A 144,179-nucleotide genomic window follows, 5' to 3' on the forward strand; every position below is an offset into this window, starting at 1 on the left:
GAAAATGTCCAGCTGATGGATAGAGGTAACTGCCACCAAAGTCAGAATAAATTTGTGGCTGGGCCTCTCAAAATTTATCTCCTGATGTAAGATTTCTGTTCTGAAAAAGGAAAGGTTGAGGGAGAGAAGCAAGATGAGTTAGCAGCATCTAACTCAATCACCTCCTAATGTGCACGCTTTTTTTTTTAAAGAAAGTCAATTCTCCCAGCCTAGCTATTGATGATATACCAGAAGGCACTGCAAGCCTTGGGCTCAGCTTTGCAAAGTCCTGTTCTCGACTGAGTGCTATATAATGACAGGTAATAAGCTACTCATTCCATCAAAGCTACTGAATCACGTTATCTTTCTTACAAAAACCCAGTTGCTCATCACCAGGAGAAAAGCTCAGGGAAACTGATGAATACTCTAGAGGAGGGATCAAAATAGTCACAGCTGTGTCCTGTTGTACTGGTACACTCAGTAAGACATAAGGTGGGAAGGGACCAGGGTAAGACAAGTCAAAAGGACTGAGGAGGAAGAATAATAATGTTCTGAAGTTGTGGTGAATTCTATGAATGAGAAGCTAGAAGAAGATATGGAATTATCAGCTCTATATAGGCTCTATTAAAGCAAATATGAAGGCACTAAACAACACTGGCTACAGTTAGAGCTATAAAGGGGAGACTGAACTAGGAGGAGGTGGTTGTGAAGGGCAGCCCAATTGAATCTGAGAGATGTCATACACAGTGATGAAAAGGATTTATGTATCCATGTCCAAGATTCATGGTCCTCTAATTTCTCCTTCGCCACAGGTAAGGCATCCATGGGCAACTGTGCTGCCATTGACACTTCAGGCTATTAAAGAGCAAGAATCTTTCCGTAGTTCATGAATAGGAATCCAGAGCTGTAAAAGTAGCTCCAGTAGAAAAGACCCTGAGTAGGACTCCAAATATCCTTAGTCTTGTAAATAAGGTCTGTGAGCACAAATTACTTAAGCATTAAACCTGCATTTTCCACTAGAATAATGTGTCCAAATGTAACAGCTCCCAGGCATACTTCTGCAGGAATACCCTGATTCTAGATAGAATCTGTTAACTATGTGGAGGAATTGAAGTTTAGGCAGCCTTGCTTCAAAATGTTCTGTTAATTTTTAAGTATCTCTCTCTACATTGTGCAGAGAACTTAAGCACTCAACCATAAAAAAGCTGCAGTGGCAAGACTTTAGCTGCTTAATCTAAATTAAGTTACTTCTAAACTACTGAAACGTATTTTAATCAAAGGCTGATCAAGATAAGAAGTAGAGCAGTGACATTTGTTTTTACAAAATTAGAACCTGCTTCAAAGTTAGTCCTAGTTCATAAGCAAGAGAAGAATAGGATAACAACCCACCTTCTCCACTACTTCTGGGAAAATATGTCAGCGTCCTTCATTATTATCAGTAAAGTGCAGTGGCAGCTGTGACTGTCCCTTTAAAGCCATCTTGGAACCATACAGAGAAGTTAACTACAGGATGAAGTTAGAACAGTACAGAACAAGACTGATGAGACCCAATTATTCCTTTACAGTTTTTGGTAGAAATGTTCAAATACACACTGCATTTCAGGCTCAAGTGGTCTGTGGCAGTTTCCTTTTCACAGGGTTTCTTCCTCATTTTGCTCACAGGAAAGCAATATCCAGAGCGCTATCCAGAGAATTAGGATTACTCATCAAGGCATGACTAAGACATGGTGTGGCCCATGAGAAAGGATGAGCTCATGTTTGTGGCAACAGAACAGTGCCCAAAGGAATACAATTCTGTCCCTGATTCACTCATGGAGGAAAAGCTCCACATGAATGTGTCCATTTTAGAGTAGGGGACAGATAGTGTGGGGTAGATCAACATGCTAGGCTAAAACAGACTAAAGACAGTTCAACCAGCCACAAACATCTTTGTGTTCCACCTTCTGCATTCTTCCTTATGCCCATCCTCAAAGTCATGAAACCCCACAGAGAGCACAGTATGTCAAAAACACCCTGCAAAGTAAAATATACTTGTTTCTTTCTGATTTTGCTCTTTGATTTGGTTCCTGTGGCTAAGACATGGGCAAGCATCAGCAGAAGGGAGGGCAGAATCCCACAGACTCTCAGGCTTGGAGAACAGTTGTCCTACAAATGCTAGGATGCATCTCTTCTTAGCCAGGCTGTAAGAACAAACCGGTGTGTTTGTGGGCCAAGCCATTTCTGAGAGTTGATTCAAGTGGAAACTAAAACTGTATTTAAAAAAGAGTCCCAGCCAGTCTCTAAAATGTAATATTTACGCAGTCCTTTGACCTTCAGCAAAGTTCTGAGAAAATATGTATCCTGGAAAAAGACATAGCGTTCAGCTTCTCAGGAAAATCTAGACTTCTCATGGCTTCAACTACAGCTACAGAAGGAGTAACCTCCTCTATAAAACTAAACAGCAAGAGAATGATACACAGATATACTCTAGTCTTTTGCTCTACTGAATTTTGAACATTATTTGGGCTCTGCATTTTCTGTCTTTAATACAATCATTAATATTGGCAAAATAGTCCCATGACCAGTTAGTTGAACTGAAATTATCTCCTTGCCAAAGAGGGCTTTTCCTTTCCCATCTTTTATTCTTCTTTAGATCAAATAAATATATATACTAACTACCATAATTTCCAGTATTCTTTTGGCAGAATAAACCAGTGCCATGATGGACATCCTCATGATCTTCATTTAAAACGTTCTGGTTTTTTTTTCCCTTTAATATTATCCTGTATTTAAATTAGGAATGCATTTCTCTTGTTTTCTGGCAGTAGTTGCTTTTAAATATCACTGACAACAGGCAGTTGTGTTGTGTGGGTGTGATGAAAGTATTTTTGCCACTACTATTGCAGAAGTTCTAGGATATTAGTTTATCTAGGATCTCAATTTAACATGCTTAAACTCTCAAGAGAGACAGTTTCTTCAGCAATCTAGTATGCAGACTGCTAAGACTTCTTGGGTAAAAGTCAGCCTTTAGAATTACACTCAAGGGATATGGCTGATGGAAAATGATCACTGTACTAGAGAAACAGAATTCTGAGAAAGAGAATGAAGTGATTGTAAAAATAACCAAAGACTTGCACAATCTCAAAACTACGTATTCTTGGAAAATAGTTAGAAATTTAATAGCTGGTAAAGAATGAAGTTCTACAAATTATTTCCACCATCTTTCTCATCACTGCATAATTTGTCATTTTATTCAAATAAATATTTAGCCTATTTTTGTTTTCTTCAGTTTTTATTTCTGAGTATGTATAAACTCCATTACCTGATTTAAAGGAAAAAGCAGCTTTTTAGAACACATTACAAAAAAATTGCCTACAATTGCCTTGGGACTGCTCAAGGTGCAGCACCTTTAGAGTGAACTCTAGCTATTGATTGCAAATAAACAAGTGAAAACTTACAGAAAATACTGCTCAGAGAGACTATAGCAAGAGGATTTTGAAACAACCTTGAATAACCAGAACTGTGATAGAAAGTTTAATGCTATCACCTCAGGCAGCCTACAGCCACATGCACTGAAGAATGAGAGTGGATGGGGAATATGTACCAAGTCTAGAAAAGCCACAGCAAAGCAAACAGTTCCTATAGCACATGATAGAAGAACCTCTCTTTTCTCTGATTTTCAGTTTGCAGGGTTAATAAATCAGTGTCAGGAATTAAATATTATTTTATTAATTTTAATTAGTTAATTAATTAAATGTTATTTTCTCATCTCTTTTTTATTTTATTTTTATTCTGAGTTTATACTCTACTGAACAAAATGTTGTTTGAACAAGAAAGTGAAAGATTTATTGAAAAACTTCATTTTTTGAAATTTTTTTTCAGGATAACTGATATTTAATCCAAGTTGTGATCTAGATCCCCAAAACTAATTTTGAGGTCTTAGCAGTTTCTCACCACAATTCCCCCCTCCCACTCTAGGAAATTTCTTGTCTGCTATGAGCCTTTGTTCCATGGAAGAAGAAATCAAACTTGTCAACACCACAGTATGCCTGCCTGCTAATGGGTACACAGAGAATTACAGTAAGAAAACATCATGATCTGTGCATTGCCAGAAAGACATTAACTTTTGGTAGGTTAAAAGGGTGCTCCTTCCCCACTCTAGGCAAAATTGAGTCCAGTCTCTGGAGGAATGTGACTTTCCTTGATAAGCAGAATGATGTGCGTTATTACTTGCACCATCAAACTGGAATGGGTAGTGTCCAAGCAGGCAACAGCTGTACCTCCCCAGGAAAGGAAATATCCTTTCTTAATTAGAGGCGAGGTACTTTAACACATATATCCTTTGCTGCAGTTGTAGGTGAGATGCCCCTGCCATTTCAGAGTTACTAGAGTTACAGAGTTACTTCAGCAATGTAAGGCCTTCAAACAGATAATAACAGTCTCAAGTAATTTCCAGACATGGTTGATGTCAGCCTTTTGCTTCTGGCAATCACTCCCTAAGCTACCAGTCTCCCTAGTCACTGCTGTGTTTAGCAGCATGTCTTGGACTATACACTTCTTCCCTACTTCCAGCATAAATCAGACCTCTCTGTAAGGACACACAGTCAACACCACTCTCTTTGAATAGATCATATCTGGTTTCAAGTGAAGCTGCACTAGGAAACATGTAATAAACCAGCACAGCAGCTGATGGACTCTACAAGCTGGAATGAAACACCAAGTTTAAGGGGTTTAATTGTTGTCACTGAGATCTGCTTAAAGAACTTAGGACACTATGCCATGTCCACAAATGCATTATCTGTGAGATAAGGTGGGTGCTAGCTGCAGGGATCGAGCAGCTGCGTCCCTATGTGGTGCATTGCTGGGCTGCCCAGCTCATAGCTCTGGGATAAAAAGTGTTCCACAGTGAATTAAAAGCAAAAAGGGCTTCATACATCTTAAGCTGTAACTGGCCTTCAGTTAAAGGAGATGATTAACTGGGTGTTCAATAACTAAGATCTCACAGCATTTAGTTCTGGAAACATTGATGAGTCAAATCAGGCAATGTTTATAAGGGTTATAAAATGAGTAATTCTGAATGTTTTATAAAGCAGCGACTTCAAAAAAAGTGATTCCTTTCGCTTGTCTCTGATTTAGAAAGATCACAGGCCTTTGTGAAACTGTCTGGTTTGTGTACATACAGAAACTGCACACTAATAAGCACTTTGATATTTTCTGTCCCAGTTTGAGTAAAACTGTTTGGAAAAATCAAGGGCTGGGTGGGGAGGGCAATGCTGGAGTTTTCTCAATAACTTATTCTATTTTGGTAAATGTTACACATTCAGTACTTTTCCTCTTGCTGAGTTCCTTGGTGAAAGTAATTTGTAAGTATCATGGTGCACTGATGGACTCATGTCCAGTTCTTCCAAACAAGCATAACATTTAGCTACTTAGCATGGATAGGAAACTGTAAAAGTTGAGTTTAGTGCTAAGGCAATTAGTGCTAAAGCAATATAAATAAAGGTGGTTTTATTTTTATTGCTTTAGCTCTAATTGTGCATACACTCTTTGTGAGAGAAAGATTCTTTATTACCCTGACACAGTACCTCTTACACCGAAAGACAAATAAAACTTTTTAGTCATCACCATTAATATTATTTCCTATCACTCTTCCATATATTTTAATTTAAAACCTAAGGAAAAAATATTTTTGTGTCCATTTTTGGAACTAAATCAGCTTATAATACAAGAATATTCATATCCTTGATCTGTCTCAAAGACTAACCTATAGAATAAATTTGGTTTATATAATTGTCTCTCTATCCACTTGTCCCGTTCCAAAATGTCTTTTATTTCAATACCCTACATAGCTTCTTATTTTGTGGAGCACAGAGTTCCAGTAGTACAGAGTTCCATTTGAAACTTTCATGCAGTTGCAATTCTTTTGTTTTACATCTTCCAGAAGAGAAAAGAAAAGCATAAGTAGTGTTCACACACTGACAATAATTCTTGCAGGAAATAAAAGTAGCACTAGGTAAAGATTAATTATTTCATTCTCTCTCCCTGTGGGTGCTGCACATGTGTATGACTGTCATATTCTAGTACAGAAGAAAGAAATTAATCAGTGTTTAAATTGCCGATATTCCCTGTGTAATAACCTGATTTACTCAATCTAAAAAGCAAGGATTTTTCAAATCTGTCCAACCAATTTGATGATTTAAACAAATCTCATAAATCCAGATTGTTTGGCTTTTCTGTGTCATCTTGCTTTGTGCTCTACCTTGCATTAAAAAATTATTGCTTTTGTTGCATATTTCTATAATTGGAATATAATTATGTCATAAATCCATTAGTTTATTAGAAAAGTGAAGCTAGGAAAAATGGGGGGTTTGCCTGTTCTTTTAAATTTATGTCCACTGATGACATTATTTCCATCCTCAGTGAGCAGTCCGTAAGAAGTGCTTTTAAGGGTTCCTTTACAGGAAATACTGAAAAATTATATTTAATTCATCCAGTTAAAATGTCATAAACATACAATGGTCATGCATTGTTTTCTATTGAACTTGGCAAATTTGTACTGTGAAATTGTTTTTCATGCTATTTTGGCAGGAAAAGGCCAAGCAATTATTGCAATTTTGAAGAATCTGTGATCACAGAACAGTATTTTCTTCTTAAACAAAATGTCACTTTACAGAAAGGCATATCTTGGAAACTGTTTTACTGACTGTGTCATTGTCTGACTTAGTGTCAGTTGACTAACTAGCATGTTTAGAGGATGAAAATAATCAGATGCAAGCATCAAGATCTCTCACTTTCTTTGGGTTGGCATTCAATTTGTTTGCAGAAATAATGATTTAAATATTTTCAGGCCATAATTTTTATTTTGTAATTTTTATTTAACTGATCCATTTTGTATAGCAAAAACAAAGGCAGATTTTGTTGTTACCAAACAGGACATGTAACATGAATTACTTTGCACCTCAACCAATGAATCTAACCTCTACTATAGCCCTCCTAAAGATGCCAGGTACTTCCCAGATGAGCAAACCCCCTGCTGCACCAAATGCAGTTATGAAGCTCATAAGAAGGAAGGGGGAGGACTAAATGTTGAAAAGGGGAACTGACAGCAGAAGAACACTGGAAGAAAGACGATGGAAAAACACCAGGATGAATCTTATGGTGATAAGGGGGAGCTAACAGGGGAGGGTGCCAACAAGAGCAAGACCCAGATGTCTACCAGAGCCCATTGAATACCAAGAGTCTGTATCATAATCAGAAGTTCTTAGACCCCACTTTAATCAAGACCAGAAGCTGCAGTCCTAAGAATCTGGACACATGGAAGCATAGCAAGAAAAGGGGAGGTTCTGGACATGCAGAACCCATTTTGGTAGCTTTGCTTCTGGCCCATGTTTACTTTGGCTTTTAAATCTAACTTACATAAGATCAGAGAGAGGTACTCAGGGATCAGGACAGGGGATGACATAATTTTAGATATTTCTTCTGTAGTTGTCTTTACCTCATGAGTGATATGAAAGAAGAGTGAGGCCTGGCAAAAAATATTTCCTTTGTAGTGGCACTATTGGAGGTGACCTGAATCCATCTTAGCTGGTGAGTTGCTACTTGCAAGTTATTGATTTATTTTAATTTTTCTGTGTCTGTCAGCCAAATGTCACTCAGGATGTTAATTCAAAATGTTCCCCATAGGACTGAACTTGGAGCCCTGAAAAAAAATCCTTCACCATGTTCTGCTTACTGCTCCCTGCCTTCCTTCAGAGATATAGTCTGTGACCCATCCTTAAACCCAGGAGATCTGCAATGGGGAAATGAATAGTGGAATTTTTCCCCCCTGAACATATAACTTCCTTAATTTATAGTTTCAATGCTCTATATGAATTTAAAAGATGTCTTGGGATTTGAGCAATTTAACCGAGTGCTTCACTGTTTCTTTCTGATGCTAATATATTTATTTGAGGATTAGGCCCTCTAAGTATTCCTACATATGAATAACTAAGAACATATTTGCCTGGTATTGTCAGCTTCAGTAGTTCATTACAGCATGAATCTATATCAAATCCAGACATTTGGTTCATCTGTCATGAAGTGCATGTCATTAAAATATTATTTTGTGAGAGAAAATATAACTAGGATGTGTTTATGTATGACACTGGTCATTGTTCAGAGAGAAAGGGGAAGAGAAGGAATTAATAAATATTTACCTCACTTTGAACTATGATATTATCAAGATTCTTATCCAGGTGAAATGTACTGTAGGAGAAACAAGGCTTCTTGTAAAAGGAGTGTTGGCTGAACAACTGCTAGCAAAAGGGAGGCAGGAGATCAGAGTGCCATGGCAGTGAACATGGTTCTAGAGAGCAGGGAGAGTGCTGTCATGAACACTGTGAGCTGGGAAGGCACCATCGGGCAGAGATAGTGCACAGGGCTTGCAACAGCAACTGCAAGTAATGTGGAAAAACGTCTCTGATCTTCATGACTTGGCCTATGATGGGAGGGTCACACTGCATGCAAAACAAGCCACAAAGGGAGTATAAAAGCATATGTTGAGAGACTCTACACTGATTCAGAATCTGGACACCACAGTCAGATATTGGAGCTGGCGCGGCGGGTGGATTCCCAGAGCAAGAGGTAGCTGCTGGGAGAATGGTTACCTGATCCCAGGAGGGAAGAGGAAAGCCTCTCCTCCTGCTCTGCCACCCATGCAAAGCTAATAAAGCTGTGGATAGAAGTACCAACATCAGTCACGGTCATTTTCCTAACGAGGGGCATCCTAGTTGCTCCATGTTTCAAGATTCAAGGTGTAGCTCTGTATTTAGGTATTTGGACTGCGCGAGTTTGCTTCCAATTCCCAGTTAACTCCTGAAGTTACGTGTAGACTGTGCCATAAACTGGCAGCTACACCGGTCGCCCGGCACCGCTCTCCCCTCGCACGGGGACAAAGCCTGTGGGCTCAGCGCTGTGGCTCCCGCTGCTGCGGGAGGGCAAACCCTCCGCTCCGGGATGGCGGAGCGGCCGCAGGACTGGCCGCAGGAGCGCCGGGAGCGCGGGGGAGGAGCCGCCGCTGCCCCTGTGCCGCGGCCCCGCAGCGACCGGCCCGGGGCTCCGCACGCTCCGCCTACCCACCCGTAGCGCCGCCCGAGAGGAGCAATTCCTCCGCTACCGCTCCTCTCCTCCACTCCGGAGACAACTCGAGGGCTGCCCACAGGCACCCTCCCTCCATCTGCCCTCCAGCGGGGCCGGTGCCCCCGGGGCTCCGCAAGGCAGTGCTGCCAGCGGGTCCCTCCCCGCTGCTCCCTGCGCCTCAGCCGCTCGCCCGAGCGCTCTCGGAACGCCCAGAGACAGGGCAGCTCCAAGCCCGCCATCCGAGTCCCTTCGGGATCCGCGCCGAGGGGACGGAGCGGCCACTCTCCCACCGGGACGCCGACGCCGACGCCCCCGGCCCGGCCCCGGCCCGGCCCGGCCCGGCCCGGCCCCGGCCCCGGCCCGGCCCCGGCCCCGGCCCCGGCCCAGCTCACCCTCCCCGCCCCGCCGGGAGGGGGCGCCACCGCCCCGCCCCGCGGCCGCACGGGTCGCGCCCGACTCGCGCCGCCTGTTGTTGTCGGGGCTGCCCACGGCCGCCGGGGGGCGGGGCCGGGGCGCGGCGACCAATCAGGCGGCGCCGCCGCCGCGTCGGCGGCATTCGCGGCCGGAGCGGGCCGGGAGGGCGCACGCAGCGCGAGCGCCGTGCCGGTCCCTGGGCGGGCGGGCGGAGCGAGCGCGCGTCGCGAGGCGGATCCCGGCTCTGGGAGTCGCGGCCGGGACATGGCGGCGGCCGCTTGGCGGACGCGGCAGCGTCCCTGGGCCCTGCTGTGCCTGGCTGTGGCCGCGCTGCTCTGCCCCGCGGCGGGCGGTGAGTGCGCGGGAGCAGAGGGAGGTAGTGGGCGCGGCGGTGGCGCCCGAGGTGGGGTGTGGGGGTGCGTGAGGAGAGCGGCGGGGGGCGGCGGGTCCCCGCCGGTTCCTTTCAACAACATGGCGGAGGGGCCGGCTGGGGCGGAGCCACCTCCCCCCCACCCCCGGTGTCCGAGCCCGGCGGGGACCGGTCGGCCCTTTGTTGGCCGAGAGCGGCGGCGGCTCCGCGGGAGGGGCGGCGGGGAGGGCTCCCTCGGCCCCCGCCGCTACTTCTTCGCCCTCGCTGAGCAGCGCTTCGGGCGGTGTCTTGCCCTGGGTAACTTTCTATACCGATATCTGCCCTGGTGGGTGCGTGTGGCCTTGGCCCGCGAAGGCAACTTAGGTACCTGGAGCTGGTGGAGCTCCCCCGTCTATCTGTCCGCCAGCCCCTGAGAGGCCCCGGCTCCCGGGCGAGGTGTAGCGGCAGGAGCGGCAAGCCCCGGGCCGCCGCAGGGCGCTCGCAGCCGTGCCCGGGAGGAGCGGCCGGCGCAAAGACGTGTTGAGTGTCCCACGTCGCGGAGGAGGTGACAAGGGGCTGCCTCCGCTGTGCTGCACGCCGCAGCACCGTGTGCCGCTGTCGCGGTAGTGGGGGGGGGGGGACAGGTGAACTTTTGGTCCAGCACGCCCTTGCCTGTGTGCTCGGCGAGGATCGAGCCGTGTGGAAATTAAATCCTTGGGTGAATATTGACAGCGAAACGGTTGTGTTCCTGTAGTCTCCTGTACATGTGTTTTTTTGCGAGATTTGATATCAGAGCTGTGCTGTTACAGAGCTAATGCATGAAACATTGGAGTGCTTAACAGCATTCATAAATGCAAGATTTGGGTAGTTTTCTTTTTTCGTTGTGGTTTTTTTAAATGTGCAGGTTATTCTGCACATTTAAAAATTATTCTGCGGTTAGCAGTTTAGGACATATGGCCTAATGGATTGTATATTGCTTTGGGTTTTAAAGAGGAAGTGGAGAAGCACCACAACTTTTTCAGTTACAGCTTTGAGACACCCCTCAGTCTGGATCTATACCATGCTGTACATAATTCAATCTAAAATGGTACTCATGCTGGAAAAAAAAGTTACTTAAAGCATCACTTGCTATACTAAGATGTAGTGTTAATCACCCATATTCTTACTGAAGGCAGTGCAAATTCTCTGATGTGGAAACAGTGAAATAAGCTTAAGTTACCCATGGGTTGCTCTTGTATTCTTGAAAAGGTGCGGCAGGCTTTAATAATTTAAAGCTTTCTTACATAACACATTCAGTTTAGATGTTGAAGGAAATTTTAGCTCAATTTGAGCTTTGAACTTCTTCCCTTTTAATGCCTCCCATCAATCAACAGTTTTCCCTTAATCTGAGGCATGAAATTAAGGTGTAAAAGCTTTGTGTGAAAACAAGGCAACAGACTTCCATACAAAACCTTATGGGTGGAAGTGATTGCGTACTACCTTTTGTTTAAAAAAAAGAGAAATCCTCTATGTTCAATGGAATTGGGAGAAATCCAGGGTTCCTGATCCATAACTCATCCAGAGGCCCTGGTATGGGTAAGGCAGTTAATTTGCCTGGACATTGCGGTCTAAGTTGATAAAGTAATTCAGGGTATGATTTGGCTACTGGTACTTCTTATTGTGGGTTGACAGAAGTTGGGCATTTTCTGATTGCCTCTGCTGGGGCTGTTCTGCAATGTGCTGATCTTACTGTGTGGATGAGTCGACTTGCGAAATGGTTTATACAGAGGTCAGGCACGTAATGAATCGCAGCAGCTAGCTGAACAGTAGAGCAGCCTTCATTTTTAAGAGAGTCTGAAAATAAGCTTTCTGGTTTTCACTGTGTAGGCCATAGTCTTTAGTCATCTGAAGTTCTGGGAAGTCACCACTTGGAAACTCTTGTATTCAGACAATTGCTTCTATCTGCAAACAAAGATAGCAATCTGATTGATATGGTAGAATAAATTTAAAAGTACAAGTAAAGATCTTTCTGTTTTCATAATGCTTGTGAAATTATTATCTGGGCTTTTAATTTTAGCTTTCTCCAGTTAGTTTGTTGGGTTTTTTTAAGTGTATTCTTCTACCAAAGAAGAAACAAATTGTTACTGTATCATGCTCTAAGGGGGATGAACATATCTCTGGGTAATATTTTGGAGAGAAGGCAAGAAAACTAAAAGTGCCATTTGGCACCTACATTTTTGCGGGGAATAAAATACCACTTTTTTGAAGCTGGGATTTTACACAAGGTTCTATCATTACTTGCGAGTTGTGGGTACTTAATAGTAGTTTATCTGTTTTCTTGAGTGCATCACTTTGTTTGACAAGACCTGCTGTTTGCAGGAAGGAAGTTTTGTTTAAAACGTGGATGAAATCTATGTGAAAGTTTTCCTGAAAACTTGGTACCCAGTGCTGTTACTTTACAACAGTGAAACTTAATTAGTGCCTTTGTGAGAAGAATGTGTTAGTGAAGGTCATGAATTATTGTGGTTTTGAAAACTGTACCTATGTCTCAGATATTTTAAGAACCAAACCTTTTTGTATCTTGAGCTAAAAGAGTTCACAGATGAGTCAGGTGTATTGTTTGATGGGATTATCTGAATTACAGACTCAGAAGCTGACTGTCGCACTGTTATGTATTATGCTTTTTTTCCTTTGGCAAGTTTTATTGGACAGGGAAAGAACTACCAGTGAGCATTACAGCCCTCTTGCTCATATCCCCAAAAATCTGGTTTTGTCTCTTGCACATCCTAGCCTTGCTCCTTTATCCCTTGAGCCTCTGCATCTTGTGGAACCAAGAAATGTGATTGCTCCTCTGATGAAGTTCTACTTTCTGGTGAAATTTTTGCTTCAAAATTTGTATTTTCCATTGAGGAACATTTATAATATCCCAAGAGAAGTGTCTTTTCAGCAAAATGTTGCTTTTGCTTGTTGCAACTATTTGTCTTTTTTTAATTTGTAAAGCAAAGATATATATTATTAAAATATTAACTATGAAATTGTTAATTTTTTGCAATAAGATGTGTGTTTGAGGGTTTTTAGAGCACCTCACAAGTTTTAACTTCTGTACTGCTCCATGTTAGCATCCTTTGGAAGATAATGTCTCAACTTAAAATTTCCAACTAAAAATTCTTTGGCTGAAGGTACTGTTCCATGCTAAACTGTCTGGTTGAAGTAGTGCTGCAGGATGTAAACAAGTGTTGCATAGGGATTCATAGTGTTTTATGTAACTAAAAAAGTCTTTCTGCAATTTTCTGGCTTCAGAAAGTCAGCAGATACAAAAAAAAAAAAGACTGTTTCAGTAGGTAACAGTCTGGTTTTGATACAGATTTGTAAAAGTTAAGTGGTTAGAGTGTACTTAATTTTATGTTCACATTTTGTATATAGTATTAATACCTGAGCTCCTGGGAGCCAGCTGACTTTAAGTCTTGTCAAGCTGCATAATTTCAGGGTTTCATTTATGCAGCCAGCTTGCTTTACCCTCGCTGGGGGCTTTCCAGACTGCAACATTCATGTAAGAGAGACTTGGTAAAGGAAAGGCAAAACTGTCAAACTCAGAGTCTGAGCAACTACACAGGTAATGGTATTCAACACAAGATAATAATCTTGTGGTATGAGATATGAGAAATATGCTGTTGATAACTTGCATGACATGATAATGTCATAATGTCACACCCTCACTTTCAGAACAGTGTTGTCTCGCTGTTTCTTTTAGGGTAGTCAGTCTCAAAAAGCAGACATTACTATGTAGAGTGTTAATGGTGCAGTGACAAAATGCAATGCGCAAGGAACTACATTGCTGTGTTGACCCAATTTCTGCTCTTGGTTATGTCCCTGATTGTCTGTATGACTTCCAGTGCATTTGTTTAGCTGTTTGTACTGTCATTTCCCTAACCTTGTATCATTTAAACAAACATGAACTTTCACTGGTTGGTAGTGGAGTTTCATGCTAGTAGTTCCATCCAAAACCTGTTATAATAATTAAAAAAAGAAATAATTCTCTGCTGAGGACAGGCTTGATTGAAAACTTTTTTATGCTTCTTCAGTAGTTGTGAAAGTGCTCTTTGTGGTAGTAGATTTAAACGGTGTTTACCAAATGCATTGAAATGTATTTTACCTGAGAGATGACTGGCTCTGGAAGATCAGCTTATATCCGAGTTCTCAGTTTCTCATCCCTTTCTGTTATCATTCCATACTAGAAATGTATGTATTCATTGAAGTGAGCGTGGAGATCTGACTGGTTTCTATCTAAGTTTTCAAAGTTACAGTAACATTTCTTTAAGAATAACAGAGACTACTTGGACAAAAAGCAAAAAATTCTATCTCCAAGAGGACAACAATATGGGATTCTTTTTTCTTTTATATCAGTTATAAGTGAAAACACTTCTTTATAGGAATTAAGTGATTTAACTATAGTCGATCATTGACTCCTCATGCTGATGTTTAATAACATCTATGATGTGTTCATGTAGTTGTAGTTTATGTTCTTTAACTGGAGAATGAGACATGGGCAAGGGTATTCCAACTCCTTATTTTTGCCTCCTGGTATGGATTGTTGTGAAGATGCTGAATTAGTCTACCTTTTACTAAAACATGGAAATTCTACTGTTACTTGCTCTGCAGTTACTGTTACTTGAGTTGGAAGGCATGAAGAACTGTTAAGTGGCCAGAGTAGGAAGGGGCCTGAAGCATTTTTAATGAGTTGGTTTTTTGGGTTTTTTAAGAGTGTGTCCACTAGAGAGCAGCAAAAACCTGTGTTCCTAGGAGCTTTGCTATTCAGCTGATTAGGCGTTGGGTTGTTTTCCCCTCTTTTGGAAGGGGGAGAGTAGCTTCATAAGGGAGTACTGATTTATTTATGCCGAGGAAATAATTCCGATGTGTGTGACAGTGAATTGTGTCTTGTCAGGAGACGAGAAGATGATGGCATCAAACCAGAAAATAAGGTGTAAATTTTATCAAATTGCACTAAGTGGGAATTCTATAGCAAGAGAGAGGTGGGAACAAAGTGAATGAGGAAGATAGGGCACAAAATGCTTTCTTTAGTCATGGTTGGAACAGTGTGTCTCTACAGCTTCACAAGATTAGGAAGATGAATAAGTGTAACAAAGGCAACCCAAATGTAATTTTTCACTTCAAGTAACTTAGCCTCTGCACAGTGACTCAATGTAAATACATCTGACCAAATATATGTCTCTTGCTGTAGGCCTTCAGATGCATGTGCTGTTGTGATGAGCGACAATTACTGTTTAAGTAGAAAAAAGTCATGGATTAAGCAAGTGAGATAAAGGTGTGCTCACTTTAAAAGTTGAAAGAAATAGTGCGTGTAAACATTTTAGGAAATTTTTAAAGGTTTGGGTAGATTGAAAAACATTTGTTCAGGCAAAAATTACCAAAGGGCCAGCAACATGAAAATGTTAAATTTTCTTGTGTTAAACTCTGAATAATAAGACTTTCCTTACTTCCCTGATGAGGCAGGGAAAGATGTGCAAAAAGTGGTGCTGTTAAGCTTTACTTTCCTGAATGCCAGTTTAATCTACCTTCTAATTATTTGTTTCAATAGTCTTCATAGTAAAAAAAAAAAAAATTCTACTCCCATTTGTAGGGTTTTCTTCCTCCCTTTTTCTCACTGGTCTGTGTGCTGGTGAACCTCTCTGAAACAGGGTCATCTTTCTATAGTGGGTCCTAAGAATTTGATCAAATCTCTTCAGTAATAGTAGAAGATGATTAGCAGTGATATGGTTTGATTCAAAATCTTGGGGGAAGGGGGTGTTTTAAGAGAATATTTCTCAGGATTCAAACTTTGAGATTACATACATATGTATTTGAGATCAGACTGCCATTTATTTAAATCCATGATAACCAGTGACAGAGAGGGCTGTAAAATCTAAGGCAATCCATGTGATTATATTAAACTCTTGAATTTAGGTGAAATGCCAGATTTCAGATTTGGGGGACCTTTTGATTGACACCTGCTAATCCTCATTCTTTTGGTGTGAGTTTTTGTATGTAGCCTTGAAAGAGTCTATTTTTATGGCTCAGGACATTTTTTGGTTTTTGATCATAAATGTTGAAGATTTTAAATTTGTCGTAAGTTCTCTATTTTAATGTTTCTGTGTGCAGGTACACAAGTTCTAGGCCAGCTTTTGTTCTTCACAGTTGAACAGGTGGACTCAAGATGTATTGATACTTTTTCATTGTTGCTCCAGTACTATTTTCTGCATGGCTTTGGTGCTGTAAATGCAGGAAGGAGTGGAGAAAGAGCTTAGAAGTAGTAGTCTTCCTTCTCCAAGAACTTCTGCAATGTGAAGAATGAAACCTGATCATCATAGGGTGATTAGCCTGTCATTCCTGCTTCCTTCCCCGTGCCCTCTCCTTTACTAGTGCAATTGATAGCTTTAGTAAATCACCACCTTCAGTAATGTAAGAGAGTGTTTTCCTGTGGCTTCATAAATAACAAATCTAAACCACACTCTGCTTCTGTGAAAGGATCATGCAGGGTTTTGTTTTTAATGAGGGTTAAGCTGGTATTTGCCCTTTTGGCACAAAATGGAAACCATCAAGTAATGCATAACATACTAATCCTGGGTAACTAGCAGCATCCGATTTGTCGCTTACTTGAGCTGTACCTGTGGTTACTGTTGAAAAAAATGGCATCATTTGTATTTGGTTTGCGAATGGCAGACTTTCATGCAGTGTTGTTTTAAAAGTCTAGAATTTTTGTAGGAAGAATTGTAGTGGTGCTTCTTTACCTGGAGGAACAGTTAGGATTTTAGCCTTTGTCTTTTAATACATTACTATGTAAAGAGAGATGACTTCAGATATAAATTTTACTTTCTTCCACTCATCTCCCAATTTTATTGTCCCACAAAAAGGCCTTGTAGCGTTGTTGTATTTTTAGTGTTGCTGTTCTGCATTTATGTAACCAAAAGAGCCTCCTAGCACTCTGAATTTGTATTTCTTTAGTCATTCAAATTGCTTCTCAGCTCAGAACATGTACCAATACTAACATTAATGCTTTTTTCTCAATACAGAATTGGAGTGTTACTGCCAGCTATGTACAAAAGACAACTTTACGTGTATGACAGATGGAGTATGTTTTGCCTCAGTAACACGAACTGCAGACAAAATAATGCGCAACAGTATGTGTATAGCAGAAATTGATCTGATTCCCCGAGACAGGCCATTTGTTTGCTCCCCCTCCACCAGAGATGGAGTCCATACTGTGTCTCATTGCTGTAACACACCTCTCTGCAATAAAGTAGAACTTCCAATTCCAACACCAGGTAAGGGATTTGGGATTTTTGCTCTTTTGTTTTTTGATTTTTTTTTTTTTTTCATTTTTTCAAACAAAATTCTGTAAGAGTGGAAGTGTAGGTAAATTTGAAGGCCCAAAGTTCACCTTAGATTCTGTAAAGACAATTTCATGATATTTGAAAAGAGTTGTTATCTTCTGGATATGGATGTTAGGGACAGTTTTGAAGACTTAAATAAAAAGTGTAAATAAGCACATTGCTTTTGTCCTTTTTAGTACTTTGATTCTGAAAAAAGTTACTGTGCAAAAGCTTTAACAAATGCATTAAAATAATTTGAGTATCACTGTGGGATACTATAAGTTTAGTAGAAAAAACGGACATTAATGGGTTTTATCATTTTCTTTTATTTTAACTTTCAGGCCCTACTCCAGAAAAACCAGCTTCTAACCTAGGACCTGTGGAGCTGGCTGCTGTCATTGCTGGACCTGTCTGTTTTGTCTGCATTTCACTGATGTTGATTCTATACCTTTGTCATAATCGTACTGTAATTCATCATCGTGTGCCAAGTGAAGAAGACCCTTCTTTGGATCGTCCCTTTATATCAGAAGGAACCACTTTAAAGGATTTAATTTATGATATGACAACTTCAGGTTCTGGGTCAGGTAATGTGACACTTCTAGTAATAATTACTTTGTGCTTAAGAGCCTTGTAAGACATCTAGTTTTTAATATTATCGAATCTACTTGAACTTTTAATTAACTGGAGAAAATACTAGAAAAGCAACTTCCTGTACATTCAGTCAACATCAGTGAAGATTCAATGTATGAAAATAAGTGAAGGAAAAGAAACACTGAATTGTTGCTGCCCTTCCTTATTCTCAAAGTAGGCTGGTTTATATAAATTATATAATTCATATAATTTATATAATTATATAAATTATATCACAATATATATTGCAGTCATCTATCATAAATGTTTTATGTTGTGTAAGGCTGTCACTTACCTTTTTTGTTTTGTACAGCCTATCTACACAACCATTTTCTGTGGTTTTTAGATAATTTTCTGAAGGGTATTTTTTAGCTTTAAATTGAAAACAAAAAATTGTAGCTATTGCTGTATGAAGAATATTCTGAGTTAATATTTTAGCCAGTTCTTTCCTTACAAAAGATATTTTTCAATTGCAAATAGCATTTCTGTGTATAGAATGGATGCAGTATGCAGACCATGTCTAATGAATGTCTGTCCCTTTATTTTGCGTTTTTTTTGTTTTAATTCTGACTTGAAGAGGTGGTGCTCTGGGAAGATGAAGCATTAATCTGTTCACTGCATACTGTTTCAGCTATTGTAACTCTGACCATTAATTGCTTATAGGATTATGCTGCTCTCTGACATGAAAATGTCAGTTTAATAGGTGGTGTTAGGGAATGATATGCCAGGTAAATCATTGCATAAATTAATGTATCTTTGGTCCATGTTAGGGAGAGAGACATCAGTTTGTGTACTGCAACCTTTTACCAACCTTCTACTATATAAAATTTAAGTAACTTAATACTGAAAATATTTCCTACTACTTTCAAACCTACGTGTTGAAACAACGATGCCCTTTCAGAACACTTTCTACAAAGAAAGACTCTGATTCTCAATTGCTGCATCTTTTTTTTTTTTTTCTCAGAACTGGAAAAAATTTAAACAACAAAACCCAAGTATCTAGGTTGTTTTTCTTTTCCAAGGACAGTAACTGGTAAAACTGTTTAGAGTCTGTTGCTTTCTCAAATAAAATTATTGTAACTTCCTGAACATGTTTAAAATCTAGATCAAAAGTTCATTTAGTCATATCTTTTCTAAAGAAGGTGAGTTTGCACTAGGTGTGTAAGTCACTATGTTTCAGCTGAGGAAGCTTTTGTGTGTTCAATAAGATTTGATCCTGGTGAGGGTAAGTTGTTTTCTGGTTAGAACTAGAGTTTTAGTAATTTGTGTTCATATCAATTTTCTCATTTACTTGCAGAAGTAGCTAAGTCAGATAATGAAAGTGGTTAATAGAACTTGCAATATATTGGGCTAGAGCTTGATAAATGCAAATGCTGGACTTAGGTCTCCAGTTTTGTTTGTTCTAGGAAGGATAGACAGTAGTCAGAGATAGAGATAATATAGAGGAGTCAGAGATTTACATATCGTGGAATCCAGAAAGATGTGATATATATATAATTGTTACACTATTACAAGTGTCTCACTCTTACTTAATGTCTGCAGATCTAGACTTTTCCTAAGGAAGGCTGAAAACAATTTCTAATTAAAATTCAAACTTAGTTGTTAATTGGTCTCTTCATTCATTATCAGGAATAATCCTCTGTTTTTTCTTCTGGCCTTCTTACCTGTGGTGATTCTGAACCTCTCTTTTTGTTTGAGAACTCCTTCAGAATAAGCTCTTGAAAAGCAGAGAATCCAAGTTAGAAGAAACTTATGATTATTCCTCTGGAGCACATGGCTAGAAACTACTGACCCTTCCCTTGCCTATGTGCAAATTACTCTTTAAGTAAAAGGAGCATGCTAGGGAATTGCTAAGCATTCACAGCTGAATTCAGGGCACTCAGGCTGGTCTAGATTCCCAGAGCATCTGACCTACTATGGTATTTGAGCATTGGCTACTGGTGAATGCATCCAAGGAGCAAAACCAGCAAATGTGGTTGAATTTGACTTATCCCTAAGGGAGCCTCTTCACTAATTTGCTTTTATGCTTGAAAGGCTGTAAAACAAGGCTGAATGTTTCCTTAAAAGGAATCTTTTAACTTCAGCTGCAGTGAGTTCCATGTTGTTGAGCTGTTTTTAAGACCAGTATAGCCTTATTTAGTGTTCTCTACTTCACTTTGATTATGACAGTGAAATAGGAGATGCTTCAGGTACTTATTTTCTGTACTGTTTGTTGACATTGTGTGTATTTGCAATGACTTGTGTCACTTTGTCTCAGAATTAGTCAATCAATGACTATACAAATTCATAGTGCCCTAGTACTTGAATTGATAACTTTTGTGTGTCCTGAAGTATGCCTACAGCATTTGAATCTCATTTAAATGTGTATTTTAATCCAGACTTTGGGTATAGCACATTTAAAGTTGAGAAGACTGTACCTTTATGGAATAAACTGGGGGTAGAGAAAAGGGTCTCCAAAGGGAGAAGAGTCAGAACTGCTGGTTAAAACAGTGCTTAGCCCTGTCAGAAACTGAACTGTCTGAAAGGGATGGTGTTGGGACAAGAGGTTGCCAAAACACAATAGAAATGTACAAAACAGGCAAAATAATCCAGACCCAAGAGGAACAGCTAAGAAAGTGTTTTGTTTGGTGACGCAAAAGCCACATTCTACTCTTAAATTCATGCTGAGAGACCAGAAGAGCTCATAGTAAAATAAAAAAGTTCTGCCAATTTTGTTAATTCAGTATTCTCTGATGAGAAGTGTATAAAAGAGAGAAATAATCAGAGCTCTAAAAATGAGCTTCCTAGTTAGACCGAAAGGGAGCAGGATTCATTTGTAGCAATGATGAATAGTAAGCTGCTATTAATTATTCGGTCTTGACTTAATATTAGTGTTGCCATGCTGTTCCATGACAAACAAGACCTGAAATAAGGAGATACTCCATGAAAGGCATTAATGAAACATCTAAAATAGACCCTTCTGGCGAAGCTACAGCTTCTAAGAGAAGGATTTCAAAGCCTCTTGGAGCTGAGAATGATTTTCAGATCATGATGCAGATCTCTAAATATCAACTACATATTGTATAGACAGATGGGGACGCCCATCTGTTACTGTCTTAACTCACAAATGATGAAGTCACTTAGTTACAAGGGAGTAGGAAGAATTGCCTACAATGAGGGGAAGCTTTGGATAGTATTGGTAGGCGACTTCCAGCACGAACTTAAGCTATTTAGAAATCTTAAGGGTCACAGAAATCAATGCAAAGTTGAGTCAGCTGAAGTGACTATAAAGCTTCTTAAAAACTATTTTGCAATTCATACAAACTTGAAGGGAATAAGATTTTTCACAGTTCATGGAATGTTGTTTTTTTTATTACTCATCAGAGGAAGTCTTATGTGTAGAGACTTACGAACAAGAACAAAATTCTAGCTGCTGCTTTTGTTGGCTACCTGTAGTGCTCTAGAACTTACTTCCTGAATTATCCAATTTAGTTACAAACTCCTTATGCATTAGAAAGTCACTAAACTAATCAGAATACACTTAATATATGAAAATTAACTTTCTTTTTTTGTTAGCTTTCAAGAAGGATTGAGAATACTGTATGATATAAGAAAATTTTGATGAAGGTTTCAGGAATAAGTCAGGTGACCATGGTGTCAAGGATGACCTAAATACAAGGTGTCAGACACTGAGCTGCTGTTTAATTTAATATGGGCTCAAATTTTCTTGTTCTCCTGATCGGCAAACTGGCTATCATCTTTCTTCATGCACAGTTAAAAGGAGGTGTATCTGAGAGCATGGAGTACAGTTGTGCCCAATGTGTATGTGAAAGGCTGAGGCTGTAGCTGTCTCCTGTGAGATGCTTTTCAGGCAGTATGGTTCACGGTACAGCAGTTGATCAAGTTCCTGGTGATACAGAGTTGTGTGTCTTCTATAGCAAAATGAGGAAATTGCTCAGTTCCAACAGGAAGTCTGTAATGAGTTGCTATGAATGCAAGATAAATACAGATTCCAATCTTCTAGAAGAAGCAGTAGTAAGGGAGAGATTAGTTTGACGTACAGAAGCAAGTTGGATCTTGTAAATATTGTAAAAATAAATATAGGAGTAAGTGGATAGATCACAGTAAGGTTTTTATCCTACAGTGACATGTTAATTTGCTGAATGGGAGTCTGTAATGTGAATTTGAAAGGCATTCTGTCTAGAAGGTTTAGAGGTTAGTATATGTTTAGCTGATATCCCTGGGCATATATGTTAAATAAGGAGAGATGTCTATGAAAGGTGCAGCAAGTCAAGAGCAGTGCATCTGAAAGTGGGAATATACAGACAGTTTTCTGATACAACTCTATGGCCTAGCACCCATTTCAGGTACACAAAATCAGCTTGTACTTGACATATGCTTATAGATTTTGCAGTAGTGCATATATTCTAAGGAAGAAACTTTCTCTGGCCAATCAAGTAAAATTTTACATTATCAGGGTTCAGTTTGGTCCTGTGTTGTTTTCGTCTGGCCTCTTCTGCATTTCAAAGGTCTGTCCATAAGGAATGAAGGTTAGGCTTCTCAGAAGAGCCTCTATAGTTTGGGCATGCAGCACAATTCACCTGAGGACTATTACAGCAAAAGTTTTAACTTTCTCAATAGACATTATTACAACACCGTGATTAATGATTAAATTGCTGGTAGAGTGTACATTTTTTTTCCCGTCCTGTCTTCATGTAGATATGTTGTCAGCATAGACTATGCAGAGAATTCTGTAGGTCTAGAATTTTTGAGGAGCTGTTCTAAACACTGCAGTGTTTTAATTTGCTCTTCTCAGACTGAGACACAAGTGTGGCAATGCTTCCAACCAGATCAGATGTTCTTGTAGTGCTGCTGTTAGCAAAGACTGTCCAAAGGTGGACAAGAATTAATTATCTGAGCTATTAGTTGGGATTTGTTTTCAATAACATAAGGAAATGCAGGTGTTCTGTCAGATATTGGAACAGCAATTATGGAATAACAGATTACTTTGTAAAGTGTTTGGTTAAAGTGAAATAATCCTGTACCAAAAGAGCTTAGCATAAGCAGATAACCTGGCTGATGTTTTCATCCTGCAGTGTGGTGTCAGTGTGGAATCCAGTGACAAGCCCTGAAGTAACAACAGGAAAGACTTAAAATAAACAAAAACCCAGCCTGGTTGAGGGATGCCAGTGCTGCTTGTTGTGTAAAATTACTGAAATGTACTGAGGAGGTACTCTGTGTTGAAAGCATGTAAATGTTCCAAAGCTATAAAACCTTGGTGAATGTAAACATTTTGCTCAATTATAATTATGGTGAGATGCACAAGAATGGCCTGTAAAGCAGGAAGCTTGCATTACAAGGATGTTTTCCTATTTTACAGTGACTCGGGATTAGTAAGATGCTATTGGCACACCAAAATCCAAATGAGTGTGGATTTTCAGCAGTCGGTGTTGCTGATACGTGTGGTTTAACTAACTTAGAAATGGACTATCTAGTGATAAGCCAGGTAAATTAACCAGTAGCAAGAGTGCTCTTAAATTGCTTTGCCAGGAGAGTTATGGGCAGGTCCTATTTCCAAAAAATAAAGAAAAAACTCACTTTCATCACTAACAAATAACCCAAAAAAAAAAGCCTAAACCTGGTCCTGACTGCCTCATCATTGCTTCTTTTTTGCATTTAAATAAAACTTTATGGCTCAGCAAGTGACAGCATTCCTAACTGAAAGGAAGTTTGTGTTGTGGTTTTGACAACCATAGTAGTTTGTAGCATAATCTCCATGAGTACTTATTGTTAGCTGGCCTTTTAAGGGTGAAGGCAGAATCTTACCTATGTGCTTGCTAGCAGTCCTCAACAAGCAGTTAAAATGAACATACTCTCTAAGATTTTAAGAGAAATACCCTATTAGAAATAAGATCTCATATTCAGTGTGTGGGATAAGTACTAATTCTGTAGAGTCATATTTAAAGCAAATGTAAAATCTTCTTTTTAGGTTTACCTTTACTTGTGCAAAGAACAATTGCAAGAACTATAGTACTTCAAGAAAGCATTGGTAAGGGTCGCTTTGGAGAAGTCTGGCGGGGGAAGTGGAGAGGAGAAGAAGTTGCTGTGAAGATCTTCTCTTCAAGAGAGGAACGGTCATGGTTTCGAGAAGCAGAAATTTATCAGACAGTTATGCTACGCCATGAAAACATTCTTGGATTTATAGCTGCAGACAACAAAGGTTGGTGACACTATGAATTTGTTTTGCTGATTCTGCATCTGGTCAGAATAGGCAGTGCATGAAGGAAAAAAATGTGAGGATCCATTTAACAGTAGCAAAAAATAGTTTTGTTACTGCAGTTCAGGGTTTGGCACATTTTTCATAGGTTTAATGAAGGAAAAAGTACATTGTCTCTTTTTTTGGAAGAATATGCTTTGTTTAAATTTGTTTAAAATGCTTTGGTATCAAAAAGGGGATGCCTTATCATGTGAGCCCACACATCTGCTGAATACTTGTACCTGTCATTACCTCACAGCCTAATAATATAGATGTTTGGGACTGAAAGAGATCATGTCTCATCCTGTTGTCCTCATATAAAGTAGGAGGTAGAAGATTTATTCTTAAGGCTGTGTTATGTTATTCTTTTAGAAGTCCAATTAGAAAATCTATTGCAAAAATGGAATTATTTGTTTCTAATAGTAAAAAACTATACCTGCTTCCTGAAGCTCTCCTGATAAGCCTTTAATCATCCAGTTAGAGGAACCATGTTTTCAACTTTGATTTGCTGTGATTTTTGGACAGATTAAAGTTTCTTGGATTTTCCTGCAATTCCAGTAAAGAGCCAAGAATCTGACAAAACCAAGTTTTGGGTTTCTTTCGTTAAGGGGAGCTAAAATATTAAGATGCTGTTTCATTCAGTTATTTTCATCTGAAATTACATATTTCACTACAAATGGCATTTGACTTCTTTGTGGAGAAAGCAGTAACAGAAAATTCTGTCACATTAGGGAGGAGTCAATAATTCACACACATCCTGGATTTTTAAAAGGCTCTCAGTTTTGTGGGAAATTCCTAAATGCTTTTAGTGAGGGTCAAGTATATGTGTAAAGTTCTTTTTAATTACCATTAGATGAATTTCAAGTTTCTATATAAATCTGTAGAATAGGAAGAGAATCCAAGAGATTGTGCAGAGCACTTCTCCAGGAAAGGGTTGTGTAAGTTAACTTGCTCCTAACAGATGTTTGTGCAAATTCTTATCCTTCAAGAGCTTGCAGATCAACACAATACCAAGCAACTTTTTCCTGCAGCTTACTATGCTTACCATGAGAAACTGTCTTATTTTCATGCCTAGAATTGTATTTGGTGTTACCAGCACCTGCAAGAGCTGGAGTTGGCTCTGATTGGCCTAGGGGAGTGAGTATCTGGAGCTTGGGTTTAAAATTAGATCAGCTGCATTAAAGCCATAAATGAAGAGCTATCTCTGCAGAAGCTTTAGCTTCTATTTCTCATTTAAAAACATAAAGGATATATTGCAATACCTTAGATGTAACTTTTCACAAAATCATCTCTAAGTATACCAGTGTCTCATTTTGCCTGAAACCTCCAGGTAGTTTGTCCCAAAAATACATTTGACTGCTGTGAAGAGGAAGTATGAGAAAGGTTTCCTAAATGGGTGGGTTTTTTGGATAATTTCTTGCTTGCTGTTTTGTGTTGCAGATGCTATAGCATTTGACTTGGTCATCTTTAGTTTCCTTGTAATATAATGTGATATGATTTTTTTTTCTGCTAATATGCTTTATGTACAAAGAAGAAATCCTTAACTGATAGGTCATGGCACTATTTGAGGTTTTGGGTCTTCAGAGTAAGGCTCTTGTACTTTAATGAGAACTAGTTGGTGTCTGGTTTTTAAAAGTAGATAAAAATGTGTTTTGAAAAGACCACTATTCTTGACTGTTTTCTAACAGTATTGCTGTCTGAGCAGAAATCTGTGTTGTTGTTTTTAACCCATCAGTGCAGAATTAATTCATAGTATAACCTTCTATATTCTCTCAGTGAGGAAATACGTACACACAATTTGCTCCCTGGACTAAGAATTCAGTCCTGAATATTGAAGGAGTTAAAACTTCAATTCTTGTTTAGAATACTTCAGGCCACCTGTATCCCATTAAATGAGAGAACATAGAGGGACCATTATGGGGGTAGTTCTCCCAGTTTAGCAGATGCACTCCAAAAGGAGAAGGTGTATCACAGCATGGCTTAAGAGAACAATGGCTTAAGAACACCAAGTGTTCCAGTGGCTTAAGGAACAGTCCTCCATTGTAGATGCTGGTGCTAACTGATGAATATTCATATGGTGCCAGGTGCAAGATTATGTATGCGTTCACAGCAGCAATCTCTATGGAGGGTTTGCGTCCATTTCTCTGTAGGGCTGACTTTTGAATGTATTCAGGAGTTACTGCAGTCTGTCTGGAATGCACAAAGTCATTAGACTGCAAGAATCTGTGTGTCTGAGGTACTGCAAAGATGACTGCCGAGATACAGGAGTACTAGTAATTTTAAAATTAGCAAAGGACTAGTAAAAGAGCTGTAGAACCAAGGCATGCTTCAGTTCTTGCTGCTGCTGAAGGCATTAATAAGGTCTTTCCTCTTACCTCAACTGCAGTTTTTCACAACTGCTGAGGAACATCTGGCTGTCTATTTAGTGTAAAATTGGTGGAATGGGTTCCTTTGGGTGGGAGGGTGTGTTGGGATTAGAGCTTGTGACTGAACTGCAGTTTTCACTCCTTTTTCCACTACACTCTTTAGACTGTCCATATGCCTTAATGGCACATTCTTATTTCTGCTTCCCCAAACCTGTGTTATGTTCAGAGGCTACAGGAGCTGGTCCAATCTGTCTGCTTCCCATCCTGTAATCCACTGGGAAACAGGTGCTACAGTTAAGGCAGCTTGAGGGCTGAGAAGCAATGAATGATTTTAATTGCAGTTGTGGTCTGCCTGACAACTTCTGTGTTCTGGGTAGCTCTTTGTATAGCAAGTGTTTGCTGACTTCCAAATTCTGCTGGGTTAGGGAAGTTATTTTCAGGGCCATGTGTTGTCTTGTTTTGTGCCATCTAAACTTAGCACAGTTTTTGTGCATGGTTTTTTGTATTGTTCTTTCTAACCCAGTTACTGCAAGGTAAAGTGTATCAGGAACTACTTCACTGTACTATTCTAGTAGCTAAAGAGTAGTGTCAAGAGCCGCAGTTCACAGTACTAAAGATTTCTCTGCATTAGCTGGCTGTAATCTTAACTGTCTGTAGGCAGATTAAAATAAGGTGAAGTCTTGCACTGCACACGTCCAGATAACTTTATGCACTAAAATACCTTGACTTCTCTATTCCTTCCCCTTAACCAAAAGCACACTCCCCAGTATGAGAGCTTGGTTCAGTTAGAACGTCTTTCATGGTAAGTAGATCCTCAAAAGTGATGTTAAACAATATGCTGCAAAGAAATGAGCCAGAATTCCTGACTCTGGAGAAGTAATATTTCAGCCATTTATTCTTTTTGAAGCTCTGGCTTTAGCCTGAGGAGAGGGAATCTGCACAGCTCAAGTGCTTTTCATCGAGTCAAATGACTGTGTCAACATGATTGAGTCAAGCTGTTATGTTAACAAGACAACAGTCATGATCTAGTCACTGACAAAAGTGCTATCTCCCTGAATATCTCCTTTCTAAGAGATTTCTAGTGGGAGATCCCATCTGAATCTGATTTCTTCACTGCTTTTTCCTGTTTTTTTTTTTTCTAATATTACAGTGTGCCAAAAAGGGCGAAATATCTGCTTTGAAACACTTCACTACATAACACCACAGAAAACATTTTTGTTTCGCTAGTGTTGATGTGGAAAAAAACCAAACATTTTTCACTTAAGTGATTCCAATCAATTGAATTTAATTGAAACTTGATTATATATTTGATATAGCAATTGTATAAATTCCTTTCTTCATGAGTGAGCTCTACTAAGACGGATTTTGCTTGAACATTGGTAATCAGTCTCCTGACAACAAATCTGAAAGCTTCTTTTCTCAGAATTTCAATGTTTATTTGGAGTTTAAAATTAAAATCTTGTACTTCTGAGTGTCCTTGGTGGTATGAAATACTTTCAGGTGTCCTGAAATAGCTGAAATAACCATAATTAATCTCTTAAATATGTTTCCAATAACACATGTAAATTTTTTGTAAATTTTGAGTATTCTGAAATTATTTGAGATTCTTGATCATTGCGAGTTCATAAAATAAATTAGATTGCCTAATCATGGAAAGCTGGGCTACTGTATGTAATTACTATTGAGTGTAATTACTTTTTCCTACCTGATAATGCAAATCCTGTGATTGAAAGCTTCATGGCAGATGCTGTTTACTGTGCAGCTAAAAATACTCAGGTATTTTACAGGTCAGGTTAATTATTACTTGGTAATAATCAACTACTGTCAACAGAATAAGAAGACTTAAGTTTATTGTAACATATTCTGCTTATAGTGCTAAACAAATGTATGGCTTGTCAAATATAGCAAGGCAAGGCAAACATAGTAGGTCCCTTCTGATAGCTGGACACTGGACCTATTGCTGCATTTCAGCTTGCCTGTAATTATTTATATAATTGATTTTGATGTAACACTGTCCCTTGTTAAAATCTGGTTGAAGGGTCACAAATATGGCACATAATAGGAAAGAATCATGGTTCTTCTCAGACTGGATGGTAAGCCCAGTTTATATTTCTTCTTTCAAAGGAAGTTAGGGCTTGAATATTAAAACTTGCAGGTAATACACAAGATAAAGCTGAATAGAAGAGTCTGTAACCAGCAGCATATTCCCCTTTTAGGAGGAAATGTAGTGTTAAGAGGGGAGGAACTTTATGCAAAGGCACCATAGTCTTGAATCAAAGCTGTGATAATTCTTCAGAAACCGACATCTTTTATAGAGCTTTTTTAAGACAATAGGTCTGGTAGACTAATTAAAATTTGTTTTATTTCCTTCCTTACAGCTAGGTGGCTAGTACAGACACCTGGTGAGGTATCCCAGTCCTAAGAAACAGGAGAAGAAATAAAATACAGGACTAAGTAATGAATGTGTATGATGTTAATGCCCAGGAGAGGATTATTTCAGGCAGTGTAGGGTCATAACTGATGAAGAAGTAGAATAAAACCGAGTGAAGAAAATATTCTCATGTGATAAGGTTAGTTTACTTGGAACTTCTGCAGTTCTTTGTGTATTTAAGAGCATCTTTTCTGTGCCTGTGAACTCATACCTGTTTTCTAATAGTTCTGTAAGACTGTTTAGTGAAGCCCAATACTCTTGGATTGATTCCTCAGAGACCATAATTCTTTTAGGAAAAAGTCACATTTAATACTATGCTGAGTTCTGTGAGTTTGTGCTTGGACATTGCCAAGTAGCAAGAGATGCAGCAGTTCTAAAAAAAATAACTTCAGATTTTTTTTTTTAAATCTTTAATTTCTGTGTTCCTTTTTAAAAAACAGCACTTAGGCATCCCAAAAGACTCTTCCTGCAGCAGTAGTGCGTTTTACCAGTCTTGTACAGGTTGGAGTGTGTGACTATGTGACTGATTTTTTTTTTTTTTTTTTTATTTGTCTAAACAACTTCGTTGAGACTATTCTGTACATGTAGCAAGCCAGAGTTCTCTTTCCATTATGGGAATTGTTTGAATGTATTTTTCCTACCCTGAAGTATTTGGAGGCTTTTTAATTTTGGTGGATTTTTTGATTTTTATCTTTTATTTTTAGATCTTTTTAATGGCATCACTGACTTCCCTAAAAACATCCAAATAAAAGGGATGTTTGCAAGTTTTCCCACCCCCACCAAAGTGTTAAGTTAAAGATAAGCACAAGTGTTTCTATAAATGTGGTTTCTGTCAATCTTTAGAGCAGGCATTTTGTACTTCTGGCTTTTCTAGACAAGAGTGTTCTTTGGAAAGTAAATTTTTTTCAGTATATTTGCAATAGGAAATAAGTTCTGAATTTCTTTCCCTTTTTCATGTTCTTCATATTCTTGAGCAATCTTTAGGGACTATCACATAATGAGGCATCTTTTTGATTTGTGCTGAGTGCTCTCACTTGTTCTGAGAGAATAAGGGCTATATAATTCAGGCTAGGAGTCCAACAGACGTCTTTTATGGGATAACTGCTCTTCTAAAGAGATGAAAGATTCTTCTGTAAAACTACCTGGCTATAAAAACATCTTTCAAGCCTGCCACAGGAGAGGTGCTTTTATAACACAACAAAATTGGGAAACCTATTCAGTGGCAGGATTTCTACTTCTTAGGTAAAAAATACTTTTGCTCCCATCTTGATTTGAATTCCTTTGACAGTCTTCTTTCTGTGGCTTAAACTTAAAGGTATTTTGTGTCACTGCTTTATTTATGTGAACAATTAAGTTCTTATATGTCATTTGTATGCCTTGGGATAGCTACAAATGTATTGTGGCTTATCTTGTTTGTCATAGTTCAATCAAAAGTCAAAGCAAGCTGATTTCCTTGGTGTATTTTGCTTTCATTACTTTTGTGCCTCCTGGAAACCTCAATTTTGGCCAGCAATCTAGAGGTCATCGGAGGTGGGATTTAACTTTGTGTCTGATTGCTGCTTGTAAGCTTCTACTCTAGGAGGAAAAATCCACTGTGGGAATTGTCTCCCAGGCAGATAGGTTATGGGAAGACTGAAGGAATCAGGGAGCAAAGTTTGAAACACTTTTTTTTTATTAGCCTGGACAATATTGTGCTAGACTGATAGTGATGGGATTAGTTTTGGATCATGCATTCAGCACTGTTCCCTGTGCCCCACTCTAGTAGGAAACCTAGGGAAAGGCAAGGCCTGGCTAATACCCTGAACAGTTCACCCTGAATATACACCTCAGAATTATAGTGACATCAGTTTTCTATGGTTTGTGTTTTAATTTAAATACAAGAATATTTAAGCTTTTCAGAAACTCTCCCATGGTGTTACCAATCTTTGCAGAGGCATTAAAATGTTACGAGTCTAATTTACAGAGGTTACTTGCAGACCATAATTTGTACTTCATAAGTGTTGTATAGAAGTGGAACATGTTGTTTATTTGTCATATATGTGTGTGTATGTGTGGTATTCATGCCAGTTTTATTTTGCAGACAATGGTACATGGACTCAGCTGTGGTTAGTGTCAGACTATCACGAGCATGGATCACTCTTTGATTACCTGAACAGGTATACAGTAACAGTGGAAGGAATGATAAAATTAGCTTTGTCCACTGCCAGTGGTCTTGCTCATCTGCACATGGAAATTGTTGGCACACAAGGTAATCTTACAATTATTCTGCTTATCATGTGGATAATACTGGTTGGTTTTTTGTTTTTTGTTTTTTTTTTAATGACATATAAGTAACTTGTTCTACTCTGTGATGATTTCCAAATTCACAGAACTTCTTAATTTGAAATGCTTTTTCCTTCTTTTCTCTGGTGTTGTGATGTAACAATCATTCGTACAAAATACCTGTTAAAAGGCAGCAAGAAATGGTGCATGTAGCATCTTCTTAACTTTGAGTTGAGACAATGTTTGAGTAGGATGTGCATGCAATAAATACTAGCAGGAAGAGGGAAAGGAGCAAGTGGGGTGTAATGCAGTAAACATGAAAGGCACTTTCCTGAACAGCCAGACAATCTACAGTGAATGATTTCAGGAGGTACTCTGGTGCACATAAAATGTCAGAACTGGAAGGAATTCTGTTCCTTCAAACAGAAGCTTGCACCAGGCTTAGAATAAAAGGAGGTTGGTTTGGAGTTTTTTTTACAAATTCTCTTTTTTTTCCTTTACAGGCAAACCAGCAATTGCCCACAGAGATTTAAAATCAAAAAACATACTGGTGAAAAAGAATGGAACATGCTGCATTGCAGACCTAGGTTTAGCGGTTAGGCACGATTCAGCTACAGACACAATTGACATTGCCCCAAATCACAGAGTGGGAACAAAAAGGTAAAATCTTTATGTGATGTATCAGGTGACTTCTATGATAAAATGCTTTGGTTTTTCTTGTCCCATATAAATTTGTGTTGATAGAAATATAAACAGCAGGAAAAGGTAATGGCAGATAGAGTTCTTAGGCACTTCCTTGTCAGCCGGTATTTTAGTTAGATGGTAGGCGCTTAAAAGGCATGTTCAATGTTGGCTTGTGTAAAATGCTGAAAACTTGCTAAGTATTGTAGGGCACAAATATTAATTCAAACAATTAAGAGATCTCATGACTGATGATTTTAGAGACTTCAGTGCTCTCTTTCTCCTTCTTGCCATGTATTGCATGGAAATCAGGAGTGTAAAACAGGATATTGATAGTGACAGTAAAAAGCTGTGGTTGTCAGTGTGAAGCCTGTGTGGAAGAACATACAAGGTGCAGAGTCTTGGACATGGGGCTGTCTTGGAATCACATTTTTTAAAGAAATGCAAGAAGTTAAAACAGTCATCTTTGTCATTTAATGCATAAATAGAATCTTAAGTGGATGAGTCAATATAGTCTCTCTTAAAAGCTTTTTCTGAATTTGGAAATACAGGTTTTTCTTGCCCTAGAGGAATTCAGAGCTGTTTAACTAAGTCAGCACAAGTGCAATAAAACTTGCTGTCAGTAATTTATCATTGGTGAACCTTCAGGCAATAATAACTGGAAGCTATAAATAAATTTCCCTTAGTAATCCATGTATCTATACAGCATACAGAGGTAGCAGCACTAACAGTGAACCACAGCAAGCATTTTGGATGTGGACAGCTTTTCATTCTTCTAATGCCTAAAGGTTCAGTGCTGTGTCAAACTGGAGTTTGACACAGCACTGAATGTGTGACAGCTAAGCAAGCCCATATGGCCTAGCAGTGTTTGAAAAAATTGTGTTGATGTTGTCCAATCTCCAGTTTATATCACAACCACTTTTTTTTCTATATCCCTTTAGTAAGCAATACTGTGGGGGGGTTGATTGAGTTTTTACAGTGAACTTGGATGCCCCTTGAGCTGTGTCTTTGTGGAAGGGAAAAAACCCTTAAACATTATTTCAAGGCTCAGTTAACTAAAGCTTTTAGAATATGTACTGAAAATTTATTTTACTGATGTGTACATTGCTGAAGTTACTTTGTTCTAAAGCTCTGCTGTACTAGTCCTTTGCCAATTTTAAAAATACCACACAAATGGTCAGGCAAGATTTATTTTCTGAACTACTTCTAAATTATAAGGAACTGAGTATTATTCCTTCTCGAAGTGTCCAGTAGCAGGCTTATCTCAGAATTCATCATTACAAATTTAGCTGCATGCAGGGCGCATGCCACGTGTGATTTTTGAATTTTCTACTACACCTACATGCAAAGGAAAATGACGTACAAATCAGTTACTTTCTTTAGTCTTGGCACTGGAGAAAGCATCCTTTCAGCTGTGTTTGCAGATCCCACTTACCAGATCTTTTCTTGCATAGGCATTATTAAATTGCTTGTTCATCTGTCTTATGCTTCTTCACAAGGGTAAAGCTGTAGGAACTTTTGCTTGCTGGAGTGGGCAGCAGGAGGGCTAAATCTGTTTCCCCTTTTAAAGACATTAGTCATTTCTACCTCTCTGAAAATTTCTCATTCTTGTAAAAGGCTTAGACTCTTCTTCTTCCTCTTGTGCGTTCTTAGGTAAGTAACTGCACCTCTGATTTAATTTTTCATAGTACAGTTCAAGTCTTACCTGTTCAGTGACAGTTTTAACTCCCACTGATTGCCACTGCTGGTACCGCTTCTGCACATGGAAGCTTTGTGTACAAGTTCAGGGAGATTTGGTGAAGTCTGTTTTTCTAATGATTGTTGTAAAAATGTATGTCTAGGGAGCAAGCAGACTTACTCTTGTGTGAGTGATCAGGGTGTTGAGTCAAACTGATGATCCCTCTTTCTGACTGAATTCTCTGACTTTATTTCTTTTCTGTTCAGAGGCTTAGCTTTACCAGAGGGGTGAACTGTGTGCTTTCACAGCTCAGCCTGCAACATAAAGCAGGGAATGTGAGCTTTAAACTGAGAAGGAAATAGAATCTCTCTCTCACTCCCTGAGGCAAGTAGAAAACCCTTATTCTCCTCCTATTTTTTTAGAAGTGTGGCCCAGCTGTTACTTTTGATAGTTCAGATACGTTGTGTTTTAAAAGAATTTTGGCAGCAGATTCTCACCATGGGTGCTTCTTAGAAGTTTACCTAAACAAAATATGGGCAGAATTCTACCTTGTAGAGTGTAGGCTTGATGAAAGGAGATGCCACACATTTTGTGTATGGGTCTAGTTGATGACACAAAGCTCCCTATATGTTGTACAAGAAATTTAGACAACTAGTACTGGGCTTTTGGACTAAAAGAGATGGGAGAAAGAGGTCAGCAGGCACCCAAAGTTTGGCAAGACCATGCTCAGCACACTTCATACCCTTCTTTGTAGACTTATCCTTTTGTTCTTGGATGATACTGAGCTGCAGACCTTGCTCAGAAGGTCAGAGTTACTCTATGAAACAGAGTTGCTCTCTCCAGAACCTAAGATACTGCATCTGCCAGGCAATGCATTTCCAACACATAATCTGACAAGGAAATGCCTACTTCTCTCCCCTTTGTGTAACAGCCATGAAATGGCTGAGCTGCTGACCTCACTACACGACCTCCTTGCCTTTCGCCTCTCTTGTTCCAGCAGTAATCTCTCAACAGTCATTCACCATTCTGTGTCATGGAAGCCAAAGCCAATCTAAATGCATTGATGGAGGACCAAGGTAATAGGTCAATTTGCCAATGGAACTCACGTGGGGAGGGGGATTTTTTGCCACATTCAGGCCTCTTGTGGTCTTTCCTGTTAAAAGCCTTGTTCTTTGGATGGTTCATGGAAGTCGAGAGAATCTCCTTTACTGCTTGTTTAGTGTTTCCGGCTGACATCTTGCACAATGGTTGGAGTTTCTAGTTACTATTTTTTCAGGTCCGTCACTCTTTTCACCCTCTTGGCATCTTAAGATAGATCAAATATTCTTTCTGCTAGGCTCCAAGATAATCACTTAGTGTCAAGCACATGAAGCACCATAAGAGTATCCTGTAATGCAGAATCCTTGGTGAGCATTAAGGTGTTCACCGCAATCTTCTATTCTTGATTAAAACATCTTTGATATGGGTGGACCAGAACAATTTGAGCCTCGTCCATATCAAAGATTGCAGCAATACTTAATACTCCACTTCCACTCAATAAATACTGTCAAAGTAAACCTTACACTCAACTCAGACAGTTGTCTTCTGCTTGTGCTGTGTTTATTACTTGTGAGGAATTTGCGTGCCTTAGGAGAACTCTCATCTCAGCAAACTTTGTTGAAGTTCTGGGTAATTCAGAACAAATGCAACTATTTGTTGCATTTTTTTACATATCTTGATAGCCCTTGCTTCCTTATATCTATGTAATTTCTGTAAGAATTTCTGTAGTACTGAGGGAGTCCTGAAATTTCTTTTAAGCAGTGTGTCTTGCATTCTGCCTACCATCCCTGATACTGGAAAAGAAAATCCTACAATGCTGTTGATTAAATGAAACCATGTCTAGGCTTCTGTGGCTGTTCCAGAGGTAGAGCTATTGCCTAGCACCGTATTCCACACTCCAGTATTCTGCACTTGTTGCTTTTTTTACTAATCAACACTGCTCTTCAAAGCCCAGGTGCCACTGTTGGCCTGCTTCATTGGTATGTCAGCTTGAGACTGCTGGGACAGTGATGTGGAGAAACACATTGAACTCTGCTAAACATCACATACTGGATTTAGCTGCCAGAACCAAATCAGAATGAGAGAGCAGTGCTACCACTGATGTTGACTTGATGCAGCAAATAACATTCACTCTTTCCAGCAGCCAGCAGGGATGCTGCTGTCAGTAGCTCTTGCAGTAAGGTCTGCACTGATGTTTTGCTTGGTGTTCCCATGTCAGACTTACTCACTAAACAAGGTAACAATCACTTGGATGCCATGATGGGTTTTCAGGCCTTGTTTCTTAAGAGAAACTTTGTTACTAATGTTTCTCCTTGCAGGAAATGTGGGTAAACCAAATTGATGAGCACAGTTGTTAATTTGTAGCCCACATAACTTGCTAATTTTTAAAAGAGCAAGGTTTAGGGTGGGATTTGCAAACTATATGATGAAAAATTGGGCACTGCAATGATAGTGGGCCTTTGTCAAGAAATTTTTAATGGTGCTGGTTTCTTAACCAGCACTTCTTGTCTACTCCTGCTTTAGGCTTGTTAGGGGATATTTTAAGTGGCTGCTATAGTTTTTCAGATTACAGGAAGCGGGGCTTCCTCTAGCCTGACCCTTGGAGGGTAGGCTAGAGGAAGCTGGTGTGTTCCAAAGGGCTGGGGCTCTGTTCATCTGAGGCCCATGGATGTGGCTGCCGCTTTCTTCCTTGGGATCCAACCAGTCATACACAGACACATATTGTACTGATAGGGCTGATTATACAGATTGCTGCGCACCATGTGCTGTCTTCAACACCCACATGAAACACTGTCAGAACTTGTATAAAACATAACTATAGACAGCCAAGTCTCCTGCCTTCTCTTCAGCTGATCAGGATTGAACTTCATTAGTGAAAGTACATACTCCCATCTGCAGCCTCACAACTCCATGCATGTTTATGAGCCCCTCAACCATCCATCCAAGGCTTGCTGTGTCTAATACTCTGAGCTCCATGGATATCATACTCACCTGCTGGGTTAATGCACAGCAGCAAACAGCTGATGTATTTATATGCATGCCTACCTGCATGGATTCCCTCAAATATCAGCATGGGCTCTTGTCCTGGCAAATATCCCTGCCTGGGCTGCCTGGATGCTGACTAGACCAGCTTGAAGGTTGCTAATTAATTACAGTCCTGCACACCAGCCTTGCAGGGTTGGAGAAATGCAAATCTTCTTGCTCAGCCCAGCAGCTAGTGCCCAGACCTTGCAGTCTGTGACTCCCGCTCCAGTTGCTGGTGCTGAGAGACCCTTATGTTATTGTTCTATTATTTCTCTAGAGTTTCATAATGATATTATCTGATTTCTAAAGTCTATACCTCCTCGGTGTGTTCTTATGGCTGCAGATCTTCACTGACTTCTTCTGCTGCATGCTGTTCTCTCTCAGGTCAGGGGTCCTCCAAGGCTGTCCCTGACTGGCTAACCTGCCCCCTTTTATCCCAGTCATCTTCTTTGGTTACAGCTGCAGCCCAATTAAGGACATCGCAGCTGCAGCCCATCAAGGGCAACCAGGACCTCTGGGGCAAAGCCTCTATACAGATATTCTAATACAATACATTTCCTCTACTATATTTCCCCCTTTTCTTTTACTCGAGTTAACAGTTGTACAGATGTTCAATTATAATACATACATTTCTCTATGACTCACAGACTATGTACAACACCTATATTTTCCCATGACTCACAGGCCATATACAACCCACATAGCGCCTTGCTCAAAGCCTATACTCTTTCCCAGCTCCTTGACCCAAAGGCTATGTTCTGTTGCAGCTCTTGGCCGCCACAGCTCTCAGCTGTCTTATCTTGTTGTAGCTCTTGGCCACCACAGCTCTCGGCTGTCTTATCTTCTGCCAACTATCACCACAGCTCTTGGCTGCCACAGCGCTCAGCTGTCTTATCTTCTGTTAACTATCACGTCAGGGTCACCAATTGTTGTTGTTCTATTATTTCTCTAGAGTTTCATAATGATATTATCTGATTTCTAAAGTCTATACCTCCTCGGTGTGTTCTTATGGCTGTAGATCTTCACTGACTTCTTCTGCTGCATGCTGTTCTCTCTCAGATCAAGACTCCTCCAAGGCTGTCCCTGACTGGCTAACCTGCCCCCTTTTATCCCAGTCATCTTCATTGGTTACAGCTGCAGCCCAATTAAGGACATCGCAGCTGCAGCCCATCAAGGGCAACCAGGACCTCTGGGGCAAAGCCTCTATACAGATATTCTAATACAATACATTTCCTCTACTATACCCTTACTCTGTTTTTCTCATCCCCTTTCTCTGCTGTAGCTGGTGCCTGTAAGCTGTGACCATGAAGCCTGTGGTCCATGGTTTTATTTCAGTAGCTGAAGCAGACCCACTCATTTGTTCCAGTTACTGGTACCAGGGTTTCCTTCACCTTCTATCAGACTACAGTTGCTGGCCCAGAATTCATTCACAGAATGACCACTAGCTCCAGATAGGTGCTCTTACCACCTGCAGACATGCACCTAGGACCTGTAGTTCCCGTTCCAGCTACTGATGTTGGGCCCTTCCTTCTCTGTAGTTTCAGCTTCATCCCTTGTGCTGCTGCAGTTGCTCAACCTGAACAGACCCATGCCTGCCTCCAGCTGCTGACACACAGTTCTTAGAGAGCATGTGCACATGAGCTTGAGAGTGAGATTGCAGAGAATAGTTAGGATTTAATTAAATAGGATATACTGATGAGCATATGCAGACTGGAGACTTCTGTTCTTTGTCACTGTCTCAGTTGTGCCTTCTCTATCAGGTTTATAGCTCTAGTTTGTTTCACATTTTGCTTATTCACCCTATTTCTCTGCTTGTTTCTCTCAGTTTACTTATCCCTTTACATTGAATTGTCTCTGATTGGATAATCTTAATGAAGGAGAATTTTCTTTTATCTCCTTTTCCGCAAAAATACATTATTTTGTATTTGAGCTGATCAGTAGTGCTGAACTTTTTATATTCTTAAGTGTTTATGAAATTTTTTTTTTTTCCACACAGGTACATGGCTCCTGAAGTCCTAGATGATTCCATAAATATGAAACATTTTGAGTCATTCAAACGAGCAGACATCTATGCAATGGGATTAGTGTTTTGGGAAATAGCTCGGCGGTGTTCAATTGGTGGTACGTGGCAATCTTTATAAAATGAGACATATTAGGGAATTATGAGGAACTTAAACTTATTCAGGTTCTGAAAACAGTTTGCTCAAAAAACTGCAAAGTAATAGCCAGTTGATCTCAGACTTTCTAGTTGTTAATCCTGTAAATGATAACTGGTCTATTCAATGACAGAACATACTTGTTGAAGAAAATAGGAAATATTCTTCTTTTTTTCCAAATATTTACATAGAGGGGAGAAAAGGGTAAAATATAGTACTCTTGTGAGCAAGAGGCAAGCACCACAAGACCTAGCTATAATGTGTTCAGATAAGTCTATATCTTATTTAAAATGAAGCATGCTGTTATCAATTATGTGCTCTGAAGAAGCATGTTTTTAGTATAGCATGTGAAAGATTTGATGTAGCTTCTATCTCTTCCAATTTTATAAATTTTAGATCCTTGAAGGGTAATGTAAATACTTCTAAGGTGTGGTTAAGGATTTTTATTTATTTGTCAGTTGTTGTGATGTAACTTTTAAAAATGAAAACCAAGAACTGGTAGGGTACTGATAAGGAACACAGTAAAAAGTGAAGAATACGTAATCCAGTGTTAGCTAAAATAAAGCTATTTTCAACCTGTTACAGGAATCCATGAAGATTACCAGTTGCCATACTATGACCTTGTTCCTTCAGATCCTTCTGTTGAAGAAATGAGGAAAGTTGTGTGTGAACAGAAGTTAAGGCCCAATATTCCAAACAGATGGCAGAGCTGTGAGGTATTAACTAACCTTGCTAAAGCTGCTTTAATGGACACTAGAGCTTTTAGTGATTTCAGTGGCTTAAAAATCATGCTTATTGTTGAAGGGAGAAGAGCTGCTTTTAGAGAACTTAATTAATTTCATTCTAATCATTATGGTCTTACTAAAAGCATTGTTCCTTGGTTATACAGAAGTATTTAAATGTAATTTCATAAAAATTAATAGCTAACTCTGCATGGAGGATTCTAGGATCCCTTCCTGTGAAGCATAGATGATGCTAATATAAATTACAGCTAGTCTGAATTACATTATGCAGGAAGCATCATTGTAAATAAATTGTACTGTGTCTGGCTGGGATTGAGTCAGCGTCCTTCATAGCAGGCTGCATAATGCTGTGTTTTGGATTTGTGGCCAAAACAGTCTGATAGCACACTAATGGTTTAGCTGTTGCTGAGCAGTGCTTACATAGCTTCAAGGCATTTTCCGTTTCTCAGGTAGGTTGGGGGTGGACAAGAGCATGAGAGGGAGCAGAGCCAGGACAGCTGACCCAAACTGGTCAGAGGGAATATTCCATAGCATTGCTCTGTCACAACCAGTGACTCACAGCTTGGGACAACAGCTTCCTGCGCTGCAGGAGCAGCGAGGTACTGATAAGGATGAGGTGCTTTGGATAGAGGAGGGAACCTGGGTTGTGGCATGTGTGGAATTAATGCATGGCTAAGAGTTGGGCAAGAGCACACAGGAAGGAGAAAAGGTGGTGAATGCACCAGCAAACTGTGAGACAGGTAGTTATCAGGATTAAAATGACTAAGGTAATACTGCTTTCATGGTACTTTGGAGCTGTTACTTTATTTAATCTGCCGTTTTTGTTATTTGCCTTAGTACAAAGAACATGTAGAAGGACTCAGATTTCAAAGACTGGCTCTCTGAAGGATAAAAATACTTCAAAAATTTTTAGAATCCTTGCAGAGCTTCAATCTGAGGAAGACAGCTCATGAACTTAATTGCTATGCATTGAAGTAACTCCTTAACTGCAAGTACAATTTAAAATAGTGTATTTTTGTCTGATGTGAAAATTCAGAAAACAGTTACAGACAAGCTAATAATTGTTCATTAAAATATTATTTTCATGGGCCAAAATCTACTGAAAAATATCAAGTTTGCTCTACAGTGTTTAGAGAGTTTTACTTTTCTGTAAATAAAGTAAGTTTTTTGGTTATTTTTTTAAACAGTACACTCTCCTATGCACCTGTACTACTAGTAATGGATTTCAGAAATGCCTGAAGAGTCTAAGACAGAGCAGCAGTTACATGGGCTACACTGGAACAGCAGTGCATCTAATGACTTGTGTTTCCTTTGCAGGCATTACGAGTGATGGCAAAAATTATGCGGGAATGCTGGTATGCCAACGGAGCTGCTCGGCTGACAGCTTTGCGCATTAAGAAAACATTATCACAACTTAGTCAACAGGAGGGGATCAAGATGTAATCCTGGATTTGCTACCGAAGAACACTGTAAAAATCCCTATCTGCACCAGAGTGGCGTGCTAAGAAGGTTAATTGTTCTACCTCACTGGGGGAACAGAAGGATATTGCTGCCTTTTAATACTTCATAGGAACGTCACTTCTTAGGATTTTTGTGGATGTGCTAAACAATTGTGTTGAGTCTTTCTGTGCACTATGAACCTCTTTCCCAGGTTATTTACAAAACATCATGTAGTCTAGTTTCATTTATCTATAATTTTTTCATTTGGGAAGTTGATAGCTGGTCTTCTCTAGTTAACTGTGCTAAAAGTAGGAGGTCACTTCTAAAATGAAACTGGTTCACTATATTGTTCTACAGTGCATTGATGGCTCTTAAAGCAACTTTATTCCTGCCTGGTACATTGACTACTCTGAACCACTGTCTTGATTCCTTGATTCAGATTGTGAATGTACTATTGGAGTATACCTTGCTATCTATTAAGGTAGTGCATCTTTTGGACTCTTATCTTGACTTACAAATTGACCTCATTCAGTTGTGGGAACATAACTTATGCAACTATACTTTATACGTGATTACTGGGTTTTTTCCACTTTTTCAGAACATTACATTGCCTTCAAAATAGATTGTATTACACCAGTAAGTGCCACTTTTGAGTCTTTTAATGCAAAATAGTAGGGATGTACAAAGCCTATGGTACTTTTGGTTTCAAAAATACAAGTTAAAAGTTGTTCCTTTGCCTAGCTAAGTACTAAATCTCACTCATTGCAACAGTGAGTACATAATTGATAAAATATCTTCAATTTTACCAAAATCTGACTCTTGAAACCACTGTAGGAGTTTTAAATAGTGTAAGCTAGTAAATTCACTGTCATATTTTGTAATTTTCAAGTTATGACTCATAATTATGTAGGAGATTTTTTTTTTAATCAAGTGGTACTTCTAAAATGCTTGAAGTACCTATCTACTTCAGAAAAGTAGCAAGAAAAGTAAAATGTTAAGGGAGATTTTGCTTCATTAAATAAGTATGAAAAGCATATTTTCTGTGCAGTTCTGCTGAGTCTTAAGGCTCAAAGAACAGTATTTGCAATTACACAATGATTAAATGCACCTGTCATTAGAGAAAAGTTATTTGGGCTTTTGTACTAGACAGTTCAAAGCTGCTTGTAAGTTTTATGTGCATGTATGTTGTGTGTGCCTCATACACAATGTGGTGAGCTAGAGAAGGTGGTGAGCTGCAGGTCTTTGGATACAAATATCAGGGGATTCCAGCAATCCTCTTCATTGTTAGAAGAACAAAGCTTATGGTGACTTGTGTTGTCATAAGAACACAGAAGAATATGCATGGCTTTAGTCTATATTTCCCTGAGTTTTTAAGAGTATCATAGTATTTTCACAAACTTGTTTAGAAATTAAATTGCTTCCTGCCCAAATGTACAACAAAAACCTGCTGTTACCAGGATATTTTTTTAATTGCAATTTTAGCAAGAGTCTGGTTGGCCTTTGGTTTCATTAATGTCCAAAACAGTAGTATTTCAGTGTGTAAATGAGTCTGGTAATTAATATGCTGCCTAACCTGCCACTCTTCAGAACACATCAGTGCCCATCTCATTACGCAGCACACATGGTAAACTTTAACTCGGCTTCCTGTTCATCCCTTGGCATAGAGCCCTCTGAGAGTTTCTTACCAAGAGGGTGGCAGTGGCAGGGTGGTTGCTGGCAGCAGCACAGTCGAGTTCTGTGCCATGGTGATGTGTGGCAGCTCAAGCAGGAAGAGGAATGAGGCCCAGGAAGAAGATGCTACATAGGTGACACGAGCCTTACCCAAGAAAAGCCTTAACTGTTAGTTTTTGTTTATTTCTATATTCTTACTGCTTGCTTGGAGATGAGTTTAAACTATGTCAGAATTACAGACCTTCAGAGGTCAAACTGCAAATAATGAAATGCTTTTGTCAACAACAAAATGAGTGAGTTTATTCTTACTGGAAGACAGTATCCAGGAGAAAAGGGAAAAATAAGAGAGGTTCTTAGAAACCAATTAGGCTTAAACATACATGCAGCTGTCACACTTATGTTTGGCATTATCTGACAAGTGAGGCTTATGTGCTTCAGGCCTCTGTCAATCAAAGCTGGATTAAAAATTACTTCATATAGGTATTTTAAATAAAATATGCCTTTGTGTGCATGGACAGTTGTGCACCACAGAGTTTTTTAATTAAATGTAAAAAAAAAATTGAATATAACATAACTCCCAAGCCTCTCTTCTTGGCAGCCTCTCTGGCAAATTCTATGTATTTGTACTGAAACTTTAAAAAAACAGATCATCATGAAAATAGATCATGGGTCATCATCAGGGTCTCCATCTAATTTCAAAGGCTGCGTAGGTAGCAACTTTTTTTGTTTTGTAATTTTGTTACGTTTCAAGTTTTCATAGGTGTCCTGGGGTCCTTACCGCAGTTACAAATGGTACAGCTCCTACTTCAGAAATATCAGGCCCTGGTGTGCCTCAGATCTCTATAGTAATTTTGGTAGTAACAGGAGTGTTTACAGTATAATTAATCAAATAATTTTTAGTGACTCTTTTTAGCACCCACAAAACCTTATCAGCAAAACATTTAATTTCCTAAAATATACAGAACCGTTCTGTTGCATTTTAAAGAGGATGTACAGCAACTGGACAGCCTCATGGTATGCAGATGATTCTGTCAACAATATAACTGTGTGTTACATTGTATCAACCACCTGCAAATCTTTACTCTCCTGAATTGCTCTTACTTTGTTCAAGATTTAGCTTTGTAATAGAAGCTTGCAAAAACAAAGCACAGAAGGATGCTTGATACTGTGTTATGACTTAAGGAACAGTGTTTTAGAACAACTTTATAATTCCTATTGGGCTGCAGAACGGGAAAATTCTGAATAGAGCTATATGTATCCTCAGTTCTGACACCACAAATTCAAGCTTTGTTCTTCTTTTCCGTTGTATGAACTGAACACCTTTTACAAAGGCTGTGTCTGTATATATTATGTAACTTTAAATGTTACCTGTGTAAGATCATATCTTATATATATGGACACAGGTACACATAAGTATTTTTTAAACTAAGATTGTAATATCACCAGATCTGCTCTTGGAAATCCAGGGGGACCAAAATATTTTAGCATTCAAAATATTAATTTTGTATCATTTCAAGTATATACCAAAACAGTTTCTGATCAATATTGATGCAAATGTTTATTGTAAATATTATATACATTACACATTCACTTAAGTTTTGTGGATTTAATCAACTTTACATTTTAGTAGCATTGAAGCCTCAGTTTGGTTTACAGACTTGTGACCAGATGGATATGGACATGGAGAACAAGGAGCATTGGAAATAGTCTGATGCTGAAAAGCCTGAGATGTCATTTTTGAAATGCTGGAATTCTTCAGGGACCCTCCAACCTTAAAAGCTGGAATTCTGGGATGTTTCTCAAGCAGACTCTCCAAGTATGACACACTGTCACCCTCCTATGGTTCTGCTTGTAATCCTAAGAAAGACTTTGTATATAAGTAAAGACGTTGGTATCGACTGTATGGGGACATGAAGGTGTCAAATGAAGTAAGAGGCTATTTTATTTTTTCAGTAATGGCTCTGAGTATGATTGCCATGAAATTCACCTTTTAGTTAGTTCCTTGTTTATATTGTGCCATTGAAATGATTGCAAGATGTTAATCATTTTGTGTTTAAAAAACAAGCAAACAAAAAAATCCCTTCACCATATCCGTTGCTTTAAACTCAAATTACCTCTTAAAAGACCAAGGTACATTTACCTCATGTGTATATAATGTTTAATATTTTTCAGAATGTTCTCCAGGTTTGCAGTTACATGTTTCTAGAAATATGTTTATTGCTAAATTTACAACTTCAGTGGTACTAAGTGTATTATCTGGTGCCCCAAAACACTTTATTTTCTTTATTTTATTGTATTAGCAAGTTTGCTGCTTTGTCACTGTAGCACCTGCCCTTACATAGCTGTGTTGATACTGCCTTGTAAATTTTACTTTTTGGATGATTTGAAGATCCTGTACAGATGAGTGTCACTTTTTTAAACCTTACCAAATTGTGCATTTCCCTTACATTTCTGAAAAAATGTATTGTATTTGTAGAGTATACATTTCAATGGATTGTAAATAGGACAGTAGAAGAGTGGATGCTTATGTTAAGTGCTAACACTACAGTAGAGAGATTATAGCAGTGAAAATAAATAACTTTTTTCAAAATGCATGAGTTGTCTTTCAGAACAAGAAGTTGCAGGTAGATACAGGTTTGTGTGTGATGTTCTTGCCTGCTAATATGTGTGTTTATTGTGAGTTCCTTTCCTCAGAAGGAATTTCTTCTAGTACAAAAATGCTAAAAGGATTTGCTACTGCTGAGGCAATCCACCTCATCTGTGCAATATGTACATAATGCTAAAGTGCCTGCTCTTCCTTGCCTCCTACAGTAATGTTGGTGCAGGAACATTGCTTGTGTCTCTCATCTCCTGGACAAAATTAGTAATGACAAATTGTTCCCTCTCTATATTTGCATAAAAATAACTTTTAGTCTGTTTTAGTCTGTTTAGGCAGCTCAGCACCTCAGTGCATCCCATAACTAAAAGTAAAATCTGCTTGTGTTGGAGTGGAGTGTTTCTGTGCAAAACTCAGTTTCAGGCTGGTGCTACATTTCTGAAGGAAAGTGGCTATTTAGACACAACAAAAATAGAACATCTTGTCCTCATCTGAGTTTATGTTCATCCTTCAGTTTTGGCTCAGACAGAATTACCAAAAATTACTACTTTCAGCAAACTTTCTCCACATTGGGAAGCCATAAGGTGTCCAGATAAAGCCTATGGGTACACCAAAATACTGCATTCCTTTCAAATGCTTTTACAAGAGCTATGATTATTTTGGTAAGAACACATCCCTCTCCCATGAGTGGCTAAAGGAAAGCCTTTGCTACCCCTGCAAGCAACCAAAACTCAGTAAAATCCTGAATCCCTCTACTGCATTTGGTAGTAGAGGAAATGGGCAGCCTGGAATTAACATAGCAATGTTACTGTCTACCAAACTTAGTTTTCATGACGTAGTTTTCTCTATTTCAAGCTTTGAGGGCCTGAGCCTAACAACTGAAAATTCATAAACCACAAACAATTACCACAAGTAACTTAAATGTGAGGATGTTTTAGAATCATTTTAGAGGAGACACTGAATTCAGATCTGTGTGCTGGTTTGGATTGCAAGTCAGCATCGAGAGTGGCAGACTTTCAGCAGGCTGTTTTGCACAGTATAATTATTTTTAATTTTTAAAGTGTGGGACTTTTGAAAGAAATTGTTTTTAATACCCACTGCATCCAAAACCTACTTTCTATAGGTGCAGCATAACTAAGAGTATATAAACAAACCACTTCTATGCAGTACCAAGTATGTTCTAGAAATTTCCTTCTGTCAGTTTTTGTGACATTGGTAACTGATGCACAGTCATGTACCCAGTAATTGTAGTATAGCATAAGGGTGGTCCTGGCAGAAAATATATTCCTTTTAAATAGGAAATCAGAAATTCCAAATCTCTCACTCGGTGCTCTTACTAGCTTTTTTTATCTATCCAGCTAAGCCATAATATTTTAACTTGAACAAACAGTGTTCATTTTTTTGCTGAAGAAGGGTAACTGGAATCTCACACTGCAAACCCCCTTACCAACATGATGGGCTGCTGGGGTTTTCAGTCTTGTAGTTCTGTCTTGGAGTGGCTGGAGTTGTTCCATGTCTTCTAGGTTTGAAAAAAAAGAAACGTTGGCATAGCATTTCCTTTGTCAACTTGCCTGGACTGCAAATAAAATCCAGTAGTGCTCAAGAAACCCACCCCCTTAAGTCTTCCTCAGAGTTTCTTGAAAATAAGATTTAAATCCCCAGTCTCTGAGCTGAATTGGTACCTGAAATCATTAACTCTCTTGAGAGGAAGAAAAAAAAAAGCCAGAGCAAACCATACTGATAGGTTCCTAGGCATGATTGCAGTGTTTTATTTGTATTAGAAGATTTCTCACTAGAGATGAAGAGTCAGCATCCTCACAATGTGTTTCTAATTAGCTCAATTAGGAAAATGAGAAGAGCTCTCCCGCCTGCCAGTAGCAGAAAATCTGTGTAAACAGTTGAAGAATCAGGCACATGATACTCAATTTTATAGAATATCAAATATATTTATGTAGCTTTTTAAATGAGGGGTGAAGAAGATAGGAATATGCCTTTAAATCCAAGCAGGATGCAGGACTTGTGGGATGCGCAGTGAAGGAAAAAAGGACAGGTTTAGGTGACCTGGAGAGGAGTGAGCATGGGAAAATAGAGGAATAAAGAGATAAAAAGCATGGGTCATATATAAATAGCAGACCAATCAGTGTGCCAGTCTGTCTGTGCCCAGCACAGCCTCTTCCTTTATTTTTAAATCCCTTCCTGCCTAAGGAACTCAGTTCTGGGGCTGCAGGGCTGTCTGAGCACAGCAGCTGGAGCCAGAGCACAGCAGCTGGAGCCAGAGCACAGCACGGAGGTCCTGTGGATCTGTGGAGAAGCAATGGGAAAGACCAGAGTGAGCAAACACGAGTGTCAGCAGCAGGAGTGTGACCATAGGTCACGGATGCCCACGTGTCCATAGTGCCAGCCATGTGTGTCCAGGCACCAGTGGCTGGAGTGGGACTGAGCCCCAGGACCGGAGCCAGTGAGACTGGGATTGGGGCAGCTGCTTGCAGGGTGTACGTCTGTGCCTCTGAAGATGTGGGGGTCCTTAGTGTTGGCTGTTCTGATCTATCCTTATGTTCTGGTGGCTCTGCATTACCTGCTAATGTGGACAAGCAGTTACTTGTTTTCCATGAGGATTTGTGCCCCAGTGCACTGGGCCAGTCCTGAGATTGCTTGCCTGGCTCTTATAGCTTGGGCAACAGAAGTTTGTACATCCAGAACTGGGCATCACTGTTTTGATTCTTGGCATTGGTCGTCAACCCACAGGGACTAAAAAACATCAACTTTATTGCAGTATTAAATTAAATATCTAAAAACCCAGAAAGCAAAGGCAATAAGCAACTGTCTTAAGAAAAGGTGTAGAGCAAGAGTTAGTGATAAATTCCAAGTTGACTCTGTGTTGTAATAACTTATCTATTGCTCTGGACTATTGCTAATTTGCATTAATGAAATTTTCCTATTTCCTTCTATACTTTGGGTGTGGGAAGCGTGTGTGTAGTCCCACTGTTCAGATTCTTAATTAGTACAGGAATGGGGTAAAGAATGGCAAGAATTCTGTGATACTACAGTTGCTGTCTAATTCTTATGTGTTTCCAAAGAGTGGAATCGAGCTGTGTTTCTTTCATTTTTGCCGTCCTGTGGCTTGGACTCTCTGACCTACATCTTCCATGAAGAGAGTTTTGTTGCTATTACCAGAAGGGCCAGTGAGACTCAGTTCTGAACGTCTCTGGACAATTCTTCATGGCAGCGAGCTACCTTTTTCTTACCTTTGTTCAGGAAACTCTTTTGCCTATGCCTTTTTTTGCAAAGATAACTCTTTCCCACGCTAGAAGATAGAAGACTTTAAATTTTTGTACTGTGAGACCTGAGCCCTTGCAGAGATCCTCATTTCCATCTATCCAAGTCCAAAAGGTCCATGGACTGTTGGTCTCTTCAGTGCAGTAATATTGTCATATTGCTAATCACCATCTCTTGCAAAGGCTCCTTGTGCAGAGGCTCTCATGATTGCAGGCATGCAGCCTCCTAAGCCTCATATCTTTGCTGGTAGAGCATGCTGATAAGCATGGCCCTTTCTCAAAACCCTTGGAAGATTATTGAACTTCTCCCTCGCTGGAAACACTCAAAACCCACCTGGACACATTCCTGTGTAACCTGCTCTAAGTGACCCTGCCTTGGTGGGGGGCTTGAGCTAGGAGATCTTCAGAGGTCCCTTTAAACCCTAACAATTCTGTGATTCTGTGAATTTCAAGAAGAAGAAGGGAATATTGCAAAGAAAAACATATTACAATTTTTTTAACTTCTTGGGCTTTGTTATCAGTATATGCAGTATGCTCACAGCCTCTCTCCTAAAGTCCATCACTTCTGGGTCTTCAAATAAGAGCGTGCTTGAGAAGGAGAGGTGGATGCTTTGCTGCCTTTACTGTCACTGCAGTCACAGGAGGCTTGAAGTACAATACTGAGGAAACTCATATGGTAAAATTTACCTGAGAGCTTGCATACAGATAATCTCAGTGTAAATGTACAAACAGGTAAGCCATTTTAAAGAACATTTCCAGGAAAGTAACTTGTCTGTGTTGATCATTCTGCTAGTCTTTGAGTTCTAGCTCAAAAGCAATGGTTAGGTTCTTAAAGATGTCTTCCTTCAAAATGATGTGTTGCTGCAGCCATTTTTGCAGTTTCATGTAGCCAGATGTGTTTTGTTGTTTCCTCTTCCAATGATGTTGCATTCAGCAGCTGAAAATACTTTAAAATTGTTTTTAAAAGAAATTATTTATGCTAAGGCAGTATATTTGATACCCTTCAAATTAAGAACAGATGTTTTCTTTAGACCATTTGAAACCTGGATGAAGTTAAAGAAACTTATTTGTGGTTCAACTGATAAATGTTTAGATATCACTGTTTTTCACATCATGCCACTCATTTGTAGAAGCTGAATGACAGCTTGGGGATTTTTTTCATCCAGTGGATCTTCTCTGTTGGGAATAATTATCTTGGTATTTCTGTGTTGCACTTTCTGTGTATTTAGTGTTGTAGTATGGAGAAAGACAATTCCAGCACTCATCTTGCTGACTTGCTTACTTCACCCCTTTGTTTTAGCTAATGCAAAACTCTTCCTGCTGTCATGTGTTCTGAGTCACTGGCACTCAGTTCTCCCTCTATTTCCACAGTTCCATTTCCTACTCCATGTCAGAAAGCTACTTGGAAAGCTTGGAGGCAGTTGCTTTGGTTTAGTTGATTTGAAAAGGGTCTTTTTCTCTGAAATTTCTCAAAGTTTTCTTGCTTTTTGTACAGCCTGGCTCTTTACTTGAGACTTTACTGAGAATTTTTACCCAGCAGTGGCTCTCCCCTTCCTTGAAGTCCTACCATGATTGTGGATGAAGGGAGAAGAATTCTCACTGACCTCTCTTGACATTAGCTCCCTAACTTGTGCATCCCTGCACACAGAATACTTCACACGAGGTTGTTTTTCTTTTGCTTTGTCCCCTTACTCCTCCAGGTTTACAGGGTAAAACATCTCTGTTGTGTGCTTGAAGTTTGCAGAATAAAACATCTCTATTGGTACGGACTGTGACTCCAGTATCCTTAATGTTTAAAGCCTCTGCAAGAATTTTAACCATTAAGCAGTTCTAAAGTGTACAGTAAAATACAGCAAACTGTAATGCTCTATTTCTTCTGTATAATTTTTTGTTTAAAATAAGTTGTGATTGAAAGATTCATGGGGTGACTTACAGAAGTAGACCTCTGTTTATGATACCATCCTGGAAAATATCTGAACTCAAGCTAGATAAAATTCCTAGATAAAATTTCATTTCCAATGAAATTGCTTCAGTGGAAAAGGAAGGAGAGAGAAGACTAGAGACCATTCGGTGTTATCTGGGATGAAAGGATCATTACCATGTTATCCCTATTTTAACTGTAAAAAGATAGCTGTTCTGGTTGGAATTCTTAAAATCTGTGCTTTAAAGAATTCTTTGTTTACAACAGCCCTCAGGGAAACCAAAAGAGATAAAAATAGAATCAAATCAAAAGACCAGTGATGTCACTTTGAAGCTCGTCAACGTCAATATATACCAACATGTTTCCTTCAGTGTCCATCTGTTAGACATGATTACTAAGGCAGCTACATCCTGGGATAAATATAAAACTAATGAGAAACTCAAATATTTATAGACCTGGGTTGGTTTGAATTTCTCATTTAGAGGTTCATACAGCCTGGGTTATGACAATTCTTACACATTGTGACTGAGCTCCTGAAGATTCATATTTGATCAGGAAGCAAAGAGAATTAGAAGAAATTTGAAAATATTTTTTCTGCACTCCTGAAGGTTTTAGTTGCAGCCACATGCCTTATCTAAGTGATACTGGAAAAATTAGCTGGTCTGCTCAAGGCAAAGACATACATCTGAAAAAGCAGTGGTGTTTAAGGAGCTTCCAAGACTAGCTCTGTGTGACTGATTCCTGAGGCAAAACTGCTCTGGCAGGGGTCTGGTCACTGGGGGGGCCGTGTGTTTTCATGTGGTTGTTTTTCCTTTAAGTCTTGAGCACAATTGGAGGTGATGTATATAGGCCAAAGTTCAGGAAGGTGTCATCTCTCCAGTGAGTTGTTTACTGTCTAAGCTGGAGTGCAGGAACTTTATAAATTATTACAGATGTTTTACTTATGAGTGACTGATGAGGTTGTGAATCAATCCCTCAAATATGGACCTGTGTGCTTTTTCTGGCTCCCTGTCAGCCTCTTTCAAACTATCTCCCTAGATGAATCCTGACATTTGGAAAGTAGGAACTACAACTCCTTGCAAAGTATGTGACTGTGGGCCTGAAAAAGGTGGTCAGGCTGAAGGGACATTGCTTATCTCAGTTTTCTCAAAGTTTTCTCAGTCATTGTAGGATTGAGAGAAGAAAACAAAGGTGATTCTTAAGCAAAGATTTTCATGTCAGGCTGTTCTCAAAGAAATGCATTGGAAAATTTCCTAAAAAGCAAGGAAGGTTTGTCTGAAGTCAGAGGTGATCACAGAGAAGATAAGAGATGAGATAGTTTTCCATCACTTGGTGTTGCTTAGGCACAATTTAGTGTGGATTGATGGCTTTTTACCTGGTCTAGTACCTCCACTCAAGTAGACAAATATCCATGTATTCACAGGTGACACAGTGAAACACACACTCTGAGAAAAAGACTCATCTCTCTTCCTTAAGGAAGGCTTGGGAGTCACCTGACAAGCTAAAAATAATTATAGAGAGAAAATCATAATAGCAAGGAATGTAAGACAGGTATTTTTAAAGGTCTAATAAAGAAATGGCCATGCAAACACACAGACATGGTCTGATGAAATAAAAATTCAAAAGACATGGATATGACAAATCAAGGATGAAAATTCAAGGCTAAGAAAGTGAGAAAAAAAGAAACAAAGCTGTATCACTACAGTTCTCATGCCATCTGTGCATACAAGGAGGTGCTAGACAGAATTTTGATGACACATCCTATTTTGAAAGCAATGTTGAAGATAACACAAGTAGTGCATTGTCTGTACTGTAATTTTTGATCTTTCATACAGAAAATCAACCCAGAATCAGTTTGTTTTTGTATGGGCTTTGAACTACAGCAACAAAACCACGTGAAAGCATGGCTTGTTGTAATCTGGACAGTTGGAACACAGAGATACAGAGCAAGTACAGCTCTCCAGTACAGAAGAGTGACACAATAGCCACTGAAGGAGAACATACTCCATATCTAGGAGGAATGCCACGGCTCTTTCTATATATCAGACATCTATAGTGAAAGGACATAGAAGAAGCTGGAAGAGACTGATGTAGTAGATTATGTTTCTGGTGTGAATGTGGGGGAAAAGTTACTCCAGATTATTCCATTCTGTCTGAAAGGCATCTTGCTGATGGCTTTTGGGAGCCAGAAAAAGCAGTGAGCTTCAGCATCCTGGTCCGTGACGGGGGTTCTTCCCTTGCTTTCACAGCACACCACAGATAACTTTATCTTGTAGCAAGTAATGCTGGGCAGCTTTAACCTTTCTGTCTGCAGACACAGTCCATGTTTTAGCCTCCCACTGCACGCTCTGATTAGCCCTGCAGTTACTCAGGAAAGGACCACATTAATTCATGTGGGACAAATGCACAGGGAAAGCATAGCCAAGTAGTGTATCAGGGAATGTAAGGACCCTCGCTGCAGGTTGGACAAAGATTTGCTGCAGTCAGGAAAATTCCAGCATTGCTAATGATTCCAGACTCCACACTGCAACATTTATGTGTTCCTGGCTGGAAAAAGTGGTTTCCATTCAGGTACATTTTTGTGCATGCACGGTCTTATCATGGCTGCAATGCAGTAAAGCTATACTTGGATCTCTTGGGAAGGGGAAGCTTGTTCTACCAGGAGGTCTCTCACTACTCTTTTCCCTGAGTTTATGGCACAGTCCTCTCCTGTCCTGTTCCAGGAGTCCAGTGGACAAATGATGTCCAGGACTGCATTCTCCATAAGTCAGGTTGTTGCATTTTGTTATGGCCACCACCATAATGGGAAGAACAGTGAAAAGCCCCTATTTTCAGGTACAGGTGTTTTAATTTCTATTATTCTTGTTAATGTAATTAATATACAAACTAATAAATATGAAACTACTTTCCATATGTTTGTTGTGTAATTACAAACCTGTCTGGATGCAGCAAGTGTTTTGGCATGGCTGCCATATGATTTGTTGTCTTCATGCTCTCGAGGTTTTTCGGTATTTCAATTCTGGTTTTATTACAACTGACTGTGCTATTTATATCTAAATGGGATATTTCCTTGCCAAAAACTCCCCTTATCTACAAAGACACAGTACCATTCTGTGCAGGTGATAACAAGCATTCATTCCTTGTAAAATATTTTTATTAGTCTCAGTCTAGTTCTTTATCACACTTTACAAGTTTGAAGTTCAGCATCTCCCACACTTGGTTTTGTATGTGTCTTATTTACTGATAAATTAAAAAGCTTATAGAGAAGAAGAACAGATCAAGAAATCAGGTCGTGGCTGAACTTTTTTCTTTTTTTTTTTTATTTTGTAATGCCTTTATTCTCCTGGCTGCAATACCTGAAATTTTCTGTCAATGTACATAGTAAAAGATTGGCACAATTTTAATTTTCTTCTTTGACAGCCATGTTCAGGCAACATTTATTTGTTGACTGTCCTCATATTTTTCTATTTTCTTAGTTTCAAAGTCATGAGCTTGACAGTAACATAGGTAGATTCTTCCAGGTACCTGGAAGAAACAAGACAGGCTGCTATGTAATGATGTCTGTCTCCATTTTATGTGGCTGCTTCATGGTAAGCTGCAACCAGAGGCAATTAATTTCTTTGCAATAAATCCTCAAGCTTCTAAAACTTCAATACCTCTATGGAGCTGGAGGAAATTTAAGTTAGGTGAAGTAAAAGCAGGTATGTAAGTGGACCATTTGCTTTCTTTTATTTCTGTATGTGATACAATACAATCCACTAGTGATGCTTTTCTTATTTGTCATAAGCCCTATTGTAGCACTGCTAATTCTGTCATTTTTGGCTCTCAAAGCCTGTCACAAAATGGATCAAACTCAAAAGCATCAATTATATGTACACATTAATGCTGAACATCTAAAATAAGGTATTTCTTTTCTAAATATTGCATTTAATACTCACTGCAAAATCTCGTTGATTTTTGCAAAATAAGATTTTCTTAATACTGAGAGGGGAGGAGAGGGCAATTTTAAGAGCTACCAGTCAAGAATTTTTAAAGGCTGCTCTTTATTTCAATGATTTCTTTGTTTTAACTGGAGGAAAAAAAATCTCCCCTCACATTTAGGAACTGTAGGATTGTTCTTGCACCTCAGGAAGCGGCTCAGCACTGCTATTTTTACTGCAAAATGCTAGTAGATGTAGGTAGGTTGAGAGTTAATCATGTCTTACAGCAAAAAGTAAAAGCATCAAATCAAAACACTTTGTCAAAACTTACATTATACTTCTGAAGCATTCACACCTGAATTTATAAATTTTACAAATCTTGTTACGTGAGATCATTCTGCCTTTAAATGTTTTGGTTCTTTTGCTCTGCTGAAAGGAAGGTTGGATTTGGTAGTTCCTCAGCTGGTTTTAGGGATCTGCCTATGTATGGTACCAAAACAGCCATGCCAGTACACACTTATATGTATTACTAGTTAGAGTCAGCATGGCTTGGGTTGGAAGGAACCCTAAGGATCACCTTGTTCCAACCCCTGCCGTGGGCACGGACACTTTGCACTGGACCAGAGCCCCACCCAGCCTGGCCTTGAACACTTCCAGGGATGGAGCATCCTGGACAAGCTTCTCTGGACAACCTGTGCCAGTGCCTCACCACCCTCACAGGTTGTATTTTCTTCCCAATACCTGAACTAAACCTGTTCTCTTTCACCTTAAAGCCATTTCCCCCTTGTCCTGTCACTACATGCCCTTCTAAAAAGTCCCTCTCTAGGGAGGAACTCTCCTGCAGGCTCCCTTCAGGTAATGGAAGGTGCTGTAAGGTCTCCTGTCTTTCATATTGCCTGCATCTACACCACAGATGATGTAAAATTGCAATTCAGTATTAGAAGCCATCTCAGTTTCTCAAGTAATTTTCAATTTTCAAGTATTTAGCGATGTATTGTTGTCAACAGACAGAGGGGATTACTGAACATAATTGTGTGATTGATTTATTGTAATTAATTCATGGAAGTAGAAGGTGGCCCTAGTCTGAGTGATACTGTGCTTTCCACAGAATGAAAGAGTTTTTCTGTTGGACTTTCAGGTTCTTTGCATGCTTTTCTCAATAACAAACACCACATTTCATTTTTTCATTCTTATGAGTCAGTTTAGGGAACCACTCAACTCTCTGAGCTTCCTGTTCAGACCTATGAAAATAGTATTTCCTGCAACTTTAATTAATCATTCTGTTGCAATTGAATTAAATCTTTTGGATAAGATCAGCACTGTTGGAAGAGAGAGAATGAGAAAAAACAGTTGCCAGCTCTACTTTCCATACTGAAGATCAAAGACACCAGATAGCAATAAATCTTTTAACTGAGAGTGGAACTATACCTCTTATGAGTCTTATTCTTCCCAGTAACTAAACATTTTTGCTTTAGGCGTCAGAGAGATGTTGTTTCTTAAGAACAAGAACTGAACAGCAGTGAATTTGTTTACAAAACCCATTGCAATTCTGCAGCCAGATGATCTACTGTCCAGAATGCTCACTTTAAAATCCTGACAATATCTCCTGCCTTTAATCTTGTTAAAAATGCAAAAAAAATGTAGACAATAATAACCAAAGCTGTTAATACATATCTACTTAAAATGTGCCCAGGCCTGAAAAGAAATCTATGTCATCATTAAACACTTTTTTTTTTCCTTTTATTTTTCTTTTTTAAGAAGAGGCCACAATGCAGAAGCTGAAAAGCTCAGTGGCAAGTGAAGGATGTTGCTGTGACATTCTTTTCTACAAGAGATCCAAAAACTCATAATTTAAAGAAGTTGATATTTTTAGTGCCAGACTACTTCAACATGAGTGTATCCTGGTATCATTAATTCCAAGTTAAAAGGGCTGATTTTTCAGATATTTATCTGAATGAGATATTTATCTAAATGAGAAAATCTTAGTCATGTCCTTTTAAGGTTCTCTCTAGGGGGGAAAGGGAGTTCAGTTGTACTTCATGTTCAGGTTTATAATTCACTTGATATTTTTGATAGAGAAAATAACTTTTGAAGTATCTGAATTATATGGCTTTGAAACATTTTTTTCTTACATGTCTGTAACTTTTCAGATAGTTATCTCTGGTTTTGTTTGCTGTTGCTTAAGGAGAGGCTAGAAAAGAACATGTGATATGATACAGAGGCTTTTAATTTTCTTTTTTCAAATTAAAACAACAAACATTCAGGTTACCTTGTACGTTATGGAACTGGAGAAGAGTACCCATTACAAATCTGTCTAATATTATTTACATTGTTTATTCACTTACTTAAATCCTAATTAAACCAAATTTTATTTAATAAGTTGTGCTGGTTTGGCTGGGATAGAGTTCATTTTCTTCACAGTGGCTGGTGTGTGGCTGTTTTGGATTTGTGCTGGGCACAGGGTTGATAATTTAGAGATGTTTTTGTTATTGCTGAGCAGGACTGGCACAGAGCCAAGGCCTTTTCTTCTCTCCATACTGCCATGCTGGCAATGAATGTGGGGATGCTTGGGAGGAGACACAGCCAGGACAGATGAAGTGACCCCAACTGACCAGAGGGATATTCCAGACCCCACAACATCATGGTCAGTAAATAAAGTGGAGGGAGGAATGAGGGAGGGGGGACATTTGGAGTGATGGTGTTTGTATTCCCAACTTGTGACATGTGATGGGGCCCTGCTCTCCTGGGGATGGCTGAACACCTGCCTGCCCATGGGAAGCAGTGAATCAATTCCTTGTTTGGCTTTGTTTGAGCACATGGCTTTTGGTTTTCCTATTAAACTGTCATACTTTCAACCCATGAGTTTTCCAGCTTTTACTCTTCCAAGTCTGTCCACAGTTCTGGTAGGGCAGTGAGAAAGTGGCTGTGTAAGGCGTGGCTGCTGGCTGGGGCTAAACCAAGACAGTTGCTGAAACAGAAAAGTGCTCTTTACAATAACACCAAGAAGGAACTGATTTCATAGAATACAACTCTTACTGATCAATGAGTTCATAGTCATTGGCACAAAAAAAAACATTTGACAAGGAACAAGGAATGTGTTTGATTTTTTTTTCTTAAAACAATACAAGAGTTAGTTAGTAGCTCTACTGATAGGTTTACCAATCCACCCCTGCTATATCAAATTATTTTCAAATGCAAGCCTAGTAACACAAGTTAATGAGAAGAATTTCCTTTTTTTAGGTTTCTTTGTAGACATGACATCAAGAAATTTCAGTAGAAATTCAGCCTTACTACTACGAAACTGAGTCACTGTTTAACTACATGTAGTTGGTAATTTATAACTGTTTAAGTTTTTTACTTTTTGTTTCAAGTGGTCTTGTCTATCCACATATTAAATTATTTGGACCAGAGGGTAAACTGGCAACAGCACATAGGCACAAAAAATAAAAATATCTTCCTTAATTGTGCCACTGCATTGCTGACCTCAGTAAGGAATGTTCATTGTTTGAAAAATAATCCTTTTAATCACAAATTCTGAATTAAAAACAACCTGTTCCTCTCAAAGTTAATAAATCTGCTGTGAGGAATATGTAGCATTTCTTGGACATCTCACGTTGTGTACAAAACACTCAATGGTATTTCATTTCAGGAATAACAGAGCAATCTCAGCAGGAGTCCTACTACCTTAACTCTAATACCTCACAATTGATAAGACGTGGCTAATGATTCATTCCCTTGTACATGGAAAAGGCTATATGGGATAAAAAGACTGTGATGAAATCCTCAATGTCTGTTCTGTTGCATTGTACTTCCCAAAAGAATGTAAGTTTTTTAATTACAAGTGCTGATGGCTGAGGTGATTATAAAAACCATGATGCAGAAACAAGGCAGAAACCCAGCAAGGATAACTTCTCAGTAAATAATAAATATTACTAGAAAAGACGCTTAATCTAAACTGCCTTTAGTCATGATGCTTTTTCAAAACCTTCCTGATTTTCGCCTCTTGACATTTAAGATAATATAATAAAATCATTGAACCATCATTTTAAGAATAATTTAAATTGTTACAAAAGTATTTAAATTTATTTTATTTTATTTTATTTAAACAATTTAATAGTTGTTTAAAATAATTAATGTAAGTTGTAAATGGAATATTATTTAATTTTGCAATGTTCTACATTAAAACACATAAACCACTGCATAAGTGTGGAAAGCTAATTAAATTATGTTTTTTGAGACTGAGATAATTTTATTCAACTATGTATTTTCTGCACTGTGCTTTCTCAGACCTGTGTTATATGTTCTTCTGAAGAAAACAGTTCTATAACTATACTAAAAGCACAGATTTTTGCCAAGATTTACTGCTGTCAGTCATACATTCAAGCAGCTGCAGTAGCAACAGAGAAAGGAAGGGATATATAACTAATTTTCTTTAAATTAATTATACATTCTTATTTGTCACTTCTTTCATAGTATCTCTAATTCCTCTGCATCTGGTTGCTAGAACAGACTGTTTTCATTAGCTCTTCTTGAAAAAAACCTCGTGGAGCAGAGTGGTGATGTCAGGAGGTTGCTGCAGTGGTTGTGGATACAGCACTGCAGCATATGGGGAGCCTGCCCAAGGCAAGAGCAAACAGAATTTCTCCTGCAAATAAATGGTAAAAACCATCCTCAATTTCTGTGTCCTTGGAAGCATTTGAGGCCATAACACCTATGATATGTAATTCCAGTTTGTTTCTACTACATCTTAAAATACAAGAAGTTGTCACACAGAAAATTGGATAGGCAATAAGGAGTTTGAACTTTGTGCTAGTAAGGAATGAAAACTAGGAGGTTTTGAATGGGGGAGATGGGTCCTGACATTTAGAAAATGCCTTCAATGAAGACCATTTCCTAGAGGTGAAACAGTTTTGTTTGTGCTGTCTTTTGAGGTGATCAGGTCTTATTCAGAGATTGAAAATGAAATTTCTGGGTTTTAATGCCCAGAAAGGCTGAAAAATCTCAGCAGCTCAATTTGTTAGGTTTCTCTTCCAGCAGACACAAGTGGTCACTGGCAAAGGACCAGCCAGAAGAAAGGTGCTTCCAGCTGCTCCAGATTTGTCCATGAGCACTTCAGACTCCAAAAAAAGCCCCTTACAGCAGTCTCTGCCCTGTTTGTGAAGGCCCAATACAAAGCTTGTAGGACTGTGTGGAGATTCAGGGGTGAAAAAAGGCCTGAAAAAGGTTCTGGAAATCATCAAAGCTTTCACATTCCTCCCAAGGGAGAGAATCCATACCCATGTGCTTGGTAAACATTTACAAAGACTATTTCTGAAAGATTTGCCAGATTGTTTCTGGTGGATATTCTTCAACTTCCCTAGGCAATACATTCCAAAACTTCACTAGCCTTATCTTTAGAAAAGTCTTTTTTGTCCAACTCAAATTTTCTTTGCCTCTGTTCTGGTGAAGGAAAATAACATATGTATGCTACAACCCATCTGCAACAAAATACTTGTTGACTCTTGCTTGCTGTCATGGTGCTACTCAAAAATAATGTCAGATGACTGATTCAGGGTGGGGTTTTTTTTCCCCAAACAATCAAAATAAAATGATTGGTATAAAAATTCTTATTTCTTTCCTTTGCTCCTCTTCAAAAGAATCACTGCTCACCATCCCAATCTTCCAGTACATTCCCAATCCTTCACAAGCTACCAAAATAATACCAAGTCCCAACTTTGCTTCAGCTGGGCTTTTTAATTCCTGTGATGAGCAAGCCACCCTGAACTAATCTGACAACAGCACTCTACTTGTGTCACTTTTTCTCACTGAGCGAGACAGTCAGATAGCTATCAACTTCTAGAAGTTTGGAATTAATTACTTTCAACAGTTAGGAATTAATTACTTCCAGGAATTTGGGAGTTGGAGCTACATAATTCTTATGGTCCTTTTCAGCCGAAGCCAATCTGTGATAATGTCAAGGTTTAATTAACACAGATGAAATAATCTGCTACTTCTTGTGAGAGCATTTCTGCTTTGCTGTAGCACTTCAGCCTTTCTATGTCTCTGATTTGGTATTAAACAGATAATACTGGTCAACTGAATGTGATAATGCTAACTTCAAATATATATGAATTAAACTTTCATTTTGAAGTACATTTACCTTAATTTTAGGGCTTGCATTTACACATTCCTGGACAAAGAACTGATCAGATGTTGGAAACAATCCTAGACTTGGCAGAAAATGGTACATGGCAAAACTTCTGGACAACTCAATTTTGGCTGATGACTTTAATGCACATGAGCGCATTGGCATGTGAGCATTTGCTCTTATTCTATGAGCAGTAACAAGAACATTTAGTAATGGTGAGTCAAAAAGAAAAAGGAAAATTAGAATTTTTCTAAATCTGTAAGTAGAACTAGGGATGCCTTGCCACTTGTCAGTGCTCTAGTGACTAGGTAGCAATACTAGAATTGCAGTACTAATACAAAAATCGTGTCTCACAATAATAAACAGGATAAAAATAGCAAACATTAACTTAACCTGCCAGAAAACCCATGTGTCTGAGTCCTCTGTTCCCTTACCTGCACTGCACCTGGAAGCATGCCCTTGGTGCCTTCTGGAAAGAATAAGTTTGCTTTGTTTGCTGCTTTTACATCTTTTTAGGACCAAGATGGAGTCTTTAGGCCTTTTGTAGAAATAGGACCTTCAAAATCTCACACTGTTCTTTAACACACAGTGTTCTGCTCATAGGTAAGATATTCAGAAACTGCATATGCTTCACAGGGATACATGACTGATAATATGCTCCTTAGAGAAAAATTCAGGGAATGCAGGAAGAAGGTTAAGGAATGCAAAATCCCTGCAAGTGTACTAGGTCTAGACATGTGGTCTGCTTTCAGCTTTTGGGTTTCTTCTGTTCACTGGGGGTCTTAACTTGTTTTACTTCCATTGTTGCATATGTCCTTCAAGTTATACTCTGAGCAGCTTTTAATAGGTATGATAATTTTTTCCCCCATTTTGGTTTCCCAGCATAACTATAAAGTCCCCCATGTCCTTTACAAAGAAGAAGATGTCAGCCTGGTTGCCAAAAGGCTGGTGAAGCAGAGACAACTACTTGATTGTGTGTCCTGGTTTTCTTGGGCCTACAGGTAACACACTGAGAGATCAGAGTGGATTGTATTATTTGGTCCAATGTTGGCTGCTGTGAGGAACAGTTAATCCCCACAAATACAAGAAGCACAGAAGCAGGATGGGGAATCCCTGTAGCCCAGTAACAGGAATGAAGCCCTTGTCCCAAAGCTTCCCTGGGAAAGCCATCAGCCTTGCTGTCCAGCTGTGAGTTCCTGTGGATGACTCTGCTGCTGGAAAGGTTCTCTGCATCTGGCCTCTGGCTGGACTTGCCACAGCACATTTAAGGGAGGAACCAAAGGTGGGGAAAGGGAGGAAGGGAAGGAACAAGCATAGGAAAAGAGAGGGGAAAGGGGATAAAAGGGGCTGCTTGTGTGAGAACAGGTGGCTGCCATTACACTTAAGATCATTATACTTTGGTCATTACATTAAGGCTGCACTCTCTGCTGCACTCCCACATTCTGTTCTGTTCCATCATGAAACTCCATTTCTAGCTACTATAAATACACTTTCATTTAACAACAGCTCTTTCTTTAGGAATTGCAGAAGAATTTTAAGTACCACTTAGGATTGTGTTTCACAATTTTTCCCGTATCTTCAAATCTAGGAGGTACAGAACAGCAAAAAACACACCAGAGAGCTTTCAGACCCTGTAAGTGGTTTTAAAGATAAAATTTTGGTTCTGTTTTTGAAAATGCTCTGGCACTTCTAAATATACAAGATGTAAGTACCGCTTGATAGAGAACACTTCCCTCCTCCCCAGGTTTCATTTCATTAATGTATCTTCCATATGTGCTGCCTACTGAATTAAAACATAACAAATAGTGCATGTAAGGTATACAGGTACCCATAAAGGACATTACTTATTTAATTGGTGATATCAATAAATTATTACTTGAATTTCCTTTTTGGCACTAGTCAGAACACTTTTAAACTAAGCTACTCTTTAATTTTATTCTTTTAAGATGCTATGTGATGGACTTCATTATTTTTTTGAGAGGCTGCTTATTCTGAGGTTTTCCATGAGAAGAATATGGCCACACAGAAGGATGAGAGCTCACAGCTTTTGGGATGTTGATAGCCACATCTGCCTCAGCTCCACTCGAGGAGCTGAGCTTTGGAGGATGGCAATCCACACTGCTAAGAATGTAGGAAGAAGTGTCTGGTGAAGGAACTCAGTCAACTGAAGCATGAAGTGTATGCAGTGTTTCCAAGCAATCAGTTTCAATTTTATGTTTCCTTATACAGCTCTTGCTCTCACTGCCTTGTCCCTAAGCTCGACTCCCTCTCTCCATTCTTCTCAGAGACACATTGCTTCTCCTTTCCTAGTAAAGACATCAGATTTCTCTAAATAACTTCCTTCACTCTTAATATGTAAATTACCCATCTCTATATATATTTTTGTTACAAACAGCTACATAAGATGGGATAAATAAGGCACCTTTCAACATTTTTATTAAAGCATTTTGAGAAGTATTCAGGATTAATGCATATTACCAAAGTTCTACCCTAATTCACTCATGTCACTCAAGTGTAGGTACAAATGGGAATAGGCACTGATCTGTAATTCATGCAATTATAATGTCATCTTGACAGAACTTGATAGCTAATTTATGGAATAGCAAGAATAAAACTATTTCATTGTAGCTAAACTGATTAGTTTTAGCAAGGTTAACTAAGACTGATTTAAATAGTATGACACAAACTGGTTGCAAAAAATGGAATTTTCTGCCTTCCCTTTCCTTTTTTATTTAACCTGCCAGTCTACATTGATTTTTTTTCCTGTTTGAAAGTAGAAGCAACTGCACAATTGTCAATTAGCAGCATAAATTATTTCATACTGCCTACACCCCTTTCTGCAAAGCTTACGGACTGTTCACAGGGAAATAAATGTATAGCAGTGAATGAATTATATACAGTCCTTCAAAGGTTACTAATTGAGAGAGAATTATATCTGTTAAAACATGGAATAAAATGAATAAGGCTCTTTGGATTCTTTAAAATATCTCACTGTAGGTGCAGGTTATGATGTAATTTTGAACTCAATTCCATGGTACAGAAAAACATAGAAATAACCTTTGGAAAACATTCCAGAAGAAATTTGGTCCTTAAACACCATATGAAGAAGTAACTAATCCTATACACAACTAGATGATTCAATGGGATAATCCACAGAAGAATTTCCATATGGCATTCTCAGTGTTCTTCAACACATCCTTTTCTATCTCCAGCCCATGCTTATGAAATGCTGGCAGATGCATTGCTGCTACAGAAGCCTGAGTTGAAAAGCAAAATGAATACCCATTTTATCTGTATCCAAAGACACAGATGACACATGGATGTGTCATCACCAGCTAAATGCTGTTATTCGTCCCCTTCGATGGTGAGCCAAGGCCAGCAAGAAGATAGAATTCCAATTGGCATATGAACAGCCCATCTCTGCTATGGTACAGGTGTGCCAGGCTTGAGTTTAGATTCAAATTTAGATAATTAGGATGGTTGAAGGATTTGACTGGACTGAACATGATTCCATTTGAAACACTCTTTTCCCACATTTCCAAACTCTGGGATCTGCCAGATCTGCCATAATCTCCCTCATTTCCAACTTCTCAAACTGAAAATCAGTTTGTTTGTTTTTTGTTTTTTCCTCAACGTTATTCTAGAAATAATTTTGAAATTATCTGTCCAATTAGAGGGTCTTTTACATGAAGGTACTACAGACACTTTCTAGCAACCCTGGCCCTCATGCAGCAGTCTGGAAGGCAGCAAATTAATACAGATCCATTAATACATATTTCCATTACAAAGAGTACACAGCACAGAGACTGCAGAGCATACAAAGCAGCATAGAGAGATAAAAGCATCTGACCAAATAGTATCTTAGTGATTTCTGTGGGCATTATTATTAGCATCACCTTCTTTAGCATGGAAGGACATAGTAATTACACTTCACTGATGAAGTTCTTGTCTGTCAAAGAGAATGAATGGTCTTGATGCTCCCACCAGTGCACAACCTGGTTTTAAATTATCCATTTCATAAGTTCTGTTACCAAGAAGTGTATTTTACTTCACTCAGCATTCTCATTTGAAGAGAAGCAGATACGGCTCTAACGGTGTAACTGCTTTCAGGTTAAATTTTAGACTGATAGGTAACTTTAGTTTCAGGTGGTTTGCTCTGCTGAGAAAAGTTATGCAAAGTGAAGTGGAGCCAGATTTCTTATAGTACCTTTATGAACATCAAAACTGTCTCTAAGCAAACATGAGATCCATTTCAAATTCCTTTCTGAAACAATAGAATAGTTTCTCAACTTGCACTCACTGATGATGACACAATCTTATTTACTTCTTTATTACCTTCACAGCAATTTTAATTAATTATATATTCTTCAATTATTTAATCACTTTCAGTTGACTATCCTTCCAGACTTGATGTATGCAACATTAATTATTTGCCCTTGGCAAGATTTTATGAACTCTAATATGCACCACATGTTCAACTTGCTCAAAATTAATTGTAGACATTGTATTTGGCATTAATGTACATCTTTAACTGGCTTTCATTTCACATCTGTGTTGCTTTATATACAGCATTCTTTATCAGCATAAATTCACACTGCTTCTGATGTGTGTAATAGCAGCCATCAAACCCACCTTTTGTATGAACATTTTTCTTCTTAATATAAATCTAGTTTTCTGGGTTAAAAAATCAAAACAAAAAAAAAGTAATTTGAAAATAATCTTCTTATTAATTATTTGGAAAGTCAGGTGGAAAATGCTGGCTGAGATCTAACAGAGAAAATATAAAATCGCTAAGCTTTGCCTAAACAAGAAGGTTTGCCTGTTTAAGAAAAAAATCTCTTTGAAAGAGGCTTTGTTGGGGAAATCCGTGCTTAGGCCGAAGAAACAGCCAACAGCCTGACTTACTAGCTAGCAGCTTGTTCGGGACAGCCCCAGGACTGCTCCCACGGTTCCTCTCGGTTTGCCTGGAGACACATCTGAGGCAGCTGCAAAGCCCTGCCTTGGTTCCAGCCTGGAGGTGAAACCCAACGAGCCCCAGCACAGGAAAACGATTCAACTCTCACTAGGAAGCTGGCACTGGCTTATCATGCAGGTATCTAGCTGTTGATACACAGATTAGGCAAATTAATGCTAATTAGGGTAAATTCACAAGTGTTGTAAGCACCTTTCCAATTGCAAAGTGTAGATATGCTGAGAATTGCCGCAAAGCAACGCGGCACATCTCAAATGAGACACGACGTGTGTTCAAACACAGCACACTCTCTTCGGTCCACAAAGGGCTCTGCCCAAACACACGGAGATTTGCCGCACCGACAATTTGGATTTAAGAAAAATGTGGCATCATTTTACTTTCTGAGGGGATCCTGATCATGTCAGAGCTTTTTCAGTAGAATGTGGTTTTGGACCAGTAACTCAGACAGTGACTATCAGAATCTTCACTTATTGCTGAGGAAGATTTCAACATAAACTATGAAGCAACGTTCATCAATTTTTTGATAAGAAGGCAGGACCAAATGCTAATCAGCACAAAATATAATGAACAAATTATTCAAGGTAATACTAAAAGTGTAGCTGAATGAGCAGACATTATTGTATTCTAGGCAACAGGAAAAACAGAATACAGAATAAACTATTCCTTTTCCCTTAGCAGTTGACAGGAGCAGCAAAAACCAAGATAACACTTGAAAAACTATTTCTGTCTTACCACCAGACTTTAAAATTATGCTGTCAGCATACTTGTAGCAAACTGCTTTACACTGAGGCATTTAATTATTTCAAGCCCAGAATTCCACTTCTCATTCTTAAATACTGGGTAGGACTCAATTCCAAACGGATGCTGCTTTGAAAAGGCCAATGCACACGGTTTAAGTGGAAAACAGTAGCCTGCAGATTCAGCATCCACACTCTCAAGGACAGAAGTCTTTGCTTTCTAGAACAATTCGTTTAAACTTCATACCACCCTTACAGAAGCTTATATTATTTCAAAATTCAGTTTGCTGCTCTAAAGTGAAGGAAATACTTTCAGTGGTCTCAAATATTCCATCTGGAACTGAAGAGGTGACTTGGAGTGACAATGAACGACCTTTGAATTGTCAGACCTACCCGAATCTTCTCCCTGCCTGTTTGCCTGAGGGACAAATTACTGCTGCTAATGCCTTGGCACATAAGTGGCACTCAGGGGAAGCGAGATGCACAGCAGTTCGCCCTCATCCACAATCAAGCCAGATTAAACCATTTAGCATTAGTGGGAAGAAGGCATCTAAACTGTTCAAGCCCCCGGTATTTTCAGAGAATCTAAACCAGCCCACTAATTCAGCCATCGTACTGATTTTCCTTTGGGATCTGCTGCCGCCTCGTGGGCTCGCCGTGAATTTTAAGTCTCAAGATAGAAAATCAGCAGAAGTTAACCTTGGATTGCTGGGGAAAAGCCCAGATATTTAATTGACATGTAACCTCACTTACATACCAGCATCATTTCTGTCCTGGTGTGAAAAGATTTTTGTGTAATCAGGTTACAGTTGAGACTTCACTTTCTTGGATTCAGAATTATAGCAATAAAAGATTTCAAATTAAAATACAGCTAACTGTACTGTTATTTTTTACGGCTTTGACTGACAAAGAAGTAATACACTTCAATCACTCTATACTGGTGTAGAGAGAGAGAGAAAACTTTTCCAACTTATTGGAGTATTCTCCTGTATTGCATTAGTTTGTTTTTTGGATCATTTATAAGTTGATATTAGAACTAAAGGGTTTCTACAGGTTGTCCAGGCTATATAGATCATGGAGTCATTAATAGCTTGGTAGCTTGTCTTCGGAGAATGAGGTCACTGGGATATTAGATTGGAAAAAGGAAAAAGCAGTTTATATGCATTAATAGCTTGGTAGCTTGTCTTCAGAGAAGGAGGTCACTGGGATATTAGATTGGGAAAAGGAAAAGCAGTTTGTAGGACACTGAATTCCATGGATTCTTAAAAATTTTCCTGTTTTACTATTGCTAGAAAATCTGATCATGGGATGCTAAGGTGCTCATCCAAAAAGCCTGGAGTTGTCAGAAGCTGATCCATTCACCTTGGAATAACCAAGGTAAAGCCGTTGCATGAGCAGTAACTTAAATTCATTTTAACTTCATTGGATAGCTTACATTTCAATTCCCTTTAATTCTTATTTTAAAAAAATAAAAGGTGGGGGGCATAGCTTAATCTCTACATGGAAAATAAACTGCAGTGGTGGCCCTACTGTACAGGGGCTTCTTCAGTTACAGACTCTTTAATTGTACACCCTGTGGACTGAATCTGACACCGATGATGGATCAGCATCATGGTGTAGCCACCACAGCCTCCTCACCTCTGTCCTCCCAGCCTGAGGCCATCCCCCTTCATAGCCTGTGCTTGGGGCCAGTGAGACCACTTCTCCCTGACAGTCACTGGATACACGAAGTAATTTCAAGCAGAAAACGTTGCCATAAAGTTGCTTTACAACCATAGAAAGCACAGAATGGTTTAGGTTGGCAAGGACCTTACAGACCGTGTTGTTCCAAACCCCCTGCCACAGGCAGGGACACCTTTCACTAGCTCAGGTTGCTCCGAGTCCTATCCAACCTGGTCTTGAGCACTGCCAGGGATGGGGCATCCACAGCTCCTCTGGGCAACCTGTGCCAGTAATGCACTACCCTCTGAGTAAAGAATTTGTGCCGAATATCTAATCTAAATATCTCCTCTTTCAGTTATAAATTATTCTGCTTTGTCCTGTCACTACTTGCCTGAATAAGAAGTCACTCTCCCTTCTCTTCATAAGCCTCCCTCAAGTACTTTAAGGCTGCAACCAATGCTTTAAAAGTGGTGTCTAGAATTATGCTAATAATTCAAGTACTATATAAAAATAGAAATAAACTAATTCAATCGAGTCTGTGCCCCCTTCTCCTCTCCTTAGTCCTCTTTTCAGACCGAGCCCGAGTCCTTCCTGCGGGCACGGCCCTGCCGCTCCATGGGCCGCGGGGAATGAAGGCTGTGGGATGCCTCCGACTCTGGCAGCACAGAACGGCCGCCTGCGGTCAGCCCGGTGGCGGGCCGAGGAGGAGGAGGAGGAGGAGGAGGAGGAGAAGGAGGAGGAAGGCCCAGCGCCCCCTCCGCTCTCGGCTCCCGCTAGAATGTCCGCGGCGGCCGGGCGGGGGCGGAGCCTGGCGGGGCGCGTCAGCCAATGGGACGGGGCCTGGCGGGGCGGCTCAGCCAATGGGCGCGGCGGGCGGTGACACGGGGCTGGCGGGAGGGGGCGCTGCCGGCGGCAGATCCCGCCCGTTCCTCCATCCCTCCGTCTGTCCGTGCGGCGGCCGGGGGGCGCGGGGCGGGGTGGGGTTGGCGCGGGTTCGAGACCCGGCCATGGCGGCGGCGGCCGCTCGGTGGCCCTGGGCCCTGCTGTGCCTGGCGGCGGCCCCGCTGCTGTGCCCCGCGGCGGCTGGTGAGTAGCGACCGCGGGGGAGGGAATGGGGGAGGCGACTCCGCGGGTCCCTCTCTACAACATGGCGCAGGGGCGGCATCGCCCGGGGGGATGCGGCGCCGCGGGACTCTCCTGTCGGGCCGCTGTCGGGATGGGATGCGGAAGACGGGGAAGTGGGGGGACGCCGCCCCGCACCTGCTCCGCGCCTGGGAAGCGGCAGCGGCGCCGTCTCGGTGCCGGTCCGGGCTGGTTCCTGCGCCAGCTTCCCGGGGAGTGAGCGCTCCCGCCGGAATCCCTGCGGCCAGGACCGGAGCCGGGGAGGGTCACTTCCACAGCCTGCACAGCGGCCGGGTCTCCGGCATCCCGCCGGGCACCGTGACGAGCACAGACCTCCTCGTCTACCCCCGCGGGTTCCGTGCCTCGGGGCCGCGATGTGTGCCTTCGGTGTCACGCTGCCTGCGGGTGAATTCCCAGGACTGTGGCTTGAAACGATGGGTAAAACCTGACACCTAGGTTGCCATATGCAGAACAGGTCAGAACAGGTTGTGTGTTCCAGGGCTCCTATTCCTTGTTTTCAGTAGAAGAGTAATATTGAACAGGGTCTCGAGTATTTTGAAAAGTGAATGCAAGATGTTTAATAAAGAGAAGGATAGTGGTAAAATAGCTCCCCACATTGCAGATGTCTTGGCAATGTGTGCTTGCAGCCCAGAATTCCAGTCATGTCCAGGTTTCCCAGAGGATGGATGCTCTGTTCCTGGATATGTTCAAACCAGGCTGTATGGGGCTCTAAGAAGTCTAGTCTAGTAGAAGGGCTTGGAGCTAGCTGGTCTTTAAGGTCTCTTCCAACCCAAGCCATTCTAGGAATCTGTGTGTCTGTAACTTCCTGACAGGACCAAAAAAGACCGGTGGAAAAAGAAGGCAGCTTAAGATGGATATATTGGAAAACACCTTTTAATACATAGATGACATTGTTGTCATAGGAATGGAAACTACAAAACAGGTAATTCTTTAAAGCAGAAGACTGCAGTCACGACGGCATTTATGGGTATTTAATTGTTCTGTAGTTTTGCTTTCTAGTGAGGCTTAGTTCTAGGAGGGAGACAGCAAAATCTAGTGGAGTGAAATATGACGTACTCTGGCCCAGCTTCCCGTTGATAAACCTACTAATATTGCAAGGAATTCATGCCCAAGTTCCTTCTTGATGGTTCAGTCAAAATCTGTTTGGTAAAGTGTTGAGAAAAAGACTTTTTTTGTTGTACATAGTTCAGATGCATCTCAGCAGAAATCTGTAATCAATAAATGATCCTGTGTGTAAAGATGTGCATGGAAGTAAAAGTTTTGAAGGACACCTCTGTCCTCTAAAACACTGGTCCAAAAACAGGAAAGTGAGGATGAAAATGGATATAAAGGCACTGTTGAATTCATTTTACGTTTGCCAAGCTTAACTATGAATGAACAAAATATTTAAATGGTAGGAAGTACAAAGCACAGCAGAGTATAATGCTAAAAATGCTGCTTTAATGTTTGGTCTTTCATGACTTCTCAGTGCTTCAGTTGTTTTTTTGGGGTTTTTTTTAACTCTTGATGTGTTCATATCTGTGTTTGCTCTATGACTTCCATCCAGTCTTAATCATCCATCTAGTGAAGCAATTTACAGTTTTGTTCCAAGGTTTTTAGAACAGAATTCAATGAACAGCTATATGAAAAGAAACTTCTGGTCTGATTTCCTTCACTACCTGTTCCTAACTGATTCTTGCACTTTTCAGGTTCTGTGAGATGATTCAATTTACAAAGGCACATATTCTCTACAGAGATTTTTGATGGGTTTTTGTTTACTTTTTCATATTTATTCTTTTTTAAGTTTCCCCTGAGTTAATAAATTGAATTGTCTCATGAAGGAATTTGCCATGTGCCCAGCTAGTGCAAGTTAAGTAGCAGAAATATTACTTGAGGCAGAAAGGGAGTGAGATCTCATTTTGATGACAGTGAGTGTTCAGGGGTAAGTGTGAAACTTCTTGTAAGGATCTTCATCATTTTCAGAACAAAACTTCTTCATTTTTTGCCTTTTGGGAAGGAACGTTTCCCATGGTCATCTGTGGGCCAGAAAATTGTCCTGATAGAACATCAAGTGTGTACTTGTGTTCAGAAGTGATGATTAGTGTTTCAAATCTTTTAAATATCTTTTTCCTTCTCCCTGCTCTTCCATAGGCTTGTCTTGTTGTTACCATGCGAAGGACAATTTAATGTGCCGTGATGTCTGTGAACAGGTAAGCTTGTTTTAAATTTAACTCCATCAGAGTTGAAATTGTGCCTTTAGACAATGATGTAGCAACATCAAGTTTGTAAGCTAACGATCCTCTGTCTGCAGGCTATATGTGAATTGTGAGATGTAATGATATCAAAATGAGAACTTGGAAATTTTAGAGCCATAGTCCTCTTTCGTTTTGTAGTGAAAAATGGGTTCTGCTGAAGTTAAGGAGAAATAGAAATACCAACCTGAGGCCACAATTTGGTCAAGAAGTGATAAGCACATTGGGAAATGAGAGGTCTGAAGGTATTTTACAAAATTAATGAATGTTATGTGTTTCTAAGTTCTGGGGAGTTCAAACTGAAGAACAAGATGCTGGTATTATTCTTTCTTCCTTCAGGTTCTTGTTTGTCCACTAAGCATCTCGTTATGATATATCGCTTTGTGAATGCAGCAAAAATCTGCTCACTTACTTTATTCATAACACTTTGTTTCATAATGTTTGTTCTGAATTCAAGCTTGAAAAGTATTTTTCCATAACTTATGTTTAGATTTGTACCTGTGGGTAGTAATTAATACAGCTTTGTGTGTGTGTAGTTACAGTTATTCATCTACGTAAGAATTTTACATCAGTAAAACTTACATCAATGTAGACACAATTTTTATGTTAAAGTTGTGTTCTTAGATCATATCTGCCCTCTTTTCTTGTTTTCATTGCTCATTTTGAGGCTGTTTGAGTAATAAATCTGGTTATGATTAAATTTATATTTATCTGATTGTACTATCAAAACTTTCACTTTAAATTGCACTTTTCCCTCCCTGATATATCTAGAGAACACAACCAAATCCTCTTTCAGCTTTCATATTGTTAGGCCAAACAAGGAAAAGTCTTACAGCATCTTTGCATAAGATCATCTCTCAATTCCTATAATAATTCTTGCAGACCTTCCAGCATAAGTTTATCTCTTTTAATACAGGTAAGCAAAACTATACATGGCATTATAAAAAAAAAAGTGTGACACTCAGTCTTAACAATTGTGTTCTAACTTGGGTATAAGAGAAAGATATCCATTCCTGTATATTAAAAAAAAAAATGGTGAATTTAGTAGCTGCATTGATACGGCATTTGGAATCATCTGCCCATTTCTTTCTTGTGTTTCTTTGGTTTGAAGTTTCCAGCTTATCATGTGAATTCCTGTTGGCTCTTCATGAAAGGTCTCCAGCTTTTTACTGTCAAATTCCATCCCAATTCTGCTATACTGGTTCTAATTATTACATAGTTTTCTGTGGGTTTTGTAAGACACTGATCTGGCCTCATCTGGCTCATCTCTCTCCACTCAGATGATCAGCATATCCAGAATCTTAGTGAGAGGTAGTGAGAGGTCTGGAAAAAGTCTGAAGCAGGACTGGTGCCTCCCAAAGTATGCTATAAGGAGCTGGCTTAGCTACCTCACATCAGGCTAGTGGCATCATTTTCTGTGTGATCCTTTGATGCAGTGCAACTGAAGGAGCTGTCTGCTGTTATTTTACTGATTTTCATCTTCTGTAACTTAACTATTTTGTGCAGCTGACAGGAGGAAGAAGTTTCATGGCTGTCTTTGGCTATGCACTTGCAGATTAGATTTGGGGCCTTAGAGCAGATGAGGAGGAACGATTTGTTGAGGAGCCATCTTGGCTTAACCACCAGATTGTAAACAATGCCACCAGGAGAAACACTCCCTTCTGCAGGGCAAGGAAGCACTCACCTGCACTGGAGACTTTCTGGCTAAGGTCATTTGGTTTTCAGGGACTCAGATCTAGGATTTTGCAGGAATCACAAGGTTTTTTTGACCCTCAGACTGTTAGCCATTGTCTGCAAATCGGTATGGACACTGGCAGTAGTACTGAGGGAGGCCTTGCCTGGGAACCCAGGGACTAGGGTGAAATGCACAGGACACCCAGTGATGTTGCCCTGGATCCTGCCAGTTAAGGAAGGAGGCTTGATTAAGGGTAAGGAATTCTACTAACCAGTAAATCAGCTACTGTGAGACTTTTGAAAAAGAGAATGTGGATTACATTCTCTGTTTGTTTGTCAACTAACATGGTTCAAACACCTAATTATTTTGCATTACTAATAAGTATTACTCTACTCTTAGCTTTGGTATCATCTCCTTTCCATGATTATTTGATTAGGCATGTCAGATACCATAGCAAGGAATAAGTGGGCCTATCTTTCTTCAATTTACGTTTTTTTCCCTAATCTTATTTCTGATAAGTTTCATTGTGATAAGTTTCCTGGCAGCATTCATTGTGTACCATTCCAGAGGACTCTATCCATATCCTTCTCCAAGCATAAGGACTGTCCGTCCCTGCTCCCAGGAAAACTCTTTAATGTTCCAAGAATTTGATTCAGATAAACAGAGAAGTTATGAACAACCTTTGGTGCAGAAAAGATATGGTATAGAGTGTAGAAGCAGGGAAATGTTTTACAAGAAGAATTTAGAGCTTTTGCCAAGGCAAGTAAGGTTATATAGGAAAAGGCAAAGCTCAGCTGGAATTGAGACTCATAGAGAAGGTCAAGGGCAACAAGACATTTTATGGCAGTAGTTAAAAGCTGAAGAAGGAAAAAATGTAAAGCTATTGCTGAAGGAGGCATGTGATTTAATGTCAGTGAATCATTCCTGGCCAACCTGGTTTGATAATAAGGCTGGATTTCTGGATGAGGGGAAAGACGTGGATGTCATTTGTGTTATCTGTAGCAAATTTTTAAACATTAATTCCCTTAATGTTTTTCTATCCATTTTAGGATCATACGGGTTTGAGGCATGAACAATTAGATGAGTAAAAAACAGGTTGTAAAATCAGGCTCAGAGATAGAGGTTAGTGGGTCCTACTTTGCTTGTAGGCTAATAAGTGGAATGCCAAAGGGGTCTGGCACCTGGCACCTCTCCTGTTTAACATCTTTGTTAACAGCCTGTACGAGGCGTCTCTCGTTGAGTTTTCAGGCCATGTGAAGCTCAAAGGAAGTGTTGATAATCTTAATGGTAGGACAGGATCCTGAGGGACCTGGACAGATGGAAAGAGTAAGCAGATGGACGCCATGGTCTAGTCTTGTAGTTTACCCTTCTTTGAGCACAAGTTTGAAATAGATGACCTTCTGAGATCCCTTCCAGCCTGAATTATTTAATTATTCTATGACCTCAGAAGAGTTAAAATACTAATGCAGTTTTTTTTTGCTCTTGTTTCTGAAACAAATGCTGTTGTTCTCTTGATTTTCTTTCAATAAGTTTATCGTGTTAGAATAGAACAAATTTAGACAAGAACTGTAATGTACTTTTGCTTCTGAAATTCATCTGTTTCAGTTATATCATTTCCAGTTTCACATCACACATTAATAGGTCTGTTTCCATTCCTCTTGTTCACCAGTTTCTTGTTTTAATTTATAAGTAAAACTTTATTAGGCTGCTAAAGGAACAACATCCTCAGTTGTATTCCATCCAGTCTAGCGAGCTCCTTGGTTTTCAGTTTACCTGTGGGTACTATGCGTTCCCCTGTTAGTTTTGATTGTCTCTTTAACTAGTCTTGCTTTTGTTCTACCTTTTTCTACAGAAATTTTATGTTTCAGGGGGTTTTTGAAGTTTAATTGCTTAAGGTCATGTAACATGTAGCAGAAGGTTAATTAGGAAAATAGAGTTGTATAGTATTTTGATATGTGCAGCAGAAATCCTCTCGTTAACATTGCCCTTCCACATTCAGTAGAAACTTTTTGATTGAAATGTTTGTGGAGGAAATTCTCATTCTCTTCTAAATAGAAAAGATTGCATCACTATAAGAAGTGAAACATATTTGAAAAACTACAAATATGTAAAAAGAAATCATAAATTTGAATTCTGTTCATACTGTTAGGCAAAGTTGTCAAAGAGTAGATATTAGAGAAACTAAAAACAGTGAAATAAATTGAAAAAAGTATTTGATATGCACAACATTCTCTGTTTTAAGTTGTTTTGTTTCTAACAGATTTTGTCTTCTAAGAGTGACTCCCGTTTGAAGCACTTACTGCAGCGAGCACCTGAGTATTGTCCAGAATCAATGGTAAGGCTTGCTAGAAAAGCTCTTCAAATGAGATTTGAACCTCAAAGTAGGATTTTTTTCTAAAGCCATCATAAATTACTTTACTTGCAGTAAGGTAGCATGTATAAGCTATAAAATGCAATGAAAATCTTATCTGTGTTGTAAAAACTTGTGATTGTTGTGATTGTCTCTTGGATGTTAATGGTAGTGACTTAAATTAGATCATACATTCCATTTGTGCGTATGGCACAAAGCCATGAGGTCTTGGGCAGAGACAAGAAGGCCCTGATAGCTGCACCAAATTGTTAATGGCCTTACCTGAGAAACTGAAGTAATGCTTTTTTTGGATAAGTAAGATTACAGTTTCCTGAAAGTTCTGTAGTGTCGGTAACATTCTTTAGTTAAACTAAAAAAAGAGTGTAACCCACTCCCTCTTCTAAGGATGATCTAATCAGCGAATAGATAAGTATGGTCATTCAGATTGTAAATTTTAGAGTCTTATCTCTTGGCATCCTTTTGCAGTCAGAAAAGCCTGCTTTCTTCTGGTAATTTCTGTTACTTCTGAACAGTATCAATACTGTTTGCAGCAAACCTAAAACATATGCTCAGCTCAAGTGAGCAATGAGTAAGAGTAGTAAATCTGGCAATAACATTTAATTAGCAACTTCACACGATTGTGTTCACTTATAGATCCTTTCCTTCTGTGTGTCAAAGTTCCTTCAGTTTTTTGTTTCTATGGGTCAATAGCTCTAAGAAGGTTATAGACAGCTCAGAAGGTTATAGACAGCTCCTAGTATGAGTAAAACTGTCATAAAAACCTGTTGAAGTGGTGAATAGCATTTGGTTTGGTACTGGTTTTCTTTATCTTTCATTCCCTGATAAGACAAGTAGAATCTTATCTGTATAGTAGGTAAGTGCTTCTGATAAGACAGGATTGGAGATTATCTGAAAGGGGGAAAATTACACAATGGTTTTTACAACTCCCAATTATCTTTATAAGTGACAAGTCAGCTATCCAGTGTGGATCTTAAATTAATATTATTGAATGGGTAATATCTAGATACATTAAATAGTTAACCATTCAACTCAATACTTTATTTGCTGTTCTCAGATATCTCTTCTCTTGTTGGACAGGTGTTCTGGTGCCATTTCACTAATGAACAGATGGGTTTTGATTTAATCAGATGGTCAATATTGAGCACTGGTTACAGACATTGTGTTGTGTGTGTTCCTTCAAGGAATGTGATATTGCCTGGTATTAGTTTAAAAAGTAACTGTCACCATCAACACAAGAGGTGATTTTTTTTTTCTTTGAATCGTAGATGCATTTAGGTTGGAAAAGACCTTAAAGATATTGAGTCCAACCATTAACCTCCTCATGAAATAAAGGAAGTCAACTGAATCAAAGGGATGGAACTTGCAGAAGTAGCAGCTCTTTACCATCTTCTTTTGATCTTGCTTTGGCTCTTGTCTAGGTAGGAAACCTCCACAGATACAGAGGAGGACAGCGTTAGATCCATTGCAACTTTGGAAAGTCATCAGTTCCTGTGATGAGAGAGAGAGAGAGAGAGATAGATAGAGAGAGAGATAGATAGAGAGAGAGATAGATAGAGAGAGAGATAGATAGAGAGAGAGATAGATAGAGAGAGAGATAGATAGAGAGATAGAGAGAGAGATAGATGGATGTGTCACAGTGTGAAAATACAGTTTGCTGTGTCAGTGTGATTGAAACACTTTTTAAAATTTGTTTTCTGTGTGGTTATGTGTGTTTAGGGTATCTTTAAGCTGGCGGGAAGGAATGCTAGGACAGTAAGCTTCTCCACAGGTCTTAGTCCTAGACAAATCTTGTTCTTTGTTTAAGTTGCAGTTTAGTTCTGTGAATATTGATTGAGAGAGTTGACTAGCTTGTGTATTCCAGATAACTACATTATGTTATGCACCTGCAAAAATGCTGCTTTTGATTCCATAGTCTGTGCATAGCACAGACTCATGGAAGGAAGTGGTACTCAGCTTCTATTAGAGCACTTCTTTAAAATATATCTAAATATAAGAATTCTTCCAATCAGATATTTAAAACCCAGTAAAAAAATGCTGAAATTGCTGGTTGAGTCTGCTATAAACTCTCTTATTCTCTAGACTTGCTTTTGCTTAATTGCATTTTTACTTTTCAGAGAGAAGTGTGGGGTTGTATAAATTCTTCTTTGCCAGGTAAGAAATACCTTTTGACTATTGAGTCATGTTGCTTTTTCACCCTCTGTGTGTTTTGATATTGTGTCTGCCCCCTGCACCTATTGATTTCATGATAATTTAACTTCCATTATGCATCTAATATAAACTGTGTGTTAAGTTTCCTCTAGTATATGAGTTACCTGTGCATTTTATTAATAGTTTCCTAGTTTTATAAATAGTTTTCCTGTTAAAAAATATTAAATATGTTTGTATAAGTAAACATGTTCTTCTGTGATAAATCAGGGAAATATCAGCATTTCTTTCTTTTTAGTTTTTTGATTTTGTTACACCTTAACCTGATCTACAAAATGGTTGATAATTATGACTTTACTCTAGGTGCAGCATAATTTGAACAAAAACTGAGTAACACAGGGAGATAGTAAGAATTAGGCAAGCAATTTAAGTGCAGGGGCTCAGATTATGAACCAAACTGCTTGGTACACAGGTGGATTTAGAAAGTGTGACAGGTTGAAGCTGGCCAAATGCCAGTTCACCTATGAGAAATTGTTTATTCATTTTCCTCTGCTGTAGTTAAGCAGAGGCAGGGAAGAAAACTCATGGAGTGAGATAAGGATTAGGACAAAACACTTCAGGGGTGAAGCAGGCACAAAACTTTAAGAGGTATAAAGAAAAAGAAATTATTAACAGAATTAAAGAGGGTAATGAGAACTAAAATAAACCTTTAGAACACCTTTCCTCCCCACTCCAGGCTTTTTTTTTCTTCCCACTGACAGTGCTGGGAGACAAAATATGGGATTTTTAGTCAGTTTGCCACTTTTTAAGATCTTTCTTCAGTTCACTTAGTGAGAGGAGTCTCTTCTGCTATGCCATGGGGTCTTTCCTATAGGAAGCGGTTCTCTATGAACTTTTCCAATGTGGTTTTAATTTTCATGGCTAATAGTCTGCCCAGAACCTGCTTGCAATGTGAAGCCCCTCCCACAGTTTGCAGTCTTCCCACAACTGCTTTTTGGGGGCCATTTAGTTTATGGGGTGCAGTTTTAAAGGATGAGCTGTTCTAGAGTATAAAAGCAAGGTCCTCTTCCTCTGTCTTTGGAATGAGGGGCTCTCTCTCTCTCTCGCTCTATTCAAGCCTCTCACCAGATCACAGCTTCTCAGCATCCACAAGCTCCAGCATGAGGGCCTTTTTCTCATGGGCTGAGGGTGAATGCTGCATCCCCCCATGCACTTCATGAATCACAGGGAAACAGTTTGTTGTATTATAGTCCTCATCACAGCTGGCAGAAGAATCTCAGCTCTGACGCTCGGAGCACTTCCTCCTCTCCCTTCCTTTGTAGTGACATTACTGCCACCATGTTGTTCTTCTCATCTGTCTTCTCCTTTTCCTTCTTCCTCACTTGGAGAGAATTGGTGTTCATAGGTTTGTTTGTTCTCAAGTTCTGTCAATTTGAAAAGATCTATAGAGTTCTGCAGCGCTGAAAAGTTGCTATTGTCCAGGCTTTGCATCAGGGAATTGCTTGCTGTGCCTCTCGCTGTTGGTCACACAGTCCAGGCCCCACAGGTGCTCAAGTCACCGGGATGCCCCCGGCAGGATCCCAGCAGCCAGAACGGGCCCAGCCTGGCCCTGCCAGGAAGGGGCTCAGCCGCAGCACCGGCCATCCCTCCAAGGGCAGAAAGAGAGCTTCCCATGGTTTCTTCTTCTTTCTTAAATATGTTGTCATAGAGACATTACTGGCCTCTCTAGTTGGCTTAGCAATATGCCAGTTCTCAGAGCCAGCTAGCCACTGGTTGTGCCAGGCACGGAGGAAGCTGCTAGCTGCTCCCCACAGAGAATCACTTCTGTGGCTGACTCTTTCCCTCTTCACCAAAAGTCAATTAATGCAGATCCAGCATAGAAAGTTAAAGCATAAATCACAACATAGGGCTGTAATGTTTAAAGGAGAGATCAAAAATAGATTAAATCAGGCTTAACTAGTCCATTGTATCATGTGTAATTTCTAAAAGACTTTGAAATTACAAAATTAAAATGCTATATTTGGAAAAGTGGGAGTATGGGAAGAGGAGGCTGTAACAGTTTTGCAGCATCTGCTCAGACTCCCCCTCTCCTTCCTGTCCCCCCACCAGGCCTTGGAGGCAAGCTGTTGATTCCAGTGCTTGTAAACAAACTTTCTCTCTTATTGGTTAGAAACCTGTGTGCAGTTACCAGGCTTCCATTCTCTTGGGAGTCACAGAGACACAGCAGGAAAGCTCCCACAGCAGGTGTGTGGTGAGGGACAGGTACAGGAAGATGAGAAGCAGGAGTTGCCCTTTATGTGAGAGTGTTGAGTGGATTGCATGGAGCACTGCTGGAATGGCTGGTGAGCCAGCTGAGAGTAGCCTGTGGGCACTGGAGTGCACTGTACAGAGACCCCAACACAGGTGATATATGGGTGTCTGCTGCATGCTGCCTCATCAGGCTCAAGTGGTAAATGAGGCCACCTTTGTACAGCTGGAAGAAATCTTGTGTTCACATGCCTGCCCCATGTTTATGGGCAGCTTTAATCACCCTGCTACCTTTAGAAGAGAAAACACACGAGGGCACAGGCAGTCAACTTGGAAGAATCCCATGGGCCGTGGAACTGGAGAAAAGGAGGGTCCAAGAGAGCTGCTTGACTTTCAAGGATCACCTTATCCAAGCTCCACTTAATGTATGGTGGGATTAGAAAAGCCAAAGCCTATCAGGAGTTGATTCTGGTGAATAATGTGATTTGGCAGCCAGAAAGCTTCTTGAGCTACATCAGCTGAAAAGGAAGACTGAGGAAAATGAGAGTCTGCTGCTGAATGAGGCTGAAAGCCTGGTGACAAACGACACTAAATAGCCTGTGGTCTTCTTTGCCTCAGTCTTTGCTGGTAAGATGAACCTGCAGGAGTGCCAGGTCCCTGATCAGTCATAAAGTTCAGAGCAAGGAAGACTTGTGTTTGATGGAGGAGGATAGGGTTGGGTATTGAGAGGAGATAATGAGGACTTTGGAGAAGAAGGGAAGAAAGCAAGTTCACTCCTGCCTCTAGAAAGGGCAGGGAGGACCTGAGGAACTCTAGGCTTGGACAGTTTTACCTCAGACCCTCAGAAGGTAACAGAGCAGATCTTCCTGCAAACAATTTCCAGACACATCGAGAAACAATTTCCAGACACATCGAGAACAAGGATGTGATACTCTATAGTCAGCATGGATATGTGAAGGGGAAACAGTGCTTTACCAACCTGATGACCATCTATGATTAGATGACTGCCTTTTTAGATGAGGGGAAAGCAGTGCATGTTATCTATCTCAGCTTCAGTAAGGATTCTGTCACTATTTTTCATGACTTGCTTATAGTCAAACTGATGAAGTGTGTGCTGGATAAGTGAGCAGTGGAGGTGAAGTGAAAACTGGCCCAATTGCTGTGTCAGAAGGTTTGATCAGCATCACAGAGGGCAGCTGTAGGCCAGTACCTGAGGGTTGATGCTGGGTCTAGTCCCATTTAACGCCTTCATTGATGATGGGGCAGAGTTCACTGTCAATGTATTCACCAGTGATGCAAAAGTGAATGTAGAGGTTGCTAGACCAGATGGTTGTCCTGCCATCCACAGGGATGTTGATTAACCAAAGGAATAGGCAGACAGGAATCTCATGAAATTACAGAAAAGGAAATGCAAAGTCCTGCACCTGGTGAAGGCCCCATGCTCCACAGCATGCAGGAGGCCTGGCCAGCTGAAAAGCAGCTTGGTAGAAAGGTACCTGGGAATCCTGGTGACCAGCAAGTGGAACATGATCCAGCAATGTGCCCTTGTAACAAAGACCAGCAGCATCCAGACTGCATCAGTGAAAATGTTGCCAGCAGATCAAGGGAGCTGATCCTTCCCCTCTACTCAGCATTGGTGAGACCACATCAAGGATACTGTGTCCAGTTCTGGGCATTTGAGACAAGGAAACTATGAACACAATAGAGCAAGTTCAGCAAAGGGCCACTGTAAAGTGATTAAGGAGCTGGAACGTATGAGGGACTGGAACGTTTTCTTCATTATAAATACCAGTTGGCCATTGTTTTCCATTAATTGCAATTATTTTTCATTACTTTTTCCAACACTTTTTTCCAAGTGTTTTCGTAGCATTTAAATTTAAGATCTTACACCTAGCTCTTTCACTTCCCCTTTTTAAAACTGGACATCCCATGTGGCTCTTCTAAATAGGCATTTCCACTGGGCTTAAGAGCATTTTTTAAAATTAAGTTGTTGATATTTCTGCTTTTTGATTTCTACATAAAGAATATAATTTATGTATGTAATAAAGTACTGCTTTATTTTTTAAATAGTCATAACAAAAATGAGTGGTTCATTTGAGTTAAATAACTCTACCTCCTGTCCTAAGATAAAGAATGTAACAAGTTAGTCACAGCTGCTGGGCAGCTGCATAGATCAAACCTTCCCTTTATTTCTTTAAGGTTACATGAGAAATAGATACAGAAATGCATTCTTTTATTTTATTTCTGGTGTTTAGAAAGCATTGGAAAATCAGTATTTATTATTAAATTAAGAGGATGAAACAACTTGTGGCAGCAATTTGCTTCTTACCGTATTTCTATGTAACCTTGTGGGAAGAAATGATGATCATGCCAAGAGTGAAATAAATGGATTAAGGGAGACAGGGAGATGGGAAACTTCTGTTGGCAATAGTTCTGGCTATGGAACCATGTTGCTGGGGGGATAAATGACAGAGAAAGTGCTGTGAATTAACCCCAGTAGGCTGCTCATTACCACACAGTGTTTGCTCATTCTCCCATCAGTGGGAGAGAGGGGAGAATCAGAGGGCAGCAGTGAGAAAACCCATGGGCTGGGATAAAGGCAGTTTCTAATTTAAAAATGGAAGGAAAAACAAGAAAGAAAGGAGGAAAAAGCCCAAACCCAAGAAAAACAAGTGAAGCAAAAACAAAATAGTTGCTTACCACCAACTAACTGATACCCAGCCAGTCCCCAAGCAAGGGCAGCCCCTGCCATCCTCAACCCCCAGCTTTTATGGCTGAGCATGGTGCCATGTGTTATGGACTGTTAGCTGGGGTCAGCTGTCCTGGCAGTGTCCCCTCCCAACCTCTTGTGCACTGTCAGCTTATTTGTGAGTCCCTATGAAAAACAGAAAAGGCCTGGATGCTGCCTGCATTTGCAGTAACTAAAACATCCCTGTGTTATCGACACTGTTTTAGTCAGAAGTTCAAAACATAGCCCCATGCCAGCTCAGCTGAGAGATTTAACTCCATCCAGACCAAAAACACCACAAGAAGTTTGGAGAAAGAACACGGAACATTTTCTGCATTGGCAAAGTTGGTAGAGACGTGTGCTATTGAAACAAACAGCAGGGTGTATCTGTAAGAGATGATGCTGTAATGAGGTTTTTTTCCTGATATTTTTTGTTGGTTTATATTTCAGATTAGATAGATTATCAAAATCTAACATTTCCATTGAACGTGTAATGCAGTTTACATAAAGCATCTTTATCCTCAGTGTGTGGAAGGTTCTTCATTAATTGCTAGTTTCAGCATTTATGAAAACGCAGACTTGTGGGTTTTGCTCGAAGTTGGTTTGGAATTCCAATAAAATGTCATTTTGAGAACAGGATCATCAAATCTGAAAAGTAGAGGGAAGGGAAAATGATAGCATAGTTTCTCTTTCTACTCTAATAAGTCTGCTATCTTATTTCCCAAGGAGTTCTGAAGAAGTCTGATGGGTGGGTTGGTTTAGGCTGCTGTGAGCTGGCTATTGCCGTGGAGTGTCGGCAAGCATGTAAGCAGGTAAGGCTTTCACCCTACTGACTGAATCCAGGCTGGTTCTGCAGCTCTCTTTGCTTATGCTAAGCTTAATTCTGACCTCTTGTCACAGTCCCTACATCAAAGTTGTTACTTTAAAATAATGTTGTCTGAAAGGCAGCACGTGGCTGATCCTAAGCTCTTTTTTTTTTGTAGTGTCATGTTGTAACCACATACAACATTGTGGTTACAGCCCCAAACAGATTTTTATGCCTCTTCAAAGAGGTTTTTGTTTATATGGAAGAAAAGGGGGCTTTTTGGTGTTAATAGAGCCAGATTTTATTTATACTAAAATCTAAATACTTGCCAAATATTAGGGATAATGATAAATATTTGGATTTTAATTTTGATCCTTGAAACTTGAGGGGATTTTGGAGTCATTTTGAAGGTGGTGATATAATAGGTCCAAGGACAGACTTTACCCAAGTGTTTTAAATTACTGGAGTGGGAAGTAACATGTTAGTAGTTATTATATTTTGCAATATCTGTCATATGAAAAAGGAGCACAAGATTTTGTATAGAACAAAGGGATCTGTAGTTTGCAGGGAGAATTTCTGCTACTCAGTTTGACAATAGGAACCATAGAAATGAACATACATGAGAGTAGAGTTGAAAGTGACATGCAAGTGATAAATCAACAGGGAAAATGGGGAGATCTTTATGCTCAAGCTCTTCCATTTCTTAAATGCTTCCTGTATTCTGCAATCTGGCAAACCTTTCACAAAACCTAAGTTGCTTTGTGTGCTTTCAGCTAACTTGGTGCAGAAATATGAGGGTTTGGGTTTTCATTTAATGCCATATTAACAAGTCATGGTGTCTGCTGTTTTTTCTTAAAGCTTTACATGTATTCTTTAGGTTCTTAAAGGAACATTTTAATAGATCATTAATCCATTGTTATTGCAGTTAATTTAAAAGTAGAACAGTCTTTATTTTGTAACATGATTTTATCATTTTCTACTACAAATAGAGAAAATTATCTGTCTTTCAGGCTTCTGCAAAAAATGATGTTTTAAAGGTCTGCAGGAAGGAATATGAGGTATGTTTTTGTGTCTGAATATATCTGAAAAAACATCAACTTTTATATAAATCATTTTATAAGTCCTGTAAAAACATCCTGTAGAAGAGGGAAAGTTCAGTCTTTTTAGAGCTGTGTTTCTGAATGTGCTCATTTTCGTATGAATGAAAATTATCTCACTACAGTTTTTATAAAAGTATAATCACAATCTGTAAAAATTTTTTAGTCTTGCATATACCTTAATTTAAATGAAAAAGTTGCAACTATCAAATTGGAGTCCCAAAAAATTTATTTCAGAGGAGTTTTGATCAAAGTCAGCATTCGTTATGATCATTCAATCAGTCAGAAACCTTTCAGCTTTGACAGTGAGAGTCAGCTTAAAAGTGACCTAATGAAATAAACTCAAGAACAGCCTTAAGTATCCAATCTGAATATAAATAATTTCAAGCATATAATTTTTTGTAACAGCAGTGAAACTGCTGATGCTTGCAGTTATTTTTACTGTTCTGCTCATAAAATTAATCATCAGGATATCTTCAGAAATCTGCCTTTACCTATATTCTTTTTCACACAGTGTGTGGAAGTGCTATTCTGCAAGGATTGCTTTTCTTTTGATACTCATCTTAATTAAAAGCCAGATTCCTCCCACCCATTTTCATCTAATTTCCTTCAGCCCTAAGTTAGGTAGTCCTGCATCAGTTCTGCTCATAATCAACAGTTTGGGATATCAGACAATTTTCCATTCTTTTGATTTGGGCAGAAATGGAGCAGTTTTCCTGGTTTTTTTCCAGGAAGTATTGAATTACTTTTTTGAAATTTATTTTCCCATTTGTCTTTTACCTAAACAATCTACTGAGTATATTCCTAGACTCTTTACTGTGGAAGTTAGTATGGGTTGAAAGCTTGTTCTCTTAAAAATGCATTTTCATTTTAAGTAGTTCTGTCTCCTTTCATGCTATAATATGCTATACTGTCAACATCTGCAAGCTTCTCCTCTATTATGCTGGTCTGTTTCCTTCTTTTTTTCTGGATTTCTGCATTGCTGTAGGAGGTTGGCCAGTATGGGTTGAAGGAGAACGGGAAAGGAAAGGTAAGAGAATAAAGAATGACTTTATGGTCATAGTCATCTTATCTACTTTTCCAGTTTTTATCTGGAATTTTGAAAACTGGGCTTCTCACTCTTAATTAGGAGTGATCTTGCTGTTATTGTACAGAAAACCTTAATTCTTGCTATCTGTGCAAGACTAAAAGAGAAAGAGAGGGAGAAAAATCATAGTAGAAGGTATCAGTCTTCTGATTAGGGAAGATGGAAAGAACTTTTTTAATGAGGACTAGGTGTAGTAGATTCAAATAGTGTCAGGGACAGAAATTAAGTATCTGATGTGCTAGATCTTTAGTTATGATAGAATTTTGTATGACAATGATTTTTCATATGTATACAGGCTTACAGGTGCTCATGGAAAATAATACTTAAAATAATCTTGAGAGGCTCATTGGTTGAATTAAATTCGAGGAAGTTATGCCTAAGATTGAAGATTCCAAATACAACTTTTGGAGGGAACCTGCAGTTTCCCACACCCTGTCATTATTTCTCTTTAAAAAAAAAAACCACTCTTCTTGCTGCTCTGGTGTATGAGTCCTGCTCCCTCTGTAGTGTGTGAGTAGCTTCTGTGTCCTGTACTGTACTTTGCATTCTGTGGAGTTGGCTGGGGAACCACTGAACTGGGGAAGGAATGGCTGCTTCTAACTGAAAGAGGTGACATGAGGTCACAAATAGCACGTGAATCACATAAATACCATGTCATACATACTGTGTTTGGTTTTGCATTTAAGAATTCATACTTTGGTAAAAATGAGGATCCAATTAGAAAAGTAGTTTGCAGTATGGATCACAGTGCTTGGTAATCAGCTCTCAGGTCTGTTGCTGTGGCATTTAATAAAGTACATGATGTAAAAGTAAAAACTATATGAATTAAGGATGTAAAATATAATTCCTTATTTTGTAAACACTCTCATAGCTTACCAGTCTTCTTAACTTACTTAGCTTACCCACATAAGGATTTCCCAGAGAATTTTCACAAGCTGCTTGGAATAGTCTGAACTGTACATTGTAAACTTCTGTAATCTTTTGAGATTAGGGAGGCAATTTTGTGACTTACCCTTCAGCCTTCCACTGAGTTAATGAGGGTGAAGAAGGAGGTAAATCTTCAGGGGTAGGGCAGAGGGTTCAGAGCAGTGAAAAAAGCCAAACCATGCAGAAGGTGTCACTAAGTGGAGACTCAGGTCATGCAGTAGCAGAATCACTTCAGCACTGATGTGCCAGCCTTTCACAAGATTAATCAAAGATGCTTTTTCTGCTGATCATATATTTCTGCATTACTTTTACTGTAAATATTTATGTTTATTTTAATGTGGAGATTTTACACATTTTAGAAAAGTATTTTGTTGGAATAAGGTATTAATTTTTTATCAGTTCTTTGAAGGTGGCATGTCCTGTAACAATTTTTATTTTCAAGTAGCACTACATACAGAAATGAATAAATTTTGCACAACTTGCCCAGTATTTTTGAGTGTTACCAAAAGGTATTTTATTTGCCTTCTTCTGAAGGTTTTATTCTAATAGTCATTTTTTCCATCTTCTGCTTCTCAGATACTCCTTTTGTCGTCTTCATTTTTCCTCTAGTTCTGTGCACCTCAGTTCTTTTATCTTTCACTACTTCTTCCAGCTTTCTGCTATCCTGTTCATCTTCCTCTAAAAAGAAGGTAGGTAATAGTCAAAGGAAGAAGAAGAAAGAAGTGGAGATGGTATGGATTGTATGTAGGATTTTCTGATTTTTGAATTTTTAAAACTTTTGTGTAAAGTGAGGGTTCATTTTTTAAAAGACCACATGGAAGACCACATGCTTGGTGGAGCAGCCTAAAACAGTTCATAAATCTTAAAATAATCTGTAAAGGCTTTATTACTGTGTTTAAGATCCCTTTTCTTTCTTCTGTGCATGGAAAGAGTAGCACTGAAGTTTCCATTAGATTGCAGCTCTTGAGTCTGTGCACTGCATATTGTGAGATCACCTCTCTGAATATTAAGAACTCCAGTTTTTACTTCATGTATTCCAAATAAGACATATAAACTTCTCTAGTTAATTGGCACTGTGAGAGCTTTACTGCAGCTGAGCCCTATTAACATCTCCCAAGCAGTTGAAATGCAACTGAAAATGTCACCACTTATTTAGCCTATGCTCTTAAAACTACTTTTGATGCACAGTAGTGAACACTTGGTGTTCCTGGATGGTTTAAAGGTAGTTTTGCTATCACAGATTTGAGCACTTTAGCCTAATCTCACTTGGCAACTTTTAAACACAGAAACTTAAAATGCAGTGCCTGCAGCTTCAAGTGCTGTAGTGGGGATTCAGCAAAGTATTTATTGACTTGTTTTTTCCTTCTAGGGTCATATGATCCTGCTTTTTGTTGAGATTTTAGTGAATGCTGACTACTAATTACCCCTGCTGAAAAATGCAGTCATCAGTTTTTAGCTCTTATCTAATTGTTTGTGTGGATTACTCCGAGACAACAGATAATAACTCAAGGGACTGTTTAGGACATTGTTTAGCTAAAGGTTCCTAAACAGTTTTAATGAACTCTTAAGGCACAGGACTGTGTGTGGCCTCTGGAAGTACAGCTTAATGAATTCAGGGTGAACTCTGACCATACGCTATACATCGTAGATGATGTTATTCTCATCTGCTGGTGCTTTTTGTCTCTATTCTCTGCTGTTCAAAGAAGGTTGATAGAACACTCAATGATCTTGCCAAAATTTGAGTTCCAGTAAATTTTATACTACCTCACTGTGCAAGTGTTTTCAAGTCTTTACTGGTTTACATAATAGAGGAAAATCTTGACCTTACTTGTTATTACTGCAAGTTTTTAAAGTTTTTAACAGATGTTCACCATCATTTGACACTTCAGCTGATTCCACTAAACCTTAGTATGTTGTTACCTTCCGACTTATCTTCTCTCAATAAACTGCAAGATTAAATGAAGTCAAGGAGAGATCAAGAGGGTTTTCTTTTCTGTGCTTAACTGCACAGAGTTAAGCATTGTACTATTGTATTTGTTAACTGTAGGTAATACTTAGAAATTAAGATGGCCTTAACTGGGTAAGATCTAGATTCAAATATTTGTCATGGCTAGGTTGCCCAGGACAATAGTACTGAAGTTATTTTTCTGCCAAAGTTAGTAGAATATAGATCCCATAATAATTTTTAGGGAGGAAAATACTTTTTTTGTGGGTTTTTTGCAAAATAGTCCTAATTTCTGTTGTGAAACAACAGCTTCACTGTTGCTTTTCATTCAAGACACAAGAGGCAGCCATTTAGAAAGAATGTGCTTATAATGTGAAAGCATGCCTCACAATGCAGAGGACTTCTTCCTTCAGCAAAATGTTCTGCTCTCTTTGTGTTGAGGTGTGTGCATTTTGGGGTTTTGAGCCGTTACCTGCAGCTGATGAGCTCCAAAAAGAGCGAAACCAGTTAGGTCCTGCAGTACTGGCTAAAATCTTCCTTCAGAGGGGGTCTGGTGGGGAAGACTGAAAAATGTTCTCTGCTGCATAAACCTCAACACCTTTTCCAATTTCCATAACACCAAAAAGAAATCTTTGAGAGCCTTTACTTGAAGGTGTACGTGGTTGTGGTGCTGGTGTCTGCCTGCCACTTTCCACTCCTTCTGCTTGTAGTCTCACTGGCTTTAATCACCAGGCTTGGAAACACCTGGCTTTAAAAAAAAGAGGTCTGAAAGATGGGACTTGTGCACAAGTAAAACAAATCATTGTGTTTGTGGTTTAGAAATTTTGATATTGCCATCTTTGTTCGCTTAATTTAGTATTCAACACAAGTTAAAAATGGAGTATCAGACTGTGTGTGTACACAGTATTGCCTTTGTACCATCATTTTCCCAAATCCTGATGATTTAGTCATTCCTTAAAAGAGAACATACTTTTCTTCTCTTTTGGTTTCTGTGTTGATTGGCTGGTTTGGTTTTGTTTTTCCTTATCTATATCTGTCTTTTACCTTTTGCTTTATTTTCTGTGTCTTTCTTCATTGCCAGTTCACTCAAAGATTCCAAAGAAACCTTGAGTGGGTAGAAAAGCTGGTTATCTTTGATATGAGTGCTAATTAAGTAGAGATGGATATGAACCTTGTATTCTGAAAAGAAGTTGCAGTTAGTAATTCAAATCAGACTGACTGTCTAATGCTCTTAACAACTTTATTTATGAACACATGATTAGACACTAATTTTGAAAATTTTTTTAAGATTATCTCATATCTATGTAGCTATACCCCTCACATGTTTGAGGGGTATATACGTACATATAAACTGAACATTACGCAGACCTACCCAAAAAACAAAGTCAGCACCCTTAACTAGCATTCTAGTGGTGGCTACAGACACAATTTTGTGAAATATGGTGAATTGCTGTAACAACTTAGTGCAGCTGAATTTCTTCCCCTGCCTTACTCAGCTGCCATTTTTCCACACACATTCCCTCCCCTTCCTTGCCTTACTCTGCCTCTGGCAGGTTCTTCTAAAAGATGATATCTAAAAAATGCTTCTTCTGTTGTGTTCTAACATAGTATCATATCTGTTGATATCACTGACTTAAATCCTAGGGGATGAGAAAAATGAGTTTTCATAGGGATTAGTGAGAAAGATCAGGTCATGACAAGGTGGTGGTGTTAGGGCATACACAAGACTATACAGCTGGGAACGGGGACAAGGTGGAAAAGGGAAGCCAGACCACTTCCTCTTAACAGAAATGTGAGGATTATTACAGTGATTCAGCAGTCTGTGGAAATGTATTTTCAAAATACAGAAAGAAGATTTATTATTACGTTAGGATTACCTGCATGTATAAAATTGGTTTGTGAAATCACTGTGAGAAGATAATTTTGTCTCAATTTGAGCCCTTTAGAGGAGGAATATTAGTAAATATCGTAATCTTCTCAACATTCTACTTTCTTTTGTGGCCTCTGAGCAGGGCAAGTGACACAATTATTCATTAACTGCTTTAGAATCACTTTTTTGTATCATTCAACTTCTAAATGACATGACAATTTTTATCTGAGTTTATTGCAGCATTAGAGTATGATTTTAAGTATTGTTTGTGCTAACAGTATGGTTAAGTATTCGGTATAAACATGGCAGACAGACTTTAGACTTTCCAGGAGCCTGTGCTGTCCCAGTGCCTTAAATAATAAAGTTACAGTGTTCATTCTGCCTGGCTGGTTTGTGTGCTGCTGTGGGAATCCATAAAATCAGAGGATTTTGGGAAAGCTGCAAAAGGCAGGCCTCAGAGACAGCAGAACTGCAATTAGAGCAAAGCAGTAGCCATAAGATTTGTCAGCAGAAAAATTATATAAGAAGTAGAAAAGTAAGGACAAATAGAACAATGGTCTGTCTATTAATGCTTGTCTAGAATAACTCCCTAAGCTACAGCAAAGTATATCTAACAAGATATTAGGAAGTTCTAAGCTTAATAATGGAGCTCTGTGCATTGTATCTTAAGGCTTACAAGCAGGTCTTTTATTCAAAATAAGCAAGCACTGTTTTAACCGAAGGTACATGTGCTTATAGTGGTTGGATAGAACTACTGTCAATATGCTTTTGCTTTGTGTTATTGGTCAAAAAACTTTTAAAGTAAGTTGTAACATTAAGTTCTTTGTCTGCTGTCTGGGATGTGAGCTGCTGGCAACTTCCCATTGTCATAACCATGTCATGAGACTGATGCTGGAAAATACAACAGCTCGAGATGCATTCCTTAGCAGTCCTCTCCTGTTTGTGATTTGTACATAGATCCCTGGCCAGTGATATGCCACCTTCCAGTGCTCCATGCAGGGTGGCTCTGGAGAAGTCAAATTTCAGCAGCTTCTGAAGAGAGTCAGTTTAGGAGCAGAGTATTGTTGTATGTGGCAGGTCCCAAGGAAACTGGGTGGCCACATCAAAAAAGGGCTTTTCTGGTAGCCTTTGCCTGGCATCCACAGTGAAGGATATATGGTGCTACAAAAATGGCATTAGTGTTTAGGCAGCAGTTTAAATCTGCTGTTTACAGATGTAGGATGGTGACCCCACCTCTGTGTTCTTTCTCCATTAATTCTCTTGTCCCTCATCTGTGTTGCACAGATGGATGTGTAACAAGATTTGGTTTGTCTGTAGGAAAGAAGGAAACATCTAAAGTTAATCAGATGAAAACGTGCTGCTGGGATGAAGAATGTTGCTGCAGATTCATTGTAATCTGAGAGAAATAATGCAGTATCCATGCTTTTGGGAGGAAAGATCTAAAATACTGTAATGGATGTTTTTGGCATAGAAAAAAAATGTCTGAATTGCTACTTTATGAAATCTAGGGCTTTGTTTTATGTAAGGCAGATTTTTCAATTTTTGTGTGAGGTGTACCAATAGATCTGTCCTTTATTTATGATCACCAGAATTATAAATAGTTGCTGTTTGTGGAAAAATAACTTACACTTTTAAGTTAGACGTGTTTATTCTCTTAGGGCCTTTTGTTGACACATCTGCCATGGCTTACCCAAGGTTTAAATTAATTTCTGAGTGCTAATAGAAGGAATTTGATGCTGCTCATTACAGTATTGCGACTGTCCTGTTTAAGATCTTGTGTGCAGAAGAAAGCAAGTAGAAAATACGAATGAAAACCAAATTCCTATGCACTAAACAATATCTAAGTCAAAAGGAAAAATAAAATAATCAAGTTTATTCCCGACATGTTTGTATTTTCGTCTGTTTGCAGCAGTACAGATCTGCACAAAAATAGCCCCAGGATTATTTGGATACCCACTTCTCTGCAATGCAATGAATAACTAGTAACTAAGATAGATGAAGAATGGTGAACTACTGGGCTTGATCTAGGTCTGCATTTTGAGCTCTCTTCCTTGTCTTAGAGGTAGTAGCACATCTGGTGCTTTCCTGTTTTGAAGCAAGACTTTAATCCCACATGATTTGGGATCAGTCTGATGGTGTTTCTGTTTTCTTCTCTAGATACTCTCTTCTGTGTGAAATACAAATTTGTTTAATTATAGGGATAGGGGGAAATGGAGATCAGGAATTTTATTAAGATGGGGATTGTATTTTCTCACTATATTGATCAAGTATTTGATCAGATTTTATAATCTGGTGTTCTGGCAATTGTAGAGGTTAGATATTTCTAAATTCAAATTTCTCTTTTCTCACAATCATATAATTTTAGTCTTTGATAACAAGCAACTGCATTTTGGCATTTCAACCTCAGGACTTCATCTTTTCATAGAGTTCCAGACAGCTTATATCCAGCACCTAATTTTTTTAATGGGAAATGTGATTGTTCAGTGTGGGGAAGACTGGGGTTTTTTGGTAAGAGTTCAGTAGTCATGAGGGAGGGGATTCTGCCCCTACTCTGCTCTGGTGAGACCCACCTGGAGTGCTACATCCAGGACTATTTCTTCAGCATGGGAACGGTGTGGACTTGTTGGAATGAGTCCAGAGGAGAGCCACAAAGAGAGATGGAAGATGTCTCCTATGAAGACAGGCTGAGAGAGCTGGGGTTGTTCAGTCTGGAGAATAAAAGGATCCTGGGAGACCTTATAGCACTTCCTGGTGCCCAAAGCAGGCCTACAAGAAACTTGGAAATAAACTTTTTGGCAGGGCTTGTGGTGATAGGGCAAGGGTTAGTCATTGTAAACTAAAAGAGGGTAATTTCAAACTAGATACAAAGAATAAGATTTTTTTTTATGATGAGGGTGGTGAGGCAGTGGCACAGGTTGCCCAGAGAAGCTGTGGATGCCCCATCCCTGGAAGTGCTCAAGGCCAGGCTGGATGGGGCTCAGAGCAGCCTGGTCTAGTGGAAAATGTCCCTGCTCATGGCAGGGGGTTGTGACTAGATGAGCTTTAAGGTTCCTTCCAACCCAAACCATTCCATGACTGGTCTGAAGATTAGAGGCCTCTGAAACAAAGCAGGATGTGTGTGTTTCCCTTCTTCTGACATTTGAGCTGTACATCCCCCAGCTGTGCCTTTCAGCTGCAGTTCGACAGAGTTGGTTGCATGCTGTAGCTTTTAAGGTACATTGTCATGGAGTTATTTTGTTGAGACTTACCATTTGCATGCATCCATCTGCGCAGATTTTTTTTTTTCTACATAGAATCTTTAAAATTATTGTCCTTAAAAAAAAATTCCAACATTTTGGGACACCCTATTATAGCAGTTTACCCTGCTCCTTAGTTAGTCCAGGAAAGTGTTCCAATTTACTTGTTTGCTTCAATATTTCTCTGTTTTATTATGAGTACACACAGAACTTTGGTGACCCTTGATCTCTAAATTTCCTGATTTCACTGTTTGTATAGTGGTTTTGTTTTAATGTAATCTAATTGAAGCAAATAATATCAAAGGTTTAGTAGCTCATTATAACAAATGATTGGCTACTTAAATATATTTTGAAGTTTTCTGTCTTGTAACACTGCTTTTGTTTTGATTTCAGAATGCTCTCTTTAGTTGTATTAACAGAAATGAAAGTAAGTATATAATGAATAGTTTATTTTGTTTTTCTTTTGTATTATTCATTTTTTCTCTAAACTATAAGAGATTATGTAGGTGAACATTTACACAAGCATGTGGATTTCAGACCCATATAAGCAAAAGCCACAAGTAAATTGTCTTACTCAAGTAATAAAGGGATTTGGCTATTTGTATAATTAATATCTGTTTTTAATTTGTGTATCTGTATTTATCTTTTCTGTCATCTTTTTCTCCCGCTTGTTCATTTGATGTTCGCTAAGTAGCAAAATTAAATGCATAGTTGAAATGTTGAAGAACCATGCGTTTTGTTGCCTGATATCTGTTTATATAAAATGAAATCAGTGTCTCAGAATTAATTCCAGTAGAAGCTGTTGTCAAGGACTACTATACGTATTTAACAAAATAGCAAAAATGGGTGAATCACCAGTACCATCTGTCTGGGTTTGTTGAATTATACTACTGTCATATTTGTTTGTTATTAGTAGCATTTCTCTGATAATTCAATTATTGGACATGTCTGGTTACCTAAAATAAGAACAAAACAGCTGAAAATGGGATTCAGCTGGCTTGCTCATGTCTTGAGCTTGAGTTCAAGGCAGCTTTAATACTGACTTTTTTCTCCTGCCAGACAAACAAACGTAGTTTGGCTAGTTACAGATATTTCCAGTCATTCTGTAGACAAAGATTTTTCAATAGAGCATAGAATTTGTTCTTTTTTTTTCCTTTCATTTCCTTGAGCATCCTTGTGTGTCAGACTTGCTCATCTCTTCATTTCCCTGCATAGGAACCCATAGATTTTCTGTTGTTTGTCTGTTTGCCTCCCCAGTGGGGTCAGTCTGTTGCAGTTACGCAGGTCACCACACGAACTGCCGGGAATATTGCCAAGCAATTTTTCGGACAGACTCCTCTCCTGGTCCGTCCCAAATTAAAGCAGTTGAAAATTACTGTGCATCTATCAGCCCTCAGCTTATACACTGCGTGAATAACTACACACAGTCGTATCCAATGAGAAACCCTACAGACAGTAAGTACAAGGAAATCCTTCTTTACTGAAAGAAAGTTATAGAAGATACTGAAAATGTACTTCTTGTACATTTTATATAAAATGTGTTATTGTAGAAGTCTATTGCATGAATTGTTTTACTATCATTGTATGAATTTATATGATGATAACTTTTGGGTTTAGGTGCAATCATTATATGAATTTATATTACGATAATTTTTGGTGAGGTGCATTAATAATTTTTATTTACTTTTCATTTTTACATATTGGCTTTGGGGTTTTTTTTCAGAGTTGATTCTATTTAGGAGAAGCAATGTTATTTGAGATTTTTTGGAGGAGGAGAAGGTACCTTACAGCACTTTTATTTCTCAGGGCTGTTATGTTGTCCATCTTTAATGTTGTTTTGTGCTTGACTGTTAACTATTTTGTCAACAGGTTTGTATTGCTGTGATAGAGCAGAAGACTATGCATGTCAGACTGCTTGTAAAAGAATTCTAATGTCAATGAAAACAGAGCTTGAAATTGTTGATGGACTTATAGAGGGCTGTAAAACCATGCCTCTCCCTCAGGACCCACTTTGGCAATGTTTTCTTGAGAGTTCAAGATCTGTTCACCCCGGAGTCACTGTGCACCCCCCACCTTCAACTGGCCTCGATGGAGCTAAGCTCCATTGCTGTTCTAAAGCAAATACTTCCACATGTAGGTCAGTATCTCTCTAACCTCATTTCCAATTGTGAAAGTGCTTAGGAGTTTGTCTTATTTCTGGCCTTTGCCTGAATCTTGCTGTGTACATCAAATAGGAAGTTCTGGAATTCTTAGAAAAAATGAAGGTTCAGGTTACCAGATGGTAATCTGTTGAGTAATGTATTCTGTCCAATACTTTGTATCTCAAAACATACTGTTTTATAAGAGGAATCAACCTTTTCTTACATTTGGCACTAGCTTATTATAGCAGACACAGTAAGTTAATGAAACTTGTACCATACTTGTGGTCATAATAGCCAACACTGCAGCCTCCGGTTAAGAGGTCTTAATGAGATGCTAAAGAGAGACAAAAGGACAATCAGCTCCACAAACTCTCAAGTGCCTGCTTGCTTCATGTTAAAACCTTGGCAGTATTCCTTTCTAGATGCTCTTCTGGTTTTTGTCGGTGAAAAATAACTTAGGTAATTTAGTAATTAAATAAGGGAACTAACTATTCTGACATTTAGAAAAACAAAGGTTTTCAGCAAATTGTTGCATGCTTGCAAATTATTGAGGCATTTTTAGTCTAGAGTGGTTTTATGTCCACTTTAAAAATAGATGGTGATTGCATTTTAAATGCATCAGTGTGTCTGAATAAGCGGCAAACATTTTTGAGCTGTTACTTCCTTTTATATCAAAGTTTCCAGTAACAACATCTCATGAATGCAGCAGGATCTTTAACAGGTTTAGTAGTAGAGGCCTGAAGTTACATTATTTCTTAGAACATTGTAGTATAGGATAGTTAATAAAGTATCTTTTAGTTCCTTGCTTTGACAATGAGTTCTAAAATGGATCTTTCTATCAAATTTTCGATAGGCATGAGATCTAATAATACAGTGAAGTTCCGTATCTTGGGATGGAAACTTTTTTAGTTTGTAGGACATTGCCATGAACAATGAGAGCTGGGTATTGCTGAGACCAGGAAACATCTCAAATGAAAGCAGCAAACAGTATCCTTGTTTCAAACATCAGGGCAAAAGAAGGAATGTATTTTGCTTGACAGTCATTTCTGTAGGAGGAGAAAGTGTGATTTGAAGCTGAAGGATGGAATTAGAAGTTGTTTATTGTGATGTTAACTTGGATTTATTACCAAAGTAAAATCAGCAGGGTTAGTTTTCATCTCAAAGTTGTAAGTTCAGGTTTCAAGTTGTTACATTTTTTTTTTGATGTTGCAGTTCTATATCCTGAAGTCTTTCAGTCTTACTAGCTTAAAGATGTGCTGACATGCTTGAGCAAAATGGGTTACTTGCTTTGAGCACTACATTTGGGTGCCCTTGGAGACTTTGTGGGCTCTAGCACAATCCTTTGCGGTGAGCAGAGGCAGAGTGATGGGGCAAAGAAGTGATGGGCTATATCTGAATGGATGTTGTTCTTTTAATTTTATTTTCTTCATCTCTATTTGTTTTTTGTTTTCAGAGAGCTCTGCACTAAACTTTATAGCACGAGCTGGGGCAATTCACAGAGCTGGCAAGAATTTGATCGCTTTTGTGAGTATAATGCAGTTGAAGTTTCCATGTTGACCTGTTTAGCAGATGTACGAGAACCTTGTCAGCTGGGCTGTAGAAATCTTACTTACTGCACTAATTTTAATAACAGGTAGGAGAGAGACACTGAATGTTTTATAAAGGAATTCCTATGCTTTGATTTCAAAAATAAAATGAAATGTTTTTAAGACTTATTTTGAGATTATATGTAGCTTTCTTTCTGCAAATATGGTTTTAGGTTATTTGAAAATAAATAGTTTTTCTTTAGAATGAACTTTTGGAAATGTATTTAGTAAGACCTGTAACAAAACTTACAAGAATAAAAGTTAACCCGTGAACTTGTAAAATGTCACAGTGTATTACCTCTGTGTATTCCTCTGCCTTACTGCATAGACAAGTAAGTCATGGTTACTGGAATGTTGTGTATTATAAATAAGCTTAAAGTGTTTGTTACATTTATATGTTACTCATTTTCCAAAATTCCTTTTTTGCAGAGATGTTTCTGTGGCTTTGTACTCTGTAGGACAGAATTATTTAGAAGTGGTGTCTGAAAGTAATTGCCAGGTTACAGTTAGAGTTAAAAAAAAAACCCTAAATTTTCTTAGCTATTAGAGATCTCTGACTTTTTTTTTTTTTGTTGTTAATAGTGTGTAGTGATGTGAGTGTTCATAGGAGAATCCTAAGCCTGGCTAAATATAAATCATAAATCAACTTGCATTAGTGATTCACCAAGAAACATTTACAGAGATATTTGGGCTAAGATATTTGCTCTTAGGTCAACTTCAGGTGAGAAATATTAAAGTGATATTTGATCTAAGAGATAGAGGTGAGAAGGGAGTTTTAACCTTGAGTCTTAGACCTTGTCTTCCTTAAAGACAGATTTCAAATTTATTCTGATCTTGCTTAACTGTGGGAGGGATTAATTGCTTGTATACCACAAAAAGCAAGCCATATGAAGGATGTAGAGTTCTTATGGTGGAAAGGGAAAATGTGTGATATTTTTTTTCTTTTATACATGCTATATCTTACCTTCTCCTTTTAAGACCAACAGAACTATTTAGAAGCTGCAATACTCAGTCAGACCAGGGAGCCATGAATGACATGAAGCTATGGGAAAAAGGGAGTATTAAGATGCCTTTCATAAATATTCCTGTGCTTGATATTAAAAAATGCCAACCAGAAATGTGGAAGGCAATTGCCTGCTCCCTGCAGATTAAACCTTGTCACAGCAAATCTAGAGGAAGTATTATCTGCAAGTAAGTACCATGGGGAAAACAAAAACCATTTTAGAGGTTTTACTAAGGATTTTAATGAAAACTAAAAAGCTGTAGGACTGTGTTTGCTATGTTAGGAGAACATGGCAAGGTAAACGTGGACAGAATATGAAATTGCATGGTTGCCATTGCTTGAATCTCCATCACTGTAAATTAAGATATTTGCCTGTTTATGAGATGGATGTATATGCTTGCCTTCTAAAGTGAAAGAAAAAACAGATATATTGAAGGTTTTTTTTGCTTTCCATGGGGTCTTAAACGTTTCCTCTTTTTTGATTTTGGGATCTACTGATGACTTTCAGCTGACAGAAAGATCTGAAAGAAAAAAAGTTGTTTTTTGTTTTAATAAATTTTGAAAGTAGGTGATTGAGTAGAAAAAAGAGCAGTTAATAGTGCAGGTAGTGAGGTAGAGTTCAACCCATATTAGAAATTAGTAAATAAAGGAAGTGCTTGGTCTTGGAAGATACATGCATATGATGCCATAGAAAATGAAGATCACTAAGCCCAAAGTCAAAAAGGAGTAGCACAAGCAGTAGTTTCTGTCTTTGTGTCACAGATTTGTTCCTTCCTTCTATGTAAAATGTTGCATATACATATATATATATATAAACACTCTGCTGTGAGGCATATTGGGAAAGTTGTGGATTCAGGGAAGGGAATAACATAGAAAGAAATCTTCTTCATATAAGCCCTTTTTTCTTCAAGTAGTCTTCATGAAGTTCTGTCTGTTTATTTATCTGTAGATCAGATTGTGTGGAAATATTGAAGAAGTGTGGAGATCATAATAAATTCCCTGAAGGCCACTCAGCTGAGAGTATTTGTGAGCTCTTATCTCCAACTGATGACTTGGAGAACTGTATACCCTTGGATACTTACCTGAGTAAGTACTAACATACCTATGCAGCAAAATTAGAAACCAGGATACTTTGAAAGCTTGTCATTACTTTCAATAATCTTCATTATTTATTTTAAAGAAAATTGTATTGAATTTGAGGCATTTTATTTAGTGTATTAGAGAAAATTCGAATTTTCAAATTGCCATAGTTCATTGCTTCTATTCCTTCTTGTATTGGGCATATGTGACAAGAAAATTATTGGGCAGACAAGATAAAGGAAATATATTTTGCTTGTGGAGGTTCATCTGGGTCATTATTTCCAGGAATGAGGATTAAACCATTGAAATAAGTTAACTATCTGGTCATATCATGCTTCTACATCTATAGTTAAAGTAAAAAAAATTCACAGAATTGTGAAAAATATTATTTTACTGGATGTACAAAATGCCATGCTTTGCTGAAGAAACATAAACCTCATTTAAATCAGTGTAAATGATGTGTATTCTATTTTCAGGCCCAAGTTCTTTAGGTAACATTGTGGAAGATGTCACACATCCATGTAATCCAAATCCATGTGTAGCTAATCAGCTGTGTGAAGTAAATAGAAAAGGTTGTCAATCTGGAGAGCTGTGTCTTCCATATTTGTGTGTGCCAGGTAAGGTTTTTTAGGCTTCCCTTTACTGAATTTTTGTAGGTAAAGGTGTTATTGAAGTATTGTTGAAGGCTTTGAAGTGCACTGCTGTGCCATGGTTCAACCCAGCTGGCACCTGAGTACCACACGCCGCTCGCTCACTCCCCCTCCAGCCTGGGCAGGAACAGTTTAGTCACTGAAATAAAGTTAATAACAATAATTGTGATGGTGCTGATGATGAAAAGGGACATAACAAAAAGAGAGGAATACAACCCACAGGAACCAAGAGGTGCACAGTGCCACAGCTCCCCTCCCACTGACCCAGCACCCAGCCCTTCCCACCAAAGATGTCTGGATATGCAGCCGATGACGTTTCTGCTTCTGCTCCGCTCAGTGACGCTTTTAATGTGGTTGCAGCTCACCAGAAAGACACTTATGGTTATTTGGGAACTGATGGTTTAGAACACTGGTGTTGTCTAACCTCAGCACCATGTGTAAAATGTGAGCTGCCTGGGGAGAGAGCCTCATGCAGAATAAGTTTCAAGTTTTCATAACCCTGACTTTGAAATGGTAGGGTTGGGTGGTGTCAGTAACAAAGATCAAACCTACAAAAAGTGTGAGACTCTGCAATGTCCAACTTCTACAACCTCTTCATCGTCCTGCCCTAGGCACTGGTAGTGCTTGCCACAGTTTTCCCCTTTCCTTTATAGCAGCAGGTGTATTTCAGTGACATGAGGGGTCAGCTGTGGTTCTTGAAGCAGAGCAGAAAGTGTGCCTTTGGTGACCACTTGAACATGTGTGTGACTGAGCAAGTGAGAGCAACACTGATTTTTACACTGAATTGTGTGGAGCAGCCTCCTTTCTAGAGGAGGTGATGGAGACATTGCCATAGCTGTCTCACATCAGTTCCCTGAGCCTCTTTCCTCCAGCAGTTCTGTGGCTGATCAGCAGTTTCCCCAGTGGTTCCTAATTAAAAAGGAAAGCTGGATTTCGCTTCACTCATATATCTGCTCTACTTGAGCTGTTTTAAAAGTGAGGATAGACTTCAGCTCATTATTTGTGTGAGCCTAGGGCCATTGTTTTGGTTATGCTTTTATGACCCTTACAAATATGTTTGTTTTCCTGGAAAGCTGAGCCTTATTACTGTAGAGGTTGTATTGTCTTCACTTGCTGCAAAAGTCATTCAAAGTCATCTGAAAACAAGCTCTGAATACAGAGCTTTCAAAGAGACAATTTGCCTCCTCTGAAGGTAGGAAAGTGACTTTTATGTTTTAATTCAGTCTTTTTATTGACTGAAAGTTTCAGGGAGTTTGTTGCCGTTCAGCCTTTGTAGGGTTATTTCAATCTATTTATTTTATTATTTTTCCTTGCAATTTTTAAAATATTTTTTCTTTTCTTTTCCTGTCTTTCTTTTTTAAATCTACTTTTCCTGCTTTTTCTCCCTTTCTCCCCTCCTCACATGTCTTGTAAAATCTTTCAGTGTTCACTTAAGAGCTACAAGTAGAGAAGAAAGGCACAATAAAATATGTGAGAGAAGGCAAATGACTGGGCTTTGCTTGTGAGACCCTTTAATTCAAATTCTGTATTGGAGAGGGTGAAGCATGTGTAGTATTTGTCACATAACATGTTTCATACTACTACAGAACTGGAAAATTAAAACACATGAGAATTACTGTAATTTCAAGTCTGTTTCTCAAAAGTAACATGGTACTTCACAACTTTGTCTCAAGCAACTATCTTCTATTTTTGCTGCTTGTTGCCTTGAGGAAATGGGTGAATGTAAGGGCAAGACTGCTCAAAAACTCCTTATGTTTTTTGCAAGTCAGTGTAGTAATTCATTTCATAGTGGCACTTGGCCACATTTACCATTTATGAGCTAAAACTTTTCCTTGCATGCAGGCTGCAAACTGGGAGAGGCCTCGGATTTTATTGTCCGACAAGGTACGCTTATCCAAGTTCCATCCTCAGCTGGTGATGTTGGCTGCTACAAGATTTGTACCTGTGGACACAGTGGCTTGCTGGAGAACTGTATGGAAATGCGTTGTGTTGACCTCCAGAAATCATGCATTGTTGGAGGACAAAGAAAAAGTAAGTAACAGAGCAGTGATGCATCCAGCACCTGCTCCTTACCTAAGGAATTTTGAGCTACTTGAGAAGACACAGAGGATCTGAATTCAGAGTTTATCAGAAAATACAGAAGCTGATGATTGCATGCCTGTATTTCATACTGGGTTAAGTCTTACATATGCTGCTGGAGGGTTCCTTTGTTGAAATCAGTATTGAGCTGTGCCTGTCTCAATCACAGTCCTGTGTGAAGGGTGTTCTCAGTGCACCATTTCTTTTTAGCATGGGATGGTTTCTTTACTAGCTCCAAGTGATTGGTGAGGGGTTGTTCTGGATTTGTTGGGGGCTTTTTTCTTCCTTCCAGTGGCTTGTGGTATCTGGACCCATGAATTCCCAAGGTTTGTGTTTCCACTCCAGTGGTTGGCACAAAGACCTCTTTCCCTACTTGCTGATTCATTCACCTTAAGGTTTGTTAGTACTCATGCACATACTCAGAGTAGGAAGCACACATCTTAAAAGTGTAAAAATAGGATTGGATAAAAATACAGGATAGGTTGTGGTGATCAAGTGTAGGGTTCAGTGAGAAGGACATACTGTCCAGATACCTGCCTACATTGAACCACTCCCTTTTCCCCTCTTCCTTTTGCTCTCCCACACATCGTCCTGCTTGATTCATCTTAATTCATCTCCTTCATCATCTTGATTCATCTCCTTTTCCTTTTCTTTGGCTCTTCCCCTAAACAGCCCCTAATAAGTTTTGCACAATCTCTATATAACAATTATAGTTTAAGATATCTGTCCATGGGGCTAATATATGCCTAATAATAAACGTGTAAGCAAATACATGATGATGATGAAGATGTATTGAACACTGTGGTTTTTAAAGTCTTCCTCACCATGGCAGCTCCCTGTTTAGAGTTTAAATTGGCATGGGTAACAAGGATTTATTGGGTTCTACCCTAATCTAACTGTCAAAGGAGTTCAAGGAGATGTGACAGGTGATGCTTCTTAGAAGATTATATTGATTTATTTTCAGATTTACTCTTTGCTTGAGAACTTTAAATGGGTATTTTTGTCACGCAAACTGGCATTATAATCTTGGGAAAAGAAAACAAAAAAAAGAGCTTCTACTAAGGTAGGGGAAAACTTAAGAAAGGTCTTGAACATAAAGTGGAGTCTATTCTGAGCTGTGACCTGTCTGAATTTGGTGTCTTTGAATCAGCAAGCAAGAGAGATTCTGCTAGTGAACAGTTACATATCTCAGCACTGCACATTGTTTAGTGTCTGTAAATCAGCCCTTTTAAAATACTGTCAGACTGTTGTCCAACCAGAGCTAAAGCAAGGTAAAAATATCTCATGAGTCCAAAATAACTGAGGTTTCTTTTTTACCATTAAATGAGTTATTTTCACACTAAGTAAAACTTAAGATGCAAGGCACTTGCTGTAGTTACATTTGTCACAAACATAATTTTCAGATTGGGAACCAAACCCTAAATCATGAAAGAACAGGAAATTGGGATATAATTTTCATCACTCAGGAAAGTCTGCCTGCAGTATTCCAGGGAATGGAATGGGGGATTTTGGAATCTGTTTTTTTTGTTGTTGTTTGTCCAAAGAAGATAAAAGGCAGCTAAACGCACTTAAAACTTTTCTTTTGGGTTTTGGGTTTTTTTTTTTTTCAGGGTCGGTACTATTCATTCATGGAAGCAGAACAATGAAAACATATTAACAATATATTTGATGGGCAGTTGTAGAAAATATCTTGTGAAAGTGGATACTTTTAAGATACAGTTCTTAACAAATGCAGTTTTTAAATTACGACTGTAACTTTTTATGGACCATTCTATCCAAGGGAACTTGCAGTTTTTCAGATTATTTGTGAGAATAATCACAGAGATGTTGGATGCCCTATTTGTATTTTATGGTTGCACAGTGTACAGCTCTCACTTGTTCTGGGAACCATAATATGTGTAGCTGTAGGTATTCAGTAAGTGCTGTCCATTTAAAAACAAACAAACTACCACAACCGCAAAACCAGACACCTTCCTCTTTTGCCAGAGTGAGTTATGAAGTGTTTGTGATGACTAAGACTCTAGGTATTATGTAATAAATAATTAAAAATTACTAGGTTCCAAATTTGTTAGATGATGCATTGAAAGCAAAGAATGAAAAGTTTATGGTCACCATGTAAATATTTTGCAGTAACTACATTTCATTGGTTTATATGTCAGTTGTAAAAAGCCAAGGTTTAGATATAACATCTGAACTGTTTTTTAAAACCATTCTCTATAAAGAAAATAACTCTGAATGTTTTGAATGATGCTGGGGTTTTCTGTGTTGTGAGTTGACTCCAGCCAATTAAATGATTACTGATGAGGACAGGTTGCTGTGTGCACTCTTTGACAGCGAAAGACAATAGCCCTGCACAGTTTTCAGGTGGATCCTAAGTCTGGTACTCAAACAAATCACCTGAGATCCTGCATTTGGCATTACCTTCCAAGCTTTTCTTCCCTGCTGGCAATTCTTTGCTCCTTTGAGTAGTATTGTGGTGTAAAGAGAGCTTTTTGTGCTACAGAGGCTTTCTCTCCCACCCGCTCTTGTTCAGCCCTCATTTGTCTCTGAGCACCTCTTCTGAATTGCTCCAGTGCTGAGGGGTTTCCTTGTGTCTGTGTAATATTTTCTTAAAAATTCTAATTCTCAATTTCAACCCTTTGAAAAGAGATGAGAGGGAATTACATTATTCTGTAAGGTAATTACTATTATGTTTTCCTGAAGAGCTGTGTACTTGTTGGTAGTCTTTGATAACCAGCTTGGTTATGGATAGATCAGAGTCTGTCATCAACATGACTTGATTTGATACAAAACACACATCACAGTGAAGGGCAGTCATATGGGCAGTTCAGAAAACCAAACTGGAGTTGCTAAATTGAAGAAAAATCCCCTAAGTTTGCAGTTTGATTCTTAGATTCAGGTGTTAAGATGTTACTGACTTATAAAATTCCAATTCAATGAAGGCTGGAATGAAGCATTGGCACTTTTACCTCTTGTGCTTTATGTGTGAGACTAAAAGTTTAGGAGGTATATGTAAATTTCATTTAGAAGAATGTGTCTTTACAAAAGCTTTACCTTTAAGAAAACATGAAACTTGCTAGCCAGAATTTATTATTCTTAAAAAAAAAAAAAAAGAAAAACACAAACAGAAAACCTAATTTATACAGGCTTTGAAAGGACTAAGTGCTTGCTTCTGTGGTTAACTAATTAAAAATATACTGAAAAGGGAAATTACAGAAACAGTTAATGAGAATGTAATATCTATGTAGTGCATATGAATATGTAGTCTTCAAGTGTATTTGCATTAATTGTATGTATTTATTTAATTTATTTGAAGGCCATGGAACGTCCTTTAATATAGATTGCAATGTCTGTTCCTGTTTTGCTGGAAACTTGATTTGTTCCACACGTCAGTGTCTAACTGAGCACAGCTCGGAGGATGAACGTCGGAAGTTTACAGGTAACTTTCCAAACCATGAAAATTCCAAGTTGAGTATTTTTAGAGCAGGAATTGTCAACTAAATTCTTTCTGCAGTATTAATGGAAAGCACCCGATTACTTGTTATTACTATGTTTTTTTAACTATTTTTTTTTCTCACGTCTAACCTGCACTGCAGGAAAAAAAATCAATACTGAGACATAAAACCTCAAGTAATACCTAAAAATAAGTAGAGACAGAGTGCACTAGGATGAGAGATAAGGAGTTTAGGGGAAAAATGAAGAAAGCTGAGTAGAATGAGCAAAGGAGCAGGACACAAACTTCCCTTCCTGCTGCTTGTGATCCAGCATTGCTAAATGACAGGTGGGAGAAAGGGGCTGAAGGCAGAGATGCCTCAGTGATTCCTTTTGTATCTTGTGTCTTGGAAAATGAGTGTGCACCCAGTTCCTGTTCTGTGTTGCTCCTGCAGGTCTGCCCTGTAACTGTGTGGACCAGTTTGTCCCAGTCTGTGGCCAGAACGGGCGCACGTATCCCAGCGCATGCATAGCTCGCTGTGTTGGGCTCCAGGACAACCAGTTTGAGTTTGGATCGTGTATTTCCAAGGATCCTTGCAACCCAAACCCTTGTAATAAAAATCAAAGGTAAAAGCAGAATGTTTTTCAGTTTTTGTTTGGCTTCATCCACTCATAAAGCAGATTTATGTGTTCTTTGAATGTGTTGCATATTGTAACATTCTATTTTGGGCATAGTCCAATAAAAATAACTGTTTGAAGTAGCTGCTTTTTATTTATCATAGTTTGTAATATTGGACTGTAGTAACTGCCAGTGCTTGGTTCCAGCTTTGTAGTGCTATGCCAATTAAATTCATTATGCAGATCTCAGTTGAGCAATAAAGGAGACTTCACATACATTTTCAAAAGTGGGAGAATCAGATTTTGTCAAAATGGCAATAACTGCCATTTTACTACTTTGTTTCACACCTTCTTTTACTAGTTTAAAAGAAGACCCACATCTGAATTCAAGACTTGGAGTCAGTCTTGCTTATTCAGTCAGTAATCTGTGCTTTTTGTCTCTAAAATAGGAAAATATCAATCACCCTTTTTTTCTTAAACTGAAATCTTGTGAAAACTATGTCTGTACAATCTCTGGTTTTTCAATATCAAGAAAAGCAAAATCTGCATAGACAAATATATTAAAACAAAAATATGCTTTGTACTAGTGTCAGGCAAAAAAAATCTGACCTTTCTTACAGAGATCAAAGTCTGTGGCTCACAATATTGGTCTCTGTCTTCAATTTTCCCAGTGTTGTGCAATATTGCAGTCTCCTTTGAATTAGTGTATTTTTCTATTTTGAAAGAAAGCCATCAAAATAAGTTGTGTAATATTGTGCTTTCATGAAAGCTGATTGTAGCAATTTTAGGTTTTTTTCCTTTTTCTGCACTTAAAATGGCATGATGCAGAAAAATACTGAGAAAACACTGTAGTTTTGTAGCTGTTACAGCCATAATGGCATTCAAAATTGGAATTTCAAATCTGTGTTGTGGATAAACATTTTTTACCTTTTATGTTTGAAATTTGTAGAGTACACAGAGGCTTTCCATTTTTTCAAAATACCATTATGCTTAGTACCTCAATTTGTAGTTTCAGTAAAGGACTGTACACAATACATTTTTATGGGTCAGTTTGATAATGTAGCTCAAACTGAACATGCTCATCTGAAGATGCCCCTGATGCACTTGAAATGTGTTTAGGATCTTATATTACACATGTGAAGTGTTTAAATCTCAGAATTTCCAAGCCTTCCCTAATATCAAAGGCGTGTCTGTAATGCATGGGAGTGCAGCACGCAGAGAGAATAAGGACATATTTTGCATTATCCAGTGGTGGTAGCACTGCTGTGATTAATGGAGGGAGGGAGTTGTCCAGAGAGCCATGAGAGCTTTCATCAGCCTGCTCAGCAGGCTGCATTGGCTGGCATTCCTCTAGCAGAGGGATGCCTTGCTGGGCCTATGCCAAATGCTTTGCATCTAAGATCATGGAAGGTACATGTTTAATACAAAGGGGAAAGAAATTGTGCTGGTTTTCTGTCTGTATTGTCTGTGAAGGCTGCAGAGGAATGGATGCCAAGAAGGTGTAAATATGAGATTTTTCTGTTTGTTTGCAGTCATCCTCTAGGTGGGATGCTATACAATATCCCAGACCTCCAAAGCTAGAATCCAATTAGATAGTTGTAATTGAAACCATATAATCTTGTAGGTCTTGTTAGACCTCTGCAATACAATTTTTTTCTTCTTGCTGTTTCCGTGTTTTCTCTAGCCTAGCTGTTCTCAAATATTCATTTACAAAATGAAGTATGGGAGTAGGTAAGAAGTTTATCCAAGCCTTTGTCAATAATCCACTGAAAAATACTTGGTAAAAGATAAATGTTAGTGGAAACTGCAGTTGTGTTGACATATATCGAGTAAACGTGTGAAACTCTTCCAGTTTTGTGATGAGACCTGGAAAGGGCTATTCAGAGTGTTCTATCGCTTGTATTTCCTGCAGCTCTGCTGAACCACAGGTAGTTCTAAAGCACTGGAGAAAATTTCACTGAAAATATTTTCCCTCAATTTTTGAGAATTAAAAACAAAATAATCCCATGACATGACATGAAATTATTATGACTTTCTGCAGGTGCATACCAAAGAAACAAGTGTGCTTGACCAGTTTTGAGAAGTTTGAATGCAGCCAGCATGAATGTGTGCCAAGGCAGTTAAATTGTGACCAGACACGGGATCCTGTTTGTGACACAGACAACGTGGAATACACTAACTTGTGTACTTTGTACCAAAAAGGAAAAACTTTGGCATATCGAGGACCATGCCAGGTAGGAAGTGGTTCTGGCAATAAGTATCAAATCTTCTTTGTTCCTTGGTGTTCAACTTAACAATTTTTATTTTTATTTTTTTAGATATTGTTTGCTTGTTGGGTCTTTTTTAAGTATTCTTTTTGGGGTTTATAGCTAATAAAAAGTAGTAATCTAAAAACTTATTTTTAACTAGTATAAAAATAATCTCAAAGTCTTCAGAATTTTGTCAAGTGTTTCTCTGCTTTAGTTAACAGTTGTCTCAAAGCCAATCAAAAGCTCTACTTATGCTTTCTTGGGGGTAATACTCTTGATATTTATATCTTCCTATATATACTATTAAAGCTTGCACACTAAGATGTGTTTGCAGTAATTAGTGCAGGTCCTTGGTCACTTAAATGCTAATTCTTACCAATTTTAACTCATTGAAATATAAAATAATGCCCAGTCATACAAAGTCTTTAGCTTTTTGTATGATTGTGCCCCATGTTTACCAAGTTCATTGCTCAGGATCTATTTACATACTAGGCAGTCTGTAATAAATTTCTAGTTAGTCTGCATTGGATTAGTCTTCATATTAATCCTTGAGAAGAATTAAAATTAGGTTTAGTTTTTGCATCCCACCACTCTCTACGGTGGTGTTAGACAAGGTGGTTCTGTCACCTTACAATAACAAATACACAGATATAAGTAATATAGGTAAATAAGTGATATATAAAAATATACAAGAATGTGTTAGAAACACATGTGCATGCACACTAAATTTTAAGCACACAAAGCTGCACTAAGATGAACTAATAAATTACTAATGAGTTGTTTAATTATTAGTAGAATAATTTAAGTTATAGTGAAATTATAATTATTTGAATTTATTTCATAGGTTAATTTAAATATGGTCATTTTATTTAAGCATTGCACAGAACAAAAGTTTTTAGTTTCTGAAATATGTTTTATTGTGCATTTCTCAGATTGTCACCTTTTTGAAGTATTTACCTTTTCATTTATAGCCCATTCATAAACTGGCAGGTTATTTCCTCTGGATTTCCTACCTTTCCAAAGGTTTGACATTGTTAGCAGTTAGTTCCCATTAACTTTGCCTTTTCTGGCGTTGAAACGACTCGGCAGTTTGTGCGGCAGGGCCGAGCCGTGGCTGCAGGCGCTGCCGTGTGTTCCAGCCCTTCTGCAGGTCACCGGAGCCCGTGTGCGGGCACAACGGGGACACCTACAGCAGCGTCTGTGCCGCCTTCGCCGACCGCGTGGCCGTGGACTACCAGGGACACTGCCAGGCCGTGGGCGTGCTCTCCGACCGCAGCTCCCACTCCGAGTGCGCCTTCGTCAGATGCCCCCAGCTCTCTGCCACCGCCTGCAAACCCGTCCTGGCGCCAGGTGGGCTGGTCACTGCAGACAGGGTTCTCCAGCTCTCCAGGGCGGTGCTTGGAATAAAACAGGCTTTAGCATGTTGTATGAACGGAAAGCATAAAGCGATGGCTCTGCTTAGGGCTAGAACCAGCCAGTGTCAGGACTCAGATAAGAAAAACTGAATTGGAAGGACCTTGGCTTTGGGGGGTTCCTCCTTCGGTCTCTTAGAGACTGGCAGCTGGGATGAGTTTGGGAGAAACAAATGAGCTCTGTGGTGTCCAGGGTAGGATGCATCTAGGAATCTGGTGAGTAATTTTTCGGAAGCGGCACACAGATACCACATTGGAATGCTGAGCTGTCATCAGCATCGGGTTCCCAGAAGGGCAAAGATGGTATCTAGTTAGTTAGGAGACAGAGTAAAATACCGTATGTATTCACAGTACTGTGGAAGACAGCAGGAGTAGTTTTGCAATGTGCTGGTTTGAACCAGTTTTTTATTGTTTCCACAAGTGCTTCCTTTATGAAACAACAACTAATCACAGGTAATACACAGAGCAAGAAAAGCTCTGTTCTTAAAATGAAAGTTTTATTTATTTTTCGCCTTTCTTGCCCCCTTTGAAAAAGGTCTTTGTGCTTTTTAATCACATTTAGTACTGTAAATTTCACTCTGTGAATGTGAACTACATATAAGTTGGTGAGTGGATTTAATACACAGCCATGAATAGAAAGTTGAAATATTATTCCTTTGGTTTCTGACATGATGAGGAAAATCAGTAGGAGAAATATAACATCTGTCAGAAAAGCACTTTTTCTCCCTTGTTATCTAAAGGTTTTACTCTCCAATATGGTGTAATTGCAGAAATTAATGCTTGCAATGTGCATAAAGCTTCTGTCATGTCCTAGCTATATCATCAGCTCTTGAAATCCATCATTTCTGTAGGTGATATGCATGCATCCATACAAAATCTTGTGGTACTCACAGTGCCTCCAGTTTTTAGGTTACAATAATGAAGGATCTTAAAAAGAGTGAAAGTTCATGTTGCTTCATGCTGATAGTAGTAAAAGTGTGTGGAAAGGTGACAGATTTTTCATTATAAATGTTTTCAATATTAAAATAATATTAGAAATGTGCAATTCTGCTGTCAAATTGAAACATTTATTTTGCTTTGGTAATTTTGCTATTTTCATGCTTAGTTAATATTCAAATTTTGACTCTTGCTTACTTAAAAGTGAAAAGACTACTTGTTTATATTACTGAGATTTCTTTAATTCACATAGGAGCCTGCTGTCCACTATGTGCTGGAATGCTGAGAATCTTATATGACAAAGACAAGCTGGATAATTTTGCAAGGGTAAACAGTTCAATCATGCCTAATGTTAAATGGTATATGAAAAGTCAAGTTACAGTGCACTTCCTTCTGAAAGGTTAACATGTTATAAAAAGCCATTATTTTTTAGTTGTTATTTGTGGTTGTTGGGGTTTTTTTTCCTTGTACTGCTTATACTTTCCTTTATTTCTTTATCTGAGTCATAAATTTAATTACAATGCAAAGCAAAACAGAATTAGAGTAGACACAAACAAGCAGACTCAGGTTTGCAGTTTGTAATACTGCAGTTTGCAATTTTTGACTTGTAATAATGCAGAAAAATTATATGGGAACAGCATCTATGATTCTACTGCTTTCCTGTCAGAGATTTTGTGTTTGTAGGTGCTGTGTATGTGTATTGACCAATTTTGCTGAATAACAGTGTCTGTTGTGTCATGACAGCATCCTGGAGTGTCAGTTGTCATCTCTAATGGTATGAGGGACACAGTGGCTACTGCAGCTTCTCAGTTCATACATTACAGCATGTGACTGTGAATTTTTAGTTTCTGATAGAAGAAGCCTTTCTACTTGAAGAAATGTATTGGTCTTATTCAAGTAGTTGGTGATATCTACTCTCACCTACTAAGCACCCTAATACTTGGATTGTAATGTCTTCCTCTTTTAGTTCAGACAGCTGGTTCATGTGAGAAAAAACTGCTTCAAATACTACAGAGTTCTATAAATCTAGGGCTGCTCTGCCTCTTGTTTTCTAGTATGGGAGCACAAACCACTGTAACAGATAACCAGTTACATTATTTTGAGGTATGTGATACACAGACACACTAACCATGAAGATGGACAACACATATCAAAATCACTCAATATAAGAAGTAAATCTTTTCCCTCTTTCTTTCTTTTTCTTTCTTTCTTTCTTTCTTTCTTTCTTTCTTTCTTTCTTTCTTTCTTTCTTTCTTTCTTTCTTTCTTTCTTTCTTTCTTTCTTTCTTTCTTTCTTTCTTTCTTTCTTTCTTTCTTTCTTTCTTTCTTTCTTTCTTTCTTTCTTTCTTTCTTTCTTTCTTTCTTTCTTTCTTTCTTTCTTTCTTTCTTTCTTTCTTTCTTTCTTTCTTTCTTTCTTTCTTTCTTTCTTTCTTTCTTTCTTTCTTTCTCTTTCCTTCCCTTTTTTCTTCTTTTTTTTTATTTTTAATTTTTTTACATTTTTGGAGGGGTTGGTTTTCAGGTTTTTTTAGAATCAGTGAATCATTTCTTAGAATGATGTTTTAGAAGCATTGAATCCTTTAGATCTTTTGCTAGCATTTAGAGTAGAGTTTGGAACTGAGTAGTTTAATGGCTGAAACACATTTTCTGGCATGACATAATGTTATAAAACTGAGGAGGAGAATTTTCCATAATACCACTTCATCCACAGAGTTCTTTGTTTTCCTCCAGGTAACAAATAAAAAGCCAATAACGGTACTTGACATACTTGAAAAAATCCGCCTGCATGTGTCAGTGCCACAGTGTGATGTGTTTGGATACTTAAGCATAGAATCTGAAATTGTGATTCTCATCATTCCTGTGGATCAGAACCCCAAACCATTGCAGGTAGATGATGTTGTTATTTTATTTACCCAGCATTAATTTGCTTCACTTCTGTACGTGTAGGATGGTGCTTGTTTCCCAGGCAGATATGTTGTGTGTAATTTGATTGCTCATGCCCTGTTATGTCCAACTCAGCTCCAACTTCTGCCTCCTTCTCTAGCAGAAATAGCCTAAAATGTTACCATGACTTAGGAAAGAAAGTCTTGCCAGCCTGGTCAGCTCTCACTCCATCTGCAGCAGGTGCTGTCAGATTCCTGGGGGAAGGGGGACTCCAAAATCAGAGGCCACCACTGCTTACCTCATTGGTAGCACCCATTGCTGAGCTAGACACTCCTCAACTTTCAAAGCTTTGGACCTCCAGATATTAAGTTTGTCAAATTTAAACCTCACCAGAGGCAGTTTCCTATGCTTTTAAAGAGACTTATTACTAAATTCCTTTCTAGGGTGCAGTAGAAAATGAAGTGGAAAAAATTAATTTCCTAACAGAAATTCATTAATATCATCATGTCACTGGGGGAATGGAAACCTGCAGTTTCCCAGGTTCTGTTACTTCCATTCTTTTCTCCCTTTCTCATAAACAAAATCAGTTATTTCTCATTTCGAAGAAAAATCCAAGGAAGGAGAAAATCTGGATTTTTCCACCATTGCAGACTTCAATCAAGGAAGTAAGTTGGTCAATCAGGAAGGAAGTCCTCAGTTTTAGAGGCACTTTCTTTAGTGATAATCCACTGGGCTTTTTTGCATCAACATTCAAAGCATGTCAACCCACACTAACTTGTATATAGCTTCCTTCCTTTTGCTTTTCTACTGCTCAGGGCTTCCACAGCCGTTTTCACAGTACCGAAGTCTATGATGAGACCTCTGATCTGTTTTCTGAGTACTCCCCAGAATTATGTAAATCTTATGTGCTGATGGGAATATTTTTGCATTGGCATTTTACATGGTAAGAAGAGAAGTAATAACTTTTTTTTTTCCCCTCTAGATTGAAGCCTGCAATAAGGAGGCAGAAAAGATCGAGTCTCTGATCAATTCGGACAGCCCAACATTAGCATCACACGTGCCACTGTCAGCTCTAATTGCATCTCAAGTACAAGTTTCATTTAGCATTTCTTCTGCTTCTGCTCAAGTGGTGCCTGCTCTGCACTCCCTGTTCATAAGCCTTCTATTCACCTTGGCATCAGCATTGAGATACTGCTTGTAACTGCTTGGGAAATATGCACCAGAACTGGGGCATTTGTATTGTGAAGGACTTTTGGAGTTGTTGATCACTGAACCAGAAAACAAAAAACGTGCAAGATTTGATGAACTTACACTTTTCAATGAAGGACTAAAAGTATTTGAATAATGTGAAAAGATTATTCTCTTACTCATAACTAGTCAGATGACTGTTTCAGCACAATTAGATTGTTTTCCATGGATCTTGGAAACAACATAAATATGCTCTGGAAGGTTCTGACATTATGGATTTATGATTTTGAGGAGAAGGGATCTTATAGGGTTTTTTCAGCCATGAACTAAACAGTGTTTTGAGTTTACTGAAGAATGCTAATTTTATATTATTCAGATGCATATCAGTGACAAAGAAAGAATGCACCTATTTTAAACATCATTTTTGGAAGAAACAGATTGCTGCTACCTAATTACCCTACCAAAAATTTAAGAGTTTATTCTCATGTAAATATGCTTTCATATATTATTATGAAGAAAACTAACTAGCCCTGGGCCTATTTCAGTAGACATCTTTCCTTGGACTAGTGAAGACTTGCAGGACTTTGGGCTCACTGCCTGTAAAATGACAATCAAGCTCTATGCTAGTACCTGACTTCAGTGAAGAGATTTGTTCTTCTTATAGTTTTGTACATTTCAGAATCTCATATTGGATGCAAAATATAAAGAATCCCAGTATCTATATTTAAGTGCCATTTAAACTATGGCAGTATTTGCATGTTATCTAATGAAATTTATACTTTAAATGTTTATACAAACAGTATGTTTTATTACTTATTGTATTTTATGCACCTGACTTTACTCTACATGAAGTATTTTATATCAGTATTATGATAGCCAAGTTTTGAAGTATATAGAGAAAAACTTATTTTTGCCAAAATTATGAACTTTGAAAGAAAGCACTGAAAACTTTTCAAACATGTATGTTGTAGCATGTTTGTAGCAATTATTTTCTGCTAAATCTTTTAAATGCAAAAGCATTAAAGCTTTTTATTTTAATAAACACTTGTGTCTTGTGTCCTTGTGTAGAATGCATGTAATTTTATGGATTCAGCAAGACTGCAGAGATTTCCTTTTCTCTCTCAAAATAAGCACTTAAAACTAACTGCACTTACATACATGCATGACTCACACAGAAAATGTTCCCAAATAGATGTCAAGAGGGTCTCAAGGATGAAGGTGTTCTTGCCAAATACCTTGAGGAAGACTTATGCAAATAATCATTCAAGCCTTGAAACAAAAAACTTCAGTATCTTGATAATCCATCTGTTTCTGAAATTTGTTATGTGTATTCTTTAGACTTGGACAGAGAAATAGAATGGATGCATTTTGAAAAGCTTTTTGAACTGAAATGGCTCAGATGATAGCCCCAGAAACTTCAAACAATTCAGATTGTTTGGTTTTTTCCAAATCATTAGCAAATATCTCTTCAATATGTAGTTTCTTAGCTTGACTAGCATTTAGCTGAAGCAAATCTGATGCCTACTAAAAAGTAATTATAAATGTCTTAAGAAAATAATATTTACACACACATACATGTGTGTATATATATATATATATATATATATATATATATATATGCACCGCACTGGAAAACTTAGTTAAAAGCTTTAAAAGCACACTTTTGGTGGAATAGTATATACAGTGAACTTACTTTTATACATCTGTGAAGATTTTCTTTGATGAGAAATTATAACAAAAAAATTGCCTTAAATTGTGTGATGAATCTGGGAGAAGCAGAATTTAAGCCCAGAGATTGTGATTCTTTAATTTATGTCAGTGTCCATTGCTTGCTAGAAAAGAGTGAAGCTTTTGAGAGGTTAAATATGTACAGAACCAATGAGGTTTCACAGAATCCTAAATTCTGAAGCAGAAGTCCAGCATTCAGACTGTACAGGGTTTATGCTCTTTTTTCTGGATGAACAAAAGCACTTAAGTATTTCCTAGGTTTTCTCAAGACCTTGGACTACCTCAGAAGAATGAAGAAATTAACTCGTGGGTTTTGAATTCAGTTGAACTGGGATAAAAAAAAATAGAAGAAACCAAGCCCAGTCTTAATTGCAGCCTACGATATTTGAACCTGAGGAGGACAAATCTGGTGCAGGTTTCAGAGGAGTTTTCCATAAAGGTGCTAACAATCTTCTGTCACCATCTGTGTGGAAATCACTTAAAAGGAATGGAGACAGCACAAGGGCACTTCAAAGCAGCACAAGCCTGTTTGTTGCTTTTATAACAGGACCCAGATGAAACATTTACAAAACATTATTTGCTTCTCTGCTGAAGACCAACAATGGCAATAACTGGCTCCAGAGAGATGTCACTGTTCTCTCTCAGTTTGCTTAGTTTGGCTCTTCCCAGCAGGGTGGTACAGAAGCAGAGATGCCAGAGGTGCCATTTCGTACAGCCCCAGGAGAGGATCAGCCACAGGGACAAACACCAGAGCAAGTAAAAGCAAGAGACTTCTGGCTGAGTTCTGAGTCCAGCAGGAGCTGGCATCTGAATTTTGGAGGCGAGGAACAGTCAGTTCTGAGCAGGCACAAAATCACACCTGGAGCCGCAGTGTCACTTTGTCACTCCACAGCCCTGCCCCTCTCCCTTGCTCTGCTTTCATGGTGCTTTACCCACTATCACTTGGAGATTTGCACGTGTCTCTCAGTTCAAAAGCAAAATGTTATTTATACATCTACTGAGTTCATGACGCTTCTCCAGCTCTTCCTTTTACACATAACAAAGGATATTTCAAAACTTTTCCCCACCATCTCTAGTCCTAGGAAGCTCTGGGAGCATTTACATGAGCAAATACAAATACATGAATGCTCTGTGAGACTGCAGCCTAAGTGTTTCATATTTGAAGTCTGGGCTGTAAGGTAACCCTATAGTCAAGTGAATCCCAAAAAGTAACAGGGGGAAAAAAGATGTCTCTGCCAGGGTTGTGCAAGACTTGATTGCAACCTCCTGCAAGTTCTTTGAACTGGTGCTTTTATACAGTGAGACAGTGGCTCCAGCTGCTCCCTGTGGAGCAGTAATGAAGGTGACAACTGCAGGTAACTCTGTCACCTCCTAAGAGTGGCTGTACCCACCACTGCTAAGGCGGCCTGCCTCCCATAGAGGTGTTCAGTCACTGCTTGTTTTGTGCTCTCTGGGCTTTTTTGCCTTTCAGTTCCTAGGACATAAAGGAAAATAAAAAATAAAGGACAGCCTTCCCTGATGATGCAATAGTTCCTGAAATAGTGCAGTAATCCTACCATTATTGCATAAAGAAATGTTATTAACCTTAAATTTTTCATTATATTATCATATATATGAGAATAATTCTGATTATATGTGTATATATATATAACACATCTGTGAACCCATAAGTGACTTTCAAACTTGTGTTAACAGATTAGTAGAGTTAACAGAGTTAATTAGATCACAGTCCTTTCTTAAAACAGAATAAATCTATTCTTCCCCCCAGAGTATTTTCTGATTTGCCTTCCTCAAAGCTGGATTCTTCTTCATTTGGCCAGGTCCAGTAAGGAGAGTAACCTGAGCCAAAGGGTGTTGATGGCTCTGTAATTCTGACACTCCTTCATAATTCCATAGCTTCTTGCTGTAAAGAGCCATCCCTGTGTTTTTCCAAATGCCTTCTCTTGTGCTTGGCAAGGTTTCTCACTTTGCCTCTTTGTGCTCAGTTCTCAGCATGAGCTGCAATATATACAAAGGTCTTCAATCTGTTTTATTCAATTCTGACTCCTCCTCTAAGCCAGCATTCTTCTGCAGCACTGAAGAGTCCTAGGGGGTTAGATGATTCAGTCAGTGGGTTATGATATACAGCAGAACAGAAGTTCTTACTAGTGCTAATGTGGCAGTTTTCAAACTAAAGCCTACTCTTCAGCTTGGTGTTCTGCAATTCTGCACTGTTTGCTGACAGTAGAAGAAGTGGATGGGTTGTTACTGCTGTTTGCTGTATAAATTTACTTTTTAGCCACATTTTAAGCTGCAGCAGCAGGAGCAACATTCAGTAAATATAAATAAAGATATATTTAGATGCACTTATATGCTTGTATACACACCAATATACACATATATATGCATATAAATATATTTATATCACAGTGCTCTGTATCAGGCTCCATATCAGCCTCTTCAGGAAGAGCATATTTGGCCATTGTAGAGAATTTAGCAATTTATTTTGGTAAAGAACCAAAATATGAGGGGTTAATACTTTTAAGTTTGAATTTCAAGTACAAATGGCAATCAAAGATGCAGGATCACACTGACTTATTGCCTAATTTATACATGATGTTGTCTGGCTATATGCACACAAAAAGGCTAAAAAGATAACTTTGGATGGTTTCATTCTCAGGTGCATTCAGCTGCAGCAGTTCATTTTCCTCTGAGTTCCCTCTGGTGTTTTCACTCTGGTCCCTGCTGCTCAGGGCAGTAAGAGCAGCTCCCAAGTACCAATGGAATTGCTGGCATCAGTCAGGAGCAGCCATCGGCCCCCGACCACTGCATCACATTCAGGGCCTCTGGCATAACAAAGTTTAAATATTTGCAGCCATTAGTTCCATGCAGCAACTGAGCTGCTGTCAGCAAGGCTGTGGCTGTGTTGTCATTAGTAGTGGCTGTGGGTACCACGAGCTTCATCCAGATCAGAAGCAGGGACGTGCCTTAGCCAGAAAACAAGATACAACAAGCAGCCCACCTGGCTTCCATGCTGGAAAACAAATGCTGTCACACACACACATTCCCTGTGCCTGTGTTGAGTATGGCAGGTTGTGCACTTTGCTTCTTTAACAGGCTTGAAGTGGCAATGGAAACTATGGAGCAGCATCTCGTGGCTGCAGTACTTTCTGAAGTGCTCCTCATATCCATAATGCAGGATTTACTGCCTCCCTGCACCACAGCTTTAAGGCCTCACTCAAGGCCCAGATGAGTCAAAGGAGATGTGAGAAATGCAAATACACATTTCTAAAGTAGAAAAAATTAAATCTATATCTTATTTTCCCTTCTGGCTTTAGGCTTCAACAGGAGAAACTGTACAAGCAGAAAGAGTCAAGGGAATGAAACCATGTAACAGAATGCTTATCATAGACACTTATCATAGCAGAAAAGAGAGACGGAAACTATTATTTCCATCCACACATGATGCAGTAAGAATGTGCCATCACAAACAACCTCAACACAGACTTGCCACCCTGCTCTGGGAGATGGCCCAGCCGGGCAGTGCTGGTCAGTGACCACAGCTTAGGAACAGGGCAAGCGGAGCTGTGGCCTGTGGAGGCGAGCCGAGTTACCCATGTCCCAGGTCAGTCAGTTGTGATGGCAATGCAGCTAACACAGTCCAGATTGTAACAACAGTGATACGTGGAACTGAGATGCATTTCATTATTCTGAGAAGGATTTTTAGTAAAGTTTAGGCACACTCAAAATATGCAAAGGCTTGATTACAATCCAGTAACAGCATCTGTTATGTTCATGTGGAGAAGTTTCTCTTGGCAACTGATTAAAAAACTCCAGAGGCAAACATGGGTGTGAGCAAGGGCCAGAGCCTTAGAAATCTCTTTGAACTTTTCACATCATTGCTGCTGCAATCAAGGGCATGTGCAGTACAGAAACACAGACTGTTAACCATTACTGTGGCCCTTCTTGCTCTGATGTGTGACCCATGATCCATCACACCTTGTGTTCATTTTGTTACGTACTCAGAAGCAGCACAATGACACTCAACAAGTAAATAAATAGCAAATACACACAATTATAAGCACATCACTGTTAACATCACTGCACCACACTCTGCAATAAAAAAAATTTTCAGTCCTTGTCCTCAGTCCCAAGTTTCCCAAACTGAATAGTTCACCCGAGTTTCCTGTGTACAGCAGTGCTGTCCATCAGCCATGAACTGTTCCAGGTGAAGATAAAGGCATTGGCATTGTGAATGTAGCAACTGTGCCATCCTTTGATGCTCTGATTTTTAACAGCAGAGAAGCTTCCTACCAGAACACAGCAGGAACATTTATTCACAGTAAATAGGTGTGCAGCTGCTACTGATCTTCAATACATTTTTACTGTCCACTGCAGCAGACTTTTAACTACTTTGTTAGCGGCAGATGCCTTTTCTAAGGCCTTGTTCTTTATCTAGAAGTGTTAGGAAAGGCAGACCCTGCTGGCAGGATAAGAGGCAGTGGACACAAATGAGAAACCTCAAACTTCACCTGAACATCACTTTTACTATGAGATTGGTTAAAACAGCGCTGGGCACAGGTTGCCCAGAGAGGACAAAATTATTTTCCACCCTTGAAGATAGTCAACACATGATGGGACACAGCCCTGGGCTCTAGGTGGCTCTGCTTCTTCCCACATGCTGTAATTCTGTAATAAAGCTCTGAGGAGCTGAAAAGCACCACCATACATGCTAACTGTCTTGCTGGTCTCCTCACTTACCTTGCATTTTTAAAATGTGGTCATTTCCAGTGCTTGGATTTGAATTCCATGACATATTTTCTCTCTGCAAGTTAATTCTAGATCAACAGTTCCATTGCAGCAACACATAATCACAGAATCACAGAATACCAGGCTGGAATAAACCTCAGGCATCATCTGGTCCAACCTTACTTGGCAAAAGCACACTGTAATGATGGCCCAGAATCCAGTCCAGCTCAACCTTAAAAGTGTCCAGTGTTGGGGAATCCACAACTTTCTTCCTTGGAGCAATTATTCCAATGCCTGTTTGTTCTCATTGGGAAAAAAAAAAAAAAAAACAAAACTTCTTGCATCTACTCATAATAAATATGAAATAACTGTGAAATGTTTTCCTTTGCATCCAGCCTACCTGCAGCCATCCCACAGCCCCGGGCTGTCCACCAGGCAGGTACGTGACACCCTTGAAAAAAACCAGCACTCACTGAGCAAGAGGGTTGAATTTGTCCAGTCCTTCCCAATCAGGATAAAAGTGGTTACTAAACATCCAGCAGCCTCCTGGCTTGAATGACAGCTCTGTGCTTTGCTTGGCCAATTCAACCCACATTTAAGTGACAACAGTTCTGTAGCTGGGAAGAATCAAGTGAGTTGAAAATGCATTCCATACATTACTACTTATTCTTGAAGAGTACATATCTTCTCTCATATATTACAGCCTTTTCTAGGTTGTGGAATGAAAGGTCTTGCCCAAAATATACAGGTTAATAAAAGACTCACAGCCATAACCCAGATGCTTCTTTGAATGTTTAACACTCAGGTCACTTGTCTGGAGTTTAGGACTAGTATTACAGTTTCATATCTATTTTTTGAAGTTTGCGTTTAATTATGGATCCCAAATGCAAATCTTTCAACACAGAAATCCTCTGCTCTCCAAAATGCGTATGAATTTCACAGGTTCAAATCACTGCTGTGATGGCTGCAGAAACTCACAAGATTTTTCATACATTGTATTACTCTGATGATTTTTTTACAAGGCAGATCTAGTATGCACTAAGCATGTTAGAAATGCCTCTGTGAGCAGGAAGTATATGAGGTGTTGGGCTCAGGTCTGTAATTGCTGACAGCAACACACCAAAGTTTCTAAGGAATTCAACTTTCCTGAAATTCAATACAGAAAAAGCTAACTACAGAGTGGGAAACATTTGTTTTGACAGACTCAGGAGGTCATCATGCTCTTGTGGTTTTAAAATAAACCTTCAACCCTAAGATTAAAAATCTAAATGCTGTGGTCAGGGTTGTGCTCCCCACAGAAATCCCGTAGGTGGCATCACAGCACATGGGGAATTACATTTCAACTGCTTTTGGTTTAGAAGGAATGCAGCCGCCTTGGGATTTTTATTTCTCAATTGTTTTTTGTTTAAAGCTAACACTTTCCTGCAACTTCAGTTCTATTTTCTGTGCCACTTCAATCTCAAGAAGATCCAATCTGCACAGGCTTAAGTCTCTCTTGCTTTATGTAAATTTATTTCCTCCTGCAGATGCCTACCATAACCTACTCAGGGCTGCCCCAAGAATGTAATTCTCAGTTGAGAAGCACACCTGACATCAAGGACATGTATGGATGTATTAAATTGTTGGTATGGAAAAGAGTCAAATCGACAACCATAATTTTTGTCGCCAGCAATCCAAAGTTCATATAACTGGGTACTTCAGGGCTGAATCAGACACAGGTACAAACCAAGACACACTCTCAAGGTTTCAGTGCTTGTTAACAAAGAAGTGAGTATTTTGAAGTTTTTTTTTTAAAAACCCTGATCATTTAAAGAACTCTCGTGCAGACCTGAAATTATAATAAAGTTACAGTAAATTCAGCATTATTGTCTTAATTCAGAAGAGGCAAATGATTGCATTAATATCTGAACAACAACCAGTAGATGTCAGCACCATTTTAAATCTGGCACTGGGGGCCACCACAAGGGGAGGACTGGGAAAACCAGTGAGGAGTCCAGGACAAGAACTGGATCCTGCCCCAGTTCACCACATGTCCATCCTGTCCCCAGCAATGACCATCAGGGCACAGTGCCCCACTCTCCAATGACAGTCACATTGGTTTGTTCATGTGTGACCACCTGGGCACAATGTATATTAGCTCCTGTCGAAAAGAAAAAGGATGTAAATTGAGGCAAGGGTGCCTCTGGGCTGAGCCTTGACTGGATGGATGCCTTACACCGATGCTCTGCTTGTCCCTTGCAGCTGACTTATTATACAAAGCAGAATAAGAAAACAGCATACTTTTAATTAGCAGTATGGATGAAAGGAGGAAAACCAAGTAAACAAACAAAACCAACAAAAACAAAAAAAAAAAAAAAAAAAAAAAAACAACAACAAAAAAAAAAAAAAAAAAAAAAAACAAAAAAAAAAAAAGGAAAAACAAAGTAATCGCCTCTTGCAGGGTTTATCACCCTTCTCAGGACTTCTCACCAACATAGTATTTCCAAGCACAACTTATCCCTCTGCCTTTGGCTGGGTCTGCTTCCTATATCCTTAAAAATCCACCCACAGAGAGGGAACAGGGAACTGGCCCCACCAGCTAAACATCTTCTAATAGTAATGTCACTGTATTAAAAGGTTTTAAGGCTTCAGATTTGCCAAAGAGTAATCCATGTTTCTCAGCATGATACAAATACTCCAGCAAAAACACAAACAGATCTAACAATGCTCAGCCACGGAGTAGTACAAAGCAAAAGTTTTATGCAAGTAACAGAAAACTGCCAGTTAATTTCTCCTCCACCTAATCCAAAACTAGATGGAGAAGATACAAAAATTGCAGATTTTGGGGTATTTCAATGTTTTTGCCAAGATTTTTGGGTATTTCTATAGCAGTTGACCTCACTGCCCCAGAGGAACATGTGCCTTAGGCCAACAGAAACAGTAGGAAGCAGCTGCTCAGAGAAAATGCCTTTTTTTCCCTGTTAATATATCATTTTGCTAAGCTCTGCTTCCCCAAGTGCCTTGCATGATGAAGAGGTCTTTAATGCTGCTGTTGTTCTGGTTCCCTCCTCCTCTCCAAAATGAAAGCATTCAGAATACTATGTGCATTTTTTTGAATATCTGTATTATTTTAAAAATATTTTATTTTATAAATATTTGACATTTTACTTCTTAGTTGAACAATTTTTATTAGGAAGCCTCCAGTCCAAGCTTTCCAATTCATCTGTTAAAGAACAAAATTGGCGTCTGAAGAATCCAGTGGCAGAAGTGTCTCTTGTGAGATGGATTTTGCTCTGTCCAAGACTCTCAGGGCCTGCCAGCCCCAGCACCTTTGGTGCAGCAGCACCAGCTTGGTATCATGCTCAGAGGGGCTCTGGAGAGGCTCCCCCATCCCCACTCCCACAGCACCCCAGCATCCAGGGACCCCAGGTCCTCTTCGAACTCCTCACTCGTGCAGGGACCTGGTCAAAGCCATGTTCAGCAAAACCCAGGCTTTACAAAGAAACTGCAGATTGGGAGGGACGGCCACTATGCTCACAGAGAGGTGTTTTGGGAATTCACCTACAGCAGCCTTCCTTGGTGCAGTGTTTAACAGGGAGCTGCTGCCTCTCAGCTTCCAAATGCCATTCCACGCCCTGACCCAGCAGGAGTCCCACCCTTGTTAGCTGGGCTTTCGGTGTGCTCCCAGGACACGCGTTTTTGCAGAACTTGGCAGGTTCCTACAGAGACTGCCCAGTCCTGGACTGTGCTGATGGGTGGCAACTCCTTTGTACCTGAAGCAGTCACCTCACACACCTCCCCTCAGCTGAAGTTCAACCCAAAAATGTCTTCCTGCCCCAATCACACTTGATCCTTCTCAATGTCACAACCCTGAATCAAGCTGGCTCTGCAGGATTCCACACTGAACGTGGTCACACGTCACCCTCCCTTTGTGCCAAGGCTACCTTGAGCCTTGAGCAGCAGTGGGCTGGGTGGATCTGTGCTGGCTGACCTTCATCCATGTGTGTTTATAAATCATGATGCTGTTGCAGGAAGTCCCAGCACCCAAGTTCTTCACATACAATACTGGTTCTTCTCTGCACCAGTGCTGCCTAGCAGCTTTTCCTCCATTAACAAGTTGCGTTAACAGACTTGCACTTTTCACAGCATTAATAAAATAATAAGATCAGTCCAGACAGCTACCTTAAAATGAACTCATACTCCAAAATGCAGAGGATCAACAAAATGATCGGAGAGATGCAGCACCTCTTCTACAAGGGTGAGAGAATTGTTCAGACTGTAAGTCAAACTGACACCAACTGATAATACAATTAATCAGATCTTTCTCCAGAAATGCCCAAGCCTGATGGTTTTCAATGACACACACACTATCAGCTGTCCCATCCTTGGCTTACTTGGTGCAGCTCAATCCACATCCCACCCGCTAGTCTCAGCCTGCAAGGATGACAGGAACTGCTTTCACTCCCTCTTGATGGACAAGCAAACAAAATAAAATGATACCTGCTAAGACTCTTGAGACTTCTACTCCCCCTCATTCTATTACAAGCTGCTCTGAAACATGCTGCCAGGTAATACCTTGATGAACAGCAGTTGATGTGGACTTAAAAGGGTGAGCACACAGCCCACGTGCCCCTGGTTATCTGCGGAACAACACACTCCTCAAGCACACCAGCAGCACCATAAGCACACCACAGACACCCCCTTGCACTCAGTGCCTTAAAACAGGCAAGTGCACAGCAAAAAGAACATTGTCACACGTGTTTTGGGATCTGGTACCCAAGTAAGAAGAGAAATAGTCACAGCTGCAAGCTGCTCGTCAGATCTGAACAGACAGAATGAGACAGGGAAGGCAGGCACTGAAGTGAGGTGTTAAGACTTTAAATGAGCACCACAAAGTCTTCCTTCATTCATGAATACTCAAATTGTCCTTTTCACATTGCAGAGTTACAGGTCTCCTGACTTTTAAAAAAAGCAATGAACATTTTAATTTTCTTAAGGTTTTGGGGTTGGGGATGTTTCTTTTGGGTCAGGGGGGTTTCATTGTTTGGTTTTTATTTGGTTTTGGGGTGGTTTTCTTGGTCTTTTGTAGGGGGGAGCATCCTCCTTGCTATTAGATTGCAACTTTCTTTTTTCATGTATCTGTACTTTCCTACTTAATATCAAGTATCTTTCCCACAAAAAGGTGTCCACAATCAAGTTTTCAAGTTTGAGAAATATGTTTGAAAATGGCACAGCCAGCTGCAGTAGAATTATAGCTTTATAGATAATTTTGTTGAGAATTGCAAACCCAAAAATTATATTATCAGCTACCTGAATAAGCATCTGAGGTTTTCTGAATTTTAAACACTGAAGGGAAAAAAAGTTTGATGTGATTGTGAAGGTAGGTAGCATTCCACACAGGAACACAGTATTGAAAACCCACCACAAAGGTGTTTTGGTTATTGGACCCTTCCAAAGTGTCAGCTTACCAAACAGTATTCACTTAACTCCCAGCACATGAGCATATGCAAAAGAAACATGACCAAAAATCCTTCCTACTGCTCATATTCAAGTAATCAGTTATCACACTATTTCACAAGCACAAAACTCAAGGCACCACAACAAAGTATTATTGCTCAAACATGGACACCTGTCCAGACCAATGTATTTCAGAAGCAGGATACACGTAGATGTGGGGCTTTTTCAGTCCCATAGGAAACAAGTACTTGCAACAATCATCCTGCAAGCCAACCAGCATTCTTCCCAGCTGGGCTTCTTCACAGTGGACCAGAGCTCCCTTCACATTTTTCAAGGACTTGTATTCATAAAGCCTGCTGCAGAGGGCAGCTCCACTGTTTTCCCATTCCCATATCCCAGCAGTATGAGGTTCTGTCCTTAGAGAAGTGCCAGAGAGGCAAATACCACACCACCCACATGGAGGCCAAGGCCAGGGCAGCAGTGTGTTTCCTGACTCTCTATCCCAATGACTTCACCTGTGAGAAGCCCACAGCAAAAAGCCTGATTTAATTAAAGCCACTGATTTTTAACTTGGCTTTTTTCAAGCTCCTTGGTTTTCCTGAAAACCACAACCATACTGTGTTCTCAGTCACCACTTTCACATTTCAAAATTGATCTGGTTTTTATTTCTACAGAAACCACTTAGAAGAGCACAACAACTTAGTGATAGCAAATTAGTACCAAGATTTAGGAGCATCAGTCTCTAGGAAAAAATGCAGCTACCAATATTTGAGATAATACACAATTACTATAACGCACTAAGATCTACCTGAAGCATCTAGATCCAAGTTCTACATCTTACTTTCCTCTTGTCTCTTTCAACAGCCATTTTGCACCAAAAAATGTTCACATAAAGTTCTCTGAATGTATTAAAAGAGGAGAGAGGATGGATAGGCAATCATTTGCACACACACACCTAAGAGAAAGTTAAAAATACGGTTTATTTGAAATGTGAAATCAAAATCCAATAAATAAACCATTTAATATCAACACTGGACACTATGTAGGAAAACTCTGGTAAGACTGGATTGTTCCCTTGGTGCCCCAAGCATGGATGAGCCACGAAATGACTTCCCAGCTCCCTACAGCCACGTTGCTCTCTCTACAATCCTCCCCCATTCATGGCAAGCCTTCCCCAGATGCACACTACCAAACCCCCATCCTGGAGTCTCACCAGAACCAGCAGAACTGCCCCAAAGATGACAGGGCTCACAGGGCAGAGGCTATAAGAGCGAGAGTAAGTGTCTACATTTCAGGACTTCCAGAGAGCATTCCTCTTCCTCACTCACAGCCCTCTGAACAAGCTTCATGAACCGTGTGCTATGGCCAAGTATACTTTATTTTTTAGTTTTTAATGAGCTATTATGAGGCTATAAGAACACAGTTTCTTAATCACTTTTTGGGGTGGCGTGCAACTGATCCCATAAATATTGTACATGTTTGTTTAACGCTGCTATTAAATTACTAGGCTTTTCCAAATAGCAGTAACCATATGTTACATACACACTAAAACTCTTTGACGTAATAAATATTAAAATATGATTTTATCCAAAATATAACTCCAAACAGCTTATAAAGCCTCAGGCAGGAAGTCACCAAATTCTGCTAAACACATCACGCCCTTTCAGAAACAGCAATAATACATTTTGTATCTGCTTTAGATAAAAAGTTCCTACAGCACAGGGCAAAAGTCTACTGATTACCTTAAAAATAGAAATCAGCTTGGGCATATCACCCTTTCCTTCTAATACTGGCACAAGTGAACTTTGTTTCTTTCTTCTTAGAAAGGAGGGTGGGGAGGGGGGAGTGAAGAGGAGGAAATAAAACCAATGCATCTTACAGGTTATTTATTATGTAACTGGCTGTTGCTACTGGAGCCACTCTTAGACAAACCAGATGAAAACAAGCATATCCAGAAAGGACAGCACTCAACAAGGCCTCGATGTGGCCACCAGTTTGTGCTTCAACTCAAGTAAACCTTCCCAACAGCTCTTCTGTAATCTGCAACAGAGATGTCAGTCCATACTGAAGGTAAGTCTCTTTGGGTTTATACTACTGTGATGCTCTCTACAGGCTAACAAGAACCAATCACTACATGAATATCAACGGCTCGAGTACTCAACAGTTTAAAGTCTTGATGCTACCAATTCATCCAGGTTCAGTTTGTACCATTTCTGACCCAAGGGACTTCAAGCCAGGGATCTAATTTGCTGGGGAGTAGGCTCTGCTCAGTTACTACTGTATAAAACAGCAGTTTAAAAAGTCAGATTTTCCACCATATTTGGGTGATATTTGGATAGGGCTTCTACACTTAAGTGACATGCAGAGAGGCCATATACTCCATGTATCAAAGTAATTTGACACTCTCCAAAGCAGCTCTGTTTTTTGAAAAAGAAAATAAAATAAATGCTTTGAACAACAGGTAAACAACCAGGCTTCAACACCAAATGAAAAGGATAAACACCTCTGGTTAGCAAGATCTATTTAACAGATAACACAACCATTTCAACTCAGTTCACTGTAACACTCCAATGGGCACCCCCAAAAGCCCCTTATGTTAATACTCAGCAGGAACCACAGATCACCAGATTTAACTGGCACAGGTATTCTGACCGAGGAAAAAAATCACAATGCCATGTATTTCACAGCTACCAGCACGCTGGGAATTTGAAAGGGTAATGGATGTAATGGCCGCAATCACTGCTTCAGTAGATAAACCAGAAACAGGTCAAAAATATCAGGACTTAAAAATACAAATAGTCAAATTAATCTTTTTCACATAGTTTACCTTGTTATTTTAACCCACATTACACATTTTATTACTTAGAAAAGACGACACTGCATAAAAATAAAATAAAATTTGGTTTTAACAAGGATGAGGGTTTTACATGACAGTATAAAAAATGTAATAGGAGCCTGAAGGGGAAGAAAAAGAAATGGAAGTGGAACAAAATAAAACAAACTGCCCCCCCAAAAAAACCCCAGAAAACAAAACAAACAAACAGAACAAAAAACCAAAACAAAACAAAAAAGAAACAAAAATCCAAACCAAAACAAAAAACAAACAAAACCACCCCCAAAACCAAACAGGAAAAAAAAAAACCAACAAAAAAATCCCCACAACACTACCCCCAGGAAAGGGAAAAAGCTAAAACAAATTCCAGATGTTTAAGTCTGAAGGTTTTAGCTTTTAAAATACACAACTACGTGTGCCTTTCACAATAACAGTCAGAAGTGAACGATACTTTTTGTATTACTGCACCCTTCAACAGGCCAGTCTGCAAGTTAAAACAAACAATATAATAAATTGCTAAATTGTAAGTATGCAATTATGGATTGCTTTTAGCTACTATAAAAAGCTGGGTTACATATCCAATGGTCCATCTTTTAAATTCAAACTGTGCTTAATGTTTTTTAGTTCAGACATACTGAAACCCAGCAGCACAGATGGTTTGTGGTGTTTTATTGCCTTTAAGCATGTATTTCTCATTTTTCCAAAGAACGATGCAACATCAATTTTCCATGCATATAGCAGCAAGGAAAGTAATTCCACCTCTTTTTTAGAAGGATATGGCCTCTTGTGAAAGTAGTCTGACAAAAACTGTTTCTGTGCCTCATATGAATTGTGATCATACTGATTAGGATCTACTGCTAGAAAGCGGAGATCCTCACTAGAAGGAAGTTTTCTTAACTCAGTCCTAATCTTTTGTCGTTTAAAAGGCACTACCCCTGAATTTACTTCATTCTCTGCAGACAGAGCTATGCCAGTACTTAAGCTCAGAGGCTGCTGTTCCTTATTCCTTTGGTCTTCTGCAACAAAGCAGGAATCTGATTGCTTTCTTTTCAGTACCACAGAAAGATGCTTCTCACCATTCACAAACAGAAGCTCTTTCCTCTCAGTGCGCTCAAGCTGCATCTTCAGGCTCGAGTTGGTGTCTTTGGGAGCACTTCTACAACGGAGCAAATGTACAGCAATAGCTGTTAGAGTCATATTTCCAGTGTACACACCACAACAGTGGATGCACTTGAAAGCAGGAGACTTTAAAATCGTATGCACAGTCGGCATTATATGATGCCTCTCTTTCAAATGCTTTTCATAGGTTTCTCTACCAGCAAACGTACCTAAGCAAAAGGGACAGGTGAACATTTTTCTGGTGCATCTCCTGTTCACTTGTGCTGTCTGAGGTTTCACTTTGATGTAAACAGGGACAAGAACTGTTGAATATATTCCAACAAGCACTGCCAAATGTACTTCTCTTTCACCCATGTCTTCATCTGGTAGCACTGTGTTGAAATCAAAGTGTGGGAACACAAGGCCACCCTGAGCATCGTTACCTAGCTGAATTCCTCTGTTGCTGTAACTCGCATGCAACTCCTTTCTCCCATTGTGTGCAGTTTTGTTGTGCTCCACAAGGCTTTTTAAGTCATAGAAAGTACCTGTGCAAAACAAGCAAGATAAGCCATGCATGAAGATATGCTTCATGAGTTCCTCCTCACAGAGAAAACACTTACAAGCGTAACACCGGATTGCCTTTTCTGTCATCCTCAGAAAGGATGCGCAAGCTGCAAGTTTGTGAGGTTCTGGGGCTTCCACTTTTACTTCAAGTGGTTTGTGGGCCACCTCCATGTGCACCTCGTAGACATTTGAGGGGAAAAGCTCATTGCAAACAGGGCAGGTCTTCCACTGTTTGGCCTGTCTGACAGCTTGGCTTGTTTCAGGAGCAGGCGGGGAGGCCTGCAAGGATACATTGTCAGAGGTCAGAACTACAGGAGGAGAGGGAGCATTGGCTGGCGACTGGGACAGCTGAGCCACTGACCCCGTCTGCACGAGCTGGATAGGCACCTGCGGAGGTGTCACAGTTGCTACTCCACCACCGGGAGGTACAGGCAAAGTAACAGAGACGGGGGCCAGCGTGAAAGTAGGTATCCCATTAACCTGCTTGCCAGTGGGGATCAACTGCCTCAGTATAGAGCCCGCAGTCAAAAAAGCTGTGCTTTGAGAAACCGGAGGCTGAACTGGCTGATTTACTGGGATAAGTGCTGGGGCAACAGGTTGATTAAGCTGAAGGAACCCAGGTCCAACAGGCTGTCTGACAGGAACCACCCCAGGGGCAAGAGGCTGGTTAAGCTGGAGAAGACCTGACCCAACTGTCTGCGTCACAGGAAGGACCCTGGGATCCACAGGTCTGTTCATGTTCCCAAGTGACTGGCTAACAGACAGAATTCCTGGAGCAACTGGCTGATTCACAGGGAGGACTCCTGGTGCAACTGGTTGATTCACAGGGCCAACAGGTTGAGTAGCAGGGAGCGTTCCAGCTGGAACCAGATTGTTTATAGTCCCAATTGTTTGATTAACAGGAAAGAGCCCAGGCCTGACGGGCTGATTAAGAGGAAGAACCGCAGGGGCCACAGCTCTATTTATGTTCCCAACAGAATGATTAAGACGGAACCCGTGAGAAACAAGGACAGCCTGTGAAGGTGAAGGCTGAATACCAAGGTTGTTCTGAGCCACGGGAGGATTGCTGGGCACAAGAGCGACCTGCGAGGATGGAGCAGCAGGAGCACAGGTGGTATTTGGGAGGCTGCCAGAGGCACTTGGGACAGTCACTGGTCCAACTGTGTTCTGGACTGCTTGTGTGTGCACCATGCTCTGGTTTTGATTATTCTGTGGAAATGCAACCTGGATGCAAGCTGGAGCTGTCACAGAACCTGCTGGGACAACAAGAGGCCCTGCAGATGGGGCAGCTGCTGCTACACCTGGGATAGGCTTTGGAGCAATATGCATTTGTTTCACAAGTCCAGGTTTCTTAATGCGTTCCGAAATCAGAGATCGAAGTTTGTTCTCCAGGTCTCTGTGTGTTTCAGCTGTCAAGACATGGTACATTAAAGAATCTGGGCTGTTCGCAGGAGCATTACATTTTTTACAGTAGAACTCAACTGCATTCGGTGTACTTTCATCACATTTCTCGCCAAAATATGCACTTAGTAAGTTTTCAAAATGGTTCATCAGCACATGTTTCTTCATATTGTAATACAAGGTGTCTGTGAATTGACATTTTAGACACGTGAAGTTTATGATGTCACTCCTAAACTGTTTCATGCCATCCAAAATGCTGACTGTATAGTTCTGTATTCGTTTATTAAATGAATGAAACATCCAGATGTGTTCTCCCACTACTCTGGGCCGAGAAGAAAATGCACATTTTGGGCAAGAAACCACCATCTCTTGGTCCATTTCATCCTCATGGTAACGATGCAAGTGATTCTTGAAAGAAGTAAGCAATTTGGATGAGAACTTGCATAAGCCACAGCAGTACGGCTTTGTTCTGTATCTCTGCAAACCAAAGAAAAACATCCACTTAGAAACTGTCAGTTCCTATGCCACTGTTAACTGTTTAAATCTGCACTATCAGCTGTCAGAAATGCCTTCACTGGATGTACAGCATGTATCTTCCCAGTTTCTTCTGGTTTTGAAAAGCAGATTTAAAGATTACATACTTAAGAGGGGGAACATTTGTGTGCCTTTTTTGTTTCATTATAATTTACTAAGAAGCCTTACATGAGTTTACTTCTACCCTAGTTCACAAGAAGTAATTCTGAAGCCTGTCTGTTTTTAAATACAGGAATCACAGAACAAGACAGAAATATATACTATATACAGAAGTTAAGCCTTAGGAATTAGGAATAGCACCCCTTTTAATCTGACACCTTTAAAGCTTTGTTTAGTTCAGGGTCAGCTCCTATCTACTGGACAAAAAGACAAAAAGCAGAACAGGCAATAATTTTATTTTCTGTATTTCAACAGCCTGATCTTTGCTGAAAACTCTCCAGACCTTCCCAACAAGGCCATAAACAAAGATTTTTTAAAGAACATTCTTTTGGAGCCAAAATAATAATAGGAAGTAGCAAAACCCCCTGTTATGATAAAACAGCGATGTATTAACTCATACATACTTATACACTTAACTCATACATACAATTTATATTAACTCATACATACTGGGCATCCCATCATAGAATTTTTTTTGTGAAATTTCCTCGAAAACGCTCAGTATAGAGCATACACACTCCTCTCAGAAAAGTATTTTAACTGCTTAAGAACACATCTATTTTGCACTAACCAGTGATTTGCTCCCTCAGTTATATGTCACATGACAGCACTGCTTTTCATATCCATATGAGCATCATTTGTTCTTTCTGAAAAACTGGTAGCCCCATCAACCATTTTTTCTGATCAACTTCCTAACCCTGGCTCCTGCCAAAAACTACAGAATCGGTCACAGCAACACCCAGGTGACAAATCTGCACACTCAAAAATCTAGTGGAATCTGTCTGTTCTCTCAGACATGTTTGTCACCTCACTGATTTCTGCCCTCATGAAACAGAACCCAAAGGGAACAAGCTGTTCTGCCACTACAGCATCCAGCCCAGTTAGATCACCCACATATGTCTCTCTCTGTTCAGAGAATGTGAATACCACACTAGGAGAGTCTCCTGATGATAACCAATTCAAAAGACTGGGTCAGACAATGCCACTGGCTGGCTAAGGCTGCTGAAGAAGCCCACTGCTAAGCTATCACTGCATTATCTTCTATATATCCTCTTTAGGTGCCTAATCTTAGCTGCTAGTAAACAGCAACAAAGCAAATTAGCAGATGCATCGATCTTTAAGTATCCTGCCTAGAGAAAGGCCACTGACACTAATGAACTAATGAAGCACACAGAACATTACTAGAAGATACACCTCACTACTTCTGAAGGAGTAAAATGACAAAGGAAAAATTCCAAACAATTCTCTTTCAGCTGAACAGAAGCAGATGGAAGTATACTGCTTTGATATTCTCTGTATGAAACCGAGCTTTTCCACACAAACACTTTACAAACCATTCTGCCAGCATGTTCTCCTTGCATGCTTTTTCTGCTTTTTCTGTTCACCCATCTGCTTTTTCACCACAACCTACCAATGGCATGCCAGTTTTATAGAAAGCTTGACAAAATAAGAATAAGAATACAAGCCACTTAAGAAAAAGAAAGCATCTTGGAGATTGACCAATCTTCAACTGTATAAATGGAATCCAAAAGAAGGCTTATAAGAGACATTGCAGTAAACTCAATTAACCCTCCTTTAAAGAACCTACCCAAGAACATAGTAGTACTTTCTGTTGTGTAGTCTCACATTCCCCACAACTTACAATCATGCAGAAAGACAAAACAACCTCAAAAAACCAAACTTCTGCCAGAACAGTTAACGTCTCCCTAAAAATAGTACAAACGGTGGAAACCACCAACTGCACTTACACAGACATCTTCTCCAGCCTACTGAGTTTACAGGAGGCAACAATTTATTTTCCCCTTATGGCAACAACTTTGGAAAAGAACATCCTGAAGGACCAGCTTCTTTTCTCCCAAATCTAGGCAGCATGATATGTGAATGATATACATTAATAAACCAAAATTGTTTAAAGAAAATGAATAAGAACAAGGTTAGTATCCAAAAGAGACAGTGTGGAACTGTTCTGCAGCAATGTGTTATCAATTCCACACTGAATTTCATTGATAGGTCTTCCATAAGAAGGCCATGAGGGGCCCCAAGACTCTTCAGCAAGACTGACAAGTCTATGTTTTTTTCTGGACATACTCCACTGCTCTAGACACAGCATCTCAGAAACTTGCTACTAGATACAATTATAGAATTGTTCACCTCAATCCTGCCTTTCTTATGGAGTCTAGCTATACAGAACTAAAAGCTGTTTCACATACACAAATCTAACTGGAAAGAGTTTTCCACTGCCACCCCAGACCAAGCCACTAATAATAATTTCATCTTAATCCACTTGCATCTATGCAATCACATTTTCACCCTTCCAATGAAACAGGAGTCATGTTGTACAGAAGACCATGCTAAGACTACATATTAGGTTAGGCTAAAAAGGCAAAATATTACTGTGACATCTTAAACACTGATGTTCAGGGTTGTATCCTTAAAGACTGAAAATGGTAACTGAAGTCCTCATAACCATCTCTATTACAGGGAAAAACAAAGAGGAAATGTAAGATTATTCCCTGACTAATAGCACTTAGAAAACAAATATTAAAGCTATTTTTTCAATAAAAAAGCTGCATTCCAATTTCTGAAAATTTTCAAATTCAGCAACTCCACACAACATGTTTATCCAGAATTTGTGTCACGAACATACATACCTTCCTTTTGCCCACAGGCTCCCAAGGAGAGACATCACTCCATGAAGTGTTACAGAAGTAGTTTTCACCTGCATCAAAACTTTTAAGATTCTAAAAGTAAAATAAAAACAAGAAATGAAAATGAGGCATTTGCAATTCTGAATATAAAGAAATCTCAATAGGAAATAAGGAAAAATAAAAAAGAAAAACCCCACACAAACAGAGGATGACTTGGAAGTCTCTAAACGTCATTCAAAGAAATTACTTCTTTGACCAGCTTTGATTTCTTTTACCTCAAGTATTTGTTCATGTGACTGCCTAATAACAGAGTAGGAATTCTGAACATTTCATAGTTACTGAAAATAATATTGGGAGTGAAAATATTTAAACTTGAATTCCACTGCTTCCAGCCAAGTTCACAGTGAACACGCAAAGTATTTTTCCTCTCTACCTTCCTCCTCCTTCATTGGTAATATTTCACTGCTTACTTCATTGCTTTATTAGCTTACCACTACAGTTTACTTTGCAACAGGTTTTAGTATTAAATATGTGTAACATTGTTACACTTCAAACTTGGAAAAACAAAAGACATTCACAAAAGCTGATTTCCAAGAGCTGCTTTTCCCAAAGCTACAAAAGCACAATATTACTGTGTCTACAACAACTGTGGCAGGGAAAGCAACTGTCCTTACAGACTTCTTTAATTAATCCCATCAGAGCAGTTCACATCCCTCAAGCCAATGCCAGCTACTATCCTAAAAATAATAAGTTTATCTCCAGATTTCTGAGACCCACACATATTTAAACACAAACTTAATGGGAAAGAAAAAAAAACCAAATAAACAAAAAAACAAACAAAAAAACCCAAAAAACAACAACAACAAAAAAAAACCCCAGAAACAAAAACACAAAAACAAACCCCAAAAAGCTCACGCTAGAGTCCAATTTACTAGGCATTTCTGAAGACCCTAACCTAGATTCAACAGCACACCCAGAATGCCCTGGATGGAACACAAGCTACAAATCCAGGCTTTACCCATAGAAAACTTGCATCTCTTCTCCCCTCACATTCTTACTTTTGACAAATCCTTCTTCACTCAAAACTCTGCAGATACTTAGAGAAGGCATGATTTCCACTTCTTCACCAACCCCCACTCAGCAGCAGAGGCAGATAACAAGTAACATTTAAGATCAGATGACCTTACAAAAGGAGTGAAATTCATAAACCTAATAGTTCGTGTTACGTGAAATTTAGCAGCAACACAGAATATAGTCAGCAACAAGGAGCAACAAAGCTTCAGCAATCAAAAAAAACCTACAGAATCCTACTTAACGCAGGCTCTGTCTGCACTAGGCTCTTGTCCATTTGCAGCATGCAAATATGAGCATTCCTACGTGTTCAGCAGATTAGAGTAAGCCAGAACATCATGCCAAAGATAATTTGATTTTAACTTCATTATTCAAGAATTTAGAAAAATGTAGCAGCTGAGTTTGCAATACGCTGTCTACCTTTTTAAGTGTCAAGAATGCTCAAAGAGAAACCAGAAAAGCTCAGGGCAACAATAAACAAATCCCCTGCAATCTAATCAACCCTAGACTTGAATGAGTCATGTATTTGCCCTTCAACCAACCAACAAAAAAAAAAAAAAAAGCCAAAAAAACAACCAGCCAAAACCACAACCACAACAAAAAAAGAAAACCTCAGAAAAACCAACTGAACAAACAAAAAAAATACAAACCACAAAAAATCCAGGAACCTTAGAAAGAAGCCTTGCATGCAACAAGAAACAACCCAGAATTTTAGTGAACTATTTTTGACTGAGAAAATGAAGAGACTTGAGACTTACTAAAACTTCTTCAGCTGAACACGCTGCAGTGAATCACACACTGCTAAAAAAAGTTTTCTTAAAGTTTACGGCTTATCTGAAACACGTTCTGTTTTTGGTTTGAGTGAGCGGCTCCTACACTTAAACCCCAGATTCCGACAAGCCAAACACAGGAAATACGACTAGATAGTTTTGCTGAAATGGCTATTTCCTACAGAGGAATATCTACTAATAAAAATAACCATTCTTATCAATAGAACTCATCAGTGGGGCAAATGGCTGCTCTGAACACTTGCTTTAAACAAAGATCCACTAATTAGTTATGACCTTTCCAGATTTCTCACTTCCAGGAGGGGATGAAAAAAGGAGAAGGGAAAGGTAACAAGAAAGGAACAAAGCCCTCTGAGAAGCCTAACTAAACCTTATGCATAATAGGTATTCTTAAGTTGAAGAGAAAAACATTTTTAAAATAAGAACTGTTCTCCCCTCTGTATTAAAACTCTCATGATTTTCCTTAACAAAACCATAAAAAGCTGAGAGTTTAATGAAGACATAGAATCATAGAACAGAATCATGGAATGGTTTGGGTTGGAACGTGCCACTCTTGCACTGAGAATGACACAAGAACAGGCGAGAGGCATTATTGTAGAAAGAGCAAAGAAGGCTAATTAATTATCATACTATATTATTCTATACTATATTACATGAAATCTAAAAAACTGAAACAAGCACTCAACTGCACAGAATCTTGTGACTGTCTGCTGACCAACAGTCTGCACATGTGCTTGGCCCTGACAGGCCAAGGAAACAAAACAACATCACTTTGGGTAAACAATCTCCACATTGCATCTACCTTGGCACAACACAGGTGCAGTGCTGTGCCAAAGTAGAATTGTTCTGATCATTCTTTTCTCTGCTTCTCTCACTGCTTCTCTCAGGTTCAGAGAATGTGAATCCCACAGGAAAGGACCCTATAGATCATCTAGTTCTAGCCCCCCCATCATGGGCAGGGATGCCACTCACTAAACCAGGTTGTCCAGGGCCACATCCAACCTGGCCTTAAATACTGCCAGGGATGGGGCATCTACAGCTCCTCTGGGCAACGGTACCAGTGCCTCAGCACCCTCTGAATAAAGAATTTCTTCCTAAGCTCTAATCTAAACCTACGCTCTTTCAGTTTAAAACATTGCTGCCCCTTATCCTGTCCCTATCTGTCCGTATAAAAAGTCCCTCTCCTTTTAGATGCCCCCTTCAGGTACTGAGCAGCTGCAAGGAAGTCAGCCCTCTCTTCTCCAGGCTGAAAACCCCAGCTCTCTCAGCATATCTTCAGCTTCAGAGCAGAAGTGCTCCAGCTCTCCAATCACCCTCATGGCCCTAAAGATCACAGTATGTTAGAGAAGCTGAAACAGTCTATTAAAGGAAAACCTCTGACCTTACAGTCAATGTACTTTAACACACTGCTTGGAGAACCAAACTAGTACTCTAGCCAAAATGCTCATGTCTTCTTCCTAGCAGAGATCAATTAGCCTAAAACCTAATCCTTTTGGTCTCTAAGCTACAGAGAGGTACTAGTCATACATTACATTCCTTCATCTTCCTCACCAACTCTTGTCCATTATCGTACCTCATTACAACAGCGCAAGACCAGATTTGGGTCATGTTAGTAGCATATCATATTTCAATCCATTTCTTACATTGTCCAGCCATAAAGAGTCCAGAAACAAATCTCAATATTTGAAAAAACAAACTTTAGGTACTTCTCACTAGATGGTTTTCAAGGTGCCTTCAAACTCAGGCCTGCCTATGATTTTAAGTTTTATTAAAACATCACACATATCATGCTACCAAAAAGAAATACCATCATCATATGAACCAAGTACTGATCAAACTATACTGCTAAACCTGTACCAAAACCAGCCCCAGATTACCCAGGAAAAACAAACTAAAATTATGAACTTGGTTGAGGAAGAATTATTTGCCAAAAAAAAAAAAAAAAAAAAAAAACCACAAAAACAAACCAGTATTTTTTGGCCAAAATCTCATAGAGGTTTTTCTACAGTGGAAATGCTTGCTGGGTTTCCCACCATCATTTTTTACTTAAAAATGAAGCAAAACCAACTAAACACACATTATACGTACCCCCAAAAACCCAAACAAATACAAAACAACTTATTACTTATTTACCATTGAAGTCCATGCAATAATCAAAGAGACTGCAAGCAATTTTATAGTAAAAACCTGTCACCATCAAAACATTCCTGCTTCCAATGGTCGAGACAGACTCCGCTCTTGAGTGAAAAGTGTGATTACAGAATATTAACAAAATAAAAACAGCAAGTAAATGAAAATTAGTAGACATTATAATTTTCCTTGAGCTATTACCACATTTAGATATATGCAAAACTGTTCAATTGCAATAACAATGTTCTAAAATCAATTATGCGTGTGGACTTCAACATTTTTTTTTCCATTAGCTAACAGAGTTTCAGAAAGAAACCACCACAAAAGACACAACAGTGCCCTTACAGAGCATTATACCTAGTTTAGTACTGCCATACAGAAGCAATCAACCTCTTCTCAACACTAAGGCATGAATCTACTCAACACTCAAAAAATCCTGTGCACCAGCTCACTGAAATACACTACTGTTAAGAAATGGAGTTACATCGCTGTGTTTGCACCTTTTCTGGCACTGGGTTGCCAGTCTGATGGTGTGCATTCTGCCCGACTGATGCACAAAATTTTCTTCTCAAAGTGGCAACAGTGGCACAAGGTTTATCTTACTCACCCCAGTACACCTGCATATACTTTTTAAGATACAGAACCAAACTACAACTCAATGAGATCATTTTGGTATTTTTCACCAGACACAAAGTTTAAAGGCTTATCCATTTTCAGAAATGCAGATGATTTGTATGTCTCTTCAGAAGCTTGTCCTTGATATGTGATGGGATGTCTTTGAGGAGACTCAAGTCCTCATCTGCATGAAATCTTAAAAGAACTGGAAAAAGTTGCTGCATTGCACACAAATAACAATTCATTAGTCTGTGGTATTTTTTCCTGAAGCTGTACTGTTTCTTTTTGTTGAAACATTGCTAACAGAATATGAGGCACCATCTATGACACATCTTGCTAAGAAATACACACTCTTGCCATGCTAAATACTAACACACCGAATTCCTGCCCTGGGTACGAACAGTCAGTATTAAGTAACCCCTAATGTAAGGACTCCCCCAAAAAAGCTATCATATATACACCAGAAGGTGAAATATATGTCAGGAGTTTACATTTCAGATTTGTTTACATTCTTTCAAATACTTTACCTTCAATAATTCCCTGCAGCTGTCAAGCCCAAGATCCACAAGAATGTCCTTCACCTTTTTTCGAGCCTTCCTTACATTATCAAGGTTTTGAACAGGAATTTGAAACATTTTGCACTTTTCCTGGGGAAAAAAAAACCCACAATAACCAAAAAATAAAGAAAAAAAGAAAAAAAAATAAGAGGAAAAATAATAAGGAATGAAAAAACACACTAAATACTTCAACGCAGGTACTTGCATTTAAGTGTGTTAAAATAAGAACTAAAATCTGAAAAGTCAGAGAATACAAATATTTAGGTTAGAAAAGACATCTAAGATCATCGAGTTCAAACATTAACCCACCACAGTCATTATCCATGCCTCTCATCACCACACCTATGCGTCTTTCAAATACCTCCAGGAATGGGAACTGAACTACTTCCCTTGCCAGCCCATTCTAGTGCTTGGCAACCCTTTTTCTGAAGAAGTTTCTCCTAATATCCAATTTAAACCTTCCCTGATGCAACTTGGCTCTTTTCCTGTCACTTGTTACTTGGAGGAAAAGACTGACCGCCACCTGGCTACAGCTTCCTTTCAGTTGTAGAGTGATAAGGTCACCCCTGAGCCTCCTTTGCTCCAGGCTAAACACCCCCAGCTGCCTTAGCCACTCCTCACTGGACTTGTGCTCCAGACTCTTCCCCACATTCACTGCCCTTCTCTGAACTCACTCCTGCTCCTCAATGTCCTTCCTGTACTGAGGAGCACAAAACTAGACACAGCACTTGAGGTGAGGCCTCACCAGTGCCAAGTACAGGGTCAATCACTGCCCCAGTCCTGCTGGACACACTCCTGCTGATATGGGCCAGGATGCCATTTCTTAAATATGAAAACCCAAAATCTTTAAGCCAAAGAAGTGGGCTCACTAGCATTTCCCAAGTAGAAAAGCTGACTGATTTTCAAGGAAACGGAATGTAAGGGGGGGGGGGAAGGAATCTTTATATTTCTTCTTTCTACAGAAAATTCCAAATTTTTCTTTCAGATCTCCTTGTATCTACATGACAGGAACATAGTTTTGTAGGGTTTTCGTAAAAGAACGTGAATACCAGAATTTCATTAAGTTCTATTCAGAAAATTACGATCATATCATGTAAGGAGAAATTCCACACCTTTCACCTTAAATGTTACCATCAAGATGAGAAATCTTTTTGATATTTTTGTTTGCTGTCAACCATGGACATGCTTAAAATATGATTGCTAGTAAAATCTAGATTTCCTGCAAAAGCTTCTACTTTTGTGAACTTGTAATGTATCTCCCCAGGCTCAGCTGCAGAAGTAAAAAAAAAAGCTCAGCCTTTGTCAACTCCTTCTTAGATTACAGCAAGATACAATTTAGACTGTACTTTAAGAAACTACAATGGACACAGAATGCAAAACCCAACCCTAAGCTTGCACTGAAAAAGGTCACTGGAAACTTCTCCAGTAGTTCGTGCTTAAATAGCTGACAGAGGATCCAGGAGCATTTACAACATCCTACTGCTAAACAATTCATCCATCCAGGAGATGCCTGAACAGGAAAAAGAAAAAAAAAATAGAAATAGAGGAAATCTCCAAACAGTCCTTCAGCACATACAGTCTCAAATGGATTGAAAAGCTGTGCTTTTACCAAAAAAAGCAAGCTCCGTGCCAACATGAAAGCTCTACTTTGAAGAAGACTTTCATGCAAATAGTTGCAAAATCCCCCTGCACATAAGACACAAGCTAAGCCTCAAAAAATCCCCAAAACCCACAAACCATATAAAAAATGTTCCAGTCTGTATGTAACCACCCCAAACCTTAATTTATGTAAAAAACATATAATTGAAGGGTTTATGATTAAAATTCAACAAACTCACATACTATTCTTCGCTTCTTCTCCCCTGAAAGGAAAGGTGTGTAGAGAGAAATGGAGAGGGAACCCCATTTGACAGATGCTAGTCTTGTTTTCTAATGTTTTTTATCACCAAGTCCAGAAGACATTCTGATACCATCGGGGTAGGTGTACCACAGGAACCTATACAGAATGGAATAAATCAGAGTAACTGGTCTGGCATTCTCTCAAAATGAAATGAGCAAAAATTTGACATAAAATACTCTTTTTAAAGTGAAGTCACCAGGAACTTGCTGAGTCCCTAGTTAAAGCTTGAAGATCAGTCCCTCTATGACAGCAGGTTATGCACATCAAGCCCACGGTCCAGTACGGATAACAACAGAGCTACTGGACACCACCATGCCCAGTGGTGATCAGCCAGAAGGAAATATGGTTCAATACATCAGGCTCCAATGGAAACAGTTTCCCCATCTCAGTCTTCCACCTCATACATTGATGCTACTGAAGAAGGTGATACAGGCATTTGTTGAGGCATGTCTAGCTCACAAAGAAGAAACAGTCAATAGGGGTGTAGTACACAACATCCATGTACCTCAACAGTTTTCTTAACCAGCAATCATTCTGAAATTATTAATGCAGAAGAAAATGAAATAAAATTATTAATTATCCTTAAATGATTAATCCATGAGAAAGAAAAACACACCAAAACCTCCACCATAACAGAAAAAACTTGAATATAAATTATGTTCCAGTTCTCAAACAGTTGGTCTTCAATCCAAAGGCCATCACGTGCAATCATTTGCAATGTTATTCAGTGGGTATTTGAACAATGTTCTTGCAAGTAAGGATCTAAAAGGATCTCACACCAGAATTGCAGAACGGTATGGGTTGGAATGGATCTTAAAGATCATCTAGTTCCAGATCTACTCCCACGGGCAAGGACACCTCCCCCTAGACCAAGCTGCTCAAAGTCCCATCCAACCTGGTCTAGAACATTTCCAGGGATGGGGCATCCACAGCTCCTCTGGAAAACTTCTGCCAGTGCCTCACCACCCTCACAGTTAAGAATTTCTTCCTAGTATTCAACCTAAATCTACCCTCCTCTTGGAGTCTCTCTATCCATTAGACCAGCACTGCCCTATCATAAAGGTCACAAAAGATCAACCTTCTAAGCTTATTTCCTCAAGCCCTCAGTTTAATTCCTTTATTATTATGCAGTTTATTATCCACATTTTCATAAAAAAAATAATTTATTTTTCTTCTATTTTTGACATTCCTCAGGCTTTAGTTTGCACATTGGTTCCATGAATTTGTTGGTCCACATTCCATTCTTAATCAGCAAATTCAACACAAAAGGACTACAGTTAAACTGAACGAGGGTTACCAAGAGTCTTTATCATTTTACTGCACTGCCTGTCTAAAAGACAAAAATTTATTCTTCACAGCTTTAAATTGTTTCCAAAAAACCTGATAATCCACTGAGTTTTCAGACTAGCGTCACTTCTTAAACAGAACCAAGGCAAGTTTTTAGCAAAATAAAGGAATAATTGTAGCAGCTGATGTCTCAAATTCAGTTCTAAGAAGGCTATCCAACTCTCGCTCAGGCATTTTAGCCATTAAGCTATTCCTATTTGTTGTTTTTTTCAGATAACATCTCCATAATGATACAGTGTAGCTTTATTCAACACTATGGGTTTGTTTCATTTCTGCATTTGTTACCATAGATTGCAACACCCAACTTACTACATTTGATTTTTCAAAGATCACAAATTCAACTCTTCCCTTCCAGCAGTACTGCAGTATTTTAAGTCTAGCCTAAAAGACAAAGTAACAGTCTGCACAGTATCTTGGTAGACAAAGACACCAGTTTTCAAAGTAACTACCTTTTACTATCATTTCTCTGCATTACAAAAAAAGGGAAAAACACTAACACTGCACCTCTTCAAAAAGGGAAATCATCACAAAATGCCAAGTTCCTACTCCTTTTACTTCTTAGAACCATTCTCATTCCCCTTGGAAGGAACCTCGAGAGGACAGCCAGTCCAGCTGCCTATAAGCAGGCTCAACCATTAATTGCAGCCAGGGCACTCTGTTTTGGCCAGTCAGGTTTGGCAGCCTCTCTGGGCAACCTCCTCCAGTGACAGACTGTGCTCACATTGAGAGCTTTACTCCTTATATGAAATCTGCACCACTTTTGTTTGTGTTCCTACAGGAAGTAGGCATTTGCAAGCAAATGAAAATGGAGTTGGTATGGAGCTGGCAAAAGGAAGATGCACATATGTGCCTTCAACGAGCATGCAAATGCTTCCAGCAAAATCCAGTCAACTAGATAATCAGGCATTTCTAGAGTTTTCAGGAAAAGAGGAATGTCAGAAGATCCACAGAGAAAACAGCCGTAATGTAACACTTTTAGACACCAGATAATCTGTACAGAAGCAAGATCTCCAGACGTGTTTTTAAGTGGTTGGCCTTCACTTGCCTGTTGCTCAAAGAACTGCTTTGAGCAGGAAATTATGGAAGACTAATGGAACTTCGTCCTCTCAACTATCTACCTCGGAAATTGAA

At 39.1% G+C, this 144,179-nt stretch overlaps 3 protein-coding genes across 9 annotated transcripts in view; 2 read left to right on the top strand and 1 right to left on the bottom strand.

The window, feature by feature from the left end:
• Window positions 1-9,743: 9,743 nt before the first annotated feature.
• TGFBR1 (transforming growth factor beta receptor 1) lies at window positions 9,744-45,130 on the top strand. Of its 2 annotated transcripts, none has more exons than XM_036398635.2 (9): window positions 9,744-9,841; window positions 16,885-17,136; window positions 17,526-17,768; window positions 23,783-24,013; window positions 30,927-31,094; window positions 31,612-31,768; window positions 38,527-38,651; window positions 39,272-39,402; window positions 40,747-45,130. In XM_036398635.2, the coding sequence occupies exons 1-9, from the start codon at window positions 9,754-9,756 to the stop codon at window positions 40,870-40,872; spliced, it is 1,521 nt and encodes a 506-aa protein (XP_036254528.1). In that variant the 5' UTR covers window positions 9,744-9,753; the 3' UTR covers window positions 40,873-45,130. The 2 variants fall into 2 exon arrangements, with proteins under 2 accessions (XP_036254528.1, XP_036254535.1); XM_036398642.2 differs by lacking the exon at window positions 9,744-9,841 and adding an exon at window positions 16,101-16,183.
• A 23,627-nt stretch (window positions 45,131-68,757) lies between these two features.
• Window positions 68,758-114,553, top strand: RECK (reversion inducing cysteine rich protein with kazal motifs). Of its 5 annotated transcripts, XM_036406605.1 has the most exons (22): window positions 68,758-68,836; window positions 71,024-71,082; window positions 75,060-75,134; window positions 77,285-77,321; window positions 83,017-83,102; window positions 84,106-84,153; window positions 85,181-85,222; window positions 93,651-93,684; window positions 94,515-94,712; window positions 95,127-95,394; window positions 96,852-97,031; window positions 97,963-98,175; window positions 98,937-99,073; window positions 99,544-99,684; window positions 101,560-101,748; window positions 105,113-105,235; window positions 105,684-105,855; window positions 107,888-108,080; window positions 109,235-109,445; window positions 110,697-110,770; window positions 112,171-112,326; window positions 113,306-114,553. In XM_036406605.1, exons 1-22 carry the CDS (start codon window positions 68,758-68,760, stop codon window positions 113,522-113,524), a joined length of 2,934 nt encoding a protein of 977 aa, XP_036262498.1. In that variant the 3' UTR covers window positions 113,525-114,553. The 5 variants fall into 5 exon arrangements, with proteins under 5 accessions (XP_036262498.1, XP_036262499.1, XP_036262500.1 ...); XM_036406606.1 differs by lacking the exon at window positions 85,181-85,222; XM_036406607.2 differs by lacking the exons at window positions 68,758-68,836; window positions 71,024-71,082; window positions 75,060-75,134; ... (2 more) ...; window positions 84,106-84,153; window positions 85,181-85,222 and adding exons at window positions 85,664-85,789; window positions 86,783-86,895.
• An 11,811-nt stretch (window positions 114,554-126,364) lies between these two features.
• Window positions 126,365-144,179, bottom strand: part of ADNP2 (ADNP homeobox 2) — a 21,192-nt gene continuing 3,377 nt past the window's right edge. The window contains exons 2-5 of one of the 2 annotated variants that reach the window (XM_036378821.2): window positions 141,644-141,797; window positions 139,772-139,891; window positions 134,644-134,733; window positions 126,365-131,776 (exon numbers count right to left, since the gene is read on the bottom strand). In XM_036378821.2, coding sequence (XP_036234714.1) covers window positions 128,807-131,776; window positions 134,644-134,733; window positions 139,772-139,879 — 3,168 coding nt within the window. In that variant the 5' untranslated portion in view covers window positions 139,880-139,891; window positions 141,644-141,797 and the 3' untranslated portion in view covers window positions 126,365-128,806. Of the gene's footprint in view, window positions 131,777-134,643; window positions 134,734-139,771; window positions 139,892-141,639; window positions 141,798-144,179 lie in introns of both variants that reach the window. The other variant, XM_036378820.2, reaches the window with a different exon arrangement.

The sequence above is a fragment of the Molothrus ater genome, chromosome 1 (assembly GCF_012460135.2).
Source record: "Molothrus ater isolate BHLD 08-10-18 breed brown headed cowbird chromosome 1, BPBGC_Mater_1.1, whole genome shotgun sequence".
NCBI classification, from domain to species: Eukaryota; Metazoa; Chordata; class Aves; order Passeriformes; family Icteridae; genus Molothrus; species Molothrus ater.

Excerpts from the sequence above, each read along its gene's own strand:
- TGFBR1 (XM_036398635.2), top strand. The coding sequence starts at position 9,754 with ATGGCGGCGGCCGCTTGGCGGACGCGGCAGCGTCCCTGGGCCCTGCTG. Across the intron at positions 24,014-30,926 it reads TATAGCTGCAGACAACAAAG|ACAATGGTACATGGACTCAG; the intron begins GTTGGTGACACT and ends TTTATTTTGCAG. Across the intron at positions 31,095-31,611 it reads GGAAATTGTTGGCACACAAG|GCAAACCAGCAATTGCCCAC; the intron begins GTAATCTTACAA and ends TTTCCTTTACAG.
- RECK (XM_036406605.1), top strand. The coding sequence starts at position 68,758 with ATGGCGGCGGCGGCCGCTCGGTGGCCCTGGGCCCTGCTGTGCCTGGCG. Across the intron at positions 77,322-83,016 it reads TATAAATTCTTCTTTGCCAG|GAGTTCTGAAGAAGTCTGAT; the intron begins GTAAGAAATACC and ends TTATTTCCCAAG. Across the intron at positions 83,103-84,105 it reads GTCGGCAAGCATGTAAGCAG|GCTTCTGCAAAAAATGATGT; the intron begins GTAAGGCTTTCA and ends TCTGTCTTTCAG.